This window comes from Callospermophilus lateralis, chromosome 8 (assembly GCF_048772815.1).
Source record: "Callospermophilus lateralis isolate mCalLat2 chromosome 8, mCalLat2.hap1, whole genome shotgun sequence".
NCBI lineage: Eukaryota > Metazoa > Chordata > Mammalia > Rodentia > Sciuridae > Callospermophilus > Callospermophilus lateralis.
Genome location: NC_135312.1, coordinates 94015608 through 94156915, shown reverse-complemented (window position 1 = coordinate 94156915; position 141308 = coordinate 94015608). Strand labels below are relative to the sequence as shown.

At 36.7% G+C, this 141308-nt stretch overlaps 2 protein-coding genes across 3 annotated transcripts; one reads left to right on the top strand and one right to left on the bottom strand.

The window, feature by feature from the left end:
* The first annotated feature begins 41270 nt into the window (after positions 1 to 41270).
* On the top strand, positions 41271 to 108509 carry Metap1 (methionyl aminopeptidase 1). 2 transcript variants are annotated; one of them, XM_076864779.2, is made up of 11 exons: positions 41271 to 41476; positions 79457 to 79508; positions 85866 to 85975; positions 87172 to 87232; positions 91191 to 91282; positions 92210 to 92293; positions 94721 to 94859; positions 96480 to 96611; positions 99645 to 99788; positions 104419 to 104484; positions 106710 to 108509. In XM_076864779.2, the coding sequence occupies exons 1-11, from the start codon at positions 41363 to 41365 to the stop codon at positions 106871 to 106873; spliced, it is 1158 nt and encodes a 385-aa protein (XP_076720894.1). In that variant the 5' UTR covers positions 41271 to 41362; the 3' UTR covers positions 106874 to 108509. The 2 variants fall into 2 exon arrangements, with proteins under 2 accessions (XP_076720894.1, XP_076720893.1); XM_076864778.2 differs by having other exon boundaries at positions 41272 to 41476; positions 85863 to 85975.
* Positions 108510 to 113290: 4781 nt separating this feature from the next.
* On the bottom strand, positions 113291 to 128478 carry LOC143405822 (alcohol dehydrogenase class-3). The gene is made up of 9 exons (XM_076864127.1): positions 128414 to 128478; positions 125373 to 125474; positions 123529 to 123670; positions 122906 to 122993; positions 118482 to 118701; positions 118081 to 118341; positions 115885 to 116020; positions 113704 to 113842; positions 113291 to 113575 (listed from the first exon to the last, which is right to left on the bottom strand). The coding sequence occupies exons 1-9, from the start codon at positions 128423 to 128425 to the stop codon at positions 113551 to 113553; spliced, it is 1125 nt and encodes a 374-aa protein (XP_076720242.1). The 5' UTR covers positions 128426 to 128478; the 3' UTR covers positions 113291 to 113550.
* Between the last annotated feature and the right edge of the window lie 12830 nt (positions 128479 to 141308).

The window sequence follows — 141308 nt, the reverse complement described above, 5'->3', positions numbered from 1 at the left end:
TTCTTCATATGGTATGCTTTCTTCCAATGCCTGTTTCTTTTCAAAATACTTCTCATTCCAGGTTCCCTTACATCCAAGAAGTACTCATTGAAGGATATTTAAAGGACACAGGAAGCATAGGCATTTCCTTCCTGGATTGTAAAATCCGGTTGGTATACTAAGTCATAGAAATAAAAATAGTTCTGCAGCCATATAAAGAAGTGTGACTAAGAACCCAAAGGATGCAGCTAATAAGCCCCATGAGGAGCACTCATGCACATAATGAATGACACAGTCACATAATTCCTTCCCTCATTTCTTTCAGGTCTGTGTGTCATCTCTAGAGGGACATGTCTTCCTTGACCACCCTGTCTAAATTAGCATCCCCTTACTCTGCTTCATTTTTCTTTAATCCATTTCATAACTCTTACTCTAAACTTGATATTATAGTAAATATTATTTAACTGTTGATTGCCTCTACTACTAAAATAGTAGCTCCTTGATGATTTCTAGGTAGATTGGTAACAAATATTTGAGGAAAACAAAAAGTATTTTTTTCCCCAAAAGTCTAGCTTCAGCACCAATAAAATGACCAATAGGAAAATTACTATGGTATATACTAGGTGCTATGTTAAGTATGGACTTACAGTGCCTTGTTTATCTTAAAACAACATTCTGTAGTAGATATATCTGATTTTTCAGATAAGGAAGAGTTCTAAACCAATCCATAATATTGACTAGATTGTAATTCGACCACTAATAAAAAAGATCATTTTCTGAAATAATGCAAAGGAAATAATCTGCAGAGAGTATGTGAAAATTCATGTTAAATACTATGTTGGACCAAAATGAACTTAATTTACCTTTATAAGATTAAAATCTAGAAAAAAATAAAACGTATGAAATAAAACCAATAACCTTTGGAAATAAGATTGGAAACCTGTCAAAGGACAAAATTACAACAGTTTAGTTTAAAGGACTTAATTGGCCATATTTTCAATTCTAGAATCAGGCAATACTTGAATTTACGAAGTAGAACAAGGAGATTGGTTTCATAGAGAAGAACTAAAGAAAGCAGAAACAAAAAGAGCCATCAGTCATTTCAAAGTTGCTTTCCTGGGCTGCGTATGTAGCTCAATTGGTAGAATCATTGTCTTGCATGCACTAAGGCCCTGGGTCACAATATCACAAATACAGAGTTGCTTTCATTCTGAGACAGGAAAATAACTAGTTGGTATCATATGTTTTAGGATTCTTTTAGTATAAGAATGAAGGTAGAGAGAATTTAATTATCATACCAATTAAAACTGGTCTTTTGGAAAATTTGGGTGTTCTCTCTTTAATCTTGATTTCTCCAAAGGTGGGATAAACTGCTTAGTTTTTTCTTGGTAGTGTGGAACTTTAGAATGAGTGACTCCATTTTGATTTTTAGTTGTTGGGGCTCAGTGTAGGAGCCTTATCCAAATCAATAACCTTCTGTAATTTTTATTTAAACACCCAAAATTTAATCAGAGATTTGAGTGAAACTCCAGGGAGGCCCATATGGATTTTCACTGTTACATACATGAGTAAGTGTCTGCATCACACTTGTCTAAAGAAAGAAATGTGTTAATAGTTGGAGTCAGAGACTAGAGAAGTACCACATGATTATTATTACAGCTACTGGGAGGCTCAGGCAGGAGGATCACAAGTTCAAGGCTAATTCCTGGCAACTTTTGGACTGCCTCAAAATAAAAAGGGGTGGAGATGTAGTTCAGTGATAGTGTGCCCCTCGGTTCAATCTCCAGACCAATACTATTACTATTAGTACTACTAATACTACTAATAATAAAAATACTAATACTAATATACTTGCATTTGAATTGGCCTGGAAAAGTTATTGATTAAATTGTTATATATGAATAAATGGGAAAAAATATAATGATATAATGTCATAAAACTTTGAGTACATATATTAAGTTGAATTTGCAAATCAAAGTGAAAGATTTTAAGTTGCAATGTGATATATCTGGCAACTTAAACTGTAATTTCCATATTATTTTTTTAAACTATTATATCAAGAATTCGTATGTCATAACCTAAAGGCTTGTTTTATAATTTTTATTTTTCATTTTATTATTTATTTTTGAGACTGGGTTGCCCAGACTGGTCTTTAATTTGGTGGGCTCAAATGATTTTCCTGCCTTAGCCTCCCAGGTAGTTAGAACTATAGATCTGGGGCACCGCACACTGCAAAATTTGTTCTTATATAGTTTTTTTGTTGTTGTTGTTGTTGTTGTTGTTTTTATGTTTGTTTGTTTTAGTAGTGTTGGAGCTGAAACATATGGCCTTATGCCAAGCAAGTGCTTGCCCATTGAACCATATCCCCAGACCCTCAAAAGGCTTTTTTTTTTCTATTTGCAATATTGTAATTTTGTTAAATGTCATTATAGTTAGAGATAGCTTACTCATTTCTATGTTTGGAAATGTTAAAATCTTGACATTATACTTTTATGTGATTTATAATGTTCCTGCTACTTTTGCTTGGATTGAAACAGGTAAAAAAAAATAATCAGAAAAATTGACCCTATTATCTTCTGTCCCCATTCTATCCCCTGCCTACTAAGACAAGAACCTAAGTGACACTAGAATATGCATCTAAAAATAATATCTGGGGTTTCACCAGTTTAACATACTTTTCATCTTTCTCTAATGTCAACCATATGTTTTATTTTCAAAAAAAAAAAAAAAGGTGTACAGATATTGTGGCAACTCCTTTTATAGATTATATTTCCCTCTAATTCTTCCCCATAGTCCTAAGGAATCCTTCCTAAAAATTAAGCTTTAAAAATCATTTTACATTTTATTGGTCAAATATAACTTAGAAGGGTTAGCAATCTTCTCTGATTTAAAATGATTGTTATTTGCCACTTCAGGAATTTTTTTCAAGAAATTAATGTTGAGATACCTTGTCAAAACTTTCCATAGAATAAATGAAATAAATGACATATAACTCATTCAGATATTATAAACAGAATTGATGAAGATATGCTTTAAACTACGAAAATTTAACAATTGTATAAGATGGAATGTGTTTGTGTGACTCTTACTTAGTGTTGATAATTTCTAGAACAAAGCACGTAATATAGTCTTGATTGTGAATCTGTTCCCTACATATTGCCAACTATACACTATGTATTGTACTTGTTTCCTTGGTAACAAGGAAAAAGTATTGGTAGTCTAATCCAACTGATTCTTCATGGCACTCCCTAAGAAATAACATCCTGTATTTATAATTTTTGAGGATCCAGTTAAACAAAAATAAAGTTCAGAACAATCTGTGTAACTTTAATGACTTATTGCAAATTTTTTTTGTCCCACCCAAACAAAGTAATATTTCAGAGATGGGAGGAATGAAATAGAGCCTCCTTAAACTAAAGATGATATGTTATTTAAGAACCTAACATAAGCAAAAAGAGGGGAATTACTCTTGAGTCCCTTAATTAGAATTTGGGAAAGACGAGAGCAACTAGGTCTCAGGAACAAAGAGTGACCCCAAAACTTCTCTCTTATCTGTGTTCTGCATGTCTGTTTCATTCTCTCACACTGAAAACTGGTTTTCCTCAATGCTTAGGAAACATGGTCACCAAAAACTAACAGGAGTGAGATGAACTCTTAAGAGTAGTTTTGATTTGCATTTCTATAATTGCTAAAGATAGTGAATAGTTTTTCATATATTTGTTGATCAAGTAATTGTATTTCTTCTTCTTTGAAGTGTCTGTTCAGTTCCTTAGTCCATTTATTGAGATGTTTGTGTTTTTGGTGTTAAGTTTTTTTGAGTTCTTTATATATCTTTAATGCTTTATTGGAGGTGCATGTGGTAAAGATTTTCTCCCAATCTGTAGGCTCTCTCCTCATTGTATTGTTTCCTTTGCTGAAAAGAAGCTTTTAAATTTGAATCCATCCCATTTTCAGAATGGCAATCATCAAGAATACAGGCAACAATAAATGTTGGCAAGGATGTGGTGAGAAAGGTCCACTCATACATTGCTGGTAGAACTGCAAAGTGGTGCAACCACTGTGGAAAGGAGTATGGAGTTTCCTCAGAAAATTAGAAATGGAACCACCATTTGACCCAGCTATCCCACTCCTTGGTTTATACCCAAAGTACTTAAAATCAGCATACTATAGTAATTCAGCCACTTCAATATTTATAGCAGCTTAATTCACAATAGCTAGGCTATGGAACCAACCTAGGTGTCCCTCAATAGATGAATGGATAAAGAATATGTGGTATATATACTCAATGAAATACTACTCAGCTTTAAAGGAGAGGGAAATTATGGCATTTATCAGTAAATGGTTGGAGTTGAAGAGTATTATGCTAAGCAAAATAAGCCAATCCCACAAAATCAAAGGTCTCATGTTTTCTCTACTATGCGATGCTAACTCAGGGGCACTAGGGAAGAACAGATTAGGTAGAGGAAAGTGATGGGAGGAGAGGGGAGGGAATGTAGGGATAGAAAAGATAGTAGAATGAAACAGACATTTTTACTTTATGAATAATAAAAAAACCCTCTGAACTTCACTGACATCTTAAAGGCTTTGGCACCATAACAGTATTGATTCACATGGACCATGGTTCCATGTCAAAGGAATCCCAGGGAAGAAAAAGTTCTAGCTTAGGTGCTGACATTCCAGTCCAATTAACAAAGTGCATCAGGGATGGGCTGTTATGATTGGGCAAACTTAATTGTAAGGACCACTCTACTATGCCTGGGGGTGAGAGAAGACATTTGTACAATTTAAAACCTTCTGCATGAGTCAGAGAGTTGGAAGAGAAGGAGGAGCAGGTTATAAGAAAGGGAAGGAGTGATATGCTGCCAAGAAAAGAGTGTTTATTACAGAAGAAAAACTGGGTCAAGAGCTTAAGATCATACACAGATGAGTAATTATCCAGATTGACCAGCCTCAACAGTATAAGATGAATAAGTTCAAACATAATAGCATTAAAAATTAAAGCACATTTTCAAAGAGCCATAATATGAAGACATCGAGAAGGATACATACCAATGATGGTGATCTATGAGGTAATGTAAGGGTGGACAAATAAATTTTTGCTTTTTATGCTTCTGTGTGCTTGAAAATTTTACAAATATATGTGTCTACATGTATATATATGTATACTAAATCTAAGATTTTATGCATAGATATATGCTTTGAAGTAATATCAAAGCAAATAAACATAGAAGACCCAAAATCCTTGAAAGTCTCATAAGCAAGAGTTATAGAGGAATTTTATATACTGGCAAATGAACATATGGTGTCATATACAATGAAAAATACACCATATTCTATAGAATGTAATGGCCACTAATTCTATAGATTTGAAATAAAGAATAAATGTTCTTCTCTCTGGAAGAGGAGCACCTGCAAAAGAAATAACATCAAGTTGATGAAATTGCTAAGGTATTAATATGAGATCACAAAGTACATTCAAATTCTAGATAAAAAAGAAAAAGTGATTAGAACACTCTGAGGTCAAGGGAAGATTGACTAGAGATAGTTCATTTATTTTTAAGGCTCATGTTGTTCAGATAGGCCTGTAGCAAATAATTCAAATAATAATCACAAAAATAGGGAGAGTTAAATTTAAGTAGTTCACAGAGCTAAATGCAACACATGATCCAAAATGAGAATGGAATGAATAAGTGTAAATATATTGGCTGGTGAGGTGAAAATTGATATTTGTTTTAAAGTTTTTTAAACTGTCAGATGCAATTCCAAATAGAGACAGAATTCACTTTAGAGCAGACTCCCTGGGCCCCCACCCCCACCAAATAGAATCACTGGGGTGACTGCTTTTTATAATGTAAATGTAAGAACCTAGGGACCCTTTGCTTTTTATTTTGTGTCTGGCAAAGTCTACCTTCTTAGGAAGCCTCTTCTTTTTTTTTTTTTTTTTTCTTTCCCTATCCTAATACCTCTTGACAAGTATATTTTCACAAAAAGCAAGGAACCTCTTAGTGGAAAGGAACCAAGCAAGACCTTGACCTTATCTTTTGTGATATTCAAATGTATTAGAATCTGTCTAATTAGATGACTCAACTGATATGTCCGTGGGTGGAAAAGAACACTAAAGCCATCAGGAGTTAATCCTGAGGAAAGGGTGGCATCTGGAGAGGAGTGGCCCAGCCAGAAGTTGCATAGCACATGGTTGACAAAAAGCTTTTCACCTCTCTATCTCATGTCTTACTTATCTTGGAGAACATGTCCTCAAATATAAGTTAAAATACTATAGGTTTGGGGTCCAAAATTGGGATGACCTATAATTCTTTTGAATCAGTCAGGCTATTATGGCTGCAGTAGACAAAAACAATGACCCTAGGCTAGAGCTGCTAGTGGGATGGTCTACTTTTCTACTTCTCTATTCAACAACTAAATAACCTGGAGTTAAACAAAATTCTTTGGACTGCTAAGTTTCTGGGCTTTTTAATAATTCAATGGGAAATGCTAAAATAGAGACGATTCCCTCAATAATAAGTAGAAATCACCAAAATTCAATAAAGATAACTTAGTTACGATTTTAGGGAAGCACAATTGAATTGTGATTTTAACTGAGAAAATTAAAACTAGGTGGTTGCAAGTCAAGGTTACTGTGATGGTCATGGTGGACGACTTCCCAAAGTGAGTTCCTCATCAAATGATTAGTATGTGCCAAAAAGCTGTTGTACTATTAACATGTGGGGTAAGATAATTCTTGGTTGTAGGGGCTGTTCTGTGCATCTAGGACATTTATCCTACTTCCTACATGTATCCCCACTTCCTAGTCATTAAACATCAGTACCACACTCAATTTCTTCCTTCCTTCCTTTCCTTTTGGTACTAGGGATTGATCCTAGAGAGCTTTACTACTGAGCCTCATTCCAGCTCTTTTGATTTTTTATTTTGTGACAAAGTTTCTCTAAGTTTCTTAGGGCCTTACTAGATTGCTGAGATTAGCCTCAAACTTGCAATCCTCCCACCTCTCCTGAGTCACTGGGATTACAGGCTTTACTATTATACCACACTTACTCTAGGTTGTGACAACTGAAAATATCTCCCAATATTTCCAAATACCCTCTGAAGGGAAAAATCACTCCAGGTTGAGAATCACTGTTCTAAGTTACCTTTGGTAACCCCTTCATTTTTCCAGTGGTAGGTTTAGGACTGGATGGGTTTCCCAAAATTTGCCAATGTGGCATTAAGGGGATGTCCACTAGAGGGCTTCTTGGAAGATTTCCACACACTTAAGTGAACCTGAAGTGAGACTGAAAGACTGACACTGCAGAAGTTTTGTCTGTATGTGACTACTTAAACCGCTACAGCCATTTTGTGACCATTAGGGAGAAAGCCTTAGGATAAAGGCAAATTTGGAGGGAGAAATGGAGAAATATAGGAATGTAAGGTAGGAAATAGAAGAAATTTATATCCCTATGTATCAAGTTGATGATTTCCCTGAATGTACCTACAGCAATTTCATCTCTGCACTACTGTTTGTTTTATCTATACATCTAGTCAAATATGTATATATAAATATACATAAATATATACATATATATATACTCAAAAAATAAACATGTGCCTAAATGTAAGTATATGATGTATATACTCTTAGCTATATTTCTTTTTTTGTAATCTGCAACTTTTGGGTTTTTTAGTTTTTTCTCTTTCCACATTTTTATTAATGCATTGTAGTTATACATAACGATGGGATTTTTTTGTTGCATATTTGTACATGCACACAATATAACAATATAATTTGGCCATATCACTCCCTAGCACTTTCCCCTCCCCCCGCCTCCCATCCCTATATTACTTTTTTTAAAATAATATTTGCAGGAGATGTATATATAAAAATGTAGAGACCTGCCTCCTCCTTTGCATTAACTATGAATGATTCCATTTTTTTTGTAGACAATATTGACTTTTTATTGTATGAATTTTTTTATTGGTTATTCAAAACATTACAAAACTCTTGACATATCATATTTCATACATTCGATTCAAGTAGGTTATGAACTCCCATTTTTACCCCAAATACAGATTGCAGAATCACATCAATTACACATCCACATTTTTACATAATGCCATATTAGTAACTGTTGTATTCTGCTACCTTTCCTATCCTCTACTATCCCCCCTCCCCTCCCCTCCCATCTTCTTTCTCTACCCCATCTGTTGTAATTTAATTCTTTCTTTTGTTTTTTTCCCTTCCCCCTCAAATTCTCTTATATGTAATTTTGTATATCAATGAGGGTCTCCTTCCATTTCCATGCAATTTCCCTTTTCTCTCCCTTTCCCTCCCACCTCATGTCTCTGTTTAAAGTTGATCTTTTCCTCCTGCTCTTCCTCCCTGCTCTGTTCTTAGTTGCTCTCATTGTATCAAAGAAGATATTTGGCATTTGTTTTTTAGGGATTGGCTAGCTTCACTTAGCATAATCTGCTCTAATGCCATCCATTTCCCTGCAAATTCCATGATTTTGTCATTTTTTAGTGCTGTGTAATACTCCATTGTGTATAAATGCCACATTTTTTTTTATCCATTCATCTATTGAAGGGCATCTGGGTTGGTTACACAGTCCAGCTATTGTGAATTGTGCTGCTATGAACATCGATGTGGCAGTATGAATGATTCCATTTTATAGAAGAAGAAATAATTTCTTTAACCACTTTCTTGGATTCCTGTGTGTGTTTGTGTGTGCACGCGTATGTGTCTTTCTTTCTTTTTAAAATGTATTTACTTTATTTTGTGGTAATAGAGATTGAACCTAGGGGTGCTCTACCACTTAGCTACATCCTCAGCCCTTTTTATTTTTTTGTTTTGAGACGGGGTGCTGAGGCTGGCCTTGAACTTGAGATCCTTGTGCTTCAGTCTCCTGAGACACTGGAATTGCCAGACTGTGCCAAGCTGAACTGAAATAAAACAAAACACATACAGCCCAGTGTGGTATTGCACATGGTGGCTTAGTGGTAGAGCACCCCTAGATTAAATTCCTAGTACTAGGAAGAAAAAAAAAGGAGCGGGAGGGAGGAAGGGTGGGATGGAGGGAGGAGAAGAAGGGGAGGTGGAGGGGAGAGGGAGAGACAGGATAGAAGGAGAGGGAGACTTCAAAAGAGAAACAGTTAGGTAAAAGTGCATGTGTGTATGTGATAATGTAAAATGTCCTGGGCAAAGACTGAACAAATTAACACCATAATTAGCAACATATGGCAGTGCCTACTATCCCATGCTCTGACAATGTGAGTTATCAAAATTTTTATCCTTTAGTAATTTCATGAAATTTAGTATTATAATGTCATTTTAGTTTTATAAGTATTTTTTATTAAATTAGGTTAAATTCTTCTTCCTATGTTTAAGAACCATATGTAATTTCTTGTTTTATGATATGTTTATTTGTATCTTTGCCCATTTTTCTTTTCTTTTTCTCTCCATGTCTTGATTCCTGTATTTGTGGGGATGTTATATTTTCTTTGCCCATTTTTCTATTGAGTTATTACATCATTTTATTGACTTTAGAAGCTCTTCATCAATTAAGAAAGTTTTCTCTTTGTGCCATGAAGTGCAAATATTTTTTTACAATTATTGCTTGTTATTTTTCTTAACTTTTAATGATTTTCTCATGCAAAAAAATTTAAACATTACATGTGACTCATTTTGTTGCTCTTTTAAAACTTCTAATTTTATTTCATACTTAGAAATAAAACTAGAAGTCTGACTCCTTGTATTTTTTTTGAACTCTCTTCTGTGTGGTTTCATATTGCTATATCAAGTTTTAAACCATTGGATTATTTTAAAATATTTTTGGTATATGTTTTTTCTGTTATATAATTGCACCTTCTAGTTTGTATATTTAGTTATTAAGGTAGATTTTTTTTCTATGATTGCATCTATGATCAAATCTAGAAAAATTTGTTTTTTGCCCACAAAATACTGTTGATGAATTCTACTTGATTGCCCATTCTCTTTGATTAGAAGCTATAAATTGTTCCATAAGATACGAATGAGTACCTTTCGTTGCCATAATAACCACTACACCATACAGTGATCTGCAGAGTGTCTGAACCCAGCTTCTTGAAACCAGAATGTCTGGTTGCATCTGTTGCTTAGTTGTGTGCCCTTGGGCTTCTTAACTCCTCTGTGGCTCAGTTTTCTTATCTGTAAAATGATACTATTGTTAGGATTAAATAAGTTAATGCTTATAGTGGGCATAAAATTGTGCTTGGTACATAGTCAACCCCTGCAAGAGGGGCTATTATTATGACTACCCTCCCAAGTTTGGGAGAGATAAAAAGAGGGCTGAGACTCTGGGAGCTTGAAAGTTTTGTGGGTCTTGGCATTTGATTTAGAAATGATCTCTGAGAATCTTGCTTGGAGATTGTGTTCTTAACCCCTGATGTTTTTGCCAATTTTTTCTTCAATTAGTCCAAATTATACTCTATTTGGGAAATACTTTATAAAGTTAAAATACTAATTTTTTAAATGTGGAAAATCCAAAAATAATACAAAAGTCATAAAAATAATAGTAGTTCTCATTTACCCATAATCCAGCTGTACCTGTTGTATCCTTATGGGCTTTGAAATTCTTGGTATGAGTGAGGTTGAACAGTTTCCCCTGGTTTCCACATAGATAATGGCTGTCCCTGGAAGCTCTGTGAGCCTGTATCTATCCTTTCTGCTTTCCTGTATATCTTAAACCCAATACTTAAGTCATCCTGATTTAGCTACCTTTTTATTGCAACTATAACAGCCTGTTATGTCTATCTCATCCTGTTTATTTCCACTCTAATTGCCATACTTTGGACCTTCATTGCTTTTCATCTAAATTATCTCAACAGCAGCCTAATTGGCCTTCCTGTATTCCGACATCTACATTCAGTCCTTGCTTCACCCTGTTGGAAGTGTATTCTTCTTATATTGCTAGCCTAATTATGACACTCTATTCAGAAGCCTAACAGTTATTCTCAGGTGCCTATAGAGTAAAACTCAAATTGCCTTTTTCCCACAGAATCTGAGGTGGGCTTTTTCAGCCCTGTATTAGAGTATCTTTTACTACATACTATATTTCTTCAATTCAAAGATGCCATTGACCATAAGACATAGCACTGATTTAATAACAGCTTTTGGATCAGGGACCAAGCGGGTAGAGTAGAACCTACACAATCACCAGTAAGATACATTGTGATTTCACAAGTATTAAAATGTAAAGGTGGGACTGGGGTTGTGGCTCAGTGGTAGAGCGCTCGCCTGGCGTGTGTGAGGCCCTGGGGTTGATCCTCAGCACCACATATAAATAAATAAAGTAAAAACTCCATTGGCAACTAGAAAATATTTTTTTTAAATGTAAAGGTGTGTTAAGTGATTCTATAATCACAGATACAGTGTTAGGGTAACAGCAAAAAATTGATGGCATATTAGACTGCGTAGTTAAAGAAGATTTTCCTAAGGGCACTATTGACAAGAAAAGGGCAAAGCTTGGGGAGCAAATAGGTCACAGAGCTGCATCCCAAGGCTAGCTTTAGGATGGATAGAGATATATTACAACTTCTATGTCCAAAGGGGTGAAGAGAGAAACATTATTAGACACTATGAAGAGGAGTGTATGAAAGAGACTCTAGATAGGGGCAGTGGCCTTCAGTAAAGGGGCTAAGCTATGGAAACTTGGCAGTGAGGGGACCTGGGGAGTAGATGACCCTACTCCACTCTCCCCCAACTCTCCTATCTACAGCTTTGCTTCAAAAGCCAAAGGATGACCAATGCAGGTCAATTGCCAGGGCACAGAGCACAAAGGAACAAGAGTACATCACAATGAAGAGGGGATCCAAAGGGCCACACGAACTTCTCTGGCACATCTTCCATTTCTGTTTATTTTCCATTTTAAATCATAGACTAACTCTCCAAGTATCTATATATTTACTCTTTTGCCATTTATTTAGCCTTCAAGCCCAGCTTAATTCCCATCTTCTCAATGAGGCCTTCTCTGACTTTTTAAATCTATTTGTCCTCCAATGTGTCTCCATGAAATTCTACTCAAAATATTTAAATTTTACACTTTCCTAAGAGCTGTCTATATATTTTCACTGCTATAAACCCTTGGGTGGTAAGGAATATTTTACAATCCTTTGTATCTTCACCCTGAAGACACACAAATCCACCTGTCATAGTACTGAGAATCAAGCCATTTCAGAGCTAGAAAATGTTCCAGAAACATCTAATTCTACTGTCTCACTTAATAGTTGAAGAAACTGGGTCCTAAGTCAATGTTGGTAAATGCCCAACAATTACTAATTGATGTGAAAGTAAAAATTTAGCCAAAAAAGGGCAATGAGTAGCTTCAAGAGGACTTGGAAAATAAGTAGGGGGAAAAATCACTTTCTTGCCAGGTGCAGTGGTACACACCTGTAATCCCAGGGACTCAGGAGGCTAAGGCAGGAGGATCATCAGTTCAAAGCCAATCTCAGCAACTTAGCGAGCCCTTGTCTAAAAATAAAATATAAAAAGGGCTGGAAATGTGGCTTAGTGGTTAAGTGCCTCTGGATTCAATCTGTGGTATAAAATAAAATCACCATCTTGTGGGAAACCTAGAATGTATTGTCATCTAGAATATGTTTTATGATTTGGTTTTCACTTGGCTTTGCTGCTATTTTTTATAAGAAGAACAAAAATAATGCATGTAAAGTATCTTAGCAGAGGGCCTGGCACACAGTAAACATAAACCATGGGTAGTTGCTTTGGGTGGATTATGTTAAGATATGGAACTGGTTTTGGATTTTCCAGTATTCAGAACTATGAAAAACAAATTAATTTTATTTACACATTACCCAGTCCCAGGTATTTTGTCTCTACAAGATAGGTTATAGAAATGCTAATCTCCCCACCTGTGTTGTAGTTGGTCATAAAGAAAGTCTCTGACCTACTTTTTTATCTTTCTTTTTTTTTTTTTTTTTTACATTTTTTTAGTTATACATAGGCACAGTATTTTTAATTTATTTTTTTATGTGGTGCTGATGATCGAACCAAGTGCCTCACGTGTGGAGGCAAGCGCTCTGCCACTGAGCCACAACCCTAGCCCCTCTTTTTTAATATTTATTTTTTTAGTTGTAGTTTGACACAACATATTTATTTATTTATTTATTTATGGTGCTGAGGACCCAACCCAGGGCCTCACATGTACTAGGCAAACACTCTACCACTGAGCCACAACCCCAGCCCCTCTGACCTACTTTGATAGTAATTGATAAGATCTTCATTTCAGAAGGGGTCCTGCCCCATACCTACAAGGAAGGACAGACCCTGCTGCATTTTCCCACTAAGTCTAATGTTAATACATTAGATCTTATGCTTTTTGTCCAATCTTATAGTTGCCCATGCTTCAATCCCATTCAAATGCCAAAAACACTCAAGAAACTAAGAAATTGCCAAAGGGTTCTGGAGTCCTATATTATGTGAGTGATGCCATCAGCTGGTGACTAATGGATTATTCCACTTAATGAGACCTTATTTGTATCCATGAGCTACAAGAAGCTGGTATGAAGGTGTATGCAATGAAATATTTATAAACCTCTTAAAAGGTCAGGGTTCAGAGAATTTCCAGATAACTGAGCATATGAAGGTTTCCAGGGTGATGTGCCCAGAGACCATAAAGCTCCATGTCCTTTGGCCATACCTCCCCCTGTGCATCTCTCTTCATCTGTATCCTTTGTAATATCCTACATAGTAAATCAATAAATGTTAGGTTAATGTTCAGTTTTCTCCTGAGTTCTGCAAGGTGTTTGAGCAAATTAATTGAATCTAAGGAGGGTGTTGTAGGAACCCCAATTTATAGCCTGTTGGTCAGAAGCACAGGTCAAACAGCCTGAGGCTTGTGGTTGGTATCCGAAGATGCCAAATAGAAATGGGTATTTTCTCATCTTTGCTATGTTTTTTGTCACCATGTTTTCACTTACTAATGTCCATAGGGATGCTTTGTTTCTGTTTTAGTGATGGAAAGAGCACATGTTTTGTATATCATTTCTTTTTTATTTTTATGTTTACTTTTATTAACGCAACATTTCTTATAGGTCTCCTAATCTGCCAGATAGAACTAGGAAAGAACCATATGCCAAATAATATCTAAGCATGGCAGGGAATCCCAATTTAAGCTGGCTGAATTTGAGATGTGAGCAGGAATGCCTGGTAAACTACTAGGGTGAGCATCAGGAACCATTTGTATGAGGTCAAAATTGCCACTTGGAAGAAATCACCTTTAAAAGAAACCAAGTCAGAAACAATGAGCTTGAATTGGTAAGAGAGTCTATGTAAGTGGAGAATAGACTTTATAAGCAATCTGGTGGCTACCCTTCAGCTCATCTCATTTACAAGTCCCCTGAGTGGGTGTCTGAGACCTAGGAGGGAGTAGACTATAAGTTAAAATTAAAACTGTTTTGTTTCATTGAAGGTTTTGGATTCCTCCTGTCCAAATTGAATCCAAGGAGAGAAGCATCCTCGTCAGGACCTTTGAACTGATGCTTGGATGGTGGGGAAGGCACTGCTGTAAGAGAAACCAGGCAAAGCAGCAACTGAGGTTACCAGCATCTGTCATGTCTGGTGGAACAGAAGCAGAAGCTGATGCCCCATCCCTGCAACAGCTGTAGGGAGCTTAGTATCTGCAATGCCCGTCAGTAATCCAGAGGCCTCCCTCAACATCAGTGAAATCCAGCATATATTGCCATGTAAACAAAGCAGGACCAGATACTCTAGGGAAGCATGGTGCTGGTGGAAGAGCTATATATATTTCTAGAGAATGAGGTGGTACCTGATAAGTGGTTGAGAAATGAGAGAGTGGGAGCATATGAAAAATACCCACTGAAATGCCTAAAACACTCAAGAAACTAAGAAATTGCCAAAGGGTTCTAGAGTCCTATATTATGTGAGTGAAGCCATCAACTGATTACTAATGAATTATTCCACTTAATGAGACCTTATTTGTATCCATAAGCTACAAGAAGCTGGGGAAATAGATATATAAAATAATCTGGAGATCATCTTCAAAATAGTTGGGAGAATTTAGGGGGCCACCTGGGAACTTGTGTCATAATAATTTAGATATAAATAGAAAGTATGATTTCATTTCGTAGTCATAGTTTACAATGCTGTATAAATTCTTATGTAAGACTAAATCAACTGGATTTTAATAATGTACCAATTTGGACTTCAAGACTTGTCTCATAGAGGTCATAGGACCAAACTATGTCTTTATTAGTCTGGGTGGAATTTTTTTTCTAAAGGGAAAAGATATATTAACATTCTAAGTTAAATATTTACCCTATTTATCTTACTTTGAAAAGCAACACTGAGCCTGGTATGGTGGAGCATACTGTAATCCCAGCTGTTCAGGAGGCTGAGGTAGGAGGATTGCAAGTTCAAGATCAGGCTGGGCAACTTAGTGAGATCCTGTTTCAAAATAAAATTTTAAAAGAGGCTGGGAATGTAGCTCAATGGTAGAGCAGTATCACATATATGAACAGACAAACAAAAAAATAGCTGAACAAACTGAGCCTTAAGATATCTGTCTGCCCACAGACCTTTCCAACAAAAGTTCATCCCCATGATCCTCTTCTAGAGCGTTGCTTTGTATATAATTTTCTTCTTGCATAAAGTGACCCAATCATCTTAACTAAAATTGATATGAACAAGAACAATTATCTGATCCAACCCATTGTTTAATCAGTAACCTACAAAGCTATCATGAAACTCTTTGGGGATAATTGAACCTAATTAGATCAAGGTAACTTCTTTGGAAGGTGTTTGCTGGTAGCACAGATGAAAATGGAAAGATGAAGATAGAAAAGAGAGAAGTTAAAATAGCAGATGCCAGTATGTTGAGTGAAAAAAGAGTCAGTTTTTCAGTGGCATCTAGAGCAGAATAATCAGAGAATAGTCAAGTCTCCGTTAAGGTAGAGCATTGCCGCAGTCTGGCTGGGCACAAAATCACGAGCCACTCACAGCTTTGTAGATTCAAACAGCAATTCTTTATTCCCGATCTCACACTGGCCCTCTACAAACACGTTCTGGGGCCATCCACGTTCTGGGGGGAAAATCCACCAGGCTTAAAATCCCAAATACTCTCTGAATCCCAGGAGAACTCAAGGGGAACTCCAGGAGCGGGCACGCCTGAGGCAGCAGGATATGCCCTATTCCCAGCAGGGTACACCTTAAACCTGGAACCGCCCTAAACCCAAAGAGAGCCCTAAACCCTGATCCGCCCTAAACCCGGATCCGCCCTGGTCCTTGAGCAAGGTCACCTTACATGCAATGTCACTGCAAATGACCTGGGTCCAATATGGAGAGTCCTTCCTCTAAGCAACATTGGGTAGGCTGACAAAGAAATTGCCATGTGTCATTCCTACTTGGCAATGGCTCTCAGTAGAGCATACAATAGAGTCAGGGGAAGCTTACTCAACTGCAAGAACTGTTATGAAACTTCCAGTTCTCTAGTTATGCTCTATTCCCTTGATTTCTGACAGTATGTGTAATCTCTAGTTTTGTAGCGTATAGATTCCCTCCATACTGTTGCAATGAGTTGCTACACCTCCAGCCCTAGTTTATCTTTATTTCTCTCTTTCCTTTCCTCTGATATGAGTAGGTAAGTGTTTGCTTTCTTCTTCAAGGTGAAGTCTGTAGTAAGGATGGATATTGAAGTTGTCTGGAGAACTTTCTGGCTTTTATTCCTGCCGCAGTCTCTGGCTGGGCACAAATCACGAGTCTCCACACAGCTTGTAGATTCAAACAGCAATTCTTTATTCCCGAACTCACACCGGCCGTCTACAAACACGCTCTGGGGGAATCCACGTTCTCTGCCCAAATCCACTCCCAAATCCACTACTCTGCCCAAATCCTCACCACATGGGCTTCTGTCTCCCAAAATATATATGTCTGACCCTAAGCACTCAAAAGAAACTCAGCAGCAGGATACGCCCTATTCTAAAGGGGGAACACCCTAATCTCCTATTATGCTAAACTGCCCTATTCTAAAGGGGGAACACCCTAATCTCCTATTATGCTAAACTGCCCTATTCTAAAGGGGGAACACGCTAAACACGGATCCTGCCCTGGTCCTTGAGCAAGGTCACCTTTCAGAAGTCCTTCCACTAGACAGCATGGGAGTAAGCTGGCAAGGAATTTGTCATACCTACTTGGCTGATGGCTCCCAGCATATTCCAAAAGATATGCCTCAACAAATATGAGCGTATGCAGGTAGTGACAAATGCCATGCAGAAAGTTGAAGTGAAAGGAGTTCACTCAGTTTAGGGGGGAAAAAAAAAGAAGATTCTATAGGCTCAATGAAGGCCAGAGGTACTTGGGTTTGGACATGGGGAATTGAATCATGCTTTCTCACAGTTAACAAGACCGACCCCAGGGGTTGAGGGTGGTGAAGCTCAGTGGTAAAGTGCTTGCCTAGCATGTATAAGGTCGCTGGTTTGTTCCCTGGCACTGGGAAAAAAATAGAAAAAGAAGGAAAGAAAGGCTGATCACAGAAATAAATGGCTACAGGTTTCATGAGATTCTAAGCACAGAATTCTCAGCCTTGACAATATCTGTGCAGAAAATCTCATAAAGAAACAACTAAAAGCCACTGAAAGGATAATGCAAACAGAGCATGCTCAAGGCTCTGAAGAGATGATCAAGGACCAGCAGGGCTGCCTCTTCTCTGTCTCCTTGATGTCCTGGCAGCCCATAGAATTTCAGAACCATGAAGAACCCTTGTTGAAGCTCCAAGAATAAACAAGTTCCGATTTCCATATACCTGGTAGAATTGCTGGATGTGTGGTACCAAGAATCAGGATATAGGACATTTTTTTTTCTGCATCTATATGAGATTCACATCCATTATTATATTTGCATTATCAGAAAAGAGAAAATAATCAACCTTGCTTCTGAGTTTCAAATGAATCACAGTGGCTGCAATGACAGGCTCTTTTAAGTCACAAACAAAAATGATATGTTAGGACAATCTTACCTAATGGAGTCTAAAGTAAAGAAAAGAAGACAAATATGTGGATTATAGCCTGTCCCACTCTCCACTAAAATGAATCTGGAAGACCATTTGGGAAATTAACAGTTCTTAACATTGTCATCTCTTGCTGCTGTGGATCCCTATTGCCATCCTATACCTTTCTGGTGACTCAGCCACTCTCTCTGCAGCTGTTGTCCCTGCTACTGAGCAATGAACTGACTTCTCTCTATTGTCTTTCTTAGCTTTTGCCATTCATAGTTTCTGACTACTCTTGATTTTTATTGTCTCATAGCTTCTGAACATTGCCTATTCTCTGGGTGTTGGATGGCTTTGTTCTTTTCATTTTTAGAATTCTACCCCCACAACAAACTGCTGACTTAATCTGTGTGTGATACACTCAGCTTTGCAAGAGGGAATATTGGTCTATTCATTCAATTATGGCCACCTCTATAGTACAGAGCTGTCAGCCCAGATCATTCACTTATCCCTGGACCAAGCTACATTCAGGGTCAGGGGATCCCTTACCTTTCTTAGCCTACCTTACAAGAAGATGAGGTTGTGCAGATTCAGGGGGATGATAATGATAATAATAGTAACCACAGCAGCTAACACTTGTAGGATGTTAACCTGGACAGACATTTTTCCAGGTGCTTTATCATCAGTCTCTTCAAACTTCCAAATAATATTCCCATTTTATAGATGACGAAGCTAAGGTAGTTAGTGAGGAGCAATATTTCCAGGGTAACACAGCACTAGAATTAGCAGCACTAGAATTCTAGCCAGGCAGTATGGCTTTTAACCGCTGCCTTTCCAATGGGACTGAACTTCAAAAAACTGCTGTTGGAGTTTTTGTGTGTAGCAGAATTCTGTGGGCTAGCTAACCACCAAAGACTTCAATTCTTTGTTCACCATTTGAAGGTGTTACTAGGAAGAATCTACCCAAGCAAGGACTGACTATACATTTTTCAGTTCCTTAGAATGTAAGTAGGAACATATGACTGGGCCTATCCCCCGTGAGCAGAACTGATATGTTCACCTCCAAATCAAGGCTGTGCCTTCCTCATGGTCCATTCCCTTTCCATGGAAAATTTAGAACCCACCTATTTAATGGCAGTTTTTTGAAGTGGAAAGTACTTGGTTTTTTGTTAATAAATTGAAGTCCTAATCTTCAGAACCTAGGATGGGGATGTATTTGGAGGGCCTTAATGAGGAAAGTAAGGTATAACAAAGTAATTTGAATGGACCTAATCCAATATGACTGATGTCCTTATGAGAACAGATTAAGACTCAGCACGTATGGATGCATGATTGTGAAAGGATACAGCAAGAAAGTGACCATCCACAAGCCAAGGAGAGAGGCTCAGGAGAAACCAAACCTGCCAACATCTTGATCTTAGACTTTTAGCTTCCAGAATTGCAAGAAAATAAACTTCTATTGTTTAAGTCACACAGCATCTGGCATTTTGTTATGGCAAACTAGCAAACTAATAAACCTTAAAAGGCCCTTTGTCCCACAGAATATCCTGAATCTTTAAATCTTCTAACTCACCACAGATCTAATCTCGTAGAACATAGGCAGGATTCTTTATATCTTAGCCAACATCTAAATGTATGAACACAAACTTTTTGTTTTGTTTTGTTTTACTAATTCCATGAGCAAGAGCACTCTGCTTGTATCCTATGAAATACCTTTATATTAGGAGCTGTTCCTTTATTTTCTGAGATAGATAATCCAACTCTTCAATTAAGTCAGGAATATCCCTACTAAGCTGTTGATTGCATTTCAATCTTTGCAAATCACTAACACTCTTAGAAAGGAAGATTCTTGTAATCCCACAAATTCATCAAATGCTTTCTTTCTAAGTAGAATGGAAAAGAATGGTTTTAATATTTTCCTGTAAAAGTGTTCAGTATTCCAAACTATAAAGAGCATAACAAGGTCTGTTTGGAATGGTAGCCTTAGAAGAGCAGTCTCACTAATATCAAACCTTTCAGAGTCCTCCAAAAGTATGTTATCATCACATCCTATTCAGCTTTTAGAAATTATAGGATTAAGGGGTGCTCGCCTAGCCCGTGTGAGACACTGGGTTCGATCCTCAGCACCACATAAAAATAAATAAAATAAAGTTATTGTGCCCGACTACAACTAAAAAAACATTAAAAAAAAGAAATTATAGGATTAAGTATTTATAGATATACTGATACTTCAAATAAGATGAAATGATGTTAGCACTTGGAAGACCACCCTGTTCATCTTTATAAAACCTGCCAGAATACATGGAATAAACAGTAATGCACATAAAATTACTTGAGAATCCCTAGAGATACATTACTAATATTCTTGTAGTATGGAGTATTATTGAAAAAAATTGCCTAAACGTAGCAAGTACTTCGAGAAGAGATATAATTTCACTCTAAAGTAAGAGGCTAAATTACATTATTCAGTTGCATTTTTCATTTTGATGTTCATGAGACTGGAATAAAGCAAAGTAGATCACTTATGTAATCCCTTTTGCACATTTCCACATTTTGAGTTACCAAGAGCATCACAGTTGTGGTGGCCATGCTCACAACAGCAGCAGCATTCATAACTGCAGGAAGCAGAATTCTCACAAGGCATTTTGACCTTAGTAGTGTGTCTGACCTCTCCTTTGAGCCTTCTCTGCCAGCCCCTATTGATCTTACCTCTTGTACCACCTTCAAACATGCCCAGAGTAGGGCTGAAATGGAGTCTTGCCATAAATCAATGGCTATGAATGGATACTATAAAATTCCTAATTTATATGCTACATGGTGTGTGTTCCTTTAAGAGACATAAAGCTATGCAAATAGAATAACCAGAAAGCACTGACATAAAAGGACTTTTTTTTTTTTTTTTTTTTTGCTAAGAAAGGAAGCAAAAAGAAATCAGTAAGCTCACTTCATGTGAGTGCACCACAATGCAGTGTAAAGAGGATGCTGGAGAGAGGTTCTTAGGAAGGTGATAAATTTATAGAGCCAATGGATGCTTGTTTCTGAACTGATTGGTATAATGTAGTTATCTATTCTGCTATCCACTTGGAAGAACATGAAAAATCTTTTTTTTTTTTTGGTAATTTTAGCCCAAACTGGAAGCTATGAAAAAATTAAACTTCCCCTTACATCTTTCCTGGGCCTTTCTTTGCTGAAAGGGTTGCTGTGAACATAAGCAGAATATAAACTGCTATTTCCTCACATATAAATGTTATGTTCTCAGATAATCAAGTATGCATCTTTTATTTCCTGCTAGCCTGGACATGGTGCATTACTTTCACAGTTCAAATGAGAAAGTTCAAAATTTGCAATAAGGCTGTGGTGTTAAGGCATATGTCAAGTATTCCACAATTTATGGATATTCATCTAACTCTAATTACTTAAGTTTCCACTTCTTTTAAATTTATCAGAAGCACTCAAGACAAAAATCCTGAATAATGCTTATTTTATACCACATTTTCAAACCCACTTTTTACAAAATTACTTTTAGTCCAATTTGCCTGTGCAAGAACAGTTTTGTAATACATTGTGGGATATGTCAGCACAAATAAATTCAAGCAACTCTTCAGTATCTCTTGCTAACCTCACAGGGATAGCAGATGATGCTACTTGCCATTTTAATTTGTTAAATGGTAATCAGAAAAACCAGATGTGGAACACATATTTCCAATTAAATTTTGTAGTGCTTGGTTGATATTTATCGGAGGCATTGCGTTTTAGATGATAGAGTGCATTAACACAAAATTTGAGTCAATTAATTTTGAGGCTGAATTGTAGAATGAAACATGTTTTCTATGAAAAAGATGAGAAGATGGTCTCAGGAGTTTTTAGGATTGTGAATCTAGAACTCTTCTTTAGGAAAAAAATATATATTTTTTTATATATTTCAATGTAAAATCATATATATATATATATATATATATATATATATATATATATATTTATTGATTGATTTATATTTACATATATATTTCAATGTAAAATCCCCCATCTTTATAATTGAACTGAAACCTGTAACTTGTAATAAATTGAAAGGAAATAGAAACTTTTGGACAAATAATGTGGATTTTAGATTGTTATAAATAATGTATTCTCTTTTTGTGAAATAATGTTTCTCCTTCTGTGAAGAGCTTTCTCCCTTCATTTTAAGAAAGCACATATTCTTTAAAAGATACTGGAAAATAGAGAAAAATATAAAGAAAATAATTTGTCATCATCCCCCAAAGATAGATATTACCTATAGGGGGGGGGGGTATATTTCCTCTATACTTTTTATAGGCTTCTATTTTGAGTTATTTTTTGGTTTAGTAAAAGTTACTTATTCTTGTCTTTTCAGTTAACAGTATATAAAAATATTTTCTCTATGCTAATATTTACCTTTACACAAAACTTTAAAGGAGAGCAGTATTTTTCTTCACACATAGACTCAGAGTTCATTTGTTTAGTCCTAGATAATTAGAAACTTAGGCTGATCTAAATTTACTTTCTCATAAAGGATGTTACTGTATCTTTTATGCATGGAAAATATTCTTAATTGAATTTAGGAATGATTTATTTAGGCTTTTTTTCTCAGAAGGAAATCAGGTTTAAAGGCCTTTTATATTTATTTTTTAGTTTTAGGTGAACATAATATCTTTATTTTACATTTATGTGGTGCTGAGGATCAATCCCCGTGCTCAAGCATGCTAGACAATCACTCTACCACTGAGTCACAACCCCAACCTCAGATTTAAAGACTTTTAAAGTAAGATACTACTGTCAGGGTTGGGAGCATAGCTCAGGGTAGAGCACTTGCCTGGCAACACGTGGCCCTGAGTTCCACGCCCAGCATGGGGTCGGGGGAGACTATTGTCAGAAACCTGTAACAGTGTTCTGTGGCACTCCTCTTAGTATTGGACAGTATCCTATAGGTGTATATGTGATTTCCTATTTCTCTTATTCTCAAAGCCTTACCAAAGAGGCAGAAAAAGAATAAAACATCTGTACAGACTCATAAAGTCAAAGAAAATGGGAATGACCCTCATCATTATACAAAATACATGTATGAAGATGTGAATTTGGTGTCAACATACCTTGTATACAAACAGAGATCTGATAAATTGTGGCATAAAGGTGTGTTAAGAATTGTAAAGCAATAATAATAATAATAATAAAGCTCATGTATAATGGCAAATTTGGTGTGAACATACTTTATATACAGAGTTACAAAAAATTGTGCTGTGAATGGATAATTATGATTGTAATGCATTCCACTATTGTCATGTATGTAAGAAATTAAAATTAAAATGAAAATGAAAATGGGAATGAAACCATAAGATACGGAATAGAGAAAGCTGTGAAACTAGGAGCTTATTAGGAGAATTCAGTGAAAATAAAAGACTTCTGCCAGGACTCTCAACCCTCCTTTATAAGAATACAGGCCATCAAACATATTCCTTCTTGACAGGAATCAGCAGAATTATTTTCTTGAATTATAATATTAGAAGAAAGGACCACCACATAATAATATTTCAGCATTCCAACAAAAGAACTGGCTTTTTGTCTGAAATATTCAAATGGAAACTTTGAAGAGATGATAAAAAAATATGGAAAAGGACATAGAGAACCATATGGGGCCTAGAGAAAATTAAATATAGGTATGATAGGAATTTATTCATTTAAAGTTTGTATTTTGTTGTAAATTGACGATTTACAATTGCAGATATATGTATGGAGTGCAAAGTGATATTTGTTTTATGAGTACAACATGAAATAATTAAATCAAGCTAATTGACTTACCATCTCAAATACTTACTTTTTTTGTGATAAGAACATTTGAAATTTTCACTTAGCAATTTTAAAATGTACAATACAATATTATTAACTATATTCACCATGCTGTGCAATAGATATAAAAAGAAATTCCTCCTAAGAGTTTATATACTTTGACCATTATCTTCCTATTTGCCCCCAATGCCCAGGTCTCTGTAACCACTATTTTCTTCTCTGTGTCTAAAAGTATGATTGATTGTTTAAGATTCTACTTATATAAGTGAGAGCAGATGGGTTTCTCTTTCTGTGCCTGATATATTCACTTATATTCTCCAGTTCCATCCATGTTGTTGCAAATGACAATAATTTCTTTTTATAAGGCTGAGTAGTATTCCACTGAGTATATGTACATTTTTTTAAATTCATCTGTTGATGGTCATTTACGTTGATTCTATAATCTGGTTATTGTGAATAGTGCTGCAATGAGCACTGGAATGCAGACATTTCTTTAATACACTGATTTCAAATCTCTTAGATAAAGATGCACTAATGGACTCTTTGAGCATATGATGATTCAATATTTAGATTTTTTGAAGTTTTCCTTAATGGCTGTACTAATTTACACTACAATCCAACAGTGTAAAGGGTTCCCTTTTCTCTACATCCTTACCAACAATTGTTACTTGTATCTTTTTGATGAAATAACAGCATTCTGACAGGTTTGAGATGATATATCATTGTGATTTTAATTTGCATTTCCTTAAAGATTAGTGATGTTGATCATTTTGTCATATATCTGTGGGTCATTTGTATGCCTTTTGAGAAATGTGTGTCAGATCCTTTGCCGCCACCTACTACTACTACTATTACTACTACTATTATTATTATTATTGATACCACTGTCTTACTTTCTGTTTCTTCCTTACTCTCTCTCTCTCTTTTCTTCTCAAAGTAAATTTTTAAAAAATTGAGATATAACTAATCTATTATAAAATCCAGCATTTAAAAATGTACAGTTCAGTGGTTTTTAGTATATTTACAAGGCTGTACAACCATCACTACTATCTAATTGTAGAACTTTTAGGTTTTATTTTAATTTTTAGCATCCAAAAATTTTTTAATGACAGGAAATGATCTGGTGTTAGTTTTTGTAGCTGAGGTTGGCCCTGAAACTTCCTGCCTTTGGAGCAGACACAGGGTTTGGTGTGGCTGTGTGGGTCTCCCAAGGGCCTTGCTGAAATGCCTGGCAAACCTCTGTGTCCTTCTGAGGATCATAGGGCAGTACCGCGCCACAGCCCTTGGGGGAGTCCAGAGATGGCTGCTCTAAGGTAACTATCTTGTCCTCTGCATTGATGATGCGGCTGCCACTGGGTTACTCACTTGCAGAGTACACACTTTTGTTTGGACACTTCCTGAACCCACACATCATTCCTGCATTCCCCACAATCGCAGCCATTTTTTTTGGTTGTTGTTTGTTTGTTATTTCCCCAACCAGGAAGCTTCATTTTATGGATCAATGTGGGAAAGGGACAGAGATGCCTTGTTGGTGTATCTCATAAGCAATCTCTTCAACACAGCTTGGTTAAAAATGAAATTGGTTTGCCTGGTGAGAAACCTGTGCAGTTTACCAGCAGCTTAGGTAGATGTCCTGGCTCTTGGGCTCCTCGCACTCCAACATTTGGTCCTTGTTATGGTAGATGTCAACTTCCATGGTGGCAAGATTCAGAAAGAGAGAATCCAATTCTAGGACATTTTATCCTAGAATTTATTACCCAAAGAGAAACCCTTAGCAAGTTGCCACTTTCTCCTGGAAACCACTATTTTACTTTTTGTATCTATGGATTTTCCTGTTCTGGACATTTTATATAAATGGAATCATATCATATGTGGTTTTTTATATTTTACTGCTCTCACTAAGTATATATAATGTTTTTGAGGACCATCCATATTTTAGCATGTACTTGTTCCTTTTTATAGCTGAATTATGAGTTATTGGGATTTTTAATCCTTTTTTTAAAATTTTTTAATTTGTTGTGCTGCGGATCAAATCCAGGGCTTTGCTCATGCTAAGCACACATTCTACCACTGAACAATACCCCCAACTCAATATATTTTCAAATATATGCACTTGACAGTTGATGGACATTTAGGTTGTGTTTTACTCTTTTGGACTGCTATAACAAAATACTTTAGACTAGTAATTTATAAATATAAATTTATTGCTCACAGCTGGGAAGCCCATGATCAAGGTGCCAACAGAGTTGATATCTGGGAAGGGCCTCTTCTTCTTATATGGTGCTTTTATGTGTCCTCAGATGGCAGAAGTTGTGAATAAGCTCCCTCCTACCTCTAAGGGCACCCATGAGATATAACCTTTGAGACTTAATCACTTCCTACAGGAATATTAAGAGTATTCTTAATACTCCTGCATTGAAGATTAAGTTTCAGCATTTGAATTTTGTGAGGACACAAATATAGATACTCATTTCCATCTTTTTGGAAAGTAAATGTTTAGGTCTATTTCCCGACTCTGGATTCTATTACATTGATTTATATCTACCTGTCTGTAAGTCAGTACAATTTTTTCTTTTTCTTGTTAATGTTATCTACACCTTTCTATTTATTAATTGTCAGATCTTCCAGACTACAAAGTCTATTTTGTTTTTTTTTGTTCACCTGTGTATCCTGAGAACCTAACAGTGCTTTAGAATATGGTAGGTGTTTAAAAATATATATAAGGTTGAATTTTGGACATATAATTGTTTTTAATAATTTTTAAAAATAGAATTTTAGAAAAACCTCTAAAGGTTTTCTGAATATCCAATTTTATTTCATTGGATCATACTTTGGCTAACTTTATGACCTTTAGTTCTTTATTTTGCACTTTAGTTTTTTATTTAAAAAAATTTCCCCCAAATTGCTACTGAATTTTCCTAAGGATATTTATTTAATCATTCTTCTGTTTTGCATTAATTTGTAATATTTTAAAGATCTTAATTCTCTTTATTTTTCATTCTAGATTGGACAACGCTTCATTCCATAAAATAGAATATGTGTTCCCTGAAAATGTTTTTAATATATATATATTTTAGTTGTAGGTGGACAGAACCTTTATTTCATTTATTTATTTTTATGTGGTGCTGAGGATTGAACCCAGTGCCTCACATGTGCTAGGCAAGCGCTCTACCACTGAGCTATAACCTCAGCCCTGCCTGTAATATTTTTATCGTACAGAATTGCCACGGTTTGAACATGGTTTGTCCCCTCAGTTTTATTTAACAACATTGTGAAGTATTGAAAAGGTGGAAACTTAATCCAACTGTAGTTTTTAGAGGTGGGGTCTTTGAGAGATGTCAGGATTAGAAGAGGTCATCAGGCTGGATCACCAACTCTTAATATTGGTGGCTTCATAAGGAGAAAGGGAGAGATAAATGTGGTTTTCCTGTCTCTTGCACATAGTGCCTCAGGACTCTGCAGTCAAGAAGACCATCACCAGGGCTGGGGATATGGCTCAGGGGTTATTCTAACACGCACAAAGCTATGTGTTCAGTCTCCAGCATTGAAAAAAAAATTTTTTTTTTTAAAGACCATAACCAGATGTAGCCCCTTGACCTTGGACCAAACTGTGAGCCAAATAAACCTCTTTACAACTTCCTTTTTGAGATTTTGTTATAAGCAACAGAAATTGGATTAAGACAAAAGTATATGAGTAAATTCTCATATATGGGAAAGGGATGAGGAGAAACTAGGTGCAAAGGAGATGAATCAGAATTTGAACTCAGATATTCCCACTTTTTTTCTACTTCATTATTCTGCTTTTTAGACTATGTTGTCCCATGGTACTATATTATTATTATGGTGGCATTTATATTTATATACATGTCAGAATTAGGCTTCTGATTTGTATTATTATTTTTCTTCCATAATTTTGTGGTTATCTTTGCCTGAAATTTTTATTTATTTATTTTTGCAGTGCCAGGGATTGAACCCAAAACCTTGCATATACTAGACAAGTGCTCTGCCACTAAGTTATACCACCACCCTTTCATTGCTTGTTTAAAAAATAAATAAAATTTAAAATCAGATAATAATAGTCAACAAAACAATAATAATGGCTGGGCATCTAGGAACATGCCTCTTATCCCAGTGGCTCAGGAGGCTGAGGCAGTAGGATTGAGAGTTCAAAACCAGCCTCAACAATTTAGCAAGGCCCTCAGTAACTTCACAACTTCAAAAGACCCCGTCTCTAATAAAATATTTTTAAAAAGGGACGGGGATGTAATTCAGTGGTTAAGTACCTCTGGGTTCAATCCCCAGTACCAAGAAAAAGAAAGAAAGAAAGTAAAAAGAACCCCCCAAAAAACAATAATAATGTATCTCACTAACATTGTAATTATAACTAACTATATATTAACTTGGAACAAACTAACATTTTTTTTAAAATTCTCCTTTTATATATAAATATGTGTCTTTCTCCTTATTTAAGTCTCTCAAATTTTTCTAAATTTCTTCATTAACACAGTTCTTGTTGCTTTTTTAAAAATTGTTATTACAAATATTTTTGTTATATTTTTTAGGTTATTATATGTAGTAGATATTATTGGTAAAATAATTCTCTTAAAAACGCTAAAAGGTGTTGCTATGGTTTGGATATGATGTGTCCCCTGCAAAGCTCATGTTAGGCAATGCAGAAATGTTCATAGGTAAAATAGATTATGAGAACTATAACCTCATCGTTTGTGGACACCTTGATCTTAAACTTCCTAGTCTCCAGAACTGTGAGAAATAAATATTTATTATTCAAGCTGCCTCATCTGAACTAAGACAAGACTGGAGGATACTAAAGAGACATGCCAACTAAAATAACCCATGATTCTGAAATGGATTCTTTTGCTACAAAAAGGGCATTCATTATTCAAACATTTAGCCAAACTTGAGTGGGGTCAATATATTGGAATTATACTATATGGCAGTACAATAAAAGAAATACTCTAAGAGTATTTTAGCAAAACATGCTAATTCTATTGCATTGCATGGGTTAAAACCATCTTTGAGAATATGATTTACCATATCCATTATCTTATAAACCCATAGATATTGAGTCTAGATACACAGGGTTATTTTTCACTTAGTTCATGGTTAAAGTATGCATTTACATGATTCCATTGTTGTGTTTTTTGTTAATCAGTACACATATAATATTAATTGTAATTAATAATTTTGAATGGATGCCTGGGTGGTAACTCTGAGCAGGTAGGACAGGACTGGAGGAAGTAGGTCACTGGGATGTGCTCTTGGGGATTACATCTTGTCCCTGGCTCCTTGTGCTCTGTCTCTTTCTCTCCTTCCTGGTTGCCACGAATTGAGCAGCTTTCCTCCATCATGACCCTCTGCCATGATGTCTCACCTCAGGCCCAGAGCAATGGAGTTGGCTGACTATGGACTGAAACTTCCAAAATCATGAGCCAAAATAAACTTTTCTTCCTCTAAGTTTTTATTGTTAGGTATTTTGGTCACAGTGATGAAAAGCTGACTAAAATAGATGCGTATCAGCTAATATTTACTGAGTATCCACTTTGGATATGATTTTAAATAAAAATGCCATTATTTACTTACTTATTCATTTATTTTTGCTGGGAATCAAATTCATGGCTTCACATATGCTAGGCAAGTGCTCTACCACTGATCTATACAGCCCCTTGGAATTAGTTTTATTGTTTTCAAATGCCATCTTTTAAATATTTTACAAGCATTTGGGAATTTTTACCCCTGTGATGTCTCCTTATAAACAGTGGTAAATTGAGACCAACAGAAATTTTGTTATTCATCGAATTTGATCAAAGTTGCTATTAAGATGGATTCAGTTCTTTACAATGTAATAAAAAGAACAAAATGTCATTGCTCAGAATTGTAAATAGTCTATGATAAACTGTTTTTTTAAGAAAATTTAAAGTATATTGCAATTGTATTTTATGGCAATACAGTAAAGGAAATAACTGCCTTTTGGTAAGGTTTTAGCAAACATGCTGATTCTTTTGAAATGCATAGGTAAAAATCATTATTGGAGATACAATTGACCATATCCATTGTCTAATAAATCCATGGATATTGGATGTACATACATACAGGTATATTTTATGTAGTTCATAGCTAAAATATCCAGTCATGTGATTTCATTTTTGAATTTTTTGTTACTCTGTACACATATAGTATTAATGTTAAAAAAACATATTTGACTGGGAATATGGCTCAGTGATAGAGTATTTACCTAGTATGTATGAGGCCCTATGTTTGATCGCCAGCACTGCAAAAGAGCACACCGCCAATAAAAAGAATCCCAACAAATTAGTAAACCAACAAACATTTTCTGGTAGAATGGAAATATGTGCAAAATAAAAGAAAGGTATTTCAATCAAGCTCAAGAAATCTCTTCAAAGTAGGTCATGAGTTAAACACTAGCTTGGCCCATAATTTTAAAAATATTTATTGTACCATGCACTAAAAAAATGCATTAATGATGCTTGGAAGGCTAAGGCAAGAGGGTTGCAAGTTTGAAGCCAGCCTCAGCAACTTAGGGAGACCCTCAGCAACTTAGTGAGAGCCTGTCTCAAAATAAAAAGGACTGAGGTGGTTAAATATCCTGCAGTACCAAGGGAAAAAAGAAAAAAAGAAAGGAAGAAAATAATACATGAATACATTAACTAATATACTAATATACATAAAATATTATTTTATAAATTTCTTGTATATTTGTATGGGATGAGGCTGATTCTTGAAACAGTCTCAAACTTATAGAAAAGTTATACGTATAGTACAAAAATTATTTTCTTAAACTATCTGAGAGCAAATTGTCAACCTTGTCCCATTACCCACTAAAATTTGAGAATGTACTTTCTACAACTGGAACATTCTCCTACATAACCCGTGCACTACCATAAAAGTCTGGAAATTACTATTTGATACATTTCTACCACTGAATCTTCAGATCCCATTCAAATTTGGCCAAATGTTAGTATAATGTCCTTCTGAGCAAAAAGACCCATTTTGGAATCATGAGTTAACTTTTAGTTGCCATGTCTCTTTGTCTCCTTCAGTCTTATCTTAGTTCAGACTAAGCTGCTTGAACAATAAACATTTATTTCTCATAGTTCTAGAGACATGGTGGGAAAAGAGACAGATGGGAAGCAAGTCTTCTCTCTTAGGAAGGCACTAATACCATTCATGAGGGCTTCTATCACATGACTTGATTACTTTGCAAACCCTCTTCCAGTATGATCAGAATGAAATTTAGGATTTCTACATACACATTTTGGACACAATATTTGGTTCTTAACGAGTCCAAAACATTTCCTTGTCTTTCCATTATTTTCATGACATTAGTTGTTGACAATTACAGGGCAGTTATTCATATAATGTTCCTCAATTTAGTTTTTTCTGATGTGTTTTCATAATTCAGGTTATGCATTTGGAAGGGACACTACAGAAGTGATGTCACAGTCATGTCACTGCATCCTGTCAGGTGGAGAGCACAGTTTACATTTGTCCCCTTGCTGATGTTGTTTACTTTGATTACTTGGTGAAGGTGATATCTGCTTTACTTGTCAACTCTGAAGTTAATTTTCCCTTTTATAATCAATAAATATTTTGTGGGGAAATACTTTGAAATCATATAAATAATCTGTTTCTCATTAAATTGTCAATTTATTTACTTATTTTATATCAGTATGACTCACCATTTTTCATCAGTATGAAATCATAGCCTATTTTGATGGGCTAAAATTTATTGTTGTCATTATTTATTTTGATGTTAATATTACCTCTGATTTAGCCAGTCGGTCGGAACCTCTTCAAGCAGACTTTTATGTTTTGTTTTTGTTTGTTTCTTTATTGTACATGTCTCCACCATTCTTTGAGAGCTCCCCTGATTTCTGGCATAAGATATTTTCAGATTTTGTATTTTCCTCATCCCAGCTAGGGGACCAGTCATTTCTCCAATGTATCCTGGATCCTTTAAGCAGAGCCTGATATTAAAGAGGTCAGATTTGGGCCCTAGGATGTTCCTCACTATTGGGATATCAGACTTGCTCAGTGGACAGAGCTAGGGAAAATATATATGTTCATGTACACACTATACTTACACATTCATATCTATATTTATCTCTATCCACTTATATATTGAAAACTATTGCTTGCAATTCCAGTTTAACATTACAGGGGTTGTTTTCATTTTCTTCCTTTCCATATTTGCAACTCCCTTCTCTGAATATAACAAAATAGACTTCAATAATCCTTGACATATTTATTTGTCAATCCTCCTGTACAAAACCATTCTCCATGCTGCTGCTGCCCTCTCTGTGCACATTTTATTTTTACCATCCTTGGGCTCCAACACTGCACTTTGGTATCCCCTTTCTATATGATGACTTCTTCACCTGGCTAGACTCCAACATCTCACAGAATTCAGGTTTTGACTCCCCATGCCGGTTCACCCCTGGGAGACATCCTGCTGACCCCCATTAGGATTTGCCTTTCCATGCTGAGCTGCCTTCCCTTGTAGACACTGTCCTCCTCACATTCAGGGGCTAACTCCTCTCACCAGGCTGCCTCTCTGTGGGGATGCCTTTCTCACCCTGTTCATCGTATGATACCTCAGCCTGGGCCGTCACTCTGCAGAGGTATCCTCATGACTGTGCTGGGGCTCTGACATTGTACTCTAGGCTATTTCCTTTAGGGACATCCTTTTCACACTAAATGTTAAAGCCTGACCATGATGGAAAGGGACTCCCCAAAAGAAGGCAGGGTAGTGTGGGTATCAGAGACTGAGTGGGATGCGTGTGTCAGGCTCTGATACTTGGCTTCAGTGCTGAACTGCCTCCTTGCATGGACCCCCTCTACAACTTGTGTAGGATTTGATGCTCTATTCTGATCTCATAGATGCCACCCCTGCATGAGCCTTTTCCTCCCCACTCTTGTGCTCTTATATCTTCACCCTGCTTGGCATTAAGGACTGAGACTCTCTTGAAAAAAAAAAAAAAAAACTAAATGGGAAGACTTGCTCTTTTTTTAAAATATTTTTTATTTTTTAGTTGTAGTTGGACACAAAAGCTTCATTTTACTTATTTATTTTTATGTGGTGCTGAGAATTGAACCCAGGGCCTCGCCCATGCTAGGCAAGCGCTCTACTGCTGAGCCACGACCCCAGTCCCAAGACTTGCTCTTTTAGATATCAAAACTTATTATAAAGCTACAGTAAAGGATGTACAGGGGACTGGGCATATAGCTCAGCTGATAAAGTGCTCACCTTGCATGCACAAGACCCTGGGTTCAATCCCCAGCAGCAGCACCACCAAAAAAAAAAAAAAAAAAAAAAATGGATATACAGTATCAAGGCATTTGATATTTGATATAAGACTAAGATGGCATGCAGAGCAAAGGGATAGAGTAGATTGCAATAAATGAAAAATCTCTGTTCTCTTTAAGAAGTCATTGTCTTCCACAAAGTCATAAAGGTATTTTACAATGTTACTATCCAGGAGCCACATTTTTCCTTTAATATTTAGAGCTACTATCCCTCCAAAATCAATTTTTATGTAATTCCCCACATAGAAAAAAAAAAGAAAGAAATGTGTCTCCTACCAAAGCCTCAAAATAGCTAATTATATGGAAATTGGGGCAAATGGAAGATAATCCAGAATAATGTGGCACCCCCATCCAGTTTAAGAAATGCAATATGGCCAATACAGTTGATATCGCCAGTGTACTCTTCCCAATTGCACCCCCTTCTTCCTCTCCAGAAAAAGGAGTCATTATCCTAAGTGTATTAGTCAGGGTTCTCTAGAGGAACAGAACCAACAGGAAGTATAATTATAAAAAGGGCATTTATTAGTTTGCCTTATGCGACCAGAAGCTCAATAGTCCACAATGGCCATCTGCAGGCTAGAGATCTGGGAGAACCGGCAGATGGGCAGTCCAAGAGGTTGAAGCTCCAGAACAAGAGGGATCAACTGTCTTGCCCTTGTCTGAAACAGAAGAATCATTGGCAGAGTCCAGGTTTGGAAGAATGAAGAAGTGATAATCTAATAGCCTCAGAAGATCGCAGCAGCAATCAAGAACCCCTTCAAAAAGAATGGAGCTTGCATCTGCTGAGGCTTTTTTTTCCTTCCAAGTTTTATTCCATCCAAGCCATCAGCCTATTGGCTGATGCTGCCCACATTTAGGGAGGGTTTCCATTTTAGTTGGCTATCCTACAGTTAATCATTCCTAGATGCACCCTCATAGACACACCCATAAATTTCTTAATCCTTAGCTTCTTTTAATCCAATCAATTCCACTATTCAATTACCCATTACACTAAGTTTGGTGTTTATCATTCCTATAAATATCTTAAAACTTTATGGTGCTGAAAGGAGTGTTCAAAAAAGTTGAAGCTACACTTCCATCAAGGATTGACTGTAGAAGTGTTGACTTTCACCTGATGCAGGGACACCCATCTGAGAAGACCAAGATGGAGAAGAAACAAATTTTCAACTATTGCCATGTTTGCTCTGGAATGGAATAGAAACTTAGTTAGTTTCTTGGCTAGCAGTTCCATATTACAAATCATCCAAGTGAGATTTTGGAAACAAGATTTCAGGGAAAAGGGCTTTTGGCTCTGTTTTATAAAGAAGGCAGATGTTACCACAATGCTATTAAATGTTATTATGGGTCTAATAATGGGACAACAACAGCATTTAGTGGTTAATCTCTCCAAACCTTTCATGAAAATGGAACTCTTGAGAAATTATGAGGTTCTCAAGGGGCCTTTACAGGAAGCACAATGAAATTATTTAGACGTTTTAATTGACATTATTAATTAAACATTTTAATTGACATAAATTCAACCTTCAGGCATAATTGAGAAGTTAAAATGATAAATGGGAATTAAGCTACATTTGGATATGTATATTTCATTCATTTATTGATGTATTTATACTTTTTTTTATTGCTGTAGCAAAGACTGACTAGGTGAGGATCAAACGATTTTTTTTCATTCTTGTTTTTTTTTGGGGGGGCAGGTACCAGGGATTGAACTCATGGGCATTCAACCACTAAGTCACATCCCCAGTCCTATTTTGTATTTTATTTAGAGATAGGGTCTCACAGACTTGCTTAGCGACTTGCTTTTGCTGAAGCTGCCTTTGAACTCATCATCCTCCCGCCTCAGCCTCATAAGCTTCTGGGATTTAAGTTGTGCACACTGCGCCTGGCCAATTTTCTTTCATTCTTTATATATATAGTTGTAGAAGGACACAATACTTTCATTTTGTTTGTTTATTTTTAGGTAGTGTTGAAAATCGAACCCAGTGCCTCATACGTGCAAGACAAGTGCTCTACTGCTGAGCCATAGCCCCAGCCCCTTCTTTCATTCTTGAGACCACAGATGAACCATATTTTTTTTTTCAGCATCCCCTGGCATAAGATGTGAACAATGAATGAGCTCTGGCCAATGAGATTGAGTGGAATACTCCATTCCCAAATTTGACCTATTAAATCTCATGTGTGATCTTCCACTCCCATGTGCCAAAAGCTATCAAATGGGGATTCCAAGAACTTTGGAAGTGGAGGGGCTTAAGGATGGAGCTCAGATCTTTGATAGACTGATACAGCAGGGCTTTCCTGGCTGGCCTCAGCTTGACTCTGCCATAAGAGAATCAAACTTTCATTTGCTTAAGCTCCTTTTTTTGCAATTTATTATTTAATAAAACAAAGCAAAACAGCAGTTAGTCTTCCTTGATCACTGCAAATGCAATGCCTGTTCTGTGTCAACTCTCATTTTGAATACTAGGGATACAATGGCAAACAAGAGAGACTACTATAGGATTTCTATTCCAGGAGGTCATACTTTATACCAGGCGAGGCTGATGATAAGTAGTAAGAACTTACATTTTTATGGTGTTTTACAGTTTATAAAATATTCTCATAGGCACCAATTCATTTGGCTTTTATAACAATATTTCACAGATGAGGAAACAAAAGTTCAAAGAGCCTAAGCATCTTTCATGAAACAGGAAAGAGACATATGACTCCGTTTTCTTCACTCACAACCCATTGTTCATACCCCTGAACCAGGATGCTTCTCAAATATGAAGACAAGACAAGAGCAATGAAAACTCTAGACCTTGTCAGAAGATTTCATTAAATTTTTTTTTTAATTTTTATGATACTGGGGATCGAACCCAGGAGTGCTCTACCACAGGGCCATATCCCCAGTCCTTTTTCTTTTTTGAGATAGGGACTCACTAAATTTCCCAGGCTGATCTTGAATTCAATATCTTCCAGGCTCAGCCTCCACAGTTGCTGGGATTACAGGTGTGCACCACTTCAATTATGCCCAGTTCAATTTTATTTTTTAAAATAACATATTATGCAGAGGTATGAGGATCCCTGTGGCAACACTTAACTGTAAGAGCAAAATATGAAACTCAAAGTAGATGTCCATCAACAGGAGAATGGGAATATATACATTGTGGTATATTCAGAGAATACAATGTTATATGGTAGGGAAAATAAAAACAATTAGAGCTGTAAGTGTCAGTAAGGATGAATCCTCTGGGCGAGAGTTGTGACTCAGTGCCTGGCACGAAGCACTGAGTTCGATCCTCAGTACCACATAAAAATAAATAAATAAAATAAAGGTATTTAGTGTCCATGTACAACTAAAAAAATTTTAAAAGGGTGAATCTTCTTTTTTTAATTTTATTTTTTTAAATTTTATTTTTTTATTGGTTGTTCAAAACATTACAAAGCTCTTGACATATCATATTTCATACATTAGATTCAAGTGGGTTATGAACTCCCATTTTTACCCCAAATACAGATTGCAGAATCACATCGGTTATACCTCCACATTTTTACCTAATGCTATATTAGTAACTGTTGTATTCTGCTACCTTTCCTATCCTCTACTATCCCCTCTCCCCTCCCCTCCCATTTTCTCTCTCTACCCCATCTACTGTAATTCATTTCTCTCTCTCTTTTTTTCCCCCATTCCCCTCACAACCTCTTATATGTAATTTGATATAACAATGAGGGTCTCCTTCCATTTCCATGCAATTTCCCCAAAAGGGTGAATCTTCTGATCATGATCAAGAATGATGAAGGCAAGACTGCATACAGTTATAATGTCACTTGTGAAGTTTATATTTATAGGAATGCTAAATACAAAATTTAGGAAAATAACTCTCATTTCTGGGGAAGGGGAAGGAAAGGGGGTACAATTGGGGGGAGTATGCTGGGGACTTCAACTGTATTGGCCATATTGCATTTCTTAAACTGGATGGGGGTGCCACATTATTCTGGATTTTCTGGCATTTGGCTGTCTGAATTCATTTCCCGCCCTTCTGAATTCTGCTTTATGCCCAGGGAGGCTAGCTTGTGTGGTCTACTATAGATGAATGGGCTCCTTGTTCTAGTTTTCAGAAGACTGGAAATTGGGGGAAGAATGAGGTCCTAACATTATGGTGGCCTTGGACTGGTAAGGTTTCTTTCTTTTTTTTTTAATATTTATTTATTTTTTTAGTTTTTGGCGGACACAACATCTTTGTTTGTATGTGGTGCTGAGGATCGAACCCAGGCCGCTCGCATGCCAGGCAAGCCCGCTACCGCTTGAGCCACATCCCCAGCCCTGGTAAGGTTTCTTAACCAAAGGTCATAACTCCTGTTAGGAGGCCTCTACCTAGCTCTCTGAAGATCCTGGTAATTGCCCAGTTCCCTCATTCTTTCAGATTCTAAGAATGGAGATGTTACCCCATTGTTAACGTTCATTTATTGGATCATTCCCTATGTTTTGTGTGTGTGTATGTGTGTTGCTGGGGATTGAACCCAGGGCCTTGTGCATGCAAGGCAAGCACTCTACCAACTGAGCTATATCCCCAGCCCTTCTTATGGGGAATATATACCTTATGCTTTTTTAAAAATATATTTTTAATTGTAGATGGACATAATATCTTTATTTATTTATGTGGTGCTGAAGATCGAACCCAGTAGCTCTCATGTGTGAGGCAAGTGCTCTGCCACTGAGCTACAACCCCAGCCCTCCTTATGCTTTTTGAAGACTCTGCCTATGCCTTGATTTATTGTCGCTTTATTAAACTCTTTACTCCCTAAGTAACCGAGCTCAATAGTTCATCTCTTTCTTTCTGGGTTCTGATTAATAGAATACTCTCTCCCTTTCTCTTTTTCTCTCTAAAAACAAATCTTTTTTCCCTTCACATTTTGAAATAATTCATAATTTGAAAATCAAGAAGGAAAAAACTTTTATTGAGTACCTATTTTATTTCAAGCACCATGGTTTGGTTAAAGGTTAGGGATAGAGTGGAAAACAAATTAAATCTGTCATTACATGAAGTTACAGTATTGTAGGATAGAAAGGTTAAAAAAAAAATAAAAAGGAATAAACTACAGTGGTTAAGAACATGGGGTGTGAGCAGGGCATGGTGATGTGCACCTACAATCTCAGCTACTGGGGAGGTTGAGGGAGGAGGGCCCAGCCTGGGCAATTTAGTGGGACTCCATGTCAAAATAAAAAAGAAACCAAACCCATGGAATTTCTAGCCAGACAGAGCTGAGCTCAAGTTCAGGCTGTCACCTCCTAGCTAATTGACCCTGAGTTACAAAAGTTAAAAATGGGATTAATACTGCTACCTTTCTCATAGTGTAGTTGTAAGGGTTAAAAATAAAACCACTGCCAGGTGTGGTGGCTATGCCTGTAATACTTGTAATCCTAGCGGCTGGGGAGGCTGAGGAAGGAGGATTGTGAGTCCAAAGTCAACCTCACAACTTAGTGAGACCCTTCCCCCGTCTCAAAATAAAAGAAACATAGTTTTTCATCTTACTATATCCTGGGATATCTTTTTTTTTTTTTTTTTTGTGAGAGAGAGAGAGAGACAGAATTTTTTAAATATTTATTTTCTAGTTTTCGGTGGACACAACATCTTTATTTTTTATGTGGTGCTGAGGATTGAACCCAGCACCCCGCGCATGGCAGGCGAGCACGCTACCACTTGAGCCACATCCCCAGCCCAATCCTGGGATATCTTAAATCCTTAATAAATTAACAAATGTTAGCAAAAATTGTGTTAATTAGCACTTTGTACTGAGTTTAGAGGTAGCACAGAGGCGACACTGATTAACTAAAGTTGAGGTCAGCAAAAGTTTAATGGGTAAAGTGGTGTTGGAGCTGGACTGTAAAGGAACAGTAATTTTATCCAAAGATCAAATAGGAAAAGGCAGTCCAGGTAAAGGGAATAGCATGTGCAAGTATATGAAAGAATGAAACAGCACTATGAGTTCAGGAAACCAGGAGCAGTTAGCTATTGCTAGGGGGTTAGACATAAGGCCTAGACGTAAAGAATAGCGAGAGTAGAGGCTGAGGTAAGCCAGGGTTAGACACAATTTGGTTTGGATTTACAGGTGATGAACATCTATGAAGTACCCCACCTCTATCACATTCGTTTTATTCATTTTCTCTCTCCCATTATAAGCACACACAATGTATACTTAACTACACCATAATGTACAAGTCAGAAGATACACTACAAACTAATTTTCTTTCTAGCAGAAGCAGTTATTTTTTTCCTCCTGGTATAAATTACAACCCATGATCACAGGTTGCATTTGGTCATGTCTCTTTAGTCTCCTTGGATCTGGAACAGCTTTTAGAATACTAGCATTTTGAAGAGCCCAGGTCAATTATACTGTAGACTATTCAGTTTGGTCTTTCAGATATATCCTCATAATTAGAATCCATTATGCATTTTTGGTAGAAATGCCACAAAAGACATACTGCATTCTTCTGTGATTTATATAAGGAGGGGGTATGAAATAAATTTGCTCTTCATTGGTGATTTTCACTTTGATAACATTGTTACAAGAGTATCTGGTAGGTTTCTCCACTGAAACTTATCTTTCCTTATTAATTGATAAATGTTCTTTAGGGAATTACAATGAGTTATGGAAAAAAAAAGGCAAACCATATAAAGAACAATAGACAGTAAAAATCCTTTGATGCAGCAATTCCACTTTTTAATTATATATCTTAAATAAGGATGTATGAAGAGATGTAGCTAAAATGATATTCATTGAAGCCTTATGGTAAATAATTATTAAAAATAATGCCAAGTTTCTATTATTAGTGGATTTGGTTCAGTAATATCCAATATTATGCAGCCATTAAAATTATGTGATAAAAGAGTATTTAGGGGGCTGGGATTGTGGCTCAGTGGTAAAGTGCTTGCCTCACATGCGTGAGGCCCTGGGTTCGATCCTCAGCACCACATAAAAATAAAATAAATATATTGTGTACACCTATAACTACAATTTAAATATTAAAAAAGGAGTATTTGGGAGTACTCATGAGTACTCATTCATGACATGGTTCAATTTTTAAGAAAAAATATTTTATATATACATATAAATGTTATTCACCTACATGTATATACACACGGTTATTGAGTTTTTGCTTATGTGTATATGAATATTTTTATTGTTTGATTTCATTCTTATGTATAACCCTTATAGAGCAAAACAAAGTTATTAAAAAGTAATATGAGCTTTTCTGGCGTATTAAACATGAAAGTTAAAAAAATAACAAAGTTCACGGCATTAGTTGGTGATCAATAAATACCAGTTTATCTTCCCGAGTGACAGAGATATTCAAGCACAACTTAGAAAATGGCAGATCTGGAATGTAGTAGACGTTTTAAGGCAACAGGTTTGCAGCTTATAACCCTTAAAACTTTTTTCATAATTAACACAATTTTTCCCTCTTACTTCTTAGATAATCAACTAGGATAATATAAGAATTGAGTGTACTAATATGTGGTATTTGTGTTACTAGCATTATACATTTTGAACGGCGTGCGGTGGTGTGTGTAAAATTAAAAAAGAAAAAAAAAAAAAAAGGGAGGACAGATGCAAACCCCAGCTGGCCGCCCCATTGACAGCTCAGTGATCCTCCTTTCTGTGGCAAGCGGTGGTCCTTAGGCCTCAGAACAAACACTACCGGTGAGAATAGAAAAGGAAATTACTTTCCACGGAGCGGCCGGTGGAACCGAAGCACAAGAGCGGAGCGCCCTTTTCATCTGCCTCTGGGTTTGGAGACGTGCAGGGCTCTAGAGCCTCGGTGTGGAAGGACGTCCGAGTATGGGTCTCCAGGGTACCGAGAAAGGGCGCGGCGTGACCACCTCTCTTCGCGGACCCCACCTGGCCTACACCGCCCCGAGCCGCGAGGGTGGGATAGCTGCGTGCAAACGCAGACCTGCGCAGACCCGGCGAAAACAGAGGCTGGACTCCCCTGCCTCCCCCACGTGCGCACAGCCCCGGAGGCGGGGGAAGGCGCGGGGAGGGGTGGGGAGGAGAGGGCGGGGCGCCAGCTGCGCGCGCGGGGCGAGGGCGGGGCGCGCAGCGTGATCCGGGCCTGGCCTGCGCTCCTCCCCCTTCCGCACCCAGGCCCGCAGCGGGCCGAGCTCCTCCCCCGGCTCGGTCGCTCTCTCCTCCCCTTTGCCCTGCCGTTCCTCCTTCCCTCCCTCCTCTTCCTCGGTGAGGCGCTCCTCCGGCAGGCAGGCAGCATGGCGGCCGTGGAGACGCGGGTGTGCGAGACGGACGGCTGCAGCAGCGAGGCCAAGCTCCAGTGTCCCACCTGCATCAAGCTGGGCATCCAGGGCTCGTACTTCTGCTCGCAGGTAGACCCCGCTCCCCCAGAACGCTGCCTGCTCTGCGGACCCCTTTCCCCCTCTGCCTTCGTTCCCCCTCGCGCCCTCGCGGTGGTTCGGGTCGCGCTCCTCCTCTTCCCGCGGCTTCGTTTCCTCTTACTCCACCCCGCCGCCGCCGCCCCCTCTGGGTTCTCAGGGTCCGGGGCCCTGGGGACTCCGGAGGCAGGCGGGGGCGGGGACGCGGTCAGCCGCGGCCATGCGAGCTGAGGGCGGAAGCCGACTTGCCCCGGGTGGCCCGGCAGCCCCAGGGCGACGCGTTCAGGGGCCGGTTCCGGCCGCGCATCCTCCGCGGGGGCGGTGACGCCAGGTGTGGGCAGCTCGGCCGCCCCGCGCAGGTAGGGGGAAAAGGGGCATCCCGAAGTGGTTCAGCCGCATTCCCGCAGGGCTCCGGTCAGGGGCGTGGGGGCTTCGGGCCGGCTGTGTCTGGTGTCGTCCGGGTTAAGGGGCGGGAGCGACCCGCTGGGCTTGGGGGAGTGGGTTGCCTCAGGACAGCTGGAGCCGTGGAGAGGGGCAGAGCTAGACCCAGCCCCACTTCTTTGTGTGTTACTACCGCGTTTTGACACTCAAGCAACTTCGGGTGGGGGTAGAAAGGGGTTTGTGTAATTCATTCTCTAGGCATCCAGAATTATTAATTTAGAAAACCTTAACGGGATGAGTCACTTCTCTCCATGACAGTTTCCCACGGAGTGAGGAGGATAGCTCAGGTGAGGGTTTGGCTTTTAGGCCCTAGTGTATTTTACTAAGTTTTGTGCAGCGGAGCACACCTAGCATTGCATGAGGGTACCGACTGAAGCGTGTGTTCCAGTGTTTGTGTTTACAGAGGAATACTAGTGTTTCTGCTGTATTTTGAGACTCAGGGCGGCAGTAGTTTTGGTTCTAAGTTAGAGTCTAGGTTTGTTGAAGAGAGGCACATGAATGTTCAAATATTAAATTGGTAGTTTCCTGGGTGGAGAAGAGTGGGTCAGAGTTCAGAGGCCTGATGTTGGCGCTGTCCTGGCCAATTTCTGTGCGATCTTGAATTAGTGAACTTAATTTTAATTAATCTTTCTGAGTTCCAGCGTTTGTCTATATAGAGTGGATGATGGTTTTCCTTATATATTTCACTACTTTGTTCGGAGACCTAGATTATCCCTTTGAACGTGGAGTGCTGGTACAAAGTAAGGCTTTTCGTTTTTAAAAGGATGATAAGTAGAATGTAACACTGCCATATATAAAGTGTAAATAAGAATGAAAACAATGTATTAATATAAGTGAGTGTTTTTAAATATAAAATATATAAAAACCAAAGATATATGTAAAAATAAAAATACAAATAAAATTCTTAAGGTCATAACACTTGTTAGATAAGCCATTCTGAGAGATCTGAGCTGTTATGTAGGTCTTGTTTTTAGATAGGATATGATCCTTGACCTTGTTGGTATCATTTGGAAAAACTTGCACATGGAGAAGTGTTGCTTGAGCTAAAAATAGCATTGGGGCTACTCAACATGCTAAACCTGCCACAGGTCCTTTTGATTCTTTAAGGTTCTCTAATTAGTTGAGGCTTGTGTGGGATTTGGACTTAAAACAAAACAAACAAAACAAAACAACAATAGTTTGCTTTGGACAATTTGTGTACTATGTGTGTAGAATAATGTGGTTTACAACATGATTAAATTTGGTGACATGTTTATGATGATAAATTAATTAATATGTACTGACACTTCTCTGTTAGAAATTTAAAAAGATACTAGGAAGCCATATTTATCAAGTGTAACTAACTGTCAGAAAGAACATTGCATCATTTGTGGAAAAATGCCAGACACGTTGGTGAAAGCAGGAAGGACTTATTTGTATTGTAGGATTGGGGGAACTCCATATTGGATTCTTCATGTGTATTTCTGGTACCACTGTTCTATCTATAGTCAAACATATCCAAAGTGGCTCTCAGCTTTTTTCATTCTTATTACCACCTCCTATAGTCAGTTTTTAAATTTGTCACAAAGTCAGTTGTTGTAGCCTCTTCATTAATTTCTCTGCTGTAATTCCTCACCTTGCAAACACACTCCAAAAGAAAACAAACAAGAAAAACAACCAACCCAAACAAGACTTTTGTATAGAAGTTATTTTCCCCACAGTCTGATTATGCTTATCCCATTGCTTTCAGGATTCTGTCCCCACAGTTAAGGTACCTCCTGTGTCTAACCTTATTTCCTTGTGCCAGCCAGGGGATATCTTTGTAGTCTTATCCAAAATATCATTTGTCATCTGATACTATAGTTAATTCAGTCCTAGCTTGAGACCTTGATCAATCAAGTCACTGTAACTTTTCTTAAGCTTATTTCCACATCTGTGATGAAACCAAGAGTTTCCCTTGCCACTTCTCTGATCATTTTCACTAGGAATGGCCTGTCTTCTCTTTGTCCCTAGCCTGCCTGGCCCATCTTTGGCAGCAAATAGAAAACAACTATAAGATGCCTTTAACACCATAAGATATGTAAACCTTTTCCAATTACTTTGTCAAATCACCTTTTTATTTCCTTTGTAACATTTTATAGTCTGTAATTATCTTATTAGAAAACAGATATGAATGTCTTTCAATCAAAAGGTGAACTTCATGAAATAAGCTATCTTAATTATTATCCTATGCTCATTTCCTAATGATACTCTGTATGTAACAAGTGGTCAACATATGTTTGAATCAATGAATAAAAGTGTTAGGCAGAATAGAATAGAGGGTAGACTGCTGCATTTGAGTTACAGCTCCACCCTTCACTAGCTAGATGACTTTGGGCAAATAAAATTTGTTTTTATATTTTCTTTTTAAAATGGAACCATCGGTAGTACTTAGGGTTTTGGTGAAGACTAAATGCTAAGCATGTAAAGCACTTAACACACAAGCTTGATAAATATTAGCATTTTATTGTTACACTGGGTTTTATGTTTAAGAAGATAGAGATATATAAAGGCTTAATTTTAAGAAAAACTTATATGAGTAAAACACGTTTCACTTGAAATTGAACTTTCCAAAAGTTCCTTATGTTTGATTGTGTTTCTTGAAATGTTCACTCTTATTAAATTAATAGTAGTTATATATTTTCAGTTATATATAAGGTTTTTTGGAGATAAAGGCTGTGCTTTGCTCATTTTTGTATTTTCTGAAGCATCTTGAGCACAGTAGGTTCACAGTTCATTAAATAAAAAACAACAAAAAAAAACAATTGACTTGCTATGGAAAGCAAAGAATTCTGCATTTACATTATCCATTATATAGACAATAAAATACTGGGTTAAGGATGTGCTGTCATTTATTTACTTGTGATTGAATTTAATTTCTTTTAAATTTTTTAGCTTAATTTAGCAACTGTCCTGTGATGCTTGCTGTCTTGTCCTGAGTTAAAGGATCAGTTGGAAAGGACCTGAGTGATATTTAACTATTTATGCTTAATAGAAAAGAGATAGTAAAGGTGGGCACACACCTGTAGTACCAGCTGCTTGGGAGGCATGGGTGGAAGGGGTTGTTTGAGCCCAGGAATTGGAGACCTGAGTAGCATAGTGAGAGACGCCGCCCCCCCCCCCCAAAAAAAAAAAAAGGGAAGAAAGAAAGAAGATAGTAAATACAATGTAATTTTGGAATCTTTACTCTCATGTCCTTGGTTGAGATGTCTCCTGATTTTAAGAGAGGTTTAATGGAGTGTCCTGTTCTTGGAGTTGAGGGGAGGGGTGAGTAAGAGGGAGCATGCTAAGTGCCTAGCACAGTGTTCCATATATGATTTTATTATGCCTACAGCCTCACACACTATTAAATCAGTTAATTTTATACCTAAAGAAGGTATCAAAGATGTTTGAAGGGAAGTATTATTCATTTATGAACATTTGGACAAATTCTTGTTTCAAGTTCTTTGAAAGAAGAGGTGGTAAAGTAATGTGATTAATTAACTCTCCAGGAAGCCAACATGCAGCAGCTTTGAAATGTAGCCCAGCCCTCTGAAACTGTTTCTTTTTCAGCAACAAAGTTCCTGACAATGCAGAGTATTTCTGGAACTTGTCTTTATCATCAATAGAAATATTACATATTGTGCTTTTTAAATTTCTAGGCATTTTCTTTAAATTCCTCACGTTCCTAGATAATGCTGCAAGTTAGGTGAATTTGGGTACAACTGTCAAGAGTTTAAGTAAAAGCACAGGACAAGGTATAGAAGGATTGTTTTATTTTTAAACAAATAATTTTACTAATTGTTTATTGCTTAAAAATAGAAAATAACAATTATGCAGAGATAATTTCTGGGAACTTTTTAGTTTTTATCCTTATGAACATGTTTGTATATTGTTACACACATTTATATGCGTATGTTTATATATGTTTTTACAGGAATGATGCCATGATGTACATAATTGTAGGGGATTTTTTCACCCATATATCTTAACCAATATATTGGGAGTATCATGTCGTGGTTAAATTTATGTTATCTTCTGTAAAGGATGAGGTAGATTGTTATTCATAAACTCTCATTTATTCACTGATTATTGACTTGAGTTTTTTCCACTTTTTTAAAATGCTATTTACTCTTCAATAAGTTCTTATAAAATTTAAGTAATATTTATTTATTGAGTGTAGAATAATAGAACTGATGCATGAACCCAGATGGAACAACTCCAAACTGAGTCTATGTCCTTATCAAGCACACAGTTCTCACAGAATAGTTGGTTCAAGAGCTTTCTTGTAGTCAGTGGGGTTTTGGCATGACTTATACTTATCATAGAACTTGTAAATAGTGAACATTATTTTTGTTGGTAGGAATCAGACAAGTCTTAACTTTTTAAAAAATGTTTTATTAGTTGTTGTAGACCTTTATTTATTTGTATATGGTGCTGAGACTCGAACCCAGTGCCTCACACATTCTAGACAAGTGCTTTTCCATCAAAGTTTCGATCTTAAATCATTCAGTTAAGTGTTAACTTTTGAGTTACCTTTTTGGAAATTGGAAGGCTATTAGAAATGGAAACAATCTTCTATTGTTCACTTAGATTGTGGATTGAAAAGGTTTTAGTCACAGGTTTTTTTAGGTGAGTGTTTTTCGGGTTTGGCATGTTTGCAGAATTTTAAGCTTGGTAGAATGACAAATGTAAGTGCATGGCTGAGCTTCAAGTGCTACCCAACTTTAGACATTAAGAAGGAGAAGCACTGGCATGGTGACTGCTTCTGTATTGATGAGGGATTTTCTTTAGTGTTGATAATAAACTTGTAACATAGGTGGGAGTACTTTATAGAACAACCACTGGGCTTCTCTTCAGAATGATCCTTTAATAGGATTTAAGTATGATTGTGACTTTTTCTGCTTGATCCTGAACCACTTCTGTCCTCACAGTTTTAATTTGAAGCATTCTTTTCATGCTTGGGTATGTAGTGCTCACAGTCCAACAGTTATGTCATTTTATTTTGATTGCTTATTTTACTTATTTTGATTGATTAGTACCAGTCTTACCTCTGGTTTTGAATAAACAACAATTCAGAATACTCTATGAGCCAGGCATGCTTTCCTATGTTTGGTAGCTGTAGTTAAATCTGTGTAAGAGACTCTGTGAAATATCCACTGCATTATATATTGTAGTAAGTTTTCTCCTAGTTTTGTCTCCAAGAATCTGTTTCATTGCAAGGCTTAGTAGAGACTTTCATCCTGCTGTGCCAGAGCTGCTACAAATATCTTTGAAAGCATTCTCCAAAACCTAATCAGCTGGGGTCTGCTGTCAGCTAGTGTGCATTTATCTGGATCATATGCTCAATCCTCTAGAGAGGTTCAGTATAAATAGTAAATAAATTTATGACTGTAAGCTGGGTGTGGTGGCATGCCTGTAATTCTAGTGGCTTGGGAGGCTGAAGCAGGGAGGATGACAAGTTCAGAACTAGCCTCAGAACTTATAGAGACCCTGTCTCAAAATTAAAAATAAAAAGGGCTAGTGATGTATCTTGGTGGTTAAGTGCCCCTGGGTTCAATCCTGATTACCCCTACCCGCCCCCCCCACCAAAAAAAAAAAAAAAAGAATTTAGCAATCTCCCTTGCCATCATAAAATGGTAGGTAATAAAGACGACTTCTCCAAATTGTAATGCTGTATTTGATTATTCTGACGTAAATGCCAAAGGCAGCCCTTTGTATCAGATTATGAAGGTAACCAAAGTTTTCGATCTTAAATCATTCAGTAAGATAGGTAAATATGCGGGTCATACGTTTTAGAAATGACATGACTTTTTTCCTCTGATTTTGTTAACTGGTTTGGCCATTTGAATACTGAAAACTTTGTACTGTTTGTGACTATAAACAAATGTAGAAAAAACACATATTAAGTTAATACACAGTCATTTAGTATTGCTTTTGAATTGAGGTCTTAAGTACTTAAAGTCAGATCTATGTATATTCTAAAATTTTTGGTGTCGAGAAGAATTTAAAAAGTTAGTAATTCATTCTAGCCTGTAAAGAAACATGCTGTAGTAAATGCCTGTATCCCTACAATAACTTATTAAAAAAAAAAAAGTCAGCAGGAAAACAAGTAAAAGTAGAAGGCACCTATATGTTCCTTACCTATTATCCCTTTCTTCCTATGTGTCGGGTACTCCATATCCTGAATTTTGTGTTTATCTTTCATTTGCGTTTCCATGTTTGAGTCCTTAAATAATGTGTTATTTCAGTTTTTATGTTTTAAAAATTTTATAAATGAAATCACTGCATTGCCATTTGGTATTCCAATGAATTAATGTATTATACTTTAGTTGTTCTTCTGTTAATATAGATTTTTGCTGTTCCAAGTTTTGCTATTATTAACAGTGCTGCCCTAAATATGATTGCAGCTAACTCTTGATAGCCTGTGTGCAAGTTTCTCTTAGGTATACATGTAGGAAAAAAATTCTTGGGCCACAGGATATATTTTCAGTTTTACTTTGATGATGACAAATTGTTTTCCAAGTGGTTATATATATTCCCATCATCTGTAAGTTTATATTACATATTCTGTAATGTATAATATTTATATTAATATATTATTATAGTTTCCTCTCCTGGGTTTTTGATTATTATAATACAGAATTTGTGTTACTTAGGAATAGCAGCATTTATTGGGCTATTTTCATATCCATTATCTTGGAAACACTTAAGTTTTTGTATCCTCAAGGAGCTATACTTATATGGATAGGAAGTACTTAAATAAATGCCAACAAAGTGCTAGTCAAAGTTATAAATATGGAGTTTTTTTCCTGAATTTTAAAAAATGTACTATTGAGTTTCTCTAGTGGCTTGTGAAAAATTTCACACAAATAGGAAAGTTTGAAGAATAATACAAATTGAGCATCCTTAATTCAAATCTGAAATCTGAAGCTTAGTGTCAGCATGATGCTCAAAAATTTTCAGAGTTTAGAGCCTTTCGCATTTTGGATTTCTGGATTAGGGTAAAGTCTGAGCAAATGTTACCACATTGTTCCCAGCCTGTTTGAATAAGGGGGTACTCAACTTGTGTAACTAATTGCATTATACAGTTAGTATGCATTGCCTAAAAGTACCACTTTGCTTTGTTTGTTTAATTTATGTGTACTTGTATGTGTGTATTTGTTGAGATACATTGGAGATTTCCACAGATTGCATGGCATTGCATTCATTAAATAGTTAGCATGCATCTTCTCAAGGCAAGGGCATTCTTTCCAGACTATATTAATATTATTACACCTAAGAAAATTCACAATATTAATTCCCTATTATTGTCTAACAGTCAGTCCTATTCAAGTATCCAAGCATCTTTTATAAGAGCATTATTATTTTAAAAAATCAGAATCTTATCACTTCTCATAGGACTTGGTTGTCATGTTGCTTATTAGTCTTTTAAAATTGAGAACAGTCTTATCTGTATTTCATGATGCTAACTTTTTGAAGACAGTAGTCATTTGTTTGTAGAATGGTGCACATTAGTGTTCCCCCCCACTTCCCCCACTACTGGGGATTGAACCCAGATAAGCACTGAGTTACATTGCCAGTCTGTTTTATTTTGAGACGGGGGGGGGGGGGCTATAGTTTTAAAAATTATTTTTCTTTATTTGTAGATGAACACAAGGAGTTTATTTTATTTGTTTATTTTTATGTGGTTCTGAGGACTAAACCCAGTGCCTCACACATGCTAGGTGAGCACTCTACCGTTGAGCCACAGCCACAGCCTGAGACAGGGGCCTTTTTAAATTTTTTTTTAAAATTCTTTTTAGTTATACATGACAGTAGAATGTATTTTGACATAATACATGGAGTATAACTTCCCATTCTTATGGTTGTACATGATGTGGAGTTATACTAGTCATGTATTCATATATAAACAAAAGTTGTGTCTGGTTCATTCTATTGTTTCCCCTTCCCTTCCTTCCCCTATTCCCCCCTTCCTTCCCCCATTACCCCCTTTCTTCCCCCATTCCCCCCATTCCCCTCCAGTTCCACGAACCTCCACTCCTCCCTCCCCCCTGCCTATTATGAGTCAGCATCCACATATCAGAGAAACCATTTTGCCTTTGGTTTTTTGGGTTTGACTTATTTTACTTAGCATGATAGTCTCAAGTTCCATCTACTTACCAGCAAATGCCATAATTTCATTCTTCTTTATGGCTGAGTAATATTCCATTGTGTATATGTATCACATTTTCCTTACCCATTTTTGTTGAAGGGCACCTAGATTGGTTCCATAGCTTAGCTGTTGTGAATTGAGCTACTATGAACATAATCATATTATTATGAATAATATGAAATTGATGTGGCCGCATCACTATAATATGCTGGTTTTAAGCCCTTTGGGTATATGCTGAGGAGTGGGATAACTGCGTCAAATGGTGGTTCCATTCCAGGTTTTCTGAGGAATCTCCATACTGCTTTCCAGAGTGGTTGCACCAATTTGCAGTCCCACCAGCATTACATGACTGTGCCTTTCCCCCTACATCTTCACTAGCATTTATTGTTACTTGTATTCTTGATCATTGCCATTTTGACTGGAATGAGGTGAAATCTCAGTGTAGTTTTAATTTGCATTTCTCTAATTGCTGGTGATGTTGAACATTTTTCATATATTTGTTGATCGATTGTATTTCTTCTGTGAAGTGTCTTTTTATTTCTTTTGCCCATTTATTAATTGGGTTATTTGGTTTTTTTTGGTGTTAAGTTTTTTATATATCCTGGGGAGTAATGCTTTATCTGAGGTGCAGGTGGCAAAGATTTTTCTCCCATCCTGTAGGCTCTCTTTTCACATTTTTAATTGTTTCCTTTGCTGTGAAGGAGCTTTTTAGTTTGATAAAATCCTGTTTATTGATACTTGATTTTATTTCTTTATTCTGGGAGACTTGTAAAGGAATTTAGTTCCTAAGCCAAACTTTACCAAAGTTACAAGCTTACAAATAATAGCTTTGAATTTGTAATCCTCCTGCCTTAACCTTTAGAGTAGGTGTGGGATTACAGGTGTGTACTGCTGTGTCCAAATGAATGTTATGCATTTTGGGTTATCTGATTATTTTTTCATAATGTTTTGTTCTTTTAGCCTTCCCTGCCTTTTGTGGTACTGAGGATTGAACCGAGGTGGCCTACTACTGAGCTTGATCCCCAGCCCTTTTTATATTTTATTTTGAGATGATCTCACTGGGTTGCCACGGCTGGCCTCAAATTTGCCATCTTCCTGCCTCCTGTATCCGTAGTCCCTGGGTACATGGTTGTGCAACGCCATATATGGCTGTCTCTTGCATTTTCTGTAAACTAGGAATTAAGTCCAAATGTCCAGTTAGATTCTAGTTAAACACTGATGAGATCCATAGGTGATATTGTGTATTTCATATTGTGTCGTGTCAGCAGTCATAGAATGCCTGGTTTATTCCAGTTCTAATGGTTCTAAATTTGATCACTTGGCTAAAAGGTTGCTGACAAATCATTGTAAGTGTACATTTTTTACTTTGTACATAATCTATGGAAGGATACTCTGGCACTATGGAAATATGTGTTTCTTCAGTAATCTTTCTTTTTTTTAACCTTTATTTTATTTATGTATATGTGGTTCTGAGAATCAAACCCAGTGCCTCACACATGTGAGACAAGAGCTACAACCCCAGCCCTAGTAATCTTTCTTAAAGTGGTGTTAGCATCTTTGATGTTCCTTGCCTGATAATTATTTCATGTGGGCTGCAAGAGGTGATTTCCCTCCAGTTCTGTCATTTAATAATTGAATTTTTTTCCCCTGCAGTAAGGTAGAATTTTCTAATCAATTGATAAAAGAAGTGTGCTCCACCTAAAATGGTAGTGTTAATATTACCACTAGACAGACAGGTAATGGTAGTTTCCTAGTTACTTCAGTGATTACAAATTTTTTAAAAAAATTTTTCAGGTTAGTGACTTTTTCTTTTTGGTATTCAAATTGTCTCATTTGTTCAGTGATACTACCTTAAATTGGCTTCTTCTTAGCCTTCTCCATTAGTTTCTGATTGCTTCTTTTTTTTGGCACAAGACAAATCTGATTTACCTTATACTTTTCCTACCCCAGATCTGTAATAAATCTATTTCTAAAAGTCCCTGGTTTCTGGTAGTAATGTTTATTAGAAGTATATATATTTTGTTGTTGTTTTGTGAAAGTGATGGATAAAACTGTTCGTTTCTTAGCATAAATCAAGCAGTAGCTACATATTGTGCCAGTGTTGTATTCTCTATGGCTATGTAGTAATGAAACCAGTTTCACTTAAGTATGTCCTTTGTGTAGCAATAGAAATTATTAATTTTATTTTAAAAATGAATATATTGCTATTGGAATAGCCTTACCTCTAAGAGAAGGGAAGTGACATTCTAAGGAACTTTTCAGATGTGGAGAACACAAGACAGGCCAAAAGGATAGTTGTTCAAGTACCACAGTAAACAGTCAAGAAATGGGATAGGTAATGAGAGACTCTTAAAGACCTCCAGAAGGAGATGTGTTAAGAACTGGATTTTGAGAGTAAAGTAGGTATGTGAATAAAATAAATAGGTAGATAAATAAAAAGGCATGTATTGAGGTGGAAGAGAGAACATTCTCTCCAGGGGATGGATGTGTTTATGGAAGTAGGAAGGAACAAGTTGAGTCTTGTGTGTGGCAAGTAGAAAATTGTGACTTGAGTGAAGAGCACAAGTATAGAAATGTAGAAACATAAGGAATTGAAAGGATTGTTAGTGGGAATAGAGGCCTTGTTGTTCCATTGAAAACTTTATTTTTTTCCAAAATGTAAATATTTTGTTTTTCATTATAAGATACAGTACATTATCTTTGCAAAATTTAACATAGTAGTATATAAAGTTGAAAACTATCATAATCTCAACATCCTAAAAGCATCTTAGTTTGGTTTATTATTTGTCCAGACTTTTGAATATGTGTTGTATGGAGCTTAAAAACATTGGTACTGTGTCAAGATTGTCTGCATAGCTTTGTCATTAATTAGCTGTGAGTTTTCTGGACATGATAATTAATCTGTACTGCAGGTTTCTTATCTTTAGAATGGAATATCTGTAATAATAGTACTACCTCTTATATTTATTGTGAGGATTAACAGTTAATAAATGGTAAATCCTTAAGTCAGTATTTGGTATATGGTAAACACATGTTAGCTTTTGTTTTCATTCTTTCCAAATAAAAATAGAATCACTGCTCTAAATTATATAGTCATTTTTTGATATCTTTAAAAAAAATGTAACTATTATCTTAACCATTTTTAAGTATTCAGTACAGTAGTGTTTAGGGCATTTCCATTAAAAAAACATTTATTTTTATTTTTTTCTAATTAGTTATACATGATAGCAGAATGCATTTCGTTTCATTGTACACAAGTGGAGCACAGCTTTTCATTTCTCTGTTTTTTCATGGTGCAGAGTCCCACCATTTGTGCAATTATACATGTCCCTAGGGTAATGATATCCATCTCATTCCACCTTCTTATCTACCCCCATGTCCCCTCCCCTCCACCCCCTTTGTTCAACCCAAAGTTCCTTCATTTTTCCCATGCCCCTCCTCTGTTGTTGTGAAACGGACTTCCAGAACTTTTTCGTCTTGCATAACTGAAATTCTGTATCATTAAATACCTCCTCTTTGCCCCTCTCCCTCCATCTCCTGGTAACCACCATTCTATTTTTTATGTCTGTGAATTTGACTACTGCACCTACCTTAAAATGGAATGATACCATATTTCCTTTTGTTATTTGCTTGACAAGGTTAATTCATTTTTGTGGCACCTGACAGGATAACTTTCATTTTTAAGGCTACATACTATTTCATTGTTTATATGTATCATGCTTTATTTGTTTATCTCCTTCTTTCTTCAATGGGAATTTGGATTGTTTCAACCTCTTGATTATTATGAATGGTGCTTATACATGGATATGCAAAAATCTCTGGGCATATGCTTTCAGTTCTTGTAGATACATACTCAGAAGTGGGATGCTGGATCATATGATAACTCGATTTTTATTATTTGAGGAACTACTGCACTGTTTTCTATAGTGACTGAATTATTTTACAGTTTCCATAGCATACCCGGGTTCTGGTTGCACCACATCCCGGTGAACACTTGCTATTTTCTTTTTCTTTTTGTAGTAATCACCCTAATAGGCTATGAGGTGATATCTCATTGTAGTTTTGATTTGTATTTCCCTGATGATTAGTTATATTAGCACCTTTTCATACAGTCATTGGCTATTTGTATATCATCTTTGGGAAAATGTCTCAAGTCCTTTACCTAGTTTTTAATTGGATTATTTGTTTTTTTATGTTAATTTGTAAGAATTTTAAAAAACAATGTAATTATGAACCCTGTGTCATCTTATGAGATTTGTAAATCCTTGCCTTCCTTTTGTAGGTTGTCTTTTCTTTATATTGCCTATATCCTTTGATGAACAAGTTATCATTTGATGTAATCCCACTGATTCAGTTTTGCTTTTGTTGCCTGTACTTTTGGTGTTAATTCCAAGAAATCATTGTCAAATCAGTGTCAAATCTTTATGTTTATTTGAGAGTTTTATAGTTTTGATTCTGATATTTAGATCTTTAATCCGTTCTAAGGTAATTTTGCATGTGGATATCTAGTTTTCCAGTACCATTTGTTGAAGAGACTGTCTTTTAGTTATCTGGGCATCCTTATCAAAGATCAATCAGCTTATTTGCAGAGGTTTGTTTGTGACCACTATTCTGTTCCATGGTCCATGTACGTGTTCTTATGTCAGGACCATATTGTTTTGATGACTGTGGCTGCCTAATGTTTTTTTTTTTTTTTTAAGAGAGAGAGAGAGAATTTTAATATTTATTTTTTAGTTTTTGGCAGACACAACATCTTTCTTTGTATGTGGTGCTGAGGATCGAACCCAGGCTGCACGCATGCCAGGCGAGCGCACTACCGCTTGAGCTACATCCCCAGCCCCTGCATAATGGTTTTTGAAATCAGGATATGTGAGTCTTCCAACTTTGCTCTTTTTTTGAAAATATTTTCAGTTTCTACAAAACATGCCCTTTTTGGGGGGCGGGGTACCAGGGATTAAACTCAGGGGTGCTCAACCACTGAGCCACATCCTCAGCCCTTTTATTTTTTATTTTTTATTTTTTTTTATTTTTTATTTTTTTTAATTTTATTTTTTTATTGGTTATTCAAAACATTACAAAGATTGCAGAATCACATCGGTTACACATCCACATTTTTACATAATACCATAATAGTAACTGTTGTATTCTGCTACCTTTCCTATCCTCTACTATCCCCCCTCCCCTCCCCTCCCATCTTCTCTCTCTACCCCATCTACTGTAATTCATTTCTCTCCTTATTTTTTTCCCATTCCCCTCACAAACTCTTATATGTAATTTTGTATAACAATGAGGGTCTCCTTTCATTTCCAAGCAATTTCCCTTTTCTCTCCCTTTCCCTCCCACTTCATGACTCTGCTTAATGTTAATCTTTTCCTCCTGCTCTTCCTCCCTGCTCTGTTCTTGGTTGCTCTCATTATATCAAAGAAGACATTTGGCATTTGTTTTTTAGGGCTTGGCTAGCTTCACTTAGCATAATCTGCTCTAGTGCCATCCATTTCCCTGCAAATTCCATGATTTTGTCATTTCTTAGTGCTGCGTAGTACTCCATTGTGTATAAATGCCACATTTTTTTTATCCATTCATCTATTGAGGGGCATCGGGATTGGTTCCACAGTCTAGCTATTGTGAATTGTGCTGCTATGAACATCGATGTGGCAGTATCCCTGTAGTACGCTCTTTTGAGGTCTTCAGGGAATAGTCCGAGAAGGGCAATAGCTGGGTCAAATGGTGGTTCCATTCCCAGCTTTCCCAGGAATCTCCATACTGCTTTCTATATTGCCTCAGCCCTTTTAAATATTTTATTTAGAGACAGTCTTGATGAATTGCTTAGGGCCTTGCTAAGTTGCTGAGGTTGGCTCTGAACTTGAGATCCTCCTGCTTCAGCCTCCTGAGCCGCTGAGATTACAGGCAGGTGCCTCTGTGCCTGGCATTATTTTATTCTTCTTAATGCTATTGTGAATTGAATTGTCTTCTTAATTTACTTTTCTATTTGTTACTTATTAGTGTGTAAAATGTATGATTTTTGCTCGTTGATTTTGTATCTGCAACTTTGCTGCATTGGTTTATTAGCTCTAACAGGTGTCTATTTTTTTGTGTGTGTATGTGGAATCTTTAGAGCTTTTAAAATACAAGATCAAGTTATTTCCTTTTTGGATGCTTTTTATTTCATTTTCATGCCTGGCTGTTCTGGCTAGGACTTTGAAAACAATGTTGAATAGAAGTGGTAAGAGCTGGTATGCTTGTTTTATTCCTAGTCACAGAGGAAAAGCTTTTAGTTTTTTATCATTGAATTTGATGTTAGCTGTGGCTGTTAATATATGACCTTTATTATGCTGAAGTAGTTTACTTTTTTTTTTAAAATACTTTTTCTTGTTATAGATAAACGTAATACCTTTATTTGTTTTATGTGGTTCTGAGGATCAAATCCAGTGCCTCACACGTGCGAGGCAAGTGCTCCACCACTGAGCCAAATCCCCAGCCCAGTTTGCTTTTATTCCTATATCAATAATCTTTCTTTTTTTCCCTCAATTGAGATGATTAAGTGATTTTGTTCTTCATTCAGTTAATGACTATGTATTCATATATTTAATACACATAATATGATGTTACATTGAATAAATAATCTATAATGTGTGTATATGTGTATATATGTGTGTATATTACATGTTTGTATGTTGAACTATTTACCCCTGAATTCAGGAGTGAATTTCACTTAGTCATGGGATATAATCCTTTTTAATCTGTTTTGTTAGTATTTGTTGGGGTAGTTTGCTTCCGTGTTCATAAGGAGTGTTGGTGTGTGTGTCTGTGTGTGTGTGTGTGTGTAATGTACAAAAAAAGATTAGTACAGTTAAAAAATTTTGATACATATTGTACATTTTTGTGGTGTGCAGTATAGTATTTCGTTTGTGATATATTGTGTAATGATCAATTAGCATATTCATTACCTCAAACATTTATCATTTCTTTGTTGGTAACATTTAAAATCCTATCTTCTAGATGTTTTGAAACAGAATAAATTATTAACTGTAATCTCCCTACCCTGCTATAGAACATGAGAACATATTCCTTGTACCAAATTATAATTTTGTAGCTGTTAATGAACCTCTGTCTGTCCTCTCCTCCCCCCGCTTCCCAACTTGTAGTAAACATTAATTCATTCTTAATATCTGTGAGATCAATTTTTAACTTTCACGTTAGTAAGAACACAGTATTTGCCTTTCTGTGCCTTGCTTAATATCATGTTCTCTAGGCTTATCTGTGTTGTCATAAACGACAGGATTTTATTATATTTATGGCTTAATAATGTTCCACTGTGTGTTTATACTACATTTTCTTCCTTCCTTCATCTGTTGACACTTAGGTTGATTCTGTAACTTTGCTATTACAGGGAGTGCTGCTGTAAGCATGAGAGTGCAGCTATTTCTTCCTTTCTTTTGGTAATATATCCAGTAGTGGGATTGCTTGATCATACGTTAATTTTATTTTTATTTTTTGCAGAATCTCCATATTGACTGTACTAATTCACATTTTCACCTACAGCCTTTCTGTGCATCTTCTCCAGTATTAGTTACTTTTTTTGTCTTTCTAGTCTCAGTGGGGTGAGATGATGTAGGGGTTTGTTGTTGTGGTCTTGATTTGCATTTCCCTGTTGAGTAGTGATGTTGAGCATTTTTTCCATATATTTGTTGGATATTCTCATGTCTTTTGAGAAGTTTTATTCAGGTCATTTTCCGTTTTTAAATTAGATTACTTTTTGTTTTTTGCTATTGATTTGAGTTTTTTATGGATGAAGTTTACATTGTTTCTCCCATTCTGCGAGCCATCTTTTCACTTTCTTGTTTGCTTTGCTGTTCAAAATCTTTTTAATTTGATATAGTCCTGTTTTTCTATTTTTGCTTTTTGTTTCCTGTATTTTTGAGAAAGTCTTATTCAGGAATGTCTGTCATACCGATATTCTGAAGTATTTCTACTGTTTCCTTTTGATAGTTTCGGGTCTTTCTTACATTTAAGTTTAAGCCATTTTGAGATGATTTTTGTATGTGGTGAGTGATGGGAGGTCTAATCTAAGTTTTGTTGTGCATATGAATGTGCAGGTTTTCCAGTACCATTTTTTGAAGAGACTCTCTTTTCTCCAGTGTGAGTTTTTGGTGTCTTTGTCAATAGGCAGTTGCCTGTAGATATGGATTTATTTCTGAGTTCTCCATTCTGTCCATTGGTTTGTGTCTCCTTTTTTTTTTTTTTTTGTTTTTTGAATATTGGGAATTGAACCCAGAGGCACTTTACCACTGAACCAGCCTTTTTATTTTTATTTTCAGACAGGATTTCACTAAATTGCTTAAGGCATTTTTAAGTTGCTGAGGCTGGACTCAAACTTGTGATTGATCCTTTTGCTTCAGCCTCTCGAGTTGCTGGGATTACAGGTACACACCATGAGGCCCTGCCTGTGTGTCAGTATGCCAGTAACATGCTGTTTTGGTTGTTGTGGCTTATAGTATGTTTGAAGTCAGGTATTATGACATCTTTTGCTTTTTTCTTTTTACTCATTGTTGCTTTGGTCTATTCTGGATCTTTTGTGATACTATATAAATTTTAGGATTATTTATTTCTTTGAAGAATATTATTGGTATTTCGATAGGGATTGCTTTTCTCTTTTTTTCTTAGTTAATGGAAAGTTCGTCACTTATGCTGATCTTTAAAAAAAAATTAGTTTCATTGAAATTTTTGTTTGTTGTTCTCCAATATGTATTATTATCTTCCTTCTGCTAGCTTTTTAAAAAAATAATTAATTTTTAGTTATAGATGGACACAATATCTTTATTATTTTTTATGTGGTGCTGAGGTTTGAACTCAATGCCTCACATGTACTAGGCATGTGCTCTACCACTGAGCTCCAGCTCCAGCCCTTGCTAGCTTTTTGTTTTTATTTCTGCTTCTGGTTCCTTGAGGTGTAAAGTTTGGCTGTGAATTTGGTTGAGATCTTTGTTTTGTAACGTGTTTATAGTGATCAACTTTCCTCTTAACATTGTTTTTGCTGCATCCCACAAACCTGGATGTTTGGTGGTTTTGTTATTGTCTCAAGGTGTTTTAGCTTTCTGTCACTATAATCACTATATGATATAACTAATATGATATAATCACTATAATGATATAACTAATCACCCTATAAAGAGTAAAGGTTTATTTTGGCTCATAATTTTAGAGGTTTTAGTCCCTTGCTTTGGTCCTGTGGTGGTAGCACGTGATGGTGGTATTTAGTGAACCTTCTTTTGCAGTCTGGGGCCTCTTAGATGATGGGTTTACTTGTAGGTATTTCATAAAGCTGTTATCACCCTTTTCTGAATTTGTCAAATTTAAGTGCCTACCATATTATATGCCAGGCACTATACTAAGTGCTGGGGATAAAACAATAAGAGAAAAATGGGCTTTGTCCCAGAGGGTCTGCAGTCTTCAAGGAGAGCTACATTAAATAATCACAGATAAGGGTTAACTAGATAGTATGAATGATAAGTACAACAAAGGAAAAGCGGTGTCTGGTACTTGTGAGAAACTGCAGGTAAAAAAGGCATGTAATTCATTGAAGAGCTGGTTGGATGCTGGTCAGAGAAGGCCTCACAGATGAAGTGATATCTGAGCTGAGATTTGACAGGTTACTGGGATGAACAGGTGAGGAGCCAGAGAGAAGCTTCGGGAATGGACAGAGAGAAGGGGGAGTGTGGGTGGTGCTAAATAGATGGGGAAATAAACCCGGGCCAGGTTGCCCAGAGCCTTGTTGGCTATAGAAATGTTACTGCTGTATGCTAGTGAAGGGACTGGGCGGATTCATACAAAGATGGTAAGGTTGGATGATTTGAGAGCTGCTCAGTAAGTAAAATTAACAGAAATTGGAAGTCTGTTTGCTTTGTCGGTAAGGAGTCACTTTTGGACAGTTCTACTGCATCTTTATTAAAATAGGTCCATGGCATTCTCAAAGACTCCTTTAACCTTTGCTGTAAAGAGCTGAGAGAGAGGGAGACTGAGTGATGGTGTAGGTGTATTAATGGGTATATGTAAATGAACAGTCCCTTTGAAAATATTGGCTCTGTTTTCTCTCCTCACAGGAATGGAAAGGAACTTGTGTGTGTTCAGCACCTCTACTGGTGTGCCAGATTCTTCACATCCAGAGTCTTGTTGGTTAAATCCTCTGAGCAACCCTATGAGGGTGGTATTATTAATTACTTATTAGTGCAGCAAAAAAATTTACCCAACAACAAGTATTGCTCTTAAGTCAAAACCCAAGTCTCCTTTTCAAGCCCTTGGATTCTGGTGATGTACTGTTACTGACTTCACTGAACGGGGACTGGTTTTATGGAAATCTTGCAAAATTACCGAAGCAGGATTGGCTCCATCTGAGGTTGTGCAAGTCCAAGATAGAGGAAAAAGATTTTCAATGATTTTGGCTTATATAGTATCTAGGAGCAGAGCTTGCAGGCAAAGTTGTCAAGTATTAGGCAAAGTTCTGTTTCTGAATGCACCTCTCCTTGCTTTGTGAAGTAAGAGCCTCATTTATACAGAATTTGCCTTTCCTTGAAAGTTGCAGCTCAGATACTTCTTCCTTCTAATTTTGTGTCAGAATCTGATCTTGGTCTTCTGAGCCTTTATAACATTGTGTCCTATTCTTCTAGTGCTTATTGCAGTTTGTAAATAGTGATTTTTCTATGAATCTTCTCTATAAATCTTATAGAGATTTCTCTCATCAGGTACCATAAAATATTTCAAAAATTAACATTTTTCATATTTTAAAATATATTTTTTTGCTGTAATTGGACACAATACCTTTTTTTAAAAAATATTTATTTTTTAGTTTGTAGTTGGACGCAGTACCTTTATTTTATTTATTTATTTTTTTGTGGTGCTGAGGATTGAACCCACAGTCTCACATGTGTGAGGCGAGTGCTCTACTGTCGGAGACCAGCTCCAACAGGGGGTCTCAGGAGACAAACGGATGAGGAGTCGGCGAAAGAGGGGTGGAGAAACAACACAGACACCAAAGTGCAGGTGTTGATCCCAATCTTTACTTGTGAAGTTGATCATATATACTTTTCATTTTGGCAGGCTCACAGTACTTTGTGGTTACAAAACAGGAATCATTATTCAAAGAAACAAAATATTACCTAGCTACAATCAGAATAGAAGAATGTATCTTGGCTTATGCATAAGCAAACATTTGTATTTTCAGTTCGTGTTTTACTTTGAGCTGTTTCTGCTTAGTTAACTTTTAATAATAGTTACAAATGTCCCAAACTATTGGCCTATACCTTGACTATTCTTTCTTGACTTACTGACTGGAACCGGTGCCATGGTTATGGCAAGTGGTTGACTTGTTATTAATTTTAATCAAACAAGAGTAAGAGCACAAACCATTGTGCACAGGAACAAGAACAAGTTGCCCAGTACTAAGCACTAATCTGTCTTCTTAACATTAATTTTTCTTCTCTAGATTTTAATTTAATTTCTCAAAAACTTCCTTGACAGGAATACAGGGAGTTTTTCATTAGACATTAACAATTTACACTCCACAGCTGAATCATTGCATTTAGAGCAAACAGATCCATTCTTTAGAAGTAGTTGTATTAATTGGGAAAGTCATGTTTTTTCCTTCATACTTAATGGTCATATGAGAAATCGCAACTATACTTATGAAAGGAATACAAAAACAAATTAGCCCATTCCCAGAAACATACTGCGCTCCTCCAGAGGATGGACGCCTTGCGCCATCCACCTCAGTAGGGCCTTGCCATTGCCTGAGTCAGGGGAGGGGCGCAGCACTCTACCACTGAGCTACAACCCCCGACCAGCACAATACCTTTATTTTAATGTGGTGATGAGGATCGAACCCAGGTCCTTGCACTTTAAGAGTGACTATCATTATTTTAAGAGTGACTATCATTATTTGGTAGGAACTGGCCACATTTTCAACACTTAATTTTAATAGAGTATATATATTTATTATGGCACTGGTTGGAATATGTAATTCATCAATTCTAATTGCCAAACTATTAATTTTGCTAATATGTGTAAGTCAGAACCTCTTTCGGGTATGCACAGGTGTGCTGAGAATGGATGAAAGGTGTATTTGAGATGTACTAAGCTTCTTAGCCCTTGAAGGCAGCTAGGTGCTGCCTGGGATAACTTGTGATACCTCTATATTCTAAGGGTTCTACATCCACAGATTCATCCAGTTGACAATATTTGAGGGGAAAATTCTAGAGTTCCCAAAAGCCAATCTGGAATTTGTACTATGTAGCATTTATGCTATGCGGAATCTACCTACGTGAAGTGACATGTAGGCATACTGTGTTGTAGTCTCTCTCCATTTCACAAGTCATCTTGCTCCACCACTCATTGCTTGAGCATTGTTTGCCTTGAGTCTTGTTATGTACTATGCAGTTGGACCTGTAATGATTATCTCTGTATTGAACACGTATAGACTTTTTTCTTCTTATTCCCTGAACAATACAGTATAACATCTATTTACATGGCATTTGCTTTAAATTGGGGGTTATAAGTCATCTAGAGATGATTTAAAATAAAAAGGAGGTTGTGTAAAGGTTGTATGCAAATATTATGTCTTTTTATATAAGGGATGTGGACATCCACAGATTTGGTGTCTGGAAATGTCCTGGAATCATCCCCGGATACTGCAGGACAAGTAACTGTATTATGAGATCTTGGGTCTTGTATAAATTCTTTGAATATTGTTGATATTTTTGTTTAGCAGGCTACTTATCTGGTTGGATTTAGGTTGCAAGTTCTGTGGACTGTGGTTCACATGTAAGTTCATTTTTCAAGGCTTTTGCAGCATTTCCACACTTGTCCCAGAGCTCAACCTGAAATGGAGATGATAAGCTATTTGTTAGCTCTGTTCTCACAAGCATCAGAACAACTTCATGAGGCTCCTTGGGGATCCTTGTTTTGGTTCTCTGTCCAGAAAACTGGGGTTTTTAGTTACCTGTATTGTTGTGCCCTTTCATGACTGTGCCCATGTCTGGGGTTAAGTGGCAGGAGGTGGAGAGTGGAAAAAGCAATTGGTTTTTGCTTCACCTTCCTTGGACCACAGCATCACTGTGGAAAATGCCCATCCCTCAGAATTTTGGTTCATACAAGCTTTTGTGGGCAGCACCTTAGGATTGTGTGGGTGCTGAGATGTTTGAGGACAGAAAGGAAGATAAATTTCTGTACTCTCTGAGCATGGAAATTTCTCTTTCCTTGAGAAAGAATTGTAGGGTTTCTTCTGAGCATTTTGTATTTCAGTGGTCATTTAATGCTGCCCACAGGGTTTCAAAGCCAGGGACATACTAAACTCATTACCAGTTCAGTGGTACTTTGATTTTTGCATTTCCCTAATCTGCCTGCCACTATTTATTTTTCTGAGCTTTCAAAAGTTGATCCTTGCATTCTCTTCAGATTTTATAGTTGGACTAAATCTGTGATGTCTGTCTCCTTTGTCATGTGTGTCCACTGATATCTCTGTTCACTGAGTTTATTTTTAATTTTTAGAACAGTTTTTTTTTTAAGTATATACATCACATCAAGTCATGTGCCAAACTTTTTTTTTTTCCTTTAATATTTATTTTTTAGTTTTCGGCGGGCACAACATCTTTGTTTGTACGTGGTGCTGAGGATCGAACCCAGGCCGCACGCATGCCAGGCGAGCACGCTACCGCTTGAGCCACATCCCCAGCCCCCAAACTTTTTTTTTTTAATCTTTATTTATTTATTTATTTTATTTGGTGCTGAGGATTGAACCCATGACTTTACTCATGCAAGGCAAGTGCTCTACCACTGAGCTATAACCCCGGCCCCCTAGAGCAGTTTTCTTAACGATTGCATTTGTATCTGCAAACCTTGGTTACGATTGCATTTGTATCTGCAAACCTTGGTTACAGGCAGTGCTCAAATACCTCTATCCAGTAGGCTTTTCTTCTCTGTCATGGTATAAGATAGGTAGACATATTTATTTTTGGAACATTTTGTGGTTTGTTTGCTTGCTTGTTTTGACTCTACTAGGGATTGAACCCAGGGTTTTGTGCCTGGAAGGCAAGTGCTCTGCCCCTGAGCTCCATCCCCAGCCTCTATAACATTTTAAATGTATCTTTTTCCATTTCTCCCTGATGGTTCCTACATTCTCCTTTTAAAATTTAAATTGGTATGTAAAACTCCTATGTTCTCTAAATGAGTCATCTGGGATAGAATTGTGCTTTATTTAAGGAGAGGTGTATCAGTTCTGTGAGAATAAAACAATGCTGGGTTATGAAAAAATATTATGTTCACATAACCTGTTTAGAAAAGTTTCATAAATGAGTTGTGTCAAATTGCTAACTGTATAAAAGCAGATCTCATTTTTGTAGTTTTTTTTTTTTATTTTTTTTTATTTTTTTTATTGTTGGTTGTTCAAAACATTACATAGTTCTTGATATATCATATTTCACACTTTGATTCAAGTGGGTTATGAACTCCCATTTTTACTCCGTTTACAAATTGCAGAATCACATCAGTTACACTTCCATTGATTTATATATTGCCATACTAGGGTCTGTTGTATTCTGCTGCCTTTCCTATCCGTTACTACCCCCCTCCCCTCCCCTCCCCTCCCCTCTTCTCTCTCTACCCACTCTACTGCAGTTCATATCTCCCCCTTGTATTATTTTTCCCTTTCCCCTCGTTACCTCTTGTATGTAATTTTGTATAACCCTGAGGGTCTCCTTCCATTTCCATGCAATTTCCCTTCTCCCTCCCTTTCCCTCCCACCTCTCGTCCCTGTTTAATGTTAATCTTCTTCTCATGCTCTTCGTCCCTACTCTGTTCTTAGTTACTCTCCTTATATCAAAGAAGACATTTGGCATTTGTTTTTTAGGGATTGGCTGGCTTCACTCAGCATAATCTGCTCTAATGCCATCCATTTCCCTCCAAATTCAATGATTTTGTCATTTCTTAATGCAGAGTAATATTCCATTGTGTATAAATGCCACATTTTTTTTATCCATTCGTCTATTGAAGGGCATCTAGGTTGGTTCCACAGTCTTGCTATTGTGAACTGTGCTGCTATGAACATCGATGTAGCAGTGTCCCTGTAGCATGCTCTATTTAGGTCTTTAGGGAATAGACCGAGAAGGGGAATAGCTGGGTCAAATGGTGGTTCCATTCCCAACTTTCCAAGAAATCTCCATACTGCTTTCCAGATTGGCTGCACCAATTTGCAGTCCCACCAACAATGAACAAGTGTACCCTTTTCCCCACATCCTCGCCAGCACTTGTTGTTGTTTGACTTCCTAATGGCTGCCAATCTTACTGGAGTGAGATGGTATCTTAGGGTGGTTTTGATTTGCATTTCTCTGACTGCTAGGGATGGTGAGCATTTTTTCATGTACTTGTTGATTGATTGTATGTCCTCCTCTGAGAAGTGTCTGTTCATGTCTTTGGCCCATTTGTTGATTGGGTTATTTGTTATCTTGTTGTCTAATTTTTTGAGTTCTTTGTATACTCTGGATATTAGGGCTCTATCTGAAGTGTGAGGAGTAAAGATTTGTTCCCAGGATGTAGGCTCCCTATTTACCTCTCTTGTTGTTTCTTTTGCTGAGAAAAAACTTTTTAGTTTGAGTAAGTCCCATTTGTTGATTCTAGTTATTAACTGTTGTGCTATGGGTGTCCTATTGAGGAATTTGGAGCCCGACCCCACAGTATGTAGATCATAGCCGACTTTTTCTTCTATCAGACGCCGTGTCTCTGATTTGATATCAAGCTCCTTGATCCATTTTGAGTTAACTTTAGTGCATGGCGAGAGAAAGGGATTCAGTTTCATTTTGTTGCATATGGATTTCCAGTTTTCCCAGCACCATTTGTTGAAGATGCTATCCTTCCTCCATTGCATGCTTTTAGCCCCTTTATCAAATATAAGATAGTTGTAGTTTTGTGGGTTGGTTTCTGTGTCCTCTATTCTGTACCATTGGTCCACCCGCCTGTTTTGGTACCAGTACCATGCTGTTTTTGTTACTATTGCTCTGTAGTATAGTTTGAAGTCTGGTATCGCTATACCGCCTGATTCACCCTTCCTGCTTAGCATTGTTTTTGCTATTCTGGGTCTTTTATTTTTCCATATGAATTTCATGATTACTTTCTCTATTTCTATAAGAAATGCCATTGGGATTTTGATTGGTATTGCATTAAACCTATAGAGAACTTTTGGTAATATTGTCATTTTGATGATGTTAGTTCTGCCTATCCATGAACAGGGTATATTTTTCCATCTTCTAAGATCCTCTTCTATTTCTCTCTTTAGGGTTCTGTAGTTTTCATTGTATAAGTCTTTCACCTCTTTTGTTAGGTTGATTCCTAAGTATTTTATTTTTTGGGGGGATATTGTGAATGGAGTGGTTGTCCTCATTTCCATTTCAGAGGATTTGTCGCTGATATACAGGAATGCCTTTGATTTATGTGTGTTGATTTTATATCCTGCCACTTTACTGAATTCATTTATTAGCTCTAATAGTTTCTTTGTAGACCCTTTTGGGTCTGCTAGGTATAGAATCATGTCATCTGCAAATAGTGATAATTTAAGTTCTTCTTTTCCTATTTTTATGCCTTTAATTTCTTTCGTCTGTCTAATTGCTCTGGCCAGTGATTCGATAACTATGTTGAACAGAAGTGGTGAGAGAGGGCATCCCTGTCTTGTTCCAGATTTTAGAGGGAATGCCTTCAATTTTTCTCCATTCAGAATGATGCTAGCCTGAGGTTTAGCATAGATTGCTTTTACAATGTTGAGGTAAGTTCCTGTTATCCCTAGTTTTTCTAGCGTTTTGAACATAAAGGGATGCTGTACTTTGTCGAATGCTTTTTCTGCATCTATCGAGATGATCATATGGTTCTTATTTTTAAGTCTATTGATGTGGTGAATAACATTAATTGATTTCCGTATATTGAACCAGCCTTGCATCCCAGGGATGAATCCTACTTGATCATGGTGCACAATTTTTTTGATATGTTTTTGAATCCGATTTGCCAAAATTTTATTGAGGATTTTTGCATCTAGGTTCATTAGAGATATTGGTCTGTAGTTTTCTTTCTTTGAAGTGTCTTTGTCTGGTTTAGGAATCAGGGTGATGTTGGCCTCGTAGAAAGAATTTGGAAGTTCTCCCTCTTTTTCTATTTCCTGAAATAGCTTGAAAAGTATTGGTGTTAGTTCCTCTTTAAAGGTTTTGTAAAACTCTGCTGTATACCCATCCGGTCCTGGGCTTTTCTTAGTTGGTAGTCTTTTGATGGTTTCTTCTATTTCCTCAATTGATATTGGTCTGTTTAGGTTGTCTATATCCTCCTGCCTTAATCTGGGCAGATCATATGACTTAAGAAATTTATCGATGCCTTCACTATCTTCTATTTTATTGGAGTATAAGGATTCAAAATAGTTTCTGATTATCTTCTGTATTTCTGAAGTGTCTGTTGTGATATTGCCTTTTTCATCCCGTATGCTAGTAATTTGATTTCTCTCTCTTCTTCTCTTCGTTAGCATGGCTAAGGGTCTGTCGATTTTATTTATTTTTTCAAAGAACCAACTTTTAGTTTTGTCAATCTTTTGAATTGTTTCTTTTGTTTCGATTTCATTAATTTCAGCTCTGATTTTAATAATTTCTTGCCTTCTACTTCTTTTGCTGTTGTTTTGCTCTTCTTTTTCTAGGATTTTGAGATGGAGTATGAGATCATTTATTTGTTGGTTTTTTCTTTTTTTAAGGAATGAACTCCAAGCAATGAATTTTCCTCTTAGAACTGCTTTTAATGTGTCCCATAGATTCCGATATGTTGTGTCTGTGCTTTCATTTATCTCTAAGAATTTTTTAATTTCCTCCTTGATGTCTTCTATAACCCATTGATCATTTAGTAACCAATTGTTCATTCTCCAAGTGATGCATGTTTTTTCCTTCCTTCTTTTATCGTTGATTTTCAGTTTCATTCCATTATGATCAGATAAGATGCATGGTATTATCTCCACTCCTTTATATTGTCTAAGAGTTGCCCTGTGACATAATATATGATCTATTTTTGAGAAGGATCCATGTGCTGCTGAGAAAAAAGTGTAACTGCTTGATGTTGGGTGGTATATTCTATATATATCAATTAAGTCTAGGTTATTAATTGTGTTATTGAGTTCTATAGTTTCCTTATTCAACTTTTGTTTGGAAGATCTGTCTAGTGGTGAGAGAGGTGTGTTGAAGTCTCCCATGATTATTGTATGTTGGTCTATTAGACTCTTAAACTTAAGAAGAGTTTGTTTGATGAACATAGCTGCACCATTGTTTGGGGCATATATATTTATGATAGTTATGTCTTGTTGGTGTATGGTTCCCTTGAGCAGTATGTAGTGTCCCTCTTTATCCCTTTTGATTAACTTTGGCTTGAAATCTATTTTATTTGATATGAGTATGGACACTCCTGCTTGTTTCCTAAGTCCATATGAGTGATATGATTTTTCCCAACCTTTCACCTTCAGTCTATGTATGTCTTTTCCTATCAAATGCGTCTCCTGTAGGCAGCATATTGTTGGGTCTTGTTTTGTGATCCATTCTACTAGTCTGTGTCTCTTGATTGGTGAGTTTAAGCCATTAACATTTAGGGTTATTATTGAGATATGGGTTGTTCTTCCAGCCATAATTGTTTATTTATGTTACTAAACATGGTTTGTTTTCCTTTTTTGATTATTTTCCCCCCCTTTACTGTCCTACCTCCCACTGTTGGTATTCATTGTTATTTTCCATTTCCTCTTCCTGTAATGTTTTGCCGAGGATGTTTTGAAGACATGGTTTTCTAGCTGCAAATTCTTTTAACTTTTGTTTATCGTGGAAGGTTTTAATTTCATCTTCCATCCTGAAGCTTAATTTCGCTGGATACATGATTCTTGGTTGGAACCCATTTTCTTTCAGTTTTTGAAATATGTGATTCCAGGATCTTCTAGCTTTCAGAGTCTGTGTTGAAAGATCAGCTGTTATCCTGATTGGTTTACCCCTAAATGTAATCTGCTTCCTTTCTCTTGTAGCTTTTAAAATTCTCTCCTTATTCTGTATGTTGGGCATCTTCATTATAATGTGTCTAGGTGTGGATCTCTTATGATTTTGCACATTCGGCGTCCTGTATGCTTCTAGGATTTGGGATTCTGTCTCATTCTTCAAGTCTGGGAAGTTTTCTCGTATTATTTCATTGAATAGGTGGTTCATTCCTTTGGTTTGGACCTCTATACCTTCCTGTATCCCAATGACTCTTAAGTTTGGTCTCTTTATATTATCCCATATTTCTTGGATGTTCTGCTCATGGTTTCTTAACAGTTTTGCTGAGCTATCTATGTTCTTTTCAAGTTGAAATACTTTGTCTTCATTGTCTGATGTTCTATCTTCTAAGTGTTCTACTCTGCTGGTAGTATTCTCAATTGAGTTTTTAAGTTGGTTTATTGCTTCCTGCATTTCTAGGATTTCTGTTTGTTTGTTTTTTATTACCTCTATCTCCCTGTATAGTTGATCTTTTGCTTCTTGGATTTGTTTATGTAATACATTGTCGAAGTGGTCGAAATGATCTTTCATTGTCTGATTTTGCTGTCTAATGTCTTCCTTGAGACTCCAGATCATTTGCAGCATGTATATCCTGAATTCTTTATCTGACATTCCATCTGCTGCAGCTATAACCTCTTCTAAAGTTGAGTTGACCTGCATTGCTTGTGGTCCTTTCTTTCCTTGTCTTTTCATATTGCTCGTGTTTCTTTCTGCTTAGTGAAACTATTGTGTTTTTGAAATTTTTCCCCCTATATATTTATATTGCTCTTGTATAGTTGAAAAGTCTCCCTTGCAGGGGCGGGCGGCAGCTCTGCTCCTCCTCCAATTGGGGTGATCTGTCTACCACGCTGGTGGGCCGCTGGGACTGTTCTGCCGGTCGGTCGCAGGTCTGCCTACCTTGGAGGCGCGGGCAGCGGCTCTGCTCTGCCCTTCCTCCTATTGGTGTGACGTGTCTACCACATCACCACGTCCGTGAACCCCTGGGCCTGTTCCACCAGTTAGTCGCGGATCTGACTACCTTGCAGGCGTGGGCGGCGGCTCTGCTCTGCCCCTTCTCCAATTGGGTTGTCGTGACTACCACCCCGGCAGGTCGCTGTGCCTGTTCTGGGCGCGGGCTGCGGCTCTGCTCTGCCCCTACTCCAAATGGAGTGATGTGACTGCCACGCTGGCGGGCCGCTGGGCCTGATCCAGGCTCGGGGAGCGGCTCTGCTCTGCCCCTCCCCCAAGTGGTGTGACGTGTCTACCACGCCGGCAGGCCGCTGGGGCTGTTCTGCCAGACTGTCACAGGCCTGCCTACCTTGCGGACGCGGGTGGAGGATCTGCTTTCCCCCTACTCCAGTTGGGGATTCTTGACAACCACGCCGGCGGATCGCTGGGCCTATTCCGGGCTCTGGCAGCGGCTCTGTTCGGCCCCTGCTCGAGCCGGAGCGATGCGACACCACGCCGGCGGGTCTCTGGACCTGCTCCGGGCGCAGGCGGCGGCTCTGTTCGGCCCCCGCTCTAGCCGGAGCGACGCGACACCACGCCGGCGGGTCGCTGGGCCTGTTCCGGGCTCTGGCGGCGGCTCTGTTCGGCCCCCGCTCTAGCCGGAGCGACGCGACACCACGCTGGCGGGTCGCTGGACCTGTTCCGGGCGCAGGTGGCGGCTCTGATCGGCCCCCGCTCCAGCCGGAGCGACGTGACACCACGCCGGCGGGTCGCTGGACCTGCTCCGGGCCCCGGCGGCGGCTCTGTTTGGCCCCTGCTCTAGCCAGAGCGACGCGACACCACCCCGGCGGGTCGCTGGGCCTGTTCCGGGCTCTGGCGGCGGCTCTGTTCAGCCCCTGCTCTAGCCGGAGCGACGCGACACCACGCCGGCGGGTCGCTGTGCCTGTTCCGGGCTCTGGCGGCGGCTCTGTTCGGCCCCTGCTCTAGCCGGAGCGACGCGACACCACGCCGGCGGGTCGCTGTGCCTGTTCCGGGCTCTGGCGGCGGCTCTGTTCGGCCCCTGCTCTAGCCGGAGCGACGCGACACCACGCCGGCGGGTCGCTGTGCCTGTTCCGGGCTCTGGCGGCGGCTCTGTTCGGCCCCCGCTCTAGCCGGAGCGACGCGACACCACGCCGGCGGGTCGCTGTGCCTGTTCCGGGCTCTGGCGGCGGCTCTGCTCCGCCCCTCTGGCCTTCACAGTATTCAGCAGGACCCGGACCGAGAGACAGTTTCCGCGGGTTCTTTATCCCTGGGCCAGAGCAGTTCCGGGAGCCAGAATTCGGCCTCTCCGGACTTGGTGCATGCTCCGACAGGAGCAGGCTCCAAGAAGCAGTTTCCGCGGGTTCTATAGCCCTGGGCCAGAGCAGCTCCGGTAGCCGGAGCTCCGCCGCTCCGGGCTCGGTGCGTGTTCTGATAGGAGCAGGCTCCAAGAAGCAGTTTCCGCGTGTTATTTAGCACTAAGTCTGAGCAATTTGTCTGCGAGACTCAGACAATTGTCATCCTGAAATTACCTGTTCTATAGCTGAAAGAGCTGCAATCAGTCAAAAACAAGGATGGTGACGTCAGCTCTCCAAGATGGTGGCCGCTGGCTTCCTCCGTGGTCTGACCGGTGTGGAGAACCGAACTGGACCGTTTCCTTCCCCGTCTCCAACCCAGAATTCAGCTCCGAGCTCAGCAAATGCCTAGCTGGCAGGAGCCCGCAGAATCAGCATCGCTGTATCTCTGCGCCACCAGCCCGTCGTTTCCCAGTGCGCTCCGCAGACTCCAGCCGCAGGGCGATCTGCCGAACAATCAGCGCTCCGTACGGACAAATCGCTCGCTTTTGAGCCCCTGAAGCTGATCCTCGTGCGATGAAAATCCTTCCACTAGGTTTTGGAGCACCCCAATTTTGCTGGAAATTCCTAACCAGATAGCTTTTAGCCGTTCTAACTCATCATTTTCCCTCACAGTGACGCAGTACTCGGAGTTACTGCACTCCCTTCGCGGCCATCTTCCTGGATCCCATTTTTGTAGTTTTGATATGCCTGAACTTAGTTTTCATGATTTACTTAAAACCAGTCCTCTAACAGTAATACAGATGGCAGTTACCATAGCACATTAATGTGAAGTAATTATTACATAAAATAGACTTTGCTGTTAGCTTTTCTGACTGTAAATCACTATATAAACTAATAGATGTTCTCATCTTAGTCATTGATTAGTCCCTTCACTTCTTTGAAAGCCTGTGAGTGACTGGTCATTGTGTATTTACCACTCAGTTCACATGCAGACAGAAAAGCTTGTAGTTGTGTTGCCTCCTTGTTTCCCAATCATAAGCTTACTATTGGATAATCAATCACAAGGAAGAACTGACCAACAAAGATGAAAGTGCAACAAAGAAATGTTAAGTGACAATGCTGGAAGTGAAATTTAAATCAAACATAAGTGGGGAATGTAGAAGAAATACATGTGAATGACCATGGGAATGCTGACATTACAGCCATTCTAGAGACCCTGGATATGCAGCCAGAAGAACTAGGGAGGCACTAGGAAAGTGGTTGTGATCAAAATGTGATGATGTTACAGAGAAAGGGACACCAGCAAAAACTTGATGTTATGGAAACTTTCAGAGGTTTTGAAAGTACACAGGATAAAATTTGGAAGCTACTTCACACCTAGAAAGGAGTGTTATAGGGGCTGAGGCTGTAGTGGTAGAGCACTTGCCTTGCATGAATGGGACCCTGGGTTCCATCCCCAGCACCACATAAAAATAAACAACTAAAAATAAAGATATTGTATTCATACAACTTAAAATATATATAAAAAGAAAGGAGTGTTATAGTTTGCCAAGCATAAAAATACATGTCTGTTTTATAAGTTATAAAATGAGAAGGCAACAAATACTGTTCAAACTAGTCTATCAGTTTTTAAATATAACACTTGTTATTAAATTAATTCTAATATTTCAAGTTACAGTACACTAAACAAATACTAATTTTAATATTTTTTCATTGCCTTGTACACTTTTAACTAGTAATAAGAGTTTTTAATGTTTTAATGAGAAACTTAAAGGTCATGGAACAGTGTACTGTCTCATTGATTATAAACTTATTTTGTGTGCAGTTTGTAGAGTCTTTTTATGGTTCCACACTAACATTTAAAGCAAGGACTGCCTGTATTAAAAACTAGTTCTGTGGAATTCTTTAAGACCGTTATGTGTACTATGTATTACTATTAGAAAAACGAGTTTAACTTTGGATTCATGGATGGAGATTAGAGATGCTATGATCTCAAGTCTGTGTAGGATTTAGATTGGTTTAAAACATTTTGGTGGCATTCTGTTGTGGCTGGAATAGACTAGTCCTTCCTTAACATGATTTGACCCTTGCCTGTGTCTTTAGCTTTTCTATCTCTTCTAATAATACTGTGTATTTTTTCTTTTTAGCCTTTCTATATTATATAGTTAGCCATGTAATGTTTATCTAGAATGGGCAGGAACCTGTCTATAGTCACTGGTGAATGCCTGTCATGTAGCCTAATACTTTGCTTATAATATGCATTCAGTATTTGTGTGAATGATAAATCAGTAGGATTATATACAAATGTAATATGTATATGGATTGTGTGTGTGTGTGTGTGTGTGCGCGCGCGCGCGCGCGCGCGCAAAGGAATTGCTTTGATATGGTGCTCAAAGGATTCAGTGATCTAAAAACATTAACAATGTGTTATAGGAATAGGAAAAGGACTCAAAGTATCCCTATTTGCAGACAATATTATTCTATATTCAGAAGACCAAAAAACTCCACCAGAAAACTTCTAGAACTCATAAGTGAATTCAGCAAAGTAGCAGCACATGAATCAATTGCATTCCTGTACATCAGTGATGAATCAACTAAAAGAGAAATTGGGAAAATTATCCCATTCACAATATCCTTAAAAAAAGAAAAAAGAAAAGAAAAAGTATTTGGGAATCAATCTAACAAAAGAGTTGAAAGACCTCTACAATGGAAACTACAGAACACTAAGAAAGAAATTGAAGCAGACCTTAGAGATGGAAAGATCTTCCATGTTCTTTGATAGGTAGAATTAACATTGTCAAATGGCCACACTCCCAAAAGTGTTATACAGATTTAATGCGGTTTCTATTAAAATTTTAATGACATTCTCCATAAGAATAGAGCAGTTATGAAATTCATTTGGAAAAATAAAAGGCCCAGAATAGCCATAACAATCCTCAGTGAGAAGAGTGAAGCAGGTGGAATCATTACACCAGACCTTAAATTATACTACAGAGTTATAGTAACAAAAATGGGCATGGTATTGGCACCAAAAACAGACAAATAGGGGCTAGCGTTGTGCTCAGTGGTAGAACACTTGCCAAGCATATGTGGGTACTGGGTTCAATTTTTAGCACCACATATACGCAAATAAATAAATAAAGGTCCATCCATAACTGATAAAAAACAAAAAATGCAGACCAATGGTACAAAATAGAAGACACAGAGACAAACTCACATAAATACAGTTATCTCATACTAAACAAAAGGTGCCAAAAACACACACCAGAGAAAAGACAGACTCTTTGACAAATGGTGCTGAGAAAACTGGAAATCCATACATAGCAAAAGTGAAATTAAACCCCTCTCACTCTGAACAAAACTCAAAGTGGATCTAGCACAAAGACATTAGACCAGAGACCCTGCTCCTAACAGAAGAAAAAGTAGGTCCAAATCTCTGTTACATTGACTTAGGAACTGACTTCCTCAATAAGACTCCTAAAGCCCAAGAAGTAAAATCAAGAATCAATATATTGGGTGGTATCAAACTAAAAAAAGCTTCTTCAAACCAAAGGAAACCATCAAGAATGTGAAGAGAGCTTACAGAATGGGAGAATATCTTTACCACATACACCTCAGATAGAGCACCAATCTCCAGGACATATAAAGAACTCAAAAAACTTAACATCAAAAAACCAAATAGTCCAATCAATAAATGGGCAAAGGAACTGAACAGACACTTCACAGAAGAAAAATTACAAATGGTCAAAAAATATATGAAAAAATGTTCAACATCTCTAGCAATTAGAGAAATGCAAATCAAAACTACACCGAGGGGCTGGGGTTGTAGCTCAGTGGTAGAGCACTCATCTAGCACGTGCGAGGCATTGGGTCGATCCTCAGCACCACATAAAAATAAATAAAATTAAAGGCATTGTTGTCCAACTACAACTAAAAGTAAATAGATAAATAAACAAACAAACAAATAAATAAATACCACTGAGATTCTAACTGATACCAGTCAGAATGATAGTTATCAAGAATGCAAGGAGGAACTGGGATTGTGGCTCAGTGGTAGAGCACTTGCGTAGCATGTGCAAGGCACTGGGTTCGATCCTCAGTACCACATAAAAATAAAGAAATGAAATAAAGGTATTGTGTCCATCTACAAATAAAAAAAATATTTAAAAAAAAGGAATGCAAGGAACAATAAATGTTGGCAAGGAAGTCTAGTTTTGAGGGATACACTCATCATACATTGCTGGTGGGACTGCAAATTTGTGCAGCCACTCTGGAAAGCATTCTGGAGATTCCTCAGAAAATTGGGAATCTGCAAAAGTTGCAATGGAACCACCATTTGACCAAGTTATCCCACTCCTAATTTTTATAAAAATTAGCATACAGTAGTAACACAGCTACATCAATGTATAGCAGCTCAATTCACAATAGCTAAAATTATGGAACCAACCTAGGTACTCTCCAACAGATGAATGGACAAAGAAATTGTGGCAAGATAAACAATGGAATATTACTCAGCCATAAATAAGAATGAAATTATGGCATTTGCCGGTAACTGGATGGAACTAGAGATTATCATACTAAGCAAAATAAATCAATCCCAAAAGATCAAAGGTTGAATGTTTTCTCTGATATGTAGATGCTAACACACAGTTGATTGAATTAGACAAAAGGGAATCAAGGGAAGGGAGGGGTTGATAATAAAAAAGACAGTAGAATGAATCATACATAACTTTTATATGTTCACATATGAGTATACAACCTGCGTAACTCTACATCACAACCAGAAGAATGAGAAGTTATATTCCATTTATGTATGATGTGTCAAAATGCATTATACTGTCATGTGTGACTAATTAGAACAAATAAAAAAAAAAAAGGGAAGGCGAAATTAGACATGGTATTAGAGAACTAAGCCAAGTAGTCATCTAAACAATAAAGGTTTCAGAAAGAAAGGGAAAATCAAAGAAAAGCCATAACTGAAAAAGACAGGAGTTTCCATGGTGAAAGGGTCTACAAAGGATAAAAATCAACTAATCCACGGCTTCTAACATAAAATTTTATAACCGTGGGGAAGAGAATATTCAATATGCTTCCAGAGAGAAGGGAGGAAAATTACACTGCACAAAAGATTATGAATCCCAATGGCATCAGAATTGTTAACATCAGAGACTAAAAGGTTAAGGAGCAATAGCATTAAAATTTGAGGAAATAATTTCCAATATAGAATTCTAGATCTGCCTAAACTTCAAGTGTCAAGACTATCACAAGACATTTTCATATATGCAGAATCTCAAAAATCTTTCTCAGGAAGCTACTGGAGGAGACGTTACACAAAAACAAGAGAATTAACAAAGAGGGAGATCAATTTAAATAAGACATGACAAGAAAAATAAATGGAATCTCAAAGATGATGCTTAAAGAAGACTTTAAGGATGACTTCCAGGAAATCAAGAAATTCTGACTAGAGGAAGTCAGAGAGCTCTCAGAGAAAGTTCTAAGATGAAATTGACAAAATGCCCAATGTACATAAAACTATTGACAGGAGTTTTATACAACTGTGAGTGTGTTGAAATAAATGAGTAAATAATCAAAGAAAATTGTTAGTATTTGGAAATAAAAAAGGGGAAAAAGGATTTCTAAGCTAGAAGCAATTGACCAGGTATGTGAAATAACTTGATTTAGAGTTAAAGTTACAAAAACATTATTAACTAACAACAGACATTTTGCATCTATGATATTAGAACAGCAAACAAATCAAGAAACATTTAAACTCTTATTGTGAATTAAGATTCAGTACAACATAAAATAGATTTAAAAATGTATGTAGATGTCCAACAAGAAATACTTAAGCCTAAAATATTAATTAGTATCTAATAAAAATCAATACAGAATCTTAAAAGGAAAACAAAGATTTTTAAAACCAGAAGAAATGTACAACTTTATAAAAGATGAAGTTTGCCAGGCTGCCAGTGTCCCATACCGCAGCAGCTCTACTCTACTACCACACTATATAAATCATATACTAAAACTAAAACACTATATTAATAAAATTTACACACTCATTTGTAACATTAATTTCATGTTCTAGAATGTAACAATTTATAGTGCATGTGCATAATAGCAAGTAATAACTTATATGTCCAGGTATCCAATTGCAATTTGAAACTAGAAAATAAACATCTTTAATATTGGATAATATTATCCATGTTGAGTATCCACTTCACTCTGTATAAACCTTAGTTAGATACATAAAGTCCTATAGCATTCTTATTTTTATTTGTTCGTTTAGATATACATGACAGTAGAGTGTATTTTGACATATAGTACATACATAGAGTATAATTTCCCATTCTTGTGGTTGTACATGATGTGGAGTTACACTGGTCGTGTACACATACGTGAACATATGAAAGTTATGTCAGATTCAATCTACTGCCTTTCCTTTTCCCATCTCCCCTCCCTTCCCTTAATTCCCCTTTCAAATTCAGTGAACTTTTATTCTTCCCCTCCCTACCCTCCTTTGTTGTGAGTTAGCATCTGCATATCAGAGAAAACATTTGGCCTTTGGTCTTTTGGGATTGGCTTAGCAGGATAATCTCTAGTTCCATCCAGTTACCAGCAAATGCCATGATTTCATTCTTATTTATGGCTGAATAATATTCCATTGTGTATTTATGCCACAATTTCTTTGTCCATTCATCTGTTGGAGAATACCTAGGTTGGTTCCATAATTTTAGCTATTGTGAATTGAGCTGCTATACATTGATATAGCCGAGTTACTATAGTATGCTAATTTTTATAAAAACTGAGGAGTGGGGTAACTTGGTCAAATGGTGGTTCCATTGCAAGTTTTGCAGGAGAGAGAAACTGACCTACAGAGGACCTTGGTCAGTGTTTTAGAAAGGACAGCCTTAGTGTCACTGCTGTAATGTTTTTTGATTACTACATATTGTAAGGAGTCTTTCTTGGCTTTTCTCTTGTTTGTGTCTTCAAAGATAAAACATTTGTTGGAATTTGGGAATTTTATTAGTGTTTTTAATGATTTAAGTAACTTTACAAAGTTAAAGTTAGAAGAGACGATAAAAATTGAAGAATAAATAAGGTCTATGTCTTGTTGAATTATTTTTTAATTACTTAAGTTCTTTACTTGAATTCAATTTATTACTCCATTTTCACAATATGTTACTTCTTACTGGTATCTGAAACATGTACCATTTTCCTAAATGAGAAGTTTTGTCTTTCTATTACATTCATCCTTCCTGATCAGTTAGTCAACAAGTGCTTACTGAAACCCTGAAAGTACTGGTGAACTTTAATACAGTCCCTTCCTTTGCAAGGCTTATTGTCTGAGGGCTGATGTCATATAGTGAACACAACTGCTCAGTTGGGTTACTTAATGTGTATAATGGCTGATTTGGCATCTGCTATAAATAGTGAAAGAATCTGAAAATTATCCTTGTTATTTTTTTCTAGTTTGATTAATTGGCTAGGGGGTCTTTTCACATACTTCAAAATAACTTGGCAGAAGCTAGGTATGGTGACATATCTGAAGTTCCAGCTACTCATGAGAATGAGGTAGGAGGAACACTTTCCTAGCATGCCCGATGTCATGGTTCAATCCCCAGTACTGCAAAGAAAATAAAAATTAAAATAATTTTGTGAGATGAAGTTAAAATACAACTATGTATTTCAGTTTATATATAGGTTAGTTTTGCTTATTTGAAGTAAAGTTTAGATTGCTTTTTGAAGTGAAATTTTGAGTAGGTGTCATTTCTCAAGTTTTCCCATAATTTTTGTTTCTTACAAGAATTTTGCAGTAACTATTTCTTTTTTTTTAATATTTATTTTTTAGTTGTAGGTGGACACAATACCTTTATTTCACTTATTTATTTTTATGTGGTGCTGAGGATCGAACCCAGGGTCTTGCACATGCAAGGCGAGCGCTCTACCGCTGAGCCCCCGCTGAGCCCCAGCCCCAGCCCAGTAACTATTTCTTATAAATAACACTCTGTAAAGATGTTTCCAATTAAGGAAGGCTTGACACTAATTTCCCTGTTTGTTGTTTTAGGAATGTTTTAAAGGAAGTTGGGCTACGCACAAGTTACTACATAAGAAAGCAAGTAAGTAAAATTATTTATTCTTATTTGGCTTAGAAGTGGCTTTTGTGCCAGAAGATAGGGATTCTTCTAGTTATGAAAACGTGTATTTAAATGTTCTGAGAGTAATCCTGATACCTAGAATTATAACATGCTTTTTTATTCTTTGTAATATATGTACTCAAGATAAAAAAAAAACATGGCTGAATAATCTTTTTGTTAATCTTGTTTCATGTATTTAACTTGAAAACATGAGATCTTAGCTGGGATGGATGGGATCTTGCTTGACTGATACTGGTAGTACCCTAATCTTTTGTTACTCTCTTATATTTGCTAGAAGTGTTTGCACATTGTAGGCAGAGAGGATACACGAGCCATACACCTTTTGCTTTTGTTTAATTTTAGTTTATATTGCTTTTCTATTCAAGAGAGTTATAGTATAGTCAGCCTTCATTATCTTTGAGGTTCACATCTGTGTGTGTTCCATGTCCACAGATTCAACCAACTGCATATTGAAAGTATTAAAAAAATGTATCTATTGAGCATGTACTTTTTTTGGTCATTTTCTAAACGATACAGTATAACTGTTTATACACCATTTACATAGTATTAGATACTGTAAGTAATCTACAAATAATATAAAGTATATGAGAAGATGTATAAAAGCAAATACTATATGCAAATACTACATCATTTCATAGTAAAGAATGGAGTATCTGGGTGGGGGGTGTCCTTGAACCAACCCCCTGGGGATACTGAGGGATGACTATGCTTTTTTTACTTTACTTCTTTTTACTGTTATTATTCATAGCCTAATATTTAATTTTACTTTTTGAAGTTACTTCATGTGACAACACAAAATAAAACTATTGCCTGCTTTTCAGCTCTTACTGTAGCTATACTGATATACCTGCTTTTCAGATAGGCTTTCTGCTTCATCTACTCATAGATTTATGTGATTGGTGTGGCTGGTTTAAGACGGCCCCATCATAATTACTTGGGAACAGACAAGGGCTTTTACATCATTGTGTCCTGATGGATGAAGGCTTGGCAGGCAGCACATGATTCTTGGTATAGGTTTTTGTTTTAATTTACTGATCTTGCATTTGTCTCCATGTGTTTTTTTAGGAGTTAGTTATTTAGTGGAGTTTGATAATCTGATTATTTTTACCAAAATCTGAGGTCAGCCAAATCATCTCTGAAGGAAAAGAAAATAAAAATTTAAAAAAGGTAGATTGTTTTTTGGTTGTATAAAGTGACTATGTTTAATGGAAATCCTAGGCTGTTGAGGGAGGAAATGTGGTTAGAGTGAGGGAAAATGATATGAATAGATGAAAGTTTGTCAAAGTACAAAAGGCAGGGTTTGTTGATTTGGATGTGTTACCTCAAAGTATAGAGAAAGTTTAAATAAGGTCATTTAATGGTTTTCATTCTTACATACTGAATTATAATGTAATAGAAATCTTGAAGAGTTCTTTGAGCCAGTTATTGAAATTTTATGCTTAGGAAGTTAAAGCACAGGGAAGTATAAAGTGCTGAAGTTAAATAGTATGTAGTAAAAAAAGCTTAGAATGGTTCTCTACCCTGAGGTATACCCATTTCAGGTATACCCTGAAGTATACCCATTTCATCAGTACTGGATTTCTAAGAGTGGAGTTATTTTGCCCTTCACCACAGGGGATTAAACAGCAGGTGTTCCCTACGTAAAAAGAACATAATTATTACAGCATTGGACATAAGCTGTTGAGAGTTTACTTACACTTCTGGTATTTAATATAGGTAACGCCTTTCAGGGTAGTTTTCTTCAGTGGATGTGCCCAGTGTTCTTAATCCGCTTTGGCTGTGTTGGTTGGAGATAGCTCTCAGCTGGCCAGACCTGTATCTTTCACATCTTAACAGATTGACCTCAGGTATGCAGTTGTGGTTGACTCTCCAAGAGGAGGGAACGGTGGGAAAGTGTGATCTCTAGAGCTCAGGAGGCATTGAGAAAAGAATCAGTGAAAAAGTGTTGGGATTATAAGCGTGCACAATCATGCTAGGCTGTATGTTGGTTTCTGAATAAAGATACCTGTTTTATATCTAAGTTCATGTTGAATTTTAGTCCACAATTTGCTTTTAATATCTTTAACTGATTTTGGTATTTGAGCAATTCTGGTCTCACAAAATGGGAAATATTTCTTTCTTTTTTCTGAAAGAGATTATGTAGACTTGGCATTATTTCTTCTTATGTTTGTTAGAATTCACCAGTAAAACATCTGGACCCAGGGTTGTATTAATTGTGGAAGCTCAGTTCTTTTCAATGGGCTTAGCAAACTTTCAAGTGTGAGTTAAATAAGTGACTCAGGCACAAAATATATTTTTTGTGTATCAGAGAGGACCAGTCAGATTGTAAAGCCAAGCCCTTAGTTCAAAGATATATTGCTGATATTTGCGTGTGCATTTTCTATAATGTTATCTTCTACTAGAGTGAACTGTTTAAGAAAATACTTATTTTTTAGTTACAGGTGGACACAATATCTTTATTTTTTATTTTATGTGGTGCTCAGGATCAAACCCAGTGCCTCACGCATGCTAGACAAGCGCTTTACCTCTAAGCCACAACCCCAGCCCTACCAGAGTAAACTTAAGAGAAGTTACTTTTAATCTAATCTATAAAAGTTCTAGAACTTCACATCTCTAAACTGTAGTTTAGCCAGGTACATTGGCACACATGTGTACTCCCAGTGACTTGAGAGGCTGAGGCAGAAGGTTTACAAGTTTGAGGCCAGCCTCAACAACCTTAGCAAAACTATGTCTCAAAATGAAAAGGACTGGCGATTTAGCTCAACTGTAAAACACCTCTGGTTCAATCCTCAGTATTAAAAACAAACAAAAAATTGTTCAGTATATTTGCTTCTCATTTTTCTGAATTAAAAGGTGGAAGAATTTGAACACCCAAAATATGATACTAGAAACCCTATTTAAAAAAATAACTCAATAATACTTTTTTCTTCTATCCCAACCTTCCACACTAGCATGCTTGAGTTTTGGGCTTGTAGAGAGAAAGTTATAATGTTTCAGTACTGGTTTCACCAATCTTTGTGACCATGGATTACATGGTGAGTAATCAATTACATGTGAGCCTCATCTCCAGAATGCTGGAATCAGGTTTGTTGTGAGACCTAGATATAAGCAAGACCATGCCATATCTGTGAAGAACTGAGTCAGAATTTTGATCAAAAATCCCATCCTAAAGAAAGCTTATACATGTATGGTTATTTTATGTCAAGTAACTGGATGAGGCATCCTGATGGAACCTTTTACAGAACAAAGCCTGGATGTGATATACTTTGGGTCAGACCTTGCATGAATCAGATAACTCATTGGCACTACTTTGTGTTCCCTGGGCCTATTTATTGCCTTGAGATGTTTGAAAGAAAGCTTATAGGTTTTGTTAATAGCATTCTGTGTTTTCACAGTCATTAAACAAACAAACAAACAAATTATCATACAGTTTTGCTACCAGTCTGAGCTCAGTTCAGATTTACTGGGTATCTGCTATGTGTCTAGCTAGCATCAGGGCTCAGATCAGATTGACTCCAAAATATAAACTTAACTTTTCAAGTGTAAAAACCTTAAGTAAGTTATGCTTCGAGATTAAAAAAGAAATTGCCATATTTCAGCCTGATTTGTGTAGATGTTGTTCGAAGTCTGCTTTCAGTTCTTATTTGAAAATAGAATGTGGAAGGGGGAGAAATTCAGATCAGCAGGAAGCTTTGAAAAATTTTACATATTTCCCTTGTTTCTGCTTCCTCCCCAGAAGTATGTTAAAGAAAGCCTGACTCTTGATTGATATTCTGTCCTAGGATTTAGGAGAAAATTATTCTTGAGGTGCATGTTTCAGACAAAAATCACTTGATAATATCGACAGCTGATGCAGTCATTAGTTTGGCTTGTATTTTGAACAATTATCTATAATGTTTAATCCAAGTGGCAATGAATCGAGTCCATTTTTATTCTGGGATGATAAATATTTTTTGTTCTATTATTAATATTTACATTGGTTTCTTGAATTCTGGAGAGGAGAATGGTATTTAAAATTAGTTGCATAATAAAACCTTCTTTTCTTCTACTACTTATGTAATTAGTATAAATGTATTCTCTTTCAAAGTAATATGGATGGATTGGGTATCTTTTTAAAAAAATTTATTTTTTAAAATGACTGTGTTTTTTGCATTCTTGTCAGTTGTGCCTCAAAGGGCCTTCATTCCAGAGGTGACCCCTTGTTCTCTGGAGAATTATTGGATTGAGCACCTGTATTCTTGCCTCACTGCCCACATGAAATACATCTTAGTTTCCTGGTTTGCAAAAGGAGGAAATTAGATCCTTTAAGATCTTCTTTAGCTTAACATCATGATTCCTTCTACTCTCCCTATTTTTTTTTTTTTTTTTTTTTTGGCACTGGGGATTGGACCAAGGGCCTCATGCATGCTAGGTGAACACTTTACCACTGATCCACATCCCCAACCCCTGCTCCCCCTCTTTTCATGTTTATTTATTTATTTATCTGTTTATTCAGGGAATTGAACCCAGGGCCTCATGCATCATTTTATATTTTGAATAGACTTTTTAAGGAGGGAAGTTTATTTTTCTCATCTACTACCACTACTATTTCTTCTTCTTCTTTTTTTTTTTCACAAAATAGCTACTATTATTAATATGCACTAAAAACACATTATATACATTTTGCTTCATTAAAAAACAAATAATTTTGATGATGCCATTATACACATGAGTTCTTATAAAAATGCAAGCTATAATTTTTTATTAGGTGATATGCACACAATGTAAAATTACCATTTTATTTATCTATCTATCTATTTATTCTAATCAGTTATGCATGACAGCAGAATGCTCTCCGATTCATTGTACAAAATGGAGCACCATTTTTTTTACTTCTCTGGTTGTACATAAAGTAGGATCATACCATTTGTGCAAGCACATATGTACCTAGGGTAATGATGTCCATCTTTGACCCATCCAAAGTTCCTCCACTCATCCTATGGGGTCCCCCATTATGGATTAGCCTCCACTTGTCAAAGAAAACATTCAGCCTTTGGTTTTTTTTGGAGCTTACTTCCCTTAGCATGATATTCTCTAACTCCATCCATTTACCTGCAGATGCCATAATTTTATTCTCTTTTAATGCCAAGTAATATTTCATTGTGAAACAACACAATCAATAAATATGCTGAGGAGCTGAACAGACACTTCTTAGAAGATATACAGTCGATCAACAAATATATGAAAAAATGTTCAACATCTCTAGTAATTAGAGAAATGCAAATCAGAATTACTCTTAAGATTTCATCTTACTTCAGTCAGAATGGCAGTTATCAAGAATACAAGCAACAGTAAATGTTGGCAAGGATGTTGGGGAAAAGGCACACTCATACATTGCTGGTGGGACTGCAAATCGGTACAGCCAATCTGGAAAGCAGTATGGTGATTCCTTAGAAAACTTGGAATGGAACCATCATTTGATCCAGCTATCCCACTCCTTTGTCTATACCCCAAGGACTTAAAAACAGCATACTACAGTGACACAGCCACATCAATATTTGTAACAGCACAATTCACAATAGTCAAACTGGGGAACCAACTTAGATACCCTTCAATTTCTTATATACTTCTAATGAAACCTGAATTTCAAAGCCTGTGATACATGACAGTAATCAGGGAAAGATCTGTGTGTATTGGGAGGTGTATGGGTCAATTCTTGGTCTAGGAGTGACTTGAATTCCTTGTATTTCAAGTCTTAGGGTTAGCGTCTTCATTTTGCTTAATGGATAAGAGGTGCTGCTAGTCTGCTGAAATGAGATACTATAGAGGATCTCTCTACTCTGTTTGAAAAGGATTCTTAGGTGCATTTCATTATACACAGCATTATATAGTAACAAATCACATTATTAGGTGTGTGTATGATTCTTAAGTTTTCTACTAAAATTTGGTAACTTCAAATAGATTATTCCCTTCCCTTTGTCTCTTTCCTGCCTCCTTTAGAAACCCTTCTAAAAAGAGGCAAATGATGGTCATAATTTTTTTTTTTTTTGTATCAGGGATTGAACCTAGAGGTGCTTAACCACTGAGCCACATATCCAGCCCTTTTTTATTTTTTATTTTGAGACAGGTTCTCACTGAGTTCCTTAGGCCCTCTCTTGGTTGCTGTTGCTGGCTTTGAACTTGTGAACCTTTGCCTCAGCCTCCTGAGTTGCTCTGGCTTGGTTTTTAAACAAGAGGGTGAATTGAAATATGTGCTCCTCATGAACTTGGTCTCTAAGCTTTCCTTTCTTTCTCCTTCCTATACCTTTCATGTCTTTCCATCTGTCTGTCTCCCAGAAGATGAAAAGGCAAAGCGGGAAGTGTCTTCCTGGACTGTAGAAGGTGATATAAACACTGACCCCTGGGCAGGTTATCGATATACTGGTAAACTCAGACCACATTATCCACTGGTGAGTAAGTAAGGTAATAAGAATTCAACGTTGTTTTAAACCAATTTCAGTGTCCTAGAAGTAGTAGTTATAATTTTGTATTACAACAGTTAACCATGTAGACCGAATTAAGTTTACAAAGGAACTTGTTTTCTAACTGTTTAGCTCTTACGATGCATTATTTGGGAGCTAGTTGGGATAATTGGAGGAAGTGGAGAAAAATTAGATGAAAGGACTAAAGATATTAATTAAAAAAAAAGAGTAGGGTAAGGTAGACTTGATATTTTCTGGCTGGCACTATAAGAAGCGTATATTTCTATTTTTCTAAAATATTTTTAAATATAATATATTTCTACCTTAATAGCTGCAGCTTTTCTGCCATTTGTATCCTGTCTGTGGAGGTTTTTTATTTTTTATTTTTTTTAATAGTAGATGGACACAATATCTTTATTTTATTTTTATGTGGTGCTGAGGATCAAACCCAGAGCCTTACACTTGGTAGCAGGTGCTCTACCAATTGGGCCATAACTCCAGCCCCCTTCTGTGGAGTTTTAATATAGGAATTCACTTAAGTTGAAATCTGTTTGCTATCTTCAGATATTTACATTATTTTTATTGATGATTTTCTATTTTTTTTTTTTTTTTTTAGAGAGGGAGAGAATTTTTTTAATATTTATTTTTAGTTTTCGGCGGACACAATATCTTTATTTGTATGTGGTGCTGAGGATCGACCCAGGCGCACGCATGCCAGGCGAAGCGCACTACTGCTTGAGCCACATCCCCAGCCCTGATGATTTTCTATTAATAAGAGATTTTATTAATTTTTTTTAAATCTGAAAAAATATTAAATATATAAGAAAGTCTTTAATTCTGCTTCCCAGAACTAATTACTAGGAACATATCAGCATATGTTTACTTTGAGACATTATTTTATTGTCACTGTCAGCTTATGAGTTTGTTTGGAACAACATGCAACTTGTGGTCTGTATCTAATCTTAAATCATTGGTAGCCATGGCCACTTTCCCCATTAAATATCTGTGAAAGGGGGTAGCATTAACACTAAGCAAGTGAACCTTAGTCTTAACAAAGTAGATATGATATTTAAGATGTCACTTGAAGCTATTTTCATTTAAAAACTTTTGCTTGAACTTACTAATGTTTTTCCAGTTTTATTTTCTAGGTAATATGCTTTAACTAACTTCTTTGATGTTTTTAGATGCCAACAAGGCCAGTGCCAAGTTATATTCAAAGACCAGATTATGCTGATCATCCCTTAGGTAAGTTCTGTGCTGGTTTTTCATTTTTCAGGTTGTGGGCTTGATGACTACTACAAAGGAAGGAGTGCTTTTCTTATAGAAAGTTTTTAATGCTGTATTTCTAATAAGTGTAACCATTTACTGTTAAATTTTTTTTCGTGTGTGTGTGTGTGTGTGTGTGTGTGTGTGTGCGTGTGTGTGTGTGTGTGTGTGTGTGTGTGTGGTGTGTGTGTGCTGGGGATCAAACCCAGGGCCTTTCACGAGCACTCTACCATTGAACTGCATCCCCGGGCCCTAAACATTGCTTTTTCAAGCCATAGTAGATCATATAAGAGAATTAAAAATTCTTTGCCACCACTAGAAATCTATGCAGTTCAGAAAACATTGTTTATGTAACTGCTAAAGACTACACACAGAATAATACTGTATTTTGTGGTGTTATACCAGTTTCTAGATGGAAGAAAAGAATAGTTTAGATTTTATTTAACATGTCCTTCTACCTAAGTTAAGGCAGAAACAGATTGTGGAGACCTCAGGTTGACTAAAGACTTTGAACTGTAACAATAAGAAATAGTAATCGTGGTGATAATGGTGATGGTGTTGTTTCTGATTCTGTAATAGTAACTTATTTATTTTTGCTTAACTGTATGTCAGGCACTGTGCTAAGTTCTTTGCACGTGTTACTCCATTTAATACTTTCAACATTCCTGAGGTAGGTTCTGTTGTCTTCTCTATTTTATAGATACTGATAGACATCCAGAGTAATTTGCAGCACAGGTCAGTGGAGCAGTCTCTGACCTTAAGGCTTGTACAATATAACTAAAATTGGACTATGTGAAATTATTGAAGTTTTATGTGTGTCAAAAATAGTTCCATATCAGCAATTTCACATGGTTTAATATAAGCCAAGCTGCCTTTGCTTTGTTCTTTAAGATGTAGGGAACTATATTAAGTTCTTCTCTATATAATTCTAAAATTCAGTTAAACCCATTGAAGGAAAAGACAGTCTGAATTATAGAATATTGCTGAAGATGTGTGACTTAATTATTCTCTATTTAATATTATGAATATAATACTAGTTTATATTTTTAAAAATACGTGTAGAAAAGATAAATTCTAACAGAATAAAATGTTATGCAGTAAAAAGTAAGTTCTACTCTTTAAAGGTAGCTACTGTTTACCTTTTTCTTGTAGACTATCCAAGATAATCTGTGTATATATACATTAACCTTTTTACCCACTGATACTCAAAAAAGAAATACATCATGTACATCCTTTTACCTTTTTATGCTTTCTAATATGTTAAGGTATCTTGGAATTACTTTATGTGAGTCCATATAAAGCCATTGCTTTCATTTTAGTGTGTAAGGATTTCAGTGTGTGGATATGTTATAATTTATTAAAGCAGGCCCCTACTAATCAATGTTTAGATTATTTCCAAGTTTTTGCTTCTACCCATTTGACTGTAGTAACTATTCTTGTGTTTACATCTTTGTCCACATGTGATAGTATTTCTGTAGGTTAATTGCCTGAAGTAAAATAGTTTTAGATCAAAGCATACATACATTTTTTATTTGGAGGGATCTTAAAAATTTCAGAGCTTTTTGCCAATTAGTATTCCCATTTAAAAAACACTGGAGTCTCTTTTCTCTTACATTGGGTAATCAAGCGTGATGATCTTTGCTAATCTGAAAGATGAAATTGATAGTTTGCTATTATTTTAGTTTGCATTTTTAAATTATGAGGAAGATTCTTTTCATATGTTCAGTTATTTGTATTTTTTTTCCTTTTGAACTGTGTATTCATATCTTTATTCCTTTTCCCCTGTTTCATTACTTCTATTTTTTTTTAACCTCATTTATAATTGTTTTGTTAAGGAAAATATTTCTTTGATGTGTTAATTTTTTCATCAATTGACTATCTACATTTGTGATAAATGAAACATTCTTAAATAGTAAAATAAATGCAACCTGTATTATATTTTAAATGCATCCTTTAATTCTCACGTTTGGAGGTTTGTTTTTGATTCTGTTATGCTTCATTGACCCATTTATCTAATTACGTACCAACTCTTAAGTGTTGTAGCTACATAACATATTCATGTTTGGTAGGCCTTGTTGCCCCTACCTTTCTTCTTTTTGAGCATTTTTCTGGCCATTCTTGTATGTTTGTTTTTCTATGTAAAATTTATAATCAGATTGATTTCTAAAAATATCTTGTTGTAATTTTTAATGGGGAAGTATTAAAATTGGTACATTAATTTTAGAAGAATTTATACCTTGACAATATAGGGTCTTCTATCTAAGAACAGGGTATTTTTTTCCTGTATTACTTGTTACCTCTTATGTTTTTTGATGATATTTTCAGATTTTCTTCCTGTAGGTCTTTTATTGAAAATTCTGGGTACTTTAGTTATTTATTTTTGTGATACTGGGAATTGAACCCAGAGGTGCTGTATTATTGAGCTATATACTTGGCCCTTTTTATTTTTGATTTTGAGACAAGGTCTTGGTAAATGGCTAAGATTGGACTTGAATTTGTGATCTCATGCCTCAGCCTCCAGAATTGCTGAGATTACAGGTGTGCACCTATAAGCAAGCTCAGCATTTTAAAGTATTTTTTAATTAATTAATTAATTAATTAATTTTTATTTTTGGGTGAATAGTATGTTTTGTATTTTTTTAACCTTTTTTTGTATACGGGAAAGTTCCTCATTTTGATATATTCACTATACAGTCTGCCAACTTGCTGAATTTTTATTACTAGTCATTTTTCAGATGATTCATTTGTTGTAGGGATATGTAATCATGTCTGAAATTGTTAAAAGATTTTGTCCTTTCTTTCTAATTTAATATGTCTTATTTCTTTCTCTCAAATCTGCTAGTATCACCAGAACAGTCTTAAATAATAGTGTTGATTGTGGGCATTCTGAAAGGTTGGTTCTTGGCCAGAGATTTATTTGTCATAATAAGATGGTAGCTGGCCATGTTATCAGAATTATCTTCCTAGATGGTCATTTATTTTTCTTTTCTTATTCTGTCTTTGATGAATTAGTTCAGTATTAGCAATTCTATTAATCTATCTCAGCCTTTTGGTATGAATCTCCCTTAAGTTGGGTCTGGTCTGGTCTTGTCTTCTCTTGTCTTGTCTTCTCTTTCTCTCTCTCTCTCTCTCTCTCTCTCTCTCTTTCAAATTCTGTTTGCAGTATTTGGAGTTTTCTCACTAGTGCTTATAAACAAGATTGGCTGGTAATTCATTACATTATTTTTTCAGAATTTTGAAATAATTGCTATAATGTCTGTTTCTTTTAAATATATGTGAAACTTGAATTAGACAAATTTTATTAGTGAAGTTCACTAGGGCGATAATTTTTCAGACTTTTTGATTGTGACCCAGAGTGAAATGAATTTTATATCATGATTGGTCCAGGTATGTATACATGAATTAGCAGTCAAACATTTCACAGCAGCACTTACTTAGTCTGTATAATAGAACCTAGTAATTTTTATTCCCTTTTTCACTTTCAAAAAAGTACTTATAGCCCACTGAAAGATCAAAAACTACAGTTTGAAAAACATTGACTTGGGTTTTTGTTTCAGAAAAATAGTGTAATTGATTCATCAGTTGTTTGTATATAGTTGCTTCATGAGACAATGATCATAAAAGCAATTTGTAAATTGTATGTTATTATCCAAAGGTGAATTGTTTACTGAGCTTATTAGCACACTGCCTGGCATATAATAAGTACTCTATAAATATTGACTGATTTCTAATATATCTGAAAATTTATTCTGTAGAATTCATCAATTTAATTTGTTTAGCAAATATCTTTTACATATTAAAAAATGTCTTTTAAATAAATTAACCTGTACCTCTCAAAATGAAATATTGTATGATTTAGGAAGACTTGACTATTATTATGCTAATGAATTCTACATCTTTCCATTCATTTTAATTTTACTTATTTTTTTTGTCACAGGAATGTCTGAATCTGAACAGGCTCTTAAAGGTACTTCTCAAATTAAATTACTCTCATCTGAAGACATAGAAGGGATGCGACTTGTATGTAGGGTAAGAATTATTTTTTCCCGTTAGGGTAAGATATGTTTGAGCAGTGCTTGGACATGAAGTCAGTGATTTGCTGGATTTATAAAGGTCTCTAAGATTATTACTTTGTTAAGACTGACTTAGCCATACTTTTCATTAAACTATTGCTACTGTATCATTTAATACAACAATTAATCTCCATTTAAATAGTATGAAAATTAGTATGGCAAGTAATCTATATTTGCTTGCAAGTTTGTTTTTTTCTCTATATTCTCTGTGTGTGTGTGTGTGTGTGTGTGTGTGTGTGTGTGTGTGTGTTTGTTTTAAGAACTAGGTTTTTGTCATTTTATTTTCACTAATGTCCTAAGACAAGTTAAACGAAAGGTCCTGTTGTGAAATACTTACGATGTATGATAGTGGTTGATATTAACGAGGTGAAATCACATATTTATATTTTTCTAAAGAAAAATAATTGATACATTGATAGTGTTTATTTAGGTTTTTATGGAGCACTTTAAAAGTCATTTGATACTACTTTGTTTTGATAATCTGGAGAAATTCATATTCCTTTTACTTAGTTACTAAGATTCTTAAAGAAATTTCCTTTGTCTATTTTATTTCCCTCCACCCTTCTTCATTATAGAAGTGTGAGAAGACCCAACCTCTGTCAGTTGATTATTGTTCAGATAAACCTAGAATGTACATTTTCATGTAGAAATCAGTCAAGCTTACTTAGTAAATAAATAAGCTCAATTTTTATATAAATTTGTTTGCATATTTATATTAAATATTTTTATATTTTATATAAAATTATATTGAATGGAAAATTCATTTCATCAGTTTTCCCAAAAACATCTAAGATAGTACAAAGGGTACAGATTTCTTTTTCTTTTCTTTTCTTTTCTTTTTTTAAATTTCTCTTTGAATGTACCAAGTGTTCCTCTTTTACAGCTTGCTAGAGAAGTGCTGGATATTGCTGCTGGGATGATTAAACCAGGTGTAACTACTGAAGAAATAGATCATGCTGTACACTTAGTAAGAACTTTACTTTTTTTTATTTTGGAAAATTTTTAGAATTTGGGATGTAGCTCAGTAGTAAAGCACATAAAGCATGTGTGAAGCCCAGGATTTGATTCCCAGCACTGGGGGGCGGGGGGGAATGACATTATTAGGTGTTTTTGACTTATGTTCAGAATGTCTAAAATAACCTTATTAAGCTGAGTTGAAAGCTAATTTTTACTTTGTTTCAAATATAGAAAGCATTCAGCAATCATTATGCCAGTGTTTAAGTCTGCCTTCTGGATCATGGGCATCCATAGTTTCAACTAACTGTGGATTGAAAATATTTGGGGGAAAAATGGCATCTGTATTGAACATGTACGGATCTTTTTCTTTGTCATTATTTCCTGAACAATGCAGTATAATAACTATTCACGTAACATTTACATTGTGTTAGTATTATAAGTAATGTAGAGATGATTTAAAGTATGTGGGAGGATTTTTGTGAGTTATATGCAAACTCTACACTATTTATATAAGCAACTTGAGCATCTACAGATTTCGGTACCCATTAGATGGGGGCTTATCTTAGAATTAGTCCCCCATTGATGCAGATGAATGACTGTATTTGTTGTACTGAGGTCTGAGATGAGCTTGAAATATAGTATTTTAGAAGCCTCAGCATTTCGGTTGTGCTTTTACAAAATGATAAATTTTATCAATGTTTTTAAATGTCTTACACCCAATATTCTGACATAAACAATATGACTTCTGAAGCTAGATTGGTTGAAGTCAATATTGGCCTTTATATCTCGCAAAAAAAAAAAGGCAATAAACAGATAAGTATTTGTAGTAAATATGATACAGGGATATCTTTTTTTTTCTTTTAAATAAAAATTGCCTGTCAGAGAGACCTTAAACTAGTAGGTATGTGCATGCATTATATGATTAAATTGTTCATAAAAGAAGTGTTGTCCAGTTAAAACATGGAATGTGTATTAAAATTATTCTGGTAATCAGAGTAATGTGAATTATAAAGACATAGTAAATTTATGGTAAGTATTTTAAAGATGTTAATATCTATTATAGTGTGGTGAGGATGAAACTGGTACTCTGGTACTCTTTTTACTTGGTGATGATATTATAAATGGAGACAACCTTTGTGAAAGAATTTGATGATATGTCTTGAACTGTAAAGATGTTTATAAATATTTTTATTCAGATTTTTATAATCTTGATTTTTGGCTATTGTTACGTATGTTATCATAAAATGTCTAGTATGCATTAAGCATTTTGAGGGCTTCTTGTGAGCCAGAAACTCCTAAAAAGTATTTTCTTTCAAATAAACTCATTTAATCTCCCCAATAGCCCTTTGAGGTAAATGCTGTTATCATCTCTATTTTATAGAAAAGTAAACTGAGGAGAGGTTAATTAAGTTGTCCAAGGTTATACAACTTGTAAATGATGATGGAGTTGACATTTTCAGTCAAAATGTTCTGAATTCATTATTCTCTAAACTGCTATTTAAAATGCTCTGTGAAATATAGAAGCATATTTTAAATAAGGGAAAAGCCAAAGGGATGTAGTTATTAGTTGTAAGCTTTTCTTTTATAATTGAGAAAATTTTAAGTTTATTTAGATTTCCAGTATGGTAGAATTTCTGCTAAAATTATGATATATTCCACAAATGATATTTTATGCAAGTATTAGAAAATTATTAGCTTGAAGACTTGTGTGTCAGTATGGAAACAAATGATGTATGCTGTGATTATGATTGTGTAAAAACATCCAAGGTAAAGTTTGTTTTGGAAACCAGACCATTTTCTAAGATTTCTTGTTATTCACTGGTTTGAAGTAAACAATGAAAATGAAATGAATGTAGTGAATGGTGAAAATGTCTCAGGGAGTTGTTTATCATTTCTTAATTACACTATTATTCATTTTTTGGTCATAGGGATAGAGGCTTGTTTGTATATAAGAAATTGTAATCACATAAAAATACTTATTGCTTATTTTAAATATTTTTTTTCACAAGGAGTAAATTCTAAAGTAGAGTCTTCACATAGTAGCAATTGTATATATTTGTAGAATGTGAATTTGCTTTTTCTTTACACAAGTACCAGTAAACCTGGTTTGCATACAGCATATCTGACTGGCATAAAACTTGTTGTATGCTCTTTAAAATTATATCCACCGGCTAGACATGGTGGGGCATAGTCACAGCTTCTCGAGAGGCTGAGACAGGAAGATCACTTGAGCCTGTGAATTCAGGAGAACCTGGGCAACATTGTGTGATCTCATTTAAAAGGAAGACATAATATCCACTACTGTTTTAAAGATAAAATATTAAATAAGTTATTTATATTAGCATTTGTCCAACTTCAGATTTTAAAATCTTATGCATGCAGATTTTTCCTCTTTGCACATTCCAAATTATTTTCTTTGTATTTTAATGTATTATAGGCATGCATTGCAAGAAATTGCTATCCTTCTCCCCTGAATTACTATAATTTCCCAAAGTCTTGTTGTACTTCAGTGAATGAAGTCATTTGCCATGGAATTCCAGACAGACGACCTTTGCAAGAAGGTGATATTGTTAATGGTAAGAAATATGTTAGTGTGAGTTTTGTTTTCTTGACCTGCTTTCTATATTTATGCTTTTTCCTGTTTAAAACTTAGTATTATCTGAAAGTCTGTGCAAGCCTCTCTTTTTCTTTCTTTCTTTCTTTTGTTTTTTGTTTTTGTTTTTTTTTTTTTTTTTTTACAATTTTGTGCATGTTCTTTTAAAACACATCATATTAGATGTGTCTTAAATATTTATACTATGCATTTGGTGCTTAATTCATATGTGACTGGTAAATCAGTGACAGATATCAGTGTAATACAGAAGCAGTGTTGAGCATAGTGCAGTTTTAAAATTTAAGTCCCTCAGTGGTTTTAAAGAGATCAGAATAGGCTTTCTTAACAGGTAAGAAAAATCCTTAGTAATAAATGAAGACCTTAAAAAAAAAAAAGCTAAAAATTTCACAGAAGTGCCTTACTTGAATGGAGTGCCTTTAAGGACCTCTGTGTTGTGTTATCTTAGGAAGCTGCAGGTGTAGAGAAGAAGCTCCAAAGGCATTTTCCTCTGGGATTAAATAAGTGTTAATGAAGAAGCATCTCCTTGATGGTACTTTTAGTATTAATGAAATTATTCTGTTTAGGATATTAAAGGAATCCAAGGAAACATGAGTCCCAGGGTTGAAGACTGCACAGAATAGACCAACTGTGATGCTGGTCAAGAATGAGAATAGAGATTTAATTGTGATAGTATTTTTATTATGGTTGTTATTGCTTTAGTTAGATGATGTGTTTATAAAATTCTACAGATTTTGCATCTGTTTTTATGTAAACCTTGCTATTTTTATTATGTGTAAAATGTGTGAGATTTCTTTATACATGTGTACATTGTGCTGGAGTTGAAACACCTGTACTGTGATATTGGAGATTGGTTGAAATCCACAGTAAAAATGTACATTCTATATGTTCTCTAGATAGTCATTTATGTTACGATAGTGACATATTAGTAATCTGTTCTTACAGCATGGAAATGAAGAGAAGGATGAGTATTCACAAATAAATGAAAGATTAATTAATTAAAAAGGTTGGGAGTTTAGCTCAGTGGTAGAGCATTTGCGTAAGACACCCAAGGCCCTGGGTTCTATCCTCAGTCCTGTGGCGGGGTGGTGGTCAAGAGAGTATTGGGGTGTAGAGATTATCTTAAGTTTTGCTGTTTTACATATATATATATATATATTTTTTTTTTTTTTTAGGAGAAGGAAGAAACTCATTAAAGATGACAAGTGAAAATAGCATTTTTTATTTAATGGAATAATTTACCAGAGTCCTCAGTTTAATGTTACTAACCCTGGATGTTTATCTTGCATGATTATATCCCATATAACTTTTTCCTCTGCCACAAATTATCTAATTACTATAAGAATATAAAAACCCACCATCTGGCTTGTGCTGTAAGCCGTATATCTGTTTTCCACAGTGAGTTTAGTTTAATTACCCTCAAGGAATTTTTGTTAGGGAGTAACTACACATTCACTGGTGTCTAATTTGACAATGTAAAAGTCATCTTTTCCATTAAATTACTTGATGCTGTCACATTGGAAAAACTAAGTTCGATTGTGGGATGAAAATAAATATGTCTTAATACTTACACATTCTTTTGCAGTGGACATCACTCTTTATCGCAGTGGTTATCATGGGGACCTGAATGAGACCTTTTTTGTTGGAGACGTGGATGAGGGAGCACGGAAATTAGTTCAGACCACATACGAGTGTCTTATGCAAGCCATCGATGCAGGTCAGCTTCGGTGCTGGGCCCCCATTGGCACTGCTTTGCCAGTGATGCATTTTATCACTGCATTGTTGTGCATTTCTTATACCTAACAGCTTTTCCATTGCCCTACCTGAGTTAGCTTAGTGTTTAATGGTTAATGTGTTTAAAGATGATGTGGGAATGTCTTGATGCAAATGGACCAGGTGATTACTTATGATCCTCTGTCTCTTCTGATATCTTTTTCTTTTAAATGAGGAGTGTGTGGTGGTTCTTTTGTGTAGTTTTTATTTCTACTTTTTTTTCTTTCAACTACATTAGTATTAGTTTCTATTACAGAAAATTGAAACAAGCCTGATGATTTTGTGAGGAGAATGAATGGATTTTTCTTTGCATTTGCCTCCCCACTTCACTTTTCATCTTTTTTCTATCTAGAGGTATCCATTGTTAACATTTAGGTTTTCCCCCCCTCTCTTCTATGTCTTGACATATATAGATATGTGTATGGGTTTAATTAGGTTAAATGGAATCATAATATTTGTAATTTTCTATAATTTGACAGTTGTTCAATTAAATCTTAGGGATATTTTAAAGTAGCAGATCTACCCCATTTTTTTGGGGGCGGGCATTGGGGATTGAACTCGGGTGCCTCAATCGCTGAGCCCCATCCCAGCCCTGTTTCCTATTTTATTTAGAGACAGGGCCTCAATGAGTTGCTTAGCATCTCACCATTGCTAAGGCTGGCTTTGAACCCTTGTGATTCTCCTGACTCAATCTCCCGAGCCTCTGGGATTACAGGCGTGTGCCACTGCACCTGCCACCCTGTTCTTTTAATAGATACATATTATGTTTCACAGTATCTAAATTTCTGTAACTATTCTCCTATGGGATTTTGGTGGTCTCTAGATATCATTTTGTTGTAGTACTGAGTGGAAATATGTGCATTTCTGTAGGATCTTTTCCATGTGTCTTCATGACAGCAACTTATCCTGATTTTTTTGGTTTACTCAGTACTTTCTGGGAATGGGAGAAGAAAAGGAAAGTCTTGTTGAAGTTGTTCACACATTGCTAATAAAAGGATAGTTTGAGGACAAACTGCTTTCTGTTAAAATCCATAGTGTTTGAACTGTATTATTTAGTGTATTATTGCTACCACTTCCCCACTTCTCCAGAGTATTGAACAGGACAGTTATTTAACACATAGATAGTTATCTGTAATAACATTGGTTTGTTATTTTTATCGTTTTTAGTTACTCTTTAATAGGCATGGAAGATGGTGAAGTTTTTACTAATTTATATAATGTTGGATGTGTGAAAATGAAAGACAATATTTTCATGTATCAATATCTGAAGGTTTTAGAAATTTATAATTCACTGTTGATTATTTTAAAACTTTTAATATTGTAGGTGGAATTGTGAAATGAGAATTTCTGTGCTTATCATTTGTAGAAGTTTCAGTTTTAAATAATTTTTAGGATTTCTGTCAGATAATATATTCAGTGTTTATATCCCTATTCTTCTCTGTGAGGTAATTGAAATAATCAGAAAGCTGCAGTGTTGTTTCAAAAAGACATATGACTAGAACTTAAGAAACTGCGAGAAACTAGTCTTGATAGCAATAGTCAAGAAAGAACAAAAGTTTCTTGAACTCTGGAAAGTGCTATTAACAATATTATATATGTCGTTCTTGTTCCCGTAGTTTAAAAATACTAATTGTTTTTCACCCTGCTGTAGAGTACTAGCGAGTTTGTAAAGTTGTTAAATTAACTTTTCTAGAGTAGTATGTTTAAATGTATGAATTAAAGACATTTTTGGGTCTGATAATGCTTTGTGACAGGGGGCTTGTCCTGTGCATTGTAAGATGCTTAACTGCATCTCTGGTGTCTATCTCCACACTAGATATCAGTTATACCACCATCTCCTGTGTGATGTTCAAATATGTCTCCAGATAACACGCTCTGAAACAAAATTGCTCAAGTTTGACAATTATGGAAGACTCTCTCACTTTCTGTCATTACTGCTGAATGGGGATTTTCTTTATTATGTACTGCACAATTGTTGCATGAGCCCCTAGCTTTCCAACCCAGGGCTGATAGGAGAACCTGGATAGGAATGAAAGAAAAACATTGTGAAAGTCAGCATGTTTTCTCAAAATCAGAAATTACCTTCCTTCTGCCGAAAACATCAAGCTGGAATGGTTAAGAGCAAGTAAAATTATTAAATTGTGATTCCTTAAGCTGTTAAATTAATTACATGGGGGCAGGTAGATTGCATCTGAATGTTTCTTTGGAAATCAGGTAGGCTAAGAGTTAGAGGACCTTTGGAATTTGCCTCATTGTTCCAGAAATTTGGCAGTGCCCCACTCCTGGGGTTTTAGTGCCAGAATGGCCTTATTAACATGAGAACCACTTATTATTTTTTTTCTTTTCCCCTTAAGGCACTACTAAGTTTATAAAAATTAAACAGGGCAGTATGTATATAGTGAAAGGTATACCCTAGGACCTGTACCCTGGGACCTTTTCTAGATTCAATTATGAATAGTTTGAGAAGCACTGTTAGAAAATGAAACAGCCCAGGGGAGAAGTACTTCTTTCAGAAGTTGACCTGAATGAAACTTGGGACAAGTTTGGACACTCTTGAACACTTCTTTTTCTTCTGGTACACTTGCCTTCCTTATTTCCTCTGCTTTTTAGAATAGAATAGAGTGGAATAGAATAGTATGGTTCTTGACCTTAGGGAAGCCTATAAAGGGAAATGTATTTTCCATTCTGTTGTTCCATATCTGTTATTAGAGAGAATAAAAGGTGCTGTCCTTACCCTTTTAACACCCAAGGTGTTCTGTTTGTCTGGCATTAGAGTAGGAACTTCAGGTGCTCTTGGTTTGAATCAGAGCTTTGCTATTTACTGTGTGGCCTCTGTGTGGCTTAGTTTCCTCATTTGTAAATTTAGGCATGAAGACATATAAAGTATTTACAAAGGTCCCTGGCACATAGATACGAATCGCTTAGAAAATGTTGGTTATCACTACTCTTTGTCATGAATCTTCTCTTTTTCTTTCAGTGAAACCTGGTGTTCGATACAGAGAATTGGGAAATATTATTCAGAAGCATGCTCAAGCAAATGGATTTTCAGTTGTTCGAAGCTACTGTGGGCATGGAATACACAAGCTTTTTCATACAGCTCCCAATGTACCCCACTATGCCAGTAAGTACTGTCTAAATATTTGTGCTAACAACTTACTCAAGAAATATTTATTCAAACCTATAATAGGGCCTACTATTTTGTATTCATTAGAGTAATCTATTTGCTGTAACAAATAGACCCCCAGAATGTGTATTTGTTTAAACATAGATCAGGTTTAGGTCATGCTTACATAACAGTCTAAGACAGTCACAGTGAACAGATAGTGTGGAAGGGACAAAGCTTTGGAGGGGTATATTTGGGAGTTTTAATGAACCAGCCTGGAAGTGACATAAATCATGCACATTTGTTTTTCATTGGCAGGAATTTTTCACATAATTGTAACTTAATAGCATGGGAAGTTGGGAAACATAATCCGAGTACTCTGAAAGTAATCTGTTCCGGGAAATGATCAACAATCTGCCATATGTGTAGTCATCTCTCTTCTGATTCCTTAGGTGAAATCAGTTCATCTTGCTTGGTTTGGTTGAGTGGTTAGATTATGTCAGATACTGTAGTATATTGGCATAAATAGAAGGGAATAAACAAAGTACTTTTCCTCAAGTGACAACTGTATGGAAGAATGAAAAAGGAACTGATAGACAATGTCTTTCACAAACCTTTTCTCTGAAAGAGATTAGATATGTGTAGCAACAAGTCTGATCTTTAGTGCCAGAAGTGAAAGCTATCCACCATAAGTGACCTAGAAAGAAATTCAACACACACACGCATGCACTTATTGAGCCATTATTATATAAATACTCTCACAGATTTCCTGGTGCTTAAGTATTCTCATCTGTGTAATAGGGAATGATACCTATCTTAGAATTGTTAGGAGGATTAATACTCGTGGAAAGCAGTCTATTTATTCAAAGTCACACAATCCAGTAAACAAATGCCAGAGCGAGCATTGGTACCTGTATTCTGAGCTTTCTGTAGTTGGTTTCATCTCCTGTACTTCCTGTTCTCTTGAAGCAAGGATTGAAGCAGTTTGGTGCTAGATTCTGGGGGATAAGTAAAGCATGGTTGAGATTTTGGTTTGGTTAAGGAAATAACAACACATTTCAGGTGGAGGGAAGTCTGGAAAGGTGCTTCAAGTTGAGACTGAACAGAGACAAGATAAGCTTGGATGAGTATTATGTTTTGAGAATTGACAGTAGGCATTGCTGGGTAGAGGAATACCAGACTGAGGAAATCTGACTTCATCTCTAGTACTCTTCAGAAACATTATGGAGCAGAAAATGGCATGATAAATCTGTATTTGGGAGAAGACTAATTTGGTAGTGGTATCTAATATTCCAGATGAAAGCTACTCAGTGTAGTCAGCATGATGGACAGTTGTTGCTGGAGTCCAGGTATGAGGTGGTAAGTTCTAGGCATGCATATTGTGAAGAGGGAGTGAAATGCATGAAAAACCTCTCTAATAGGAGAAGCTGGAGCAATCCTCTATAGCACAGAATCTGATGTATATCAGCATTCATTAACAGCATCATTCTGTGAATCACGCTTGAAATAAAAGCAACAGAAAACAAGTAACTGACTTTATTTCTCTTAGGCCATATTATCTCCTGAGTGTACATTTCTTTCATGGAAGGGAAGTAGCTATTGTGATTACAGTGGTGGGGGTGTGTGTAAGTAAGAATGTTAAGGGGACATGCAAGGGCAATGAAACTTGGGTTTAGGTTTGGATAGAGAGACTGAAAACAACATTTATGGGAGAAGGCAATAAGGGTCATTGGTGGCAATATGATAAAAATGGTGTCCTTGGCACGAAAGATATGCCACCTGAGTTTCATAAGAAGGATTTAATTAGATGGGAAAAACTATGTTGAATATAGAAGCAAGGACCAAGTATACTTCATTGTATAAATTCAATATGTTTATGAAAAGTCCAGCATAAATTGGGCTTATATAAATCAAAATATGTTGTGATAGGGGACATGGTTCAGTGGTAGAGCATTTGCCTGGCATGCCTAAGGCCCTGGGTTCTGTCCCCAGCACTATCAAAAATAAAAATAAAAAAAATATTGTGGTAGCTTAGGGAATTGTTAAAGGAAACTGCTGAGGGTGTTTTTTTAATTATATAGCAGAGATACCATTTGAAATATAAGTAATCTCTGCTTTGATTTGTAACTGATTTTGACCCAAATGAAGGAGGAACCAGAAATTGTTGAATAACTTCTCTCCACCCCTTCTAATATGAGAAAAGTCCTCATTAGGTGAGTTTTCTTCTTTAAGTCATTAGTGGTTGGAAAGTAACGATGACAATACCCAACATTTACAGTGTGCTTTAAATAATTCTGTGATACAGATGATAGAACAGGTTCAGGTTTTTAAAAAAACTACCTGACATCTGTCTGCAATAGTACAGTTACACAGATAATGTGTATTTGTTTTGTGAGCTATGTTGAGAAATGGAAACTTTAAGATTCTTAGAAATGAGTAAGGGCTGTAACTTCTAGAATAATAATAAATCAGTGGCAGAAATAGGAATGGAATATGGAAGGAAGATAGATTCTCTGTGTTAGCACTGTCCGAGAGAAATATATTATGAAGCACATAAATGATATGTTTCTAGTAGTCACATTAAAAAAGTAAACATTGTAGGTATGTGTTTTAAAATAATTATGCCATTACATCGTACATATCATTTAAAATTTTAATTGGAACAAAAATTATTGAGATGTTGTTATCTCCTTAAAAAAGGGGAGATCCTCAAAGCAGGGTCTTTTTCATTTGGGTGTTGTGAAAGCTAAAAACGAGGGCCAAAAGCTGAGTACCAACAGCACAAGTTTATTCAATGACCAGAGAATGGAGAAGCACATTCGCAAATCAAATTCCTCAACTTGTTGGTGTGGGAAAGTCATAGATACAGGGTAAAAGAAATTGGGGAGAGTAAAGTAATAAAGGGGAGGAATATTCATATCCTTCCCTGGAATAGGCAAGAAATTTCCCACAACTCGGGCATTATCTTATCTGCATTTACTCCTTGTATGGTCTTGTGCTTCCTGGAATTGCAGCTGGTATGGGTATCTCTTAGTATGGAAGCTGCCTGGATGTCACTTGGGTAGCCTTAGAAATCCAACCTGTTTTTGGGTAGCCTTAGAAATCCAACCTGTTTTTGGCTAGCCTACCTGCAGAGGTACATCTGGCCTTCAGGAGCCCTGTCATTAAAGATAAGATTAGGTCGGGTAGAAACTTAGCTGCTAGGTGATACAGGCACTACACTGGGTAACAATATATAACTACATGCTGCTTTAGTTTTCAAAATTTGCAATATTTTTACACTATCCCAACTCAGTTCTAATTAGCTACTTTTCAGGTGCCTGGTAGCAGCTACACGTGGCCAGCTCTGCCATTGGACAGCACAGATCTGGATTCCTTTATTCTTATTTTTTTTCTTTTTGTGACACCATACGGACACTCTGACATCTTCTTTGGATTCCCCAAGGGACTATAGACTGACTCTGTATATGTAGTAAATTACATATCATTTTGAGAGAAAGTTTGTGAGATTAAAAGTGAAATTAATTGCTTTTAAGTTTTTATATGAGTTTAAAAACTAGATTTGGAGCCTTTGGTGAGTGTATTTTGACAAAATCTGAGATAGTGGAAAGCAGCACTGCTGGCTGTTCACCAGGAAAGGTGCAGGAATGTAAACCTGTAGGTGAGGTTAGATCACACATAGAAGGAGTTGCATTTAGTTGTTGAGTTTTAGTGCATACCTTCACCATTCTTTAAGTAATGATCCTGATGGCGCAGCTTCTTTACAGAGGAAAAGGAACCCAAAAAGCTGTTGTTTGCCACCTGGTGGTCAGGCTGAGTAAGTGCAGTCACTTATTTAACTGACACCTTTCAGGTATTTTAGTTTGAAATTTAGATTAGTTAGTTGTCTATTGTTGTCAAAGATTGTCTAAAAAGGCATGTCTAAACTTTTATTTATTTTTTGGTATTTTTTGAGGAATATCAGGTCTGGACACATTTTAATTTATAATAATCTTTCTCATGAAGGTCCTGAAAAATACTCTCATATTAGGGAGTTTGGATAAAAAAGGTTAAAAAAAAAGTATTTGGAGGGAGAAATGGAGTTTTTTAATAGAAAGGAAGGTCTCTTCAGCATTTTAAAAAATAGGCTAATGTGCAAAGGGTTTCTTCCCATTTGAAGATGAGAAAAAAAGACAACTTATAAAAAAACTTTGTTTTTGTGGGCTGTGCTCCCACACACTGCGCTCTTCCCAGAGAGTTGGGAGACGTTAGGCATGATCTTAAATACTATTGTTCAAATATTTTACGTGGATGAGTGATGGCATTCTACTTGGTTCTGTGATTGCATTTCTAATCTGTAGTAGTATAAGTGGTATCACTTTCCTCTTACAGAAGTGATAATGATACCTGAAATCTAGCCTGTGGACATCTCTATATTTTAATGTAGAAAGCATAAGCAAATGAGCTGTGCGTAGAACAATATGTCTTCCAAAGTAGGTGGTTATTAGTATACTTCCTGTTTGATGAATGACTTATTTTAAGGAAGAGAGCCAGGAGAAAATAATTAAGATACACAATGAGAATATTAACTGTATACTTTTTCTTATGAGATTTTCAGCAGTACAGTGTTTATTGTTGCTTAACTTTGGATATTTTTCCTTAATTTCAGAAAACAAAGCAGTTGGAGTGATGAAATCAGGCCATGTATTTACAATTGAGCCAATGATTTGTGAAGGTGAGAAAAAATGATGCTGTAACATTTTTTAATTGAGTTTTTATTACTTTTGTTACTTCTTAGATTAGTAGTCTGTTATACTTTCTGTCTTTGAGCTTCATTCCCTTTTTCATCTTGAATTTGATTATCACAAAGAGAATTAACATAGTAAGGTTAGCAAGAAGGTGTACTTCCTACATGGTAATTCTCTAGCCATCAGAAGGCACTAAGGTACATGAATCCTGGTCCCTTTTCATTAAGATCTTGTCACAATGTGTATTGTAATATTAGAAGCCTGCATCAAACCTGTGTAAAAGTGTTTGTTTGATGGAGGAAGGGGAAAAGGAGAAACCAAGGAGGAGAGGGTTTGTTGAGCCACTTCCTTTGAGGCAGACAGTTATGGATTTATTTTCCCATTTATGAGGAAGGTATTTCCTCTTCACACAGAGAATCAGACTTATCCTTGAAGAGGGTAACTTGCCTAGGTTTCTTAGCTGCTTACATGGCAGAATTTGTCTGAGTCTCATCTCATTAACAGTCCGGCTCTTCAGAGTCTGCACCCTGTCCTGTGGTATCATGTAGCATTGTGAAGAAAACATAGGACAACTACACTTTGCTCTGGCAGCTGTTCAGTCACCACTGTTACTCTCTGTGATAGGCACATGGTGGTGATGGTAGGCTCAGTTTTATGAGAGTGTCAGAGCAGTTGTCATTTAATAACAGGAGCATGCTTTCTGCTAGTTCCTTGTTGGGCTTAGGGGATGCATAGTGAGGCAGTAACAGTAGGGCTAGTGAGCTCTGAGCCCTATATTAAAGGATACCTCTTCTCTGGGTCCTTGTAATTGTTTGAAACCTAATCTTGGGAGTGGCTTCCATCTTCTCTTCCTTTAAAGTTAGTCACTAAATCTAGCCCACACTCAAGGGATCACCAGGACTCAGCCAGGGGGTGGCGGTCACTTTAAATGAACATTGTAACCCTTATCTTACCCCAGGGCTGCTGTAAGAATTAAGTGAGCTGGTTTATGTTAATGAAAGTACTTTATTACATTAAAGACCACACAAATGTAGTGTTTTTTGTCATTCTTGTAGAATAAGAATAAGGTGTTGATCATGAGCAGTCAGTTGTAAAGTATATTTCCTTAGAATAGTAGCCAAGTATATTTTACTTGACTGTACAACAGAACCTGTTTCATCAGACCACAGTATAATCAGAATAATTTGCTTTAAATCCAGTTCTGTAGTGGTCATTATATTGGAAATTTCTGTTTACTCATCTTTTGGTTTTTGATGCAGCATGGGTTAACTTTTTTAAAGCCTTCTCATATTTTCTTTTTATCCTAGAATTTAATATTGAAAAGGTTACACTTCACTACAGTTTTTGTTCTAAAGTTTTTCTGTTTGAGTCATTGAGGCCTAGAAATAATATTTTACCTAAATGAAGAATGTGTTGATTTTTTGGACATCTGATTTTGAAATGAGAATGTCTCTATAAATGTATATTTTTATTATAGTGTCTAGAATTGGCTGACTTTCTCATTCCACCTCTGCCTCTGATTCTCTGGGGCTTTACCTTTCTGCCTTTCCTTCATCACATCCTTGAGTTTTCTGTCATTGTTTTTCAGCTTTTTTCTCTGAACCTTCATTCCCCTTTTCATAGTTCCCTCACCTCTCTAATTCATTTCTAGTATTTTCTTATTCTCTTGATAATCCTTATTTCTTTTTCTTTGCCCCTCTTTATGGTTACACTTGTATTATGGTCTACAAAAATTTTATAGAATGATCAGTTGGCACCATTTGATTTTGTGCCTGCCATTCAAAAATTATATCAGGAAATAAATACTGTAATGGAAATTTAAATGTTTACATTATTTCCTTCACAATATATATACACTGGCCATAGTTTAGTCAGAAGCCAAAGCTATATCAGGAAAGAACTAAATTTATTAGTTCAAGTCTTCACTCATAGTTATGTGATGAGTATTATCAATGTGTTTTCTAAATTGAAGTCCAGTGTTTTAGTTCGGAAATATTTGATATGGGGAAAGATACAAAATGTGACATTGCAGCCCACCTGAAGAAGTTTCAGCATCATCATTACTTCATGGGTATTAAAGATCAAAATGAAGTTGGAAAGGCTTTAGCTAAAACCATGTATAAATAGGGATCATAGTAGTTTTCTATGTATCTACCTAGAATGTTTGTTTAGACGACTGAGCAATCAAATTAAGAAATTGCTTTTGTTTTAGGTGGATGGCAGGATGAAACCTGGCCAGATGGTTGGACTGCAGTGACAAGAGACGGGAAACGGTCTGCTCAGTTTGAGCACACGCTGCTGGTAACGGACACTGGCTGTGAAATCCTAACCCGGCGACTTGATAGTGCGCGGCCTCATTTCATGTCCCAATTTTAATTTCTCCTAGGATGACACATCTCAGTAATGCCTTCTTACTGTACTATGCATTTTATTGAGAGTACAGAAAGGATGAGGCAATTTTTTATCACTTGTATTGTTTTGACTATAGATAAGGAAGGACACAGCATTTGATATGTGTCTTCAAGAGCTTGTCTTGGGTCTGAAAAAGCTGAGAAGAATAAAGGAAACCTTGTTCAACTCCTTTCAGTACCCCCTCCCCATCCCAGCCCCCGTCTCATTCTCTGCACACCTGTTTTCTTATTTGCCCCTTGAGCACTTTTTCTTAGACCTGCTTCTATAGTTGCTTTAATCACTGCCACAAACTGGCTATCAGGAGCCAGCTGCTTTTCAGGCGAATGTTGAAGATGAGAATTCTTGAAACTTTAGCAACACATGTTGCTCCAGATTTTTTAAATTATATATATATGGAAATATATATGCATACATTTTAAATTCCATGTATGTAATTACCGAACACTATGTGACCTTGGTTTGGGTTGATTCTGCTCTGACAGGGTTTTTTGCTGTCATAAGTGGATCTATAGTTTGTAGAGATTTAATTCCTAGTTGGGAATTGGCCTCCTCCCTTCCTAATGCTAATTATTTATCCTGGTAATTGTGTGTAGGGAAGCACTCACTCAGTGAGACTTTCTTTCCAATGTGGACTCTGTGTCAGTGAATGAATGTGGTAAAATTCACTTTGGAAGGTTATCAGGCTTTTTAAAGTCTAGTTTATGACAAAAATAGCTATGCTCCATGTGGTGGCTGGCTGTTGCGGGGCACAGGAATTTGTAATACTCTATTTCAGACCTTTATTTGGTCAGAAATGGGAGGTAGAAAACCTCCTTTTTTCCCTCTCTTTTATTTCAAGGGCATACCTTGAAGATACTCAGAGAAGGGTGGAGGTTGTGCTGTAGAGGGTGATGGGTAAAGAGTTCTGAGATGTCTCTAGCTGTGAGCACAGTAAGTCAGGTGGGCTGTGAGAGTAATCCTGACAGTGAAGAGAAAGGAACTTCTTTGAGTACTGTAACCTGCAGTAGGGATGCAGCTGTCCTTGGTTTGCTGGGAATTAAAAAACAAAAATAAAAAAACCACCTCACCTATGCTTAGTTGACTCATTAGCAGTGACCTCAGCTACCCAGTGTCTGTGTTCCTTTCAGCAACTGTCCAAATAGAAGTTTATCCAGTGAAGACCAATCAGATCATCAAGTGCTTGTTAGCGTGTACTTGATTACTGGGTATCTGATAACTTTCTGGTAATACAGTTTGATGCCACTGACACATATACTTGTAAGAGAACATCTTTCCCAGAGTGCCTCAGACCTTATTGCTTTAAGAGAATTATGATGTTTTCATTACTTTTATTATTTTAATGATTTACTAAAGTGACTGAATCTGGTATAGACTTTTTGGGGGTATGTGTGAAGTTTTTATCAATCTGTAATATTTGTGAATGGAATGCCTTGTAATATGGATGTTAATATAATGTGTAAAGGGAGATTAAACAGTTTGATTATCCCACCATGTAGTCATTAACTTTGCTGCATTTGTTTGGTATTTCATAGGGAATTGGTGTGAATGGGGAGGCTGATTTTATAATCTAAAATAAAACTCACGACCATCTGAGTACAAATACTTCCTTCAGGTTTAATGGCTATACCATAATTGTAGTATTGTGCTTAATCCAGGTGAGTGTGCAAGCAGCATTTGAGATGGCAGTCATATTTTTGGGAGCTTTTAAGACTGAGCACATAGAATATTTAAGGGAGCATTTTACGTTCTGATAGTGGAATTAATAGCGTGGGCTTATTTTTGTATAGCATTTAAAAATAAGCTTAAGGAAGGGAATTTTTGTGGGATAATTTTTTGGTGAAAAGATAAAATAATGCTTTCCTTGGTTTGGGAGTTTTTTTAGAACAGTTGTATGCTCTAGTCTAATTACATATATCAAATTATGTATTAGATTTAGGTCAACAAAACATCTATTCATCATCTACCAACTTTTTATAAATCAATTTATTTACTTGTTTTAGGGTGATCCTTGTTTCTTGCCAGTCTTCAACTCTCTTGAAATTATAATTTAAAAGGGAAAAGTGTTTGCCCTTTATCTTCTTTTTGTGGCTTATGCTGATAAAATAGGTTGTTGGAATTAGAACCCCTTCAGCAACATTTATACTACTTGCCACCCACGTGTATAAATTAATAAGCAAGAGGAGGTTTAGCAATTTGTTTGCCATCTTAGTTTGATTTGTCAGTCTGTCTTCGAGGTTTTCATTGGATTTGTTTAAAGTTGATAGTAGGGTAGTCTGTCAGGCTTTTTTAAATTGTAAAAGTATATTCTTTTTTATTCTTGGGAGAGAGATTTGGAAAATACTGCATATCCTCTTCACTTGGTGGTTTTAGCTTTCACTGACAGTTTTCACCTGAATCCAATATTTTATTATAGTCATGACTGCAAGTTGGCATTTTCTAAGGCTGGCATCCCATCTACATTTATTAACTAATATTCTACAAAGAAACACTTTCCTCCCTCTAGTCCCTGTCTCCCTTCCCCTTTTTGAGTATTATTGTGGAATTGCAACATTTTAAAAATTCTGTTTAATTACTATAATTGTCCCAGATTTGACCAGTGGGTCATTTTGAACCATCAGTCTGAGTGTGTTTTTGCTTTGTATTATAGCAAGATATTATAGGCTTACTATGTATTTTTCCTGACACAGACTAAGAATTGGCTTTCTTCAAGACCCCTGGTTTCTTTTCACAGGGAATGGTGTTTGGGAATCAGGATTTGTGTTCTACTGGGATCTCATTGCTTCTAGGCCCTTTTAGGAACAAATACATTTTTAAAAAGTCATAAGTTCATTTTGATGCTTCTTAAGTATCAAAATGAAAACACTGATCTTCCTCTCCTTTCCCTATTCTATATTTATGATCTTATTTTCCCTTGATGAGAACTTGCTTCCAAACAACACCAATACTTACTTGCTTGATCCTGTAAGATGTAAATTTCAAAATTATCTCATCACCAACAATAAACTACTAAGTACAAAATATGTGCATTTCCTTATTAGAACATAATTTGATTTTATTTGGATTCTAAATTTTATAAATTCTGAGCTACTTTTTAAACAAGGCAGTAAATCTTGGGGGCAAAACATTGTAGGAATAGAAAGGATATCTTAGTCATCTGGGAATTAGAAACACTGGGATGTTATGAGATGGTGTTAAGTCATCTGGGAATTAGAAACACTGGGATGATATGAGATAGTCTTAACTTCTACCAAGCTCTACAAGAGGAGCAAATTATACCATTTTGTAATGTGGGGATGTGGCCCATTGTCTAACTCATTAGAAAAAAAATGTTTTAGGTTTATTTCAAAATATAGGTTGCATTAGGCTAACTTTTGTCTCATTTTAAAAATGAGTATCTATGGAAAGTTTAGCTTGGCAGCACACCATTTATGCTTGGAAGTTCTCACTCGGGCCATGCTGTTTGACTCCTTGAGGGTCATGTTGCCTTCAGTGGCTGCTCTGAAAACTTTCCTCCATTCTTTCCTTTTTGCCTTTTTGGAGCTAAGTAAGAAAAATGCATTTGAATGTTTTGTAAGAGAAAGCAAAAATGCCCTTGGCTGCATTCTCTGCTGCTTTACATTTTGGGTATTGAGCAACAGTAGAACTGCCTCAATATGGCAATTCTGTGGTTATTTTTAAAAAAATGTGTCAAAAAAAAATCAGTATGTGGTGCATTCAAGGACTTCCTATGAAGATTTTCAGTTACCATTGATGTGTTTAATAGTTCAGTGTTTTAGTTAGTAATTTTATGGAAATTCCTATGATGTCTAACCTTTTTACTGTTGTAAAGCTTTTAGTTACAAAATTGATTTTTTTAAAAATAAATGGACACAATATCTACATTTTGTTTAGTTTTATGTGGTGCTGAGGATCGAACCCAGTGCCTCACACATGCGAGGCAAGCGCTCTGCCACTGAGCCACAACCCCAGCCCCAAAATTGATTTCTTGAGTAATAAAATCCTCAGCTTTACTACTATTCTGTTTTTGTCATCCCACTCTGAACAACAAACTCATGACACTTATTTTCCCAAACTTGTAAGCACATTTGCACTGTGGTGTCTTCAGAGGAGCACACAACTAACAATCAACATATTTTTAATTGATTGCATGGTTAGAACAAATCACCACATTTCTCTGTGCAGAGCTTCTGTTTGTGTGGTGATAACACAAATTAGCAACAGTTTATATGTAATGTGACTATATAACAGATTTACTTTATTTCAGTAATTGGGTCAGGTCACCAGATAATTTAGGGTATAATTGTTTAAACTTAGTGTATTTGAGCCCTGGGAAAGTCTGAGAAAACTTTAAAGCCAAGGATGAGAACCTTAGTATTATAACGTAGAACAGGGGAAGGGAATCAAAATATTTTAAAAAACATTTCTACTCTTTTTAAAAATATTTCTTTAGCTGTAGATGGATAAAATACCTTTATTTTATTTTTATGTGGTGCTTAGGATCGAACCCAGGGCCTTGCAAGAGCTAGACAGATGCTCTATGGCTGAGCCATAACCCCAGCTTCCTTCTGCTCTTCTTAATATTGATGTTTCCACAAGTCAAGAATGTTTCTATACACATTTAAACCATGCTTTCTTAAAAGGAGCATGCTCATATTTAGCTTATATACATGGAATTCTGCTAGTGACCACTTGGATAAAAATCTGCTTAAGAGCCCATTCTGCTGCAGTTACCATAAAGTTCCACTAAAAGAAATAAGGTAGGAGGATTGTGTCCAGTCCTTCTGGTCGAGGCACAATTTCTTTGGTTAGTTCTGTGCATATTATTATCAAAATAATGTTTTTTGAATCTATCTGTGGGATACTTTCAAAGGTTATAGGTTGACAATCTGATACTACATGTTAATTAAAACCAGGGCTGAGGTTTTAGTTCAGTGGTTGAACACTTGCCTTGTATGCGTGAGGCACTGGGTTCAATCCTCAGCACCATGTAAAAAAAAAAAAACAAAAAAAACCCCCACAAATTAAAAACATGTATTCTGTCCATTTACAACTAAAAAAAAAAAAAAGGTAAAAATAAATAAAACAACAACAAAAAAAACCAACAACAAAAAAAAAACAGAACAACAAGAACGACACTGGCTGAATCGACTTTTTCTAGGCCCCCAAAGAATTGTCAGTTATTTAAGACTTTGATCATCAGCCTACTGGGCAGATTGATAGCTAACAGAAAACTTCTGTAGCATTCTGTGCATGTTTCTTTTTACCCAAACCAGCAAAACATTTTGAGAATTATCAGCTAAGTGTTATCTTGCATTCAAATGAGATAAATGGAAGTAACTATTTTTTGGGATACATTTCTGATGTTGATTGTACATATTAACTGGCTCCACTGTAGTGTTTTGGATGTCATTTTTTCCTTATTTCCATTCCAAATGACCTTCTCATCATCCCATACATTCTACTTTGTTAGTTTCCCGTGCATGTAATAAAGAGCTTGTTTCTTTCTCCAGCAAATATTACTAGGTAGGTTAAAACTGAATACAGAATAGCCCAACATTGCTAAAAATAGAAATGCAGGTAAGTTTTGAAAAATGCTAGGCGTGTGAAAGTATTCCAGTTAAACCTGATAAACTTGCTTAAAGTTAGTTCCTAGTGTTGCAAGATTTTAGATTCCTAAATTTAAGAGGTATCTATTTTACTGGCTTTCACGAAGTATTCAGAGGCTGTTAATATCCATTTGTATTGAAATTATAGACATTCATCTATCTATTTTCAAAAATTTTCCTCAACTCTTTCACACTGGTAGAATCCTAATTGAGGACAATCAAGATAGATTTATGCCTGTGCTTTATCTGTATTTTGTTCCCAAAACTATTTGGTTCAGCAACATACACAGCATCCAAAATTCAATCCAGGAGAATATGTTAAAAGAATCTTATCAGAAAACAAAAAACAAACAACAACAAATAAAACCCCAAAACTTTTTAAACATATGGTTGAGTCCCACGATGCAGGAATTCTTATGGTAAGCATCTTACAGAACTGGTTTCTTACACTGAATCTGAAAGAGAACTGCTTACATTCAAGAAATGTTAATACATATTAAACTTAATGGACTGGCTTAGGACTGTGTACTTAATTATGACAAATAAAAAGTAAGCTCAATAAATCAGCCAGTTATAAGAACTGGAGTAATATTAAAACTGCTCTGTCATTTATTATTGAACACGAAAATGTTTGCCTTTAGTATTCCCATATATCTTGAATACAAGAAAAAAAAAAAAAACACTGCCCAGTTTCTTTTAACTTTCCTTTACAGAATGAAGATATTATGCAGAGGAACCATGAAGAATGTAGTATAAAAGAAATGACAACTTACAATTGCTAGAAATTACTTTTATTATGTTGTAATATTTGTTAATGAGCTATGATTATTTATGTGAAGGAGAGTCTAGAAAATAGATCTGTAACTGTATTAGCCTTGTCCTTGATTGCAGACTTATGAATTACACTCAGTAACACTATTCCCTTGAATAGTTAACTGAAGGCCCAAGAAGCTATGAGCTTGGAAGACGCTGGTCTGGCTGTTTCCATCAGATCACAAGACTTAGGAATGGGTGGATACATTTTTCTGTTTTGATTTAGAACTTAACAACAGTTCGAATGCTGTAAGAGAAGGAAGATATAAATAGATTGTGAATGGTGACCTTTTAAGACCACTAAGATTGATCCTCCTTCCTCTAGAACCCCCAGATCATTGCATTCTGTAATAAAGAGCTAAAGAGGAAGTTTACCTCTTCCCTGAATGTAGAAGTTCAAAAGCTTCATTAATTTGGTCCAAGGACACGTTGCCAGTCACAAATTCATCAACTTTTATCTTTTTGGACATATATTCAGACACCAACTTTGGGACACTTTCTACACTTTTCCAACCTAAAAGAAATCATACATTTATTCATTAATTCATGCAACAAGTTTCTACAGTATGCTTATTGGTTACACAAAAGATATTTAAGAGGATGATTCTGTGTGTGTGGGAGGGGATAAGGTGGGGGCAGTGCTGGGGCCTTGTACATGCCAGGTTAGCAGTCTACCATAGAGCCAAGAGGATTTTTTTTTTTGTACTGGAGATTGAATCTCAGGGGTACTTATCACTGAGCTACATCCCCATCCCTTTTTATTTTGAGACAGGGTCTTAAGTTACTTAAGGAGAGGGCCTTGCTGAATTGCTGAGGCTGGCTTTGAACTTGTGATCCTCTTATCTGCTCCTGTAGTTGCCAGGATTACAGGTGTGTGCCACCGCATATGCCCAGCCAAGAGAATGATTTTTTTGATGAGTTCGAGAGGAATAATAAATTCCAAAATTAGCCTGAAGCAGAGAATTTGACACAGCATCTTTTGTTATGAAGAGTTAAATACTTGTTATTTTTTCCTGCTTTTGTATTAAAATTTACTAAAATTTCTCAAGTCTGGCCAATGAAGACTTTTAAACAATGTGAGATAGCAAGCTCTCTATATTTCTTAATAACAAATTTATTTAGATCCATTCCACAATAGCAAAGATTCTGTAATCACAATATTCAAGGTAGAAAAAACTGATGCAATATAGTACTTTTGTTCCCCGAGTTTTGACTTCAATAATGAAATAAGGATAGCATCTCAGAAAAGTATTAAATTAAGAACAAAGTAGCTAACTAACAAAATTTTAAATTAGTGGCCTTGATGTTTCACTTATATCAAAATAAGTAATAAATCAAAAAAATTTCTTCCCCCCAAATTTTAAGGATGCTTTAGAGCATATTTCAAACCTCATTGTGGAAATCTGTTATTTTTCCTTTCAATCTCCTAGTAACTGAGACAATCATAGCTACCCCTATTGTCTAGACCAAAACTTCTATTTATATCTTTGGGTCGTCATATTTAGCAACACAAAGAGCTGCATCCCTTTAGTGAATTTCCCAGCTTGCAAGTGCTAGGGGGAGGCTTCAGTTAGAGGCCGCAATCAAGACCCCTTGGCCCAGTCAACCAGGCTTAGAATGAATGTCCTTCCAAATTCAGCTGTGAATGATGCCCCCAAGAAGCACGTGTGCCTTACAGAGCCTGTTCTAGGAAGCTCTGCTTGAGACATACATACATTTAGGGCTCTGGAAAGGAGGGTTGATCAGTGACATTTTCTAAGGTGAGTACCATAATATTTGCTTCTGGCCTTCAAAAAAGATGGCATAATATGAGGTATGAGAATGGCAGGCATTTTGTTAAACACACATCATTCAAAAGGTTTTGCCTAACAAGATGGTAAGATATGTTTTTTAAAAAGTCTATAAAAACATTAGATTTCATTTATTCATAATAGTTAATAGTTGTGATATTAATGCCTGTTCCCTAACTGAGCAATCATGAAAGGATGGAAATTATTTGAGCTTTCCACTGGTAGTTAGGCAACCCAAATAGCCATACTTTTTAGGATCACAAAGGGAAAAATGATCAGTCTGGGAGCTTTTCAATTTTGTTACGAGGATTTATCAAATATTTTCAGTTTAAGACTCAGTTACTGATGAAAATCAGTACCATTCAGAAAGAAGTATGATCACAACCAGTGATCACTGCACTCTGGAAAATTTAAGTAAAAAACGTGAGAAATAGCAGGTCTGACAATGTTGCCTGCTTACTCTGCGGTCAACTTCTCACCTATGTTCTACCCCAACTTCTTTCTCATTAACAGAATATTGACTTTTTTTTTTTTTTTTAAGTGGGTAATAAGTGGCCAGTGCTTAAGGAGTTGAGCAACTTCCCAGTCCCAGGGATAAACACTGATTGAATTTGAAATCCTTCTTTAAAAGGAACCTTGTACGCGTCAATTTATGGTAACGGTAGCTCATGACATGAAGATTCTTATTAATACAGGAAAACTAGTCTGGGATTAAAACTCTGTCAAGGAAAGTAACGAAAGAAAAGGGACTCATCTACTGAATTACCTCCAAAGGCAGTGCCTTTCCATGTGCGACCTGTCACCAGCTGGAATGGACGGGTGGCAATTTCTTCACCTGAAGCAGCTACTCCAACCACCACGCTGACACCCCAGCCTTTGTGGCATGCCTCAAGTGCTGCTCTCTGCAAGCACAGAGTAAGATCAAATCACATGAGTCAGTACGTTTGTTCAGAATAACTTCTTTCCCGGAAACTTCTGTGGGTGGGCCTGGTATGTGTGACACGGGGCTTTTTAAAAAAAATGCCGATTAAGGTCCAAACTTCATGTAATTTTATTGAATAATTACATTCTAACAGGTATTTTAAAAATTATTAACCTGAATAAATATTAACATAAATTGAACAAATGTAAAGCTTTCATTTGCTTTGTTTTCTAAAAGTAAATCGTATGTCCACATGCAGAAGAATGAGATAGACTCCTTATCTCTTACCAGTTAAAATTTCAAAACTGTTAAGAATTGAAACTATGAAAATCCTAGGGGGATGGGGCTGGGGATGTGGCTCAAGCGGTAGCGCTCTTGCCTGGCATGCGTGTGGCCTGGGTTTGATCCTCAGCACCACATACAAACAAAGATGTTGTTTCCGCCGAAAACTAAAAAATAAATATTAAAAATTCTCTCTCAAAAAAAAAAAAAATTCCGGGGGTGGGGGAAGAACAGATGCTTTGAATTTTGGATCCCCAAAGCACAGGAAACAAAAGAAAAAAGAGACTAGTGGGATTACACTAAACTGAAATGCTTCTGCACGGCAAAGGAAACAAATAAGAGTGTGGAGAAAACTTAGAGAATGGGAGAAAGTATGTGACAGGGGTTAATATCCAGAATTTATAAAGAACTCCAAAAACAACAGCAAAAACAAAAATAACCCAATTAAAAAATTGGCAATAGACATAAACACACGTTTCTCAAAAGACACAATTTTCAACATTATTAATCATTAGGGTAATGCAAATCAGATATAATCTCACCCTGTAAGAACATCCATTACCAAAAAGATAAATGATTAAATGCAGTGAGGATGTGCAGAAAAGGGGAACCTTGCCATTCTGGAAAACAGTATGAAGATTCCTCAAAAAATTAAAAATAGAACTACTGTATGATCTAGCAATCCCACTCCTGGGTATATGTCCAAAGGAAAAATGAAATCATTTTATTTAAGAGTCATCTACACTACTATGTTCACTGTGGCAGTATTCACAACAGCCAGAAAACAGACAACTGAAGTGTCCATCAATTGTTGAATGGATAAAGAAATTGGTACATATATACCATGGAATACTATTTAGCCATAAAAAATAAAATCTTGTCATTTGTGGCAACATGGACGGAACTGCAGATGATTATGTTAAGTGAAATAAGGAACAGAAAGACGAGAACCACATGATCTTTTTACTCGTGTGGAAACTAAAAAAGATCTCACAGAAGTTGAGAGTAGAATAGTGATTATCTATCTAGAGTAGGGTGGGGGGAGGGATGAGGAGAGGTTGATCAATGGACATTAAGTCAGATTTAGATAGGAGCAAGAGGCTTTGGTATACTGTTGTACAAATAACAATAATATACATTTCAAAAAGCTAGAACAATGGATTTTGAAAGTGTTCACCATAAAGAAATGATAAGTGTTTGAGAGATAATGTTTAACCTGATTAACATAGTACTCCATTAATATGTACAATTTTTATGTTTTTATGTATTGGTTTAAACAAAAAGTAAATCCTAGCTCAAAGTTCTAAGGAATTTAGTATAAGAAGTAGGCAGGAGAAGTAACAGTATTTTTCACTCAATATCTACTTGTGTCATGTAGGTGTTTGCATTTGACAGATAATGAAACTTAAGTCTAGAGAACTAGTCCAAGGCTCAAGGTCAATGAGCTGGTAAGTATATGCATACCCTAACTCCAAAGCCCACACTCTCTACAACTTCAATAATCTGCTTTTTCATTTAATGAGACATATATTTCATTTAATGAGACACTGAAAGGCAAAGAAACAACTTTTCATCTTTCCATAAGACATTCTTGTGTCATTTTCTACTTGTAGTCCAGTTATTTTTCCCTTCTTTCATTAGAACTGTTATCAAAAGACTTCCTTTGTAAAAACCAAATCCATCAATTTTAAATCCTAATGGAACTGCATTAAAAAGAAAGTTCTACAAACAAAAAAGGAATGAAACAAGCATACTCACCATGACCTTCACATTACCAATACACTCAAAGGAGTAGTCCACTCCTCCATCAGTCATCTCAATGAGCACTTCCTGGATGGGTTTACTGAAGTCTTGGGGATTAATACATTCGGAGGCTCCAAATTCTATGGCCCTTGCAAATTTATCTTTATTGATGTCCACACCAATGATCCGGGATGCACCAGCAACTTTACAGCCCATGATAGTTGCCAATCCAACTCCTCCGAGGCCGAAGACTGCACAAGTAGAGCCAGGTTCTACCTAACAGGAAAGACAGTCTGTAAGGAACTTATTCAACAAGGGTCAAGGACATCAGTAGGTTTCAGGCCAGTTTCACTATTCTAGCAAAGCTTTGCTAAAGTGAATTAGAAGGCAGAAGCTAAAACCCAGGCTGATCTCACCTTGGCAGTGTTCACCGCAGCACCATACCCAGTTGAAATGCCGCAACCAAGAAGGCAGACTTTATCCAAAGGTGCTGAAGGGTCTATTTTAGCAACTGAGATATCAGCCACAACTGTGTATTCAGAAAATGTGCTGGTTCCCATGTAATGTAAAATTGTCTTTCCTTTGCAAGTAAATCTGCTAGTACCATCTGGCATTAATCCTTTCCCTTGAGTGACTCTAAAAAAAAAAATAGGAAAAAGCAGAATGGAATGTGGTTTCTTGGTTTTTAAAAATGATAACCAGTAAATATTCAGAAAAGTGTACTAAGATCAAAAGTCTAGTTTTTATTGTATTCATTAATAATCTAGCACATTTCAGCAATGCCTTACTGGTGAACTTGTAAGAAATTTATACTCTTCGGTATTTTTCCAGAACTTATTGTCAAAGCACGAAACTTTTTTTTTTTTTCTTTTGGATCGGAACTGGTTTATCCTCAGAACTCAATAGGATGGTTTTGTGGTAAGTTTTACAAGGTAATACAGTATTTCTTAGTAATGCAAAAGCGAGACATGGACACAGGGCACAAAAGCCATATACGGTAAAAAAGAATCGGTTATCTCTGTCATTTTGTGATATCCATCCTGAACTCTGGGTCCCTCTAAAGCTGTTTTTCTTGTGACCATTCTGAATCTAGAATAGATATACTTTAACTTCAGGCTGTTGGTTGGCCTTCCTTGGCCAAATCAAAAATCTTTTATAACCTTGGAGATAAGAGAATTGAGGTCTTCTGTAAATCAACTTTCATACTATCTTTGGGCATACAATAATTAAACCAAATTCTTCAAGACAGACAGTTGTGGGGATTAAATATGACATTCTAGATTTTGTAAGTGCCCATCTGATCCTTTCTTTTAAAATTTATTTTAAGAATACATTTATGGGGGCTAGGGTTGTGGCTCAGTGGCAGAGTGCTTGCCTAGCACGTGTGAGGCACTGGGTTCGATCCTCAGCACCACATAAAAATAAACACATAAAGTTAATGTGTCCATCTATAATTTAAAAAAATTTAAAACAAGAATACATTTGTGTAGACTGCTTATGGAAGTAAATTTTAGAAACCAGGGAGGTTTCTAATTGCTATCCCATACTATCTAACTAGACAAATCTTTAGTTTCTTTTTTATTTTTGGTACTGGGGATTTATGCAAGGCCTACCACATGCTAGGGAAGTGCTCTATCACAGATCTATATCTCTACCCTTTTTTAACAAGCTCTTGCTAAATTGCCCAGGCTGGACTTCAATTCTCCCGCCTCAGCTCCTAAATAGCTGGGATCCTAGGTATTTGCCACTTTGCCCAGCTAATCTTCACTTTTTCTTCACCTTTAAATTATAAAGCATAAATCTCTGCTCGGTGCATATATAAAATTACATCCAGTAATAGGGCAATAGGTATTCCATAAAGTTCGCTGAGTTCCTGAGGCAAATAACGACAAAAACTATGACAATTTATTCTGTCTTCCTGGTTACAGTCATTATGAGGCAGGGTTGGCAAACAAGGCAAATAAAGCAAGTACCTTTGCTCTCTATCTAAACCAGATGCAGCCTTTTGGCTTTTTATGGTATGCAGGTTGACTTAATTCATTAATTTGGGTTCAAAGCTGGCTTCTTCCATAGGCTCCAAGTATTGTAATTCCTGCACTTCACTGTGAGCTCTGAAATGTGTTCATGTTAATGTTCTTGAACCTTCCACATTTTAGTTGGACACTTCTCGTTAAGGCAGGGAACCATTAAAAGCTGTCTCAGCACCAGCATTTTAACTATTAGTCACTATGTAATACTAAAAATACTCCCAAGTATTGATTAAAACTGGATCCACACCCCCCTTTTTTTGTATACAAGGGATTAAATCCAGGGGCGCTTAAACACTGAACCCCTGCCCTTTTTATATTTTATTTTGAGACAGGGTCTCACTAAGTTGCTTTAGGGTCTCACTAAGTTGAAGTTGGCTTAAAACTAGCGATCCTCCTGCCTCAGTCTCCCTCATCAAATGCCATGACTATCTTCACAGCCTTAGTTGACAAAATTCAGAGTCCTCAATTTCCTGATAATAAGAAATCCATTTTCAAGGTGACAGTCATTGTTAAGAGTTTTCAGGCTTTTTTCTGCCATGTCCACAAACTGCCAAACTAGCGATGGAAGCACTGGTGGGTGCTTGTGCTTGACTCTGTGCTTACCTCCTTAAGATGTTTATGGCTACAGCAGCAGGGACAGAGGAGCACTGTGATGTCCTGAATTCAACATGCACAACTTAAGAATCAGAGGAAATTGTTTTAAAAATCCATCATAAGGGATGGGGCTATAGCTCAGTAGAGAGTGCTTGCCTACCACGCTTGAGGCCCTGGGGTTGATCCTGAGCACCCACCTCCCCTCAAAAAAACATCCATCGTAAACTCTGAACAAATGATAACTTCATAAATGAGGAAGCCCAAATCGTATTTATATAAGTAGAGCATACAAGCAATTATCCAGATCCACAGATGAAAACTGATGGCCAAACTGAGATCTGTCAGGAGGCTTTTCAAAAGTCTCACTGTCTTCAAGGATTCATTTATATTTCCTCTTCCCTTTTTGCCTGTGTAGTTGGTTTCACTGACAGAGGAAAAAACTCAAAAAACCTCACACAGGCAACCAACACAATAAATGTCAAGAAAAAATTCACTGTGTTATTCTAAAACAGAAGAGGTACTACATCTTGATTAGGAGAGCAGGCCCTAAAGTCAGATTGCTTGGTTCAAATCCTGTGTGATCTTGGGTAGCTCAGCCTTTGTGCCTTAAGTTTCCTCACTAGAAAGCATGGAAAACCTTGTAAATTCCTAAAAAAAAAAAAATCTAATGAGACATCATGTAGCTATATATTAGTGTTATGTCTGGCAGAGTATGGTTAGTAAATATTTGTTATTTTTTATAAACACTAATTTGATGTATACTCTTAAGTAAACCCTTTGGAATACATATATGAATTCTAAATATGCAGATGAGAAAATGGTTTGCTTCTAGATTCAAGAGTATGTTTCTTTTGAGAGAAAACCAAAAAATATACTCAGAAACAAAAAACAAGTATCAAAGCTCGACATAAAATAATTGTTGTATATCTTCAAAGGGTTGTTTAAGCTTGTTAAGTCATTCTTACTAGAGGAGTTTCATGAATCAAATGTGACATGGGATACATCATCTTTCATAGAATTTTTTTCTCTGAAACGCTGGTTAGTCTTAACAAGCCCATCACCTTGATGTGTTATACTTGATGTGTTATAAACTAATTTTTTCAGTGCCATAAGAAAACAAACGTATGATCAAATGGATCTCCCATTCGCGGGGGAGGGAGCATAAACTCCTCCGTTCACACCTGAAAGCTGCAGATGTGTAGCCCAAAACTTAGCAATACCAATCTCAGGAAAACACCCCAAAGCAGGTTGTGCATGTGTGTGTAAAAATGTTACTGGCCATATTAATCTTACAGCTACAAGCTGGGAGAAACTTAAGTGTCCACCAACAGGAAAATGGATAAATGGTGGTATCTGGAATGGAATAAGACAGAACAAAAAATAAAGATGCACACAGCAACGTGGACGTATCCCACAGGTATTACGAATGGAAAAAAACAGACAAAAGAGCACACTCTACATGATTCTATTTATACAAAGTTCTACAGTTGAAGACACCAGAATAATGATTACTTCTGACAGAGGCAAGTGCTGACTTCTAAGGGACATGACGGACTTTGTGGGGTGCTGTCAGAGATCTTTCCTCTTGATCTGAGTAAAGACTCTAATCATCTGGGATGATTAGATGTGTGTGTGTGTGTGTGTGTGTGTGTAATATTCACTGGGCTAAACTTAAGATTTGTACACTGAAAACATAGTATTTATGTTCTACTTCCATAAAAAAGAAAAAAAAGGAACAAACAAAAGGGATCTTACATTGCTTCAAAGAAATAGTTTTTTAAGTGCTATTAACATATAATAAAATAACTTTTCTATGTCAAGGGGTTATGTTATCTCTTCTAGGCTTCTCAACAATCTTATGAGGTAAGTTTTATTACTTTAATGGACAATAAAATGGCTCATAAAAAATGATTTCACTTAATCTCACAAACATGTCCTTCCTTGCAAATCTAGCATAGGATTATGGAAAGAGAATGGGTTCATAAAATTCTGTTCTATATCGTAATGACCTATGATACTGTGCAAATCCTTAATTTCTTGCGTCTTCATTTTTTCATCTTTGAAAATAAGGTTATTAATAACAGTGACAGAGAGACTGCTTTAAAGATGAAATCACTTTCACAGTGTAAAATGCACTGCTTAACTGCCACATAATTAAGTGATTATTACCATTAATATGACCTCTTGTTTTAAGAATACAATAAAAAGCTACTAACCTTATCTTCTGGCAAAGGTTTGTTTTTGGATTTAGACAAAATTTGCATTCTCCACACTGTGGGATGTAAAGCGGGATGACAGTATCACCTGGGAAACAAATACAAAGACATTCTAAATGAATAAAGCAGCCTTTGCAAATTCCATTCCTTTCTGCTGTAGTCTACAAAGTTAACTTCAAGGTTTAAAACTTTACCCATGTAATCACCTAGACATTGCCTGACCATGCAAAAAGTATGTTTCAAAGTTTTCATCTAAATGAAACTCTTAAAACAATAACTGCAGTACAAAGTCATGTGCTTCAAAATACTGACTTATTGACATCATTCTAAGAATTCTTGCTGACTTTTCCAAAATTGACTTTGGAAATGTACTTAAACAGTTTCAGATGAAGAGCAGTCTGTGAGAGTGAGAGAGAGAGAGAGAGAGAGAGAGAGAGAGAGAGAGAGAGAGAGATATCCAAACATTTGTGCTTCCCAGATGAATGAAATCAATTTTGACATTTTTTTTAGGTGACAACCTAATTATAAACAGTTTATAAACAGTGTGTAGTTTATCAGAAAAGTAATTTCCCTACAGATATAAGCCTAAATCATCAAATAAGTAATTTAAATATTCTCCTTACCTGCCTTAAACTTAGTAACTCCTTCACCAACACTTTCCACAATTCCAGCACCTTCATGTCCCAAGATCACTGGAAAACACCCCTCAGGATCAGCTCCACTCAAAGTATAGGCATCAGTGTGGCAAAGCGCAGTGGCAATGATCTGTCAGGGTGTTAGAATAAAAAGCCCTGAAGTGTGTGTGTGCATGCAGGTCAGAGTGAGGTACAAGTCAAATAAATGACATTTATTTTAATATCATACTTTGTGGATTTTAAGATACAAGTCTTTTCTATTTTAACTTGTTTAAATCATCAAGGGTTCATAATCCACAGCATGCTAATGATTAGAATTGGCAGCATTTTTTACATGGTACATAAAAATAATGGTGTATTTATATGCAATGAAATGTGGCACGGCTTTCTTCTTTTTCAATGCATGTTAGCAGAAGGTAAACAAGGTAATTTTATGTGCACTATGCCTGCAGGTGTGGAGAGGAACATTACATATTGCAAAACAAGTGTACCCCATCTCACTTTTGACTTCCTTGTGGATTCTTAAAATGTCTAAAAAAGTACTATTTCTGAAATATGCCAGTCTGCTCGAGTCTGGACCCAAACTATGAGATTTTCTGGAATCAATCTTTTGCCACCACACATTATTTCCACTTAAATAAACCTTTTATTCCTGTTTCTCTGGTTTTCAAATATCTTGTCTTTCCAAAGCACAAAAAGTACAGAAAGCAAGACTCTTGGAGTATTTGTATTTATGCTGCTCTGCTTCTGGACTACATACTCACTTCTAGTGTAATACTCTTTGCTATCTGTCAGCAGTTTCTCAGGGATGAAAGCTGAACTCATTGTGCTTCGTAAATATACAAAGTTCATCTTTGTATATTTAGGACAAATACTCTTCTTCAGTGGCAAAAACACAATCAGTTTAATTTCTGAATTTGAAGAAGAAAAATACTACATTATTATAAGATTTCAGATTTTTGAGTCCCAGTTGAAAAGGGCCCCCAAAAGTTATTTGGTTGTGGGCTCTCCCCACCTGATCTGTATGATCCTTGGGAGCATGAGCCAGTATGTGCAGTATATATTTGGAAGTAGGATGGTCATGGTGGAAGTATACTTAAAGTAATGGCAAAAGAGAGCCAAGTCTTTTCCTAAAATGTAACATTTTTGTAGAAAGGAAAAAAAAATATTTAATGGCCATTACTTTAAAACATTAATTTTATATATAAAAAACAAGTAGAGAGTTAAAGTTTTATAAATGTCAAGATTGCTCGAGCTGGCTGTCTTGTGTAATATATCTCTCTCCAGGTGTAACTTTCCTTCTCTGCTGCAGTGGAGGTTGAGAGGAACTGGATTAATGAACCTGCTGAACCTTGGCCTGGTCCATTAGGGACAGTACATTTTGAAGCTCTCTAAGCAAGCAAGGAGACTTTATTTGCTTATTGCTTTAGTTAATCAGGAACCTCTTTCCAAATCTTATTGGAAGTCCCTTCTAACATAACCTAGTTTATTTATCGTTTCCAATGTTACACCATAGATTATGGGATCAGCAGAAAAGTGAGGATCTTACAAAAATCACATTTAACTATAAAAGTTATATTGCAGGAATCTAGTAATCCACAGGAAAGGTGCTATGCCAGCCAAAGCCAAAACTGAGAGAGGTAAACTTAAACTACAAACATGAGAGAGGTAAAAGGATGTTGATGCTAAGGTTGGATGACTTTCAGTTTCGTCTCCTTGAATTGTCCTTTGGGGTTTATCCTCTATAGACCTCAGAGCTACTCATTCACTCACAGACCTAATTGTAAGTCTTTTTTTTTTTCATTCTCCCAATGTTGAAGGTGTATCATTACCTTAATTCGAACTTCATGAGCCTTTGGGGGTGCTACTTCTACCTCCTCAATAGAGAGAGGCTTTCCAGCCTCCCAGGCAACTGCGGCCTTGCACTTGATAACCTAAAATGGGGAGGGGGGAAAGAGAGTGAGCTGTTTATCTTCCTAAACTAATTATTTAGTGGCCAATTCCGATACCAAGAATGCTAATCTTAGAAAGTTTACCACAGATTCACAGAGAAATATACACCCCTAAGTGATATGTAGAATTGTTTTCAGATTTCATAGAATTAGTATACAGTAAAAAGATTTGAGATGATTACTCAATCCAATACAACAGTCTCTTTTGCCTAAGAAGTCTTATTCATCAAACATTTAAAGACCCTTTATGATGAATTAAAAAAGAGCAGAATAAGAATATAGGTCCCAAGAGAATCTGATACAGCAGATCTGTTATGAGGCTATATGGTTAATATGTGCCATATTAAACTTTTGCTCAGAATGGTTAAATTAGCAGCAGTTTAGTGCAAAATTATAGGATAGGAAGGAGGATAAGAAGTATCAGAATGGGGGAACTTAAACTTTTAACTGTGCTAATACAGTAGTCCCTTTGACACATAATATGTGTAAATGCAATATACAAGCATTTTGCCACATATGGTTACTCAATACTAACAAAACAGTCTGATCTCAGATATGGTATAGATGTAAAATACACCTGATTTTTGAAGACTTAGTACAAAAAAGAGTAAAAATATATCATATATGCACATATATATATTTATAATCACACATATTGTTTGGTAATACTGGGAATTGAACCCAGCAGCACTCTGTCACTGAGTTACCTCCCCAGACCTCTTTTTTTTAACATTCTGAGACAAGGTCTCAATAAGTTTCCCAGGCTACCCTTGAATTTGTAATCTTTCCATTTCAGCTTCTGGAGTAGTTGGTATTACAGGCGTGTAAAACTGCACCCAGCTGTATAATATTTTTAAAAATATTATGTTGAAATAGTATTTTGAATATGTTGGATCATATAAATATACTATTAAAACAATTTCATTTGTTCCTTTTTCTAATTTGGCTACTGGAAAATTTTAAATTACATATGTGACTTGTATTATGTATATATAGGAGGTTAAGAGATTATAGTCAGTACACATGCTTCCCCATTACCATGAAATCAAGCATAATAAGGAAGGTTTTGGACAGTTCACAAAATGCTTATAAAGTGTGTTTACAGCAGACAGATGTGTACACCAATAATTTTTAAATGTGATTTAAAGAAACAGGAACAAAGGGCTATAGAAAGCAAAAAATGAAGGGAAGAATGTAACCTTGGTGATTTTGGGAAAGCATCACTTTTAATGAAGAATAAGAAAGAAGTAATTACAAATAAAACACCTGCAGATTGAATGATTATGAGTAAATGGAAGTCAATATGAAGTTCCTAATACAGTTCTTGGCATAGTGAAGCTTTGCAAAAATAGGTAGTTATTGGTGGCAGCGGAACAGAGTTGAGGAAAAGGAGAGGTGAACTAAAGATATAAGGAATGGCTACTGTAACTATGAAGCTGCAAATTATTGCTTTTAAATTTGAAATGTAAGACCAGGGGTAATGGCACACACCTGTAGTTCCAGCAGCTCAAGAGTCTGAAGCAGGAGGATCTGGAGTTCAAAACCAGCCTCAGTAAAAGCAAGGTGCTAAGCAACACAGTGAGACTCTCTCTCTAAATAAAATACAAAATAGGGCTGGGGATGTGGTCGAGTGCCCCTGAGTTCAATCCCTAGTATTCACCCCCTCCACTCCAAAAATTGAAATGTAGGTATTAAATATGAGAGTGAAGAATTTAGACACCATTAGCACCTTTTTCCACCTTAATGTACCACAGATCTCAAAACAAAATCCCAAAGGATCAAATTAGAATGCTAACAATTTAGTTACACAACCCAGAGATCCAAAGCAACAGATAAATAATTATATAGAACCAAAGTTTGATCCCTCTCCCATTAAAAAATGCTGGAAGCAGCTTAACCTTTTCCTTTCACTGAGAAAGCAAAACAAAGCCCCACTCTAAATCCAGGGGAAATTGCCCTATGTCAACATTTAAACTATGTAGAAGTTACAATATTTCACCGTCTCTGAAGATATTTGGTAATAAGGAAAAACAACTGCATATTAAGCCTGAAAGATTGTTAAAGAGTTTATCGTTTTAAACTTCACCATTTACAGTCATATATCTTTCCAGAAAATGTCTAAAGTTTGTAAAGCATTAAAACAATCAAAACAATCAGCGACTTTAAATTGATAATTCATCTTTTTCATGTACTTCTGCCTATATAGTTTAATATGCATTTCAGAATCTTTTCACTCATGGACAGATCTGAGTTGGACTTCTGACTCACTACCTTTGGTGTGATCACGAAACACAACCATCTTTTTAAGCTTCATTTTTTGGTCTCCGAGAAGGGAAAAAATGCCTCGCAGTCGTGTTATACAAGGATTATGAGAGGGCATAAATCTCTCGGTGCCTAAGTGCTCAAAAAATGTTAAAAAGAAAGGAACCTAAGAGTCTTCCCAAAATACACTCTCAAGTGGCACAGTAATTGAGCATTTTCCAAGTCGTGAACTGCAACCATAAAGCACTAGCACGTAGGAGTAGGGCTCTGGCTGCAGCTTTGTCTGCCCGCAAGCGTGACACCACGAAAATTATTTAATTTCGCGTAAAGAGCAATGACTTGTAAAGAGCAAAGGCTTCTCCAAGGCCATTTGTTATTAAGACACGCACTCGGCCAGCCCCTGCCCCCACTCTTCGGTCCTCCCCACCCCCATCCAGCTCTGGCGGTTCCAGAAGCAGAAAGCCAAACTACTGCCCCAGTGAGGAACCAAAACAAAGCTTCCTTCCCCTCTTTTTGGGTGAGGCGGCCGCAGGCTCCGATTCAGCTTTGGTGGCGGGATCCCGTCCCGGGCCGAGCCGCGCGCCTCTGCTAGCGGCCTGTCGCCACGCCGCGTTCTTCCTTCCTCTAGCACAAAGGCCGCACGGAAAGCACGCAGTTACCTGGTTCGCCATGTCCACGAGTATGTCGGCGCCGGAGATGGGCGGTGCCGGGGCCGGGTGGGGGCGTGGCCTGCGGGGCGTGGCCAGAACCGGAAGGGCGTGCCTGAGTCTTGGCGCGGGCTTGCTCTCGGGGTTGCTGGTGACGTCGTACTAGAGGGTTTGGTTCGTGGGTTTCCTCTTGGTTGCGTGCGCTGTCTTCAGGGATCCTGCCACAGACTCCTTTGCGAAACATCTTGGTTGGGGTGGTATGTGGGCCAGTCATGGTACGTAAGGCTTAAAAGAGCGAAGGAGAAACAATGACAGGCCTGCTGCGTGTTTGTGCCCCGTAGGCAAATGCTGCTTTTCCTTGAAGGCACGTTGTGTGCCCTGGGGAACACTGGATGAATAAGATACCGCGACTCAGGGGATTCTCCACGAAGAGAGGAAACTAAATTTGTGAGACTAATGATGAAAGGTGCACAAAAGAGACAGGGGCCCATTCTGGGAGCTTCTCGAGTTTTTTTTTTTTTTTTTTTTTTTTCTAGCAGCACCTGATAGGTTTGTAGGTTTGGGGGATAGTACATAGGGAGAGACTTTGCAAGGAGGGTCGAGGGCAGCAAAAAGTTTCCCGAACCTGGATGCATTTTAAACGTGGGCCACAATGTAGAGAATGTTGGAGTATTTGCTGGTTTACATATTATTTTAGTTGTAGATGGACGCAGTAACTTTATTTATTTTTACGTGGTGCTGAAGATCAAACCGAGTGCCTCACACGTGCTAGGCAAGCTCTCTACCATTGAGCTATAATCCCAGCCCTGTTGGTTTACTCTACAACAGTCTGATTGTTGTTTACGCTGTGTTTTGTTAAAATGGCTCTACCAGACACCCTATCAGACCCTTTTCCTATTTGCTTTTCAGTCTCTTTCAAGGTTCATTTCTTGAATATATATACCTTAAAGGTTGATGATCTCAAAGATTCTCTCCAAAGTCCTTTCCTCCCTTCACTCTACCCTCCCACCTACACCATGGCTTTTAACTTCTTTATATTTAAGGATGATTATCAGATTATTATCTATAATCAGGATGGCTCCCCTAAACTTCAGGCTTGAGTGGACAGCTATGTACTGGATGTCTGTCTCAATTAGGATTCTTATGTCTTTAAAACACAACTCATCTTGTATTTTTCTCCTTAAAGGGACTTTTCTTTATATATCTGTGTGTCCATACTAACCACAGAAAGCCTGGGAATCACAATTCTCTTTCTCCCTCAGTCCCTGCATATCTCCAAGCCCTAAGTATCTCTCACATCATGTGTCCCCCCACCACCTCCTTGTTGCTGCCTCAGTTCAGTCTCATTATTTCTTACAGGGTTACTGAAAAAGCCTCCCATCTATTTCAGTGATACCAGACCTCTGAATCCCTGAATCTAATGAACTTCTAAATTAATGCCTGCTTGGTGATCTTTATAAAATATAAATTGATCAGTGCCATTTCCTTTCTGCCCCTAAACATAAGTTGGGTTTTAAATGAATGTCCTTATTCTATTTAAAAATCTTCAAGGGCTAAGAGATGGATAAAATCTAAATTCTGCTGCTAGACCATTCAGGCTCAGATTAACCTCCTTACCTCTGCATCCTTATTTCCCATGACTCTGCCATGCAAGTCTCACACCAACCTTATGGAACATTTGTAATTCTTTAACCCCTTGAGTCCTAAGTTTTCAGTTCTATGAATATTGTAACAAAATCGACACATGTTCATTAAAATGTGTTGGAAATCATAATTTAGAACTCAGATAGCCTTTATGTATTTTTTTCATATATATGATATATATATATATTTTCAAATACTCTAATAATTTATCTATTTTCTCAAAAGAGTAGACCTTTAAAAACATAATAATATTTCAAAATTACCATAGGTGGTATAGTTATTGCTCAATTTACATTTTTTTAACAGTCAAAGCAGGATCTCGTTTATTGAGAAAACACACACAGCTAATATAATGTACAGGAGCCAATCAGGGTAAAGGTCAGCAGGGTGGGAAAAATTTACGTCTACACCCATCCTACAGGTGTAGATGGATGTCTGAGCTGTCTGTGAGGGCAGAAGGGTTCTGAGCCTATCCTAGAGGTGGTCTGACTCTTCATCACAACCCATGGCAATGCCTTCTGGCTAATCGCTAGGTGCTCTCTTAGCCACAAGTGGCCCCAGGACTGGGAAGCAGGTCAATTTACATATTTATAGGTGTTTCACATCTGGGATATTGGGAAAAAATGGTTCAAAAGTATTGTTTTTTTTTGTTCTAGGCCTTGTGTGGGTCAGTGCTTCTGCTTGGAATGCAATAAGCAATTCTAGTGAATAAAATGAGCTTGTAGTTTTCTTTTCCCTATGGAAGATATATTTATCTTCTGGGAAGAAACATTTGTATTTTTGTTGTAGCTTGTTTAATAATAATAGTATTTCTGATTTTTGGTCTGACATGTAAAGTGTTTAGAAATTCAGTGAAAAACTGAACAAATGGAGAAAATAACGACTTTGTAGATAGATGGAAAGTGAGGTCACAAGGAAAACTGCTTCCTCCAAATCAGAGAGACAGATAGGAGAACACAGAGAATCAGAATCAGTTTACCAGAGTAGAAACTCATGTCTGCAGGCACAATTACTGGGACAAGAAAACCTGATCTGTAATTGATGAATTGCTAGCGTCTCATAATTTAGTTTTAGAGTTAATGAACTCTAGGGACACCCGGTATGGGTAAGGGGTGCAGTCATACTTCTGAGTTTTCCCTCTACAGTTCTCGTCACAGGAGAAGTTCCCAGAGAGGGGAACCTTAGCTCAGGACAAGTGGGGTCCTTGGCATATGTGATGGAGAAGAATTTTAGCACATGATGGACATGTGGCCAGATTTATTTAGGAAAGCAGTCATACACATAAGGAAGAACTTGGAGTATCTCTAGAGAGGCATCTTTGGAGATACAGGAAGAAATACTCATGGAATACAGGAATATAGGAAGAGTGTGGTCTATAAAGAGAGAGAGAGACCTATCTTTTGAGGTAAAACAAGGAATACACATTGAAGGTAGATATTGAGAGTGAGAGATAACAACCCCTTGGTCTAAGGTGTTAAATATTTATAGTGGGATAGTAGCTAGGGCTGGACTAGAGGTGGCAGCAGGGCAGAGTTATGCAGTTTCATGCCAGTTTTCCTGGTGCTTGTGAATACCCCCTGTATCATGTTACTTTTTGAGGACAAGGACACAGTCTGGGCTGAGTTGCACTGAGTTGCTTGTTTTGTAATTCAAAAGTTTATGGGTATTTCTTGCAGTCCGATGGTTTATAGGCTCTTATCTTTCAGATTCAATATATCTTTCTTTATTGTACCCTTAAATTTCTATTTTAATGTCACAGTGAAGAAGGGAGAAAAACTCCCTGCTTTTCCCTGAAAGGCAAGTAGAAAGGTAACCATTTTTAAATATGACAGGACATTCTGTTCTTAACAGGGTTTACCTTCAAGGCTCAACTTATGGTGATTTTTGCCAGTGCTTCATCATTGCTGGGAGAAGTCATCCTGTACCACCTAAGGGAGAAGAAAAAGCATGAAAATCAATTGGGAAGCACTCTGAAGTTCACAGCCTAGGGGCACAGGCTCATTAAAACACTGAGAACAAATCTTAAAACTGTATAATGCTTGCTTCCCTTATATACCTTACCACTAATACTACTGAAGACCTATTTATTGCAGTTCCTTTTACCTAGTACATTATTTCTCCTTTTCAGTAAAAAATTGCAGTAACTCTAGAAAGTTAAACACAGTTCAAATGGACAGAGTCAAAACTAGTCCCAGTATGGAAGTAGGTATCTTTGATAGACTTGAGCAAGGGAGGTAGAGGAAAGGAAACTCAGTCTCTGCCCCTGGGCTGCACCCAACTGGCTATTACACCACCTAAGGATCACCTTCTTGTGGTCAGACAGCTAGCTCCCTATCAATCTGGAGAAAATGGATATGATCTATTGTGAAAAAATTCTGGCATTGTGGGAAACCACAATAATTGTCCCAAATATATATAATATATGAGGAAAGAGGTTCCAGGATTTCTTCTTTTGAAGGAGGGCCATTTCCCATTGTTTTCATTTCACTAAATAAACCCTTTATGCTTTTTCTAACTCTGTTTCTCAACTGAAATCTTTCCGGAAGACAAGAACTGAGGAAACCATTCACCTGATAACTCCGGAAGATGGAAGGGATGTTGGAATTCTCAGACCATGCATTTCTAACAACTGTGATTAATATGCTGAGTGTTTTAATGGGAAAAGTAGACATATTGTGTGAATAGATGAATAATGTAAATTAAAAATTTCTGTTTTATGAAAGACAATTTCAAGAGAAAAGAAGAAAAGCCACAGACTGGGAGAAAGTACTTGAAAAAGACATCTGATAAAGTACTATTCCTTAAAACACACAAAGAACTCTTAAAACTAAAAAATAAAAACCCTAACAACTTGATTTATTAATGAGCAAAAGACTTGAACACACTCCTTACTAAAGAAGAAATAGTGATGTCAAATAATCATGTGAAAAGATGTTCAACATCATATGCCATTAGCAAATCAAAACAATAAGATATCACTACACACATATTAGAATAGCCCAAATCCAAAACCCTGACAACACTAAATGCCTGTGAGGATGTAGAGCAATAGGAAATCATTCATTGCTGGAGGGAATGCAAAATAATTCAGCCACCTTGGTAGACAGTTTGGCAGTTTCTTAAAAACTGATCATACTTGTGCTATAGGACCCAGCAATTGTGCTTCCTAGTAATTGCCTAAGTGAACTGAAAACGTGTCCACACAATCTACACCAATGTTTGTAGCAACTTTATTCATAATTGCCAAAACTTAGAAGGAACAAAGATGCCCTTCAGTAGATGAGTAGATGGATAAACTATGGTATATCCAGACAACAGAGTGTTATGAAGTGGTAGAGAAATGAACTATCAAGCTGTGAAACAACATGAAGGAAGTATTAAGTGTAAATTACTAAGTGAAATAAGCCAATCTGAAAAGGCTACATATTGTATAATTCCAACTATATGAAATTCTGGCAAAGGAAAAGCTAGAAAAACAATAAAAACATTAGTGGTTGCCAGAGTTTGGTAGTGGGATGAAAAGTCAGAGCACAGAAATGTTTAGGATACTGAAACTGTTTTGTGAGATACTATAATGGTAAATACATGTCATTAGCATTTTTTTCAAAACTCATTGGATATATTATACCAAGAGTGAAGAATTCTGAACTATGGACTTCGGGTGCCAATGATACATTAATGTAGGCTCTTTGGTGGTAACAAATGTATCATTCTGGTATGGGATATTGATTGTGGAGGAGTTTATACATATGTTGGGGGCAGGGGGCACACAGGAGCTCTGAACTTTATGCTCAATTTTCCCAAAACTCTTCCAAAAAAGTAAAATTTATTAAAAGTAAGAGGAATTGTGGGGCTGGGTTTGTGGCTCAGTGGTAAAGCATTTGTCTAGTATGTGTGAGGCCCTTGGTTCGATCCTCAGCAGCACATAAAAATAAATAAAATAAAGGTATTGTGTCCAAGTACAACTAAAAAATATATATTTTTTAAAAATAGGAGTTGCAAGTAAATGGGTTAGCCACATCTACTTTCTATTAGAAGGAAAAATTGACACAAGGTGAAATCAGAGGCTACAAATCTCATTATGAAATTTTCCTGAAGTTGTTCTATAACTTTTAGATACAAGACTAGGCTTCTGTGAATCAGTGCTAGTGTGGACAATAGTAGAAATAACCTGAGCTGGTGGATGATAGAGATTATATTTTCCATATAGAGATCACAAAATGGGCATAGCAACAAAAGATAGAAGTGTTGGGGAACTTCAACTTCCTGACACCACTTGATAGTGACCATTTATTAAATACTTGACTGATCTCTTTCCATTTCATCCAGCAGAAGCGAGAGGAAACAAAAAAATCAGCTAATTTGTACTTAATTCTGATCCTTAAGCAAAGATTATTTTGAACTGAAGGACCAGGTGAAAGCGATTCATCACTACGTCAAGTAGTGTATACTAGACCCACAGTTAACAGATTTCAAAAAGTTGAAGCATATTTCATAAAGTTCACAAAAAGGAAAGTACTGAATGAGTTGAAGGAAAAACTTATGAGACAATTATCTACTTCATCTTGAGGGGAACTGGTTGGTTTCTTTCTCTCTAGCTCTAGATGACGTTACTTGCATACATGCTCTTTCAGAGAGAGAAGAGATAGCCATTGCCATAGCTTATATAAATTGAAACCGGAAACTATACTGAAGGCAGCCACAGATTGGTTGAACATGATGGAACCAAAAATGGTTGCTTCCACTGAGACTCTATACAGAGAGGCGCCAAAGCAACTCATAAAACTCTTTCCTAGGAAACACATCAGATGGAATAGAGAGAAGATGTAATCTAGTTGCAGTTGTAAATCTCAATAGTGTTGTAAATTTTTTTTTCTGTCACTTTTTGAGACTAACACTCAGAATAAGAAGGTGAGAGGCTCTATTATTCAGAAGAAGTTAATTTCTCTTATTTATTTGTAGACAATGATTTATTATAAGGTATCCATTATTATAAGTAACCTAAACATATCTTTTCCTTGATACTATGAAGATTGAGAATCTAGAGTTGTACAAGGAATAATTTTATGATTAAACATAACAGGAACTCAAAATGAGATGTTTTATATTGCTTTAGTTTTGGTTAAGAACTCAAGGCTAAGCAATGTAGGTGCCCAATTACCTCCATATTGTAAATAAAGGTGCTAGACCACCTGATGTAGGACATGCAAAGAGATAAATTTCTTTCCTTGGCATAGGCTTAATTCCTATTTCCAAGTTACATAAGGGAAGGCAAAGAATTCACAGGGAGGGGTGGAAATATTTGGAAGTGAGGATTTCTTTGAAGAGTTGTCAGTGTGCTATATGTCTTTTATATTTCCATGGTGATCATGGTGGAAGCACTTCCTCTTCCTCTGAAACCAAGAGAAGAAAACCACTCAGAAAGCCTGAAATATTTTCTCTGGAATTTAGAAGACTTAAGGCCTGATATCTGAGAAAAAAAAATTAAGGAAAGATGCTGGCTAGAACAATATGTCTGTATGCTGGCAGAATAAAGTGGATTGAAGTTTAGTGGGGACAAGGATAAGTGTGTTTTCCATGGGTCAGATGTGGATTCTGGAAAGGTACAGTTATAGATTATCTTGAAAGAAACTTCGCCAAAGAGAATAATTTGGATAGGTAAGGTGGCCCTTGTGGAAGCCAAGGGCTGAAGGCAGAGTCTTGAATGGCTGATTATGGAAAGAATCATTCCTGTAAAAGAATCATGGGCTACAGATGCCATATGGGGCAGGGGTTCTTTTTGAAACTCACAGAAAATCCCATTCAAAAAGGAATATAGTACCTACAAGGTGCTACACCAGAAGAGCACTGATATTAAGTTGCAACTGTAATCTAATATTAGATTGCTGTCCCTGCAAAATGTGATCTCTTCAAGTTACCCATCCATTGCAGGTTACACAATGGAGGAGGCTTGAAGCAATGGCTGGCAAGTGATGGAAGAGATGGAGCAGAGAAACCAGAAGAAGTGAACCCCTTACTCTTGCTCTACTTCAGAGCTTTCAATTTGAGAATGACCTGAATTGGGAGAGGGAGAAGTTTTAAATTGGATGAAATATTGCTTTAGACTTATTTACACTTTTTTATTATATATGAAATTCACTGGAAGAGTTATGAAATCTGTCCAAGATTTCATTGAAGTCAGGAAAAACACATCCAAGACCAAACGAGTCCACAAGCAATTTTGTGATGGATATATTTCATTATTTTGATACCTGACATTAGAATGCCCTTTTTATGTTTGGAAACTTCTCCATAAGTCTGAAATATTTCATTACAACTAAGGAATGAACACATGCAACTCACATTTCTAAAACTGCAAAATGAAAGCTGTGAACCTCAGATGGAAGATCTTTGGTGAAATCCGTGGTTGCAAATATGATTAACTTCATGGGGCAGTGTTGACAGCTAGTGGTAGCATCCTGTGTCAAGGGTGATATTGATGATTCAGTCTGCAGCCTCTGGCCTAAGGGCAAGGGAAATGATGACCAGATCAGTTATACTGTCAAAGTTTAGACATAATTTCAAGATGTATATCACTAGTTCTGCTAATTCTGATACCTATCCTTTAAATAAATGCCTTCTTATTTTATATAAGCCAGAATTGATTTTTGTGACTTACAATGAAATCAATTAAAAAACAATATCAGGAGTGTTACGAGAAAATAGAAAATCAGTGAAATGGGTCACTATGTGATTAGTTACCTGACCTGGTGGAGGCTGAAGAAATAGAAGATTCAGGATGAGTAGCTTTAGGTATGCAGGAGTGGAGCTTTAATAAAAAAAATTCAGCACTTATTTCCTGGAAATAAGTATTGAAGATAAGGCCCTAGGGACTATAGATTTGTTGCCACAATGGAACATTAAAGTGGATGGGTCATTCAAATTCTGTGGAGGTGGTGGTTTTCTCTAAAAGTTCTGGATAGTTTAATGAAAGAATGGCTAGCTCAAAATTTCATATTCTTGGCTCAGGATATGTACTTAAACCTAAGGGTATTCTCTGACAATAATAGAAGATTAATCCATTTCTTGAAGCCATAAGGCTACACTAGCTAAAAAATTTTATAAGAGTTTGATACTGTAGGTTTCTGATTATAATGTTGTCAGATTCACAGGAACATTGGATCTCTTATGTGAAAATTAGGGCACTGACTGAAAGATGATAGGAAACCAAATAGTGGAATGAGGATATATTAAATAATTTAAATAAATCAAATAACCATGAATGTGGGTGAGTATGTGTGTGTGTGTGTGTGTGTGTGTGTGTGTGTGTACTGGGGATTCAACTCAGGGGCACTAGACCACTGAGCCATATCTCCAACCCTATTTTGTATTTTATTTAGAGACAGGGTCTCACTGAGTTGCTTAATGCCTCACTTTCGCTGAGGCTGGCTTTGAATTCATGATCCTCCTGTTTCTGCCTCCTGAGCCGCTGGAATTATAGGCATATGCTACCATGCTCAGAGATAACCATGAATTCTTGATCTCCACTTATCTTTCCTTGCCCACTGTAACATTTTCTCTTGCCTATCTGATTTGAGGACTATATAAGGACTTTGCCCATGCAGTAATTCTGTAAGAAGCCAATTTCCTAGTGTTCCATCTACCACAATCCCCCATAATTTTCAGATCTGTAATTATAGATTAAAAAGTGAGGGGCAATTACCAAGTTAACTGTGGAAGGTTAAACACCAAAATAATCAATATTATATTTTGATAAATGCATATCGATTAATATCTGGCTGATTCTTGTTAGAATAAATTCTGTGAATTCTAGGTCAAAAAGAGAACATTATTTTAGATCAGGCTGAATTTATCACTATAGGTGCCCTTACTAGAAATTCTTTATTCATTGTACTAGCTCTAACAGGAATGGTTAAGATTGTTTGTTCTATTTATAGGTTGAAACTCAAGCTCAAAAATAATCTGTGTTAAATGAAGTTGAGATGCCAGATATTTCTTTATAATGTAGAGGAAGAAATACAAAGGAATGTTGGGAACAATTTGTCATGTGCTACCTGCTTACCTAATCCATTTACTGTGTTTCTTGAGAGGGCCCCAGAATTACACTTTTCACTAAGGTGTTGAGAAATCCACTTTTTTTTTTTTTTTTTTGGTACTAGGGATTGAACCCAGGGGTATTTTACCACTGAGTTATATCCTCAGCCCCCCACTCCCATTTTTTTCTGTAAGTTTGCTTAGGGCCTCACTAAGTTGCTGAGGCTGGCCTTGAACTTGTGATACTCCTCTCAGCCTCCCCAGTGGCTGGGATTATAGGCATCTGCCACTGTACCCAGCAGGAAAATCCACTGTTGAGGGGGAGTGATGTGTCTCATTTCCCTCTAGGTTGGTGGGGGATGCTATAGTTGAGAAGAGCTTCCCGATTTCAACCAGGGTACCCAGTACCCAGTGATAGAGATCTACTAGTGAGGCAAGAAAAGCATAATCCCTATGATAGACAGTAGGATAAGTTTGGCAACTAACGTCTGATCCACCATGATTTTTGTAGGTGGCAAAGGAGATTTTATATATATATATATATATATATATATATATATATGTAAATTAGATTGTTTTGTCTGGAAATAATAGAATACTTGAGTAAATGAAGGGTTATTATCTCTCATAGCCAAAAGTCTGGAGGGGGTTGGTAACTTCTGTTGCCTGATAATGCCAGCTGCTTTGCCACTTGCTTGTCTTTTCCAGCATGGTCATAAGGTGGTTGTTGGGAGTCACCCCGGCTCCAAAGCTAACTTCCCCATTTCCCAAGAAGAGCCGTCCAATGGTGAGCCCTGCTGGCTCACATGATCCTTACCCACCAATCAGACTAGCCTTGCTGGCTCACATGATCCTTACTCACCAATCAAAAAGCACCCCATGCCAACTGTCAAACCCTTCAACCGTTAAACTGTCATAACTGTCAAACCACCCCAGGCTCTATAAATATGCAGAGCTGTTCCTCAATAAACGGGCATTTTCTCTGATGGCAAGCCTTGATTGTTCTTTCAGTGATTGCTGCAGGTCTAGCCTATTGTCATTTTACATGGTCATATCCAAAGTTAGAAGGAAAGGGTCTTCTCTTCACCCTTTCCTTTTTGTTTTTATCAAGAGGGAAATTAGTCCTCAAAGTCCCCTTGCTGACTTCTTATATCTCATTTATCAGAAGTAAGTCACATATCCACTCCAGATCAGTCACAGCAAAGGGGAATTGGGAATGAGAATAATCCTGAATTATCTCCTGGAGTGGAGCTTGTTATTGCTTCTTGCTGAAATATAATTGGGCTGTTTCTAAGAAGCTGTATCCATCATGACTGATGGACAGGTAGTCAGTGTATGCATCATCATCTTTGGGAAGCTTTTATCTATTTATAGTGACGTATACATGTATGTATATATATTTATGCGATATATACATCTCTCTCTCTCTCTCTCTCTCTCTCTCTCTCTATATATATATATATATATATATATATATGGATATATATATATATATATCCATCTCAGCAGGAAGCAGCCAGAATGAGTTGATGCCTACTCTCATTTAATAACAAAGAGAGGGGAATGTTGGGAGTCGCCCTGGCTCCAAAGACTAACTTCCTCATCCCCCGAGAAGAGCTGTCCAATGGTGAGCCCTGCTGGCTCACATGGTCCTTACCCACCAATCAGACTAGCCCTGCTGGCTCACATGATCCTTACCCACCAATCAGACTAGCCTTGCTGGCTCTCATGATCCTTACCCACCAATCAGACTAGCCCTGCTGGCTCACATGATCCTTACCCACCAATCAGAAAGCGCCTCGTGCCAACTGTCAAACCATTTAACTGTTAAACTGTCATAACTGTCAAACCGCCCCTGGCTCTAAAAATATGCAGAGCTGTTCCTCAATAAACGGGCACTTCTCTGATGATGAGCCTTGTCCGGTCGTTCTTTCCCTGCTTGTAGAAGGTTAACAATTTTTATGTCATATTCATCATACTAAGAAGTTGAACTTAGGACATGGTACGATTTAAAGGACCGCTAGCTTTGAGCAAAATAATTCTCTCCAGTTTGTCTAGCCTGCCGTGAGAACAACTCCGATGCTTTCCTTTTACAGAGTGAGTGTTTTTAAAGTAACTGTGGTGGAATGTATGATGCCTGTGGCATCCTCTAAGAGTAGAATCATGCAGCTTTACATCAAAGTCATGGTCTTTAGCCCTGGCTATGACTAAATGCCTAACTGTGAGACAGTCTGGGTAATTGTGATATCTGAGTTTCTCACCATGTATGCAGTATTATTTACCCATGGATTTGTAAGGCTGGACATTCCCAAGAAGATTGCTTTATCAAGTGGAAGTGGTATATCCATAACTGACACATGCAGAACCCAAAGGCATAAACTATTGTCTCATCAATTAGCTCACCATCCTACTTCACTTCCTCCTCTTGAGGAGATTTCTTATGAGCAGTTCATAGAGGAGGAAGAGAATTTCAGTTTGGTTTACAAATGCTCTGCACAATATTTTGGCAGATTATTTTGTAAAAAAAAAAAAAAATCTTGTCAGTCTTTAGAACTTCAGCAGTATGTCTCTCTGTGAGTCCTCTTTGACAGGAAGAAAGGAGCCCGAAGTAGGGATCTATACTGATTAATGGATAGCAATTAATGATTTGGTCAGATGACCTGGGATTTTGAAGAAACAGCATTGTAAGAGTGGCAATAAGGACATTTGGAGAAGGGATAGCTCTTTCCTAATGGACACTAGATTTGAGGAAATTTATGCCCCTTGTGATTCTTACCAAGAAGTCTGATTTGGGAGGATGTTGCCAATAATCAGGTTAACAAGAGAACTCACCATGGGGAGATTGTGTTGAGTAAGCACAGGCCATTCAAGCACTTACTCAGTGGGCTTGTAAGTGTTAATAGCTATGCAGATAAGCCTGGTCCCAGCAGCATAGACATTCCTTTACCAGGGCTGTCTAGCTCTGCCACTGCTAAAGGTCCTGATTGCAACACCAGCAAACCTGTGTCCCCAGTATGGTACAATGTCACAAGGAGACTTGATAGCTGCTATGTGACAAGTTGATTACACTTTCTTTTTTTTATTATTTATTTCTTACATACATGACAATAGTGGAGTGCATTACATTCATAATTATCCATTTACAGCAGAATTTTTTGTAACTCTGAATATAGAGTATGTTCACTCCAATTTATGCCATTATACATGAGCTCTCTTATCTTTTTGTGCA

Bases quoted from the DNA above. Each gene is read 5' to 3' on its own strand.
- Metap1 (XM_076864778.2), top strand. From the start codon at position 41,363: ATGGCGGCCGTGGAGACGCGGGTGTGCGAGACGGACGGCTGCAGCAGC. The intron at 94,860-96,479 runs GTAAGAAATATG...ATTCTTTTGCAG, and splicing joins AGAAGGTGATATTGTTAATG to TGGACATCACTCTTTATCGC. The intron at 99,789-104,418 runs GTAAGTACTGTC...CCTTAATTTCAG, and splicing joins CAATGTACCCCACTATGCCA to AAAACAAAGCAGTTGGAGTG.
- LOC143405822 (XM_076864127.1), bottom strand. The intron at 113,843-115,884 runs GTAATTCAGTAG...GATTTCTTTTAG, and splicing joins GAAAGGCACTGCCTTTGGAG to GTTGGAAAAGTGTAGAAAGT. The intron at 113,576-113,703 runs GTAAACTTCCTC...CTTCTCTTACAG, and splicing joins CTTCTACATTCAGGGAAGAG to CATTCGAACTGTTGTTAAGT.